This window comes from Falco peregrinus, chromosome 1, assembly GCF_023634155.1.
Source record: "Falco peregrinus isolate bFalPer1 chromosome 1, bFalPer1.pri, whole genome shotgun sequence".
In the NCBI taxonomy this organism is placed as follows: domain Eukaryota; kingdom Metazoa; phylum Chordata; class Aves; order Falconiformes; family Falconidae; genus Falco; species Falco peregrinus.
In genome coordinates this window covers 27,789,640-27,933,818 of record NC_073721.1, presented here as the reverse complement: position 1 = coordinate 27,933,818, position 144,179 = coordinate 27,789,640, and the positions used below count along the sequence as shown (strand labels likewise).

The window sequence follows — 144,179 nt, the reverse complement described above, 5'->3', positions numbered from 1 at the left end:
GTTACAAGATGTGAAGGCACATGGACAGTGTTAATGAAGGTCAGGGGAAGACTGTAACCGTTATAACAGACTATAACGTGCAAGTCAAACCACCTGCTGGGCTCACCAAAGGCCATGGTGCACTTTGAGCCCCACTGGCTTCTTACTCTGTGCAAAGTCTTCAGGTGCCTTGTGTGACATCTCTGTCACATCTGAGTAGATTTAGCATATTAAGCTGTATATGCAATTTATGAAGGGTGTTCTGTATTTAAACTGAAAATTCATTGCACCTTGTCTACGATAATAATGTTAAAACAGTTGGTGGCCCGATAATGCAATGTGGGCAGATGCAGCTTGTCCATCCAAAGAAGACCAGCGTGATATTCAATCTGGGCCACATCGGTATAAGACACCTGAAATATATAACCAGAGACATATATTAGTGAATAAATGATAGTTGGCATGGATATTTTTTAAGTTTTCATGAAAACAGAGAGAGATGAGAGGATATCTGGAGAGGGACCAATTACAAATAACCCTGCACACGCATGCATAATTAACAGGATTCAAGAAGCAGTAATGATCGTTCTTTTAACACAGCGTAAGTCTGCCTAGAGAGGTGAACACATCAAAAAGACTCAGCATGAAATTTAAAAAGAAACCTTTAACTAGTTTGGCTTTGGGGAGCTTGTCAGTTTATTAACATTACTTTAACCTAATTTTAATTTTGCTTAATGTGATTTCTTTTTCCATGAAGGTCTTTGAAAAAATGTTGTTTATGCAAATAAACTACATGGAAAATTGGTTTTTTAACTAAATGACAACTGACAGACTAGACTGTAATAGCCAATTGGGAACTTCTAAAGCATGATTTGTTTACTCAGTAGTACAAATTGCATAGCTCTGATTATTAAGGACAGTAAATATCTTAATAGTGGCTATTTTAATTAACAGAGTCATATGGCTGGATCACAGTCTCCACTAAGACTGTTTTGTGTTGCTCCAGTGGCAGCAAAAATAGCCTTAATCCTTATTTCAGTACTCACCCTATTTAATAGTTCAGAGGAGCTGGCATAAGGAAGGTCAGATTTGTCCCATACATTTCCTACTAAAACAATGTTTCTTGCTTGACTGTTCGCAAAAAAATAAATCCTACCATTTTTATCCTCACTGTCAGCTATGACTTCTCTATTTGCCTTCATCTGACTCCATAGTTCTTTTTTTCTGCCTGGGATGTAAGTCCTTTAAGAAATACCTCTTCAAAATCTTAGATTCTACTCCAGTGTCAGATCTTTGGATTTCTTTAGAATTTATTTCTTCATTTGAATTTCAAGGTATTTTTGTCACAGAGTTCTACAGAATAAATGAAAAATTAAAAAAACGCCAAACAACTTTATAGCCAATGCAACATCTGTAAGTAATATAACAGCTTTCTCGCATCTTCAGGTGTAGAACTATGGATGCTAGATAGGGAAAAAGCTCTTTCACATGTTGCCACTCTCCTGCCAGTGCAAGATTTTGCCTACTGGCAACAATTTCAAATAGTACATTGCGATGAAAGTATGAAGCATCATGGGCCTGGTATTCCCAAAGAAGCCTTTATTAATTGATCAGTATTTAATTGTTGTGTTAAGGAAAACTGGGGAAACACCTGAGTCTCTGCTGTTCCTAAAATCAAAGCCAGTGCTCTGTCAAACCTGCATCATCCTAAAACCACAGCTCCTATACAGCATGAAGGGGAACGTTCTAGAGACCATGGAAACCCTTGGCAAGTTGAATTGCCTGCAGAGGGAGAGGAGGAAGCCACCAGCTTTTCTCATATGAGTTATCTCGTATCCCTTTTGAAATGACCAGCTTTGAATTTCAGTGTTTTCTTTTTGTCTTCCTTCCTTTGGGTCCTTTCACACCTATAGCCCTCCATATGGGAAAGGACTGGCTATTTGCTTTCTAGTCAGTTTTACTTCCCCCCCAGCTGTTCAGCACGGCACAGGCAGCGGCACAGGTCAGGGAAGACTCTGCAAGGAGTCACTGGAGGAATCTGAAGGAGAAAAAGCTGGTGGCAGCAGTAGTCAGGTGAGTGATGCCAGGAATGAAATATCTCTAATCTAGCTAGGAAATTATATGGGACTGCTGAGAAGCAATAGAAATACTAGCATAAGTATTAAAATGATCTGGACAACAAAAGAGAGGAAACTGAGTTATGGTGCAAGTTGTCAAGCCAAATATAATTAGGGTAACCCAGCCAAGGTAGAATAATAGCAATAGGGTACAACATAAATATGAAGAGTACACATTGTTCAGGCAAGCCAGAAATAAAAGGCAGACCATTATATATTTATAATGTGCTGAGCAAAAAAAAAAAAAAAAAAAAAAGGATAACATGATAAAATGGATAAGTTTGAGTAAAAAACAATTTAAGGAAGGATCATAAAAAGCTTTGGATAATGTTGGATGTCTGCTTCAGCCCCCTAGAGTTTAATTTGTACTGGATAAAGATCTCCGTAATGTTATTAGAAAGAGAAATATTAGCATTAGGGAAGATTTACTGACTTTATGGGAGATTTTGACCTTCCAGAAACAGGCTTGAGAACAAATATTATTAGTAATGGCAGAATGTAGGAATATCTAGCCATGGTAAGTAAAAGAACTTTTCACTGAACAAAGGAGGCATAACAAAGCCATGCATTTAGGAAGGAAAGCAATAGTTATGCATTTGGGGTTAAACTTTTGAAAACTTGACAGTCACAGTGTATCTGTGAGTCACTTGTGTAATAGGGAAGAGAAAAAATAAAAACTGCTCAGACATACCAGGCTAGCTAAAAAAAAATCAGGCACTAGTTAACATTTATCTGCAACACAATAAACAGTTCTGGTTATCTGTATTAAAAAAAAAAAAAAAAGGTCCTCCAATAACCAATTTGATGCTCTTTTATTATTTGAGCTGAGTACAGATGGACAATATGTAACATTTGAAGACAGAATAAAGTTTGATAAAAAATTATCTTGCTTGTTTGGAGAAAATAAATCAAGGCTGGAGGGCGTAGTAATACAAGGGAAAGAAAAGACTTATTGAAGCATAAATGATAACATTGGCATAAAACCAACTGGACCTATGCTAGTACAAGTGAAGGATAAAAGATCCTTAATCACTAGAAGATTTAATTTCTCGGACACACAAGGCAAATGCAAAGAGCACAGTGAAGATGTAAAACTGTGATTTGATAATTGACATGGTCACTTCAGGTGACCCTGGCATCCAGGAGAGATGAGGCAATTTTGTTTCTTGGCACTGATCAACAATTGAGATATTTTATCCTGAAATTTTGCATACTTTACAGAAAACAGTGGCTTCCAAATCGGACATGAGGTGGTTTCATTTCATTATTCCCTGATGTTACATACCTTGTCAGTAATTTGGATTGCGCCACAATATAAGTTTCAATAAAACTGAGTCTTGACACAAGGTTATATATATATTTGAATATAGAAAGAAGAAAAATGTAAAATGAGAAATAATTATTTGATTAAAAATAGAATTTTCCAAGTTAAATGGTCTTTTATTTATATGATGTTACTATGGAGATACAATATGTTATTAAGGGCAAAGAAAGGTTAGATAGATGCATACTCTTGTAGTCATATAATGAAAGGGAGTTAAAATGGATGCACTTATTGCTATATTACTTCTGAGGAAATAATTGTAAAAGAAAGATATTATTTAATTGCTATTATTTCCCTTTGAAGATCTGCAAGTGGGAGATGAACAGATGTGATTGTTGCTGGTTTTAGTGCCTCTGTCTGCAGATCCAAGTGGACATCTCTGTCTGAAAGCTGAGCTAGTGTGGCCCGATTATGTGGCAATCTGCAAAAAAATCAGAAGTGAAATGACCAAACATATAAGTGGATGCACAGGATTTCAAACATCCAGTGCAAGATCCTTGAAGTTTCATAAAGGCATCCTGGGACTTGTTACATAAACAATGACATACAAAAAATAACAATCCACTATAGTATACAACAAGGTATATAAACCTATTGCACTTTTAGGTTACAGTAAACCTTAACGACCTGTCTGTTGGAGATTTTCTTGCACAACTTTTTATGTTGCAGATTTACAATGTAACGGACTGGAGTATCTCTGCTATTCAAGACTCTTAAGGTAATGCTAGAGATGGGGAAAACAACTTGAGCAACAGAATAACCAGGCAGATCTTTCCCAGTACTCAGCTGGCTATGCTTTACCTAATGTAAATTCTTTGTTATATAAGGCAAACTAATTCACTCTTGTCTGCACTGAAAACAATCTCACGTTATTAGTGCCAGGTGTTCCCTGTGCAGTGCTCAGGACTGCTGACCTTGCACAGCGCGCTGTGGCCCCAGGACCTTCTTAGTACTTCTAGCCACCACCTTACTGTCGAAATTAGGGCTAAATGCATCACTTTGCAGAAGTGAAGCATTCAGACACATTAGGAAGGCTTCAAAAATTAGTGAGTTGGTGACTAGAGAGAAGCTATAACCCATCAAGAGCCACCTGAAAACTGTCAGTTAGAGCTGCCATCCCCAGCTGAACCTATTTTGCTTCATACTATGGGACTGTTTTCTGTTAATGCATTAAGTGGAGTCAGGACATGTGACCTTAAGGTGATACTCCAATAGCTTATAAGAATCTGGTTATGCGTTGCAACTTTGGGAACCTAAGTCCTTATTCTGTCATTCACTAAGAATTTATTTGCTAAAAAAATTAATCCAGGCTTTTCTTGTAGCAAACAAAAAGGTATGTCTGAGCTAAGTTGCCTCAGATGAATTGTAAAATAATAGCTTAATATGCACATGCATCTGTTTTGTGGAAACTACAGGGGAGAGGAAAATTATGTGACTATTTTAAAGGTACTTTAGTAATGATGAGCTCAATTGTATTTTGTTATGCAAACTTAAAGGTACAAAGAGTAAGATGCAATAATGGATGGAACTTGTTTTTCTCTTTTTGTCCTTTCCCTTTCCTTTCTTGTTTTATGTCTACTTTAATAGGCTGCTATTATGAGAGAGATCCTTTTTTTGTGTGTTGCCCCTGATATGCAGGTTTATTTGTCTCCTGGAGCTGAATTTAGAACTGCAGAAGCAGTTCTGGCAGAATCTCTCCTTATGGTTGGTTTAAACTACCTAGACCGATGTAGTAATGCTGTGGTTTACAGGAGTGATGCAAAGAGACAATTGACCTTTATTTTCTGCTCTCAGATACCCTGCCTGTTCCAGGATTGCAAAAGCCCATGGTCCTGTTATATGTCAGAGGTCAGAATTTACTGACACTTGTAGTAACTGCTATAGAGAACAAAGTGCTAAGTTAAGCAATGTGATCAGTAGGTATGGAAAAATACAATCTATATGGTTTGTGATAGTGAAGGATGAATATTGGCTTGTTTTGTGCCTTGAGTTATCCAGCCAAGATTTCTTCAGTCTGTCACCAATGCAGTGTCTTGTCGACTGTGCTGTCTGTCTTGCAGGCACAGAAATATCACTTATACTTTCATCCTTCTTTTTTTCCTGGCAACACGGGGCTGGGGGGCTGGCAGGGCCAAAGCTGTTAATATTAAAGACAAAAGTGCGGCAGCACTTAACAAGGGCAAAACTAGGCATCCTAGAACCACAGAATCATAGAATGATTTGGGTTGGAAAGGACATTTAAAGGTCATCTAGTCCAACCCCCCTGCAATGAGCAGGGACATCTTGAGCTAGATCAGGTTGCCCAAAGCCCCATCCAACCTGACCTTTAATATTTCCAGGGATGGGGCATTTACCACCCTTATGGGTGACCTGTTCCAGTGTTTCGCCATCCTCATTGTAAAAAATTTCTTCCTTATGTCTAGTCTGAATCTACCTTCTTTTAGTTTAAAAACATTACTCCTTGTCCTATTGTAACACGCCCTGCTAAAATTTTGTCACCATGTTTCTTCTAAGCCCCCTTTAAACATTGAAAGGCTGCAATAAGGTGTTCCTGGAGCCCTCCCTTCTCCAGGCTGAACAGCCCCAGCTCCCCCAGCCTTTCTTCACAGGAGAGGTGTTCCCGCCCTCTGATCATTTTTGTGACCCTCCTCTGGACCTGCTCCAACAGGTCCATGTCTTCTCTGTGCTGAGGGCTCCAGAGGTGGATGCGGTACTCCAGGTGGGGTCTCGCCAGAACAGAGCAGAGGGACAGAATCACCTCCCTCAACCTGCTGGCCACATTTCTTTTGACGTAGCCCAGAATATGGTTGGCCTTCTGGGCTGCAAGTGCACATTGTCAGCTGATGTCCAGCTTTTCATCCACCAGCAAACCCAAGTCCTTCTCAGCAGGTCTGCTCTCAATCCCTTCATCCCCCAGCCTGTATTGGTAATGGGGGCTGCCTCGACCCACGTCCAGGACCCTACACTTCACCTTGTTAAACCTCATGAGGTTCACACAGGCCTGCTTCTTGAGCTTGTTCAGGTCCCTCTGGGTGGCATCCCATCCCTCAGGCATGTCAGCTGCACCACTTGGTGTCATCTGCAGCTTGCTGAGAGTGCACTCAATCGCACTTTCTATCATGGATGAAGATATTAAGCGCTACTGGTCCCAATATAGACCCCTAGGGACACCACTCATCACTGATCTCCATCTGGACATTGAGCTGTTGGCCACTACCCTCTGTATCTAACCACCCAATCAATTCCTCATCCACCGAAGAGTCCACCCATCAAATCCATATCTCTCCAATTAAGAGAGAAGGTTGTTGTGGGGGCCCATGTCAAAGACCTTACAGAAGTCCACATAGATGACGTCTGCAGCTCTTCCCTTATCTACTCCCATCATAGAAGGCCACTAGGCTGGTCAGGCAGGACTTGCCCATGGTGAAGCCACGCTGGCTGTTTTGAATCACCCCTCTGTTCTTCCATGTGCATTAGCATAACTTCTAGGAGGATCTGTTCCATGATCTTCCCGGGCACAGAGGTGAGTCCAACAGGTTGACAGTTCACAGGGTCCTCATTTCTACCCTTTTTAAAAATGGGTGCAATGTTTCCCTTTTTCTTATTTATATAAAGTGTAACGTGGCTGCCCTGTAATGTACAGCATAGTTAAACCTATAGACTTGGAATACTAGGCCACTAAAGGCCAATTAGTCTGTTGTGAGATACTGAAAGGTCACATTGATGGCAATACAAAAGCAGCGTGAAATTTGAACAAGAGGTTCCAGCACACTGGCTTTTTGGAGTTTGCTGGCAAGGACAAGTATAGCAACCAGGAGGTTGGGTCATTCAGACAGTTACTTGAATTTCATGAACTTTACTGCACTGCAAGAAACTCCATTGTACACAGGGAAAATCTCGTTCCTAAGTGCTATCAAGTTTGGGTGGAGTTTTTTTACACCTGATCTTGATAGATGCCAGCATGGAGGCAGACTGCACAAATTTGATTTGAATGACAGAATTGCTGTAACTGTGAAAATTGGGGTTCTCTCCAACTTTGTTGCATTTTGTTACTGGTTTAAGAAATTTTCCAACAACAATAGTAGAGAGCTCTTTACTATATCCTTTCCCTTGTCTTTCCCCAGCACACATTAATAGTCCTGACAGTTGTCAGCATACCTATCTTTGTCAGTGCCGGCAGGTGAGAGGAGAACAGAGAAATGTGTTTACTTCACCATAACAAAAGCTTGTGATGTTCATAACTTTAATGCCTCTGAACTGTAAGTCATTCCCCCCAAAATGTCAAACAATATAAGATGAACAGGGAGACAAACAACTTGGTCATTATTCAAGACAAAGAAAGGATATTTCTCCTTCAAAATAAAAGAAACAAAACCATCACCACTTCCCAGCTCCCCCCTGCCCCCCCCCCCCCAAAAAAAAAATAGCTACAAACATTGCTATTATAACTAAACCTTCTCAAAGGACTCCTTTTTTTCACAGGATTTCTTTTCACAATATAAAATTTAAAACACAATAGATGTTTTTCCAACAAATACTGTGGTCAAATGAAATATGGAAAACATTCCATTTCTGTTGTTATAAATGAGTGGGGAAAATCACCTTATATTGAGAGGCAAATCTTCACTGTAATTTTTTCAATGGCAAAAAGGTTGTCTTACAACTATAGGTTGAAAGCTATGACAGGAAAATTAGCTTTTGGGAACATGAAAGTTCTCTTGTGCTAGACGAAGTTAACGCATAATTAACCCCCAGGTATACTGATGGCTTCATATTTTCAAAAATCTTAGGAAGGCCCAAAATTAGGCATATATGGCTATATATAAAGTTTATAGTTGTATATTAAAAAAAAATCTGATGAGAAAAACTGTGCCAAATACCTCTGAAAATTCAGCACTCTGACTACCTTTTATTACATGAAGCTCTAATTTATTTTATGAACAAAGTAAGAAGCAACTTATCACACTCATGAGAGAATGAAATGTTGGGATTACTAAATTATCTGTTCCTGAAACCAAGTGCTTATAATTCATATGGAGTTTGAGGGCCAGAAGTGTCCATCTCACTGACTGATACATCAAAGCCCAATGATAATTTCTAATGAAAGTATATCCTCCAGAAAGCAAACTGCTGCTTTTCAGCATTACTTGTTTCAGTAGTTAATGTAAAACCTGTGCTGTCTTTACAATGTGAATTTTGCCTTCCATTTCCAGTATTTTTGATCCCTAATAAGACTGTTGTTAGTGAGCAGTTCCCCTTTTTAGAGGTAAACATACTAAAAATCAAACTTTTAATTTACTTTTGGGTAAGCTAAGCAAATTTCTTTTGATAAGTTATTTCATACAGTTCTGCTATCATTATTGTGACTCTGGTTTTGCAGTTTCTTAGCATATTTTTTATACTGGGCACCAGGGCTGTACAGTAGTTTGTGTCTCTTGTATTATTGTTACTGGATCAAAAAAAACCACACTCACATGCTTCTATTCACTAATTAACTTGTATTTGTAGGGTCAGTTTCAGCCAATTTTCAAGACAATTTTAAGCAGAACAGCACAGGCTTCCCCCCACCCCACCCCCCACCTTGTGAAAGCTATGTAAGTTGAGCAACAGTTCTGAAATAAGAAATTACATGGTCGTGATATGTCCACCCTGCATATGTCCACAGAATGAATTGCACAGTCTATTACCTCAGGCAGAGCAAATTGCCAGCTTGTCTAGAGAGATTTCATTTGCCTCCTACTGGCTTGGCAGAGCAACCTAATGTCTGCCTGTAACTGAGCATGTAGATGTGAGCTAAACGTGTCCTGGGACCCCTGCAGAACTCTGATTGCTCATTTATGCTACCGATACAGGCATTAGTAGCCAGAAGTTTGGAAGAGCACTGCTGGGATCATGTCCAGACCGAAATATGAGACTGTGCCTGTTTTGCATGTGCAAGTACAAAATATACCTTGCACAAGTGAATCTTACAAGTCAGTACCTACAGATCTCACCAGCCACGTGCTGGTAAGCTTGGCTTTGTGGGTGCGAACAGGAATGTGTGCAACAGCCTGGATTGTTTTAAAATCTGCATTTTAATTAAATTTAATTTAATTAAAATAAGCAGGCTGCTTATTGTTGTTTTCAAATTTAAGTATGACCTGGACGGTATTTGGTGGGCTTATCCTTTTTATCACTACTTTTATGATATTCAAACACAAAATAAGACATTCACTTTTTCCAAGTTATAACTTGGGATTTAATTTGGTCTTTGTTGTATCTTGTCAACATAATCCCTTTATAACATTTTTTCCCCCCAGAAGAAATCAGGCATGGATACGTTATAATCTATTTTTAAAGTCCTTCTCAAGAAAATGTTATAATCTATCATTTTATCTTGTATCTGAGATATTGTATTTTTGAGTTCAGGAACTTTTATATAAAATAATGCAGTGTTACAGTCCATTAGTTGCTCACTTCAGTTTGACCCAGCTTTAACTGAATTGAACATTGTGCTAATGGGATAGATTGGAAATGGCCTTCAGTAGAATGAATGATTTGATGTTCTCTGCTAATTTGCTATAGGACAATGACCACATTAAGGAGATGTATTTTTTCTGGCTTAGAAAAGACTTCAGGCTATGTGCTAATGGGAGAAAACAAAAAACAAAAAACAAAACAAACAAAAAAAAACACCAACAAAAAAGAAGGAACTGACTGACTCCTATGCCTGTTTGATATCCCTGGTCCAAATATGTCTCTAACACATATAAAGGGAGTCCTTTACAAGTACAAAGATTACTTGATGTGCTGATTTACAGTACATATATGTCTCGCATCTTTCATTTGTCCAACCTGTTGCTCTCATTATAGTAGAATCTGCAGCTTGGTTTTCATTTCAAGCTACTGTTTGTAGAACTGAGTTTCAATTCTTCCCTCTAATCACCTGAAGTGTCTTACCTCTCTGGCTCTGTAGCAGTCAACAGAAAGAATTCTGCCTTGCTAGAAGGAAGGATCAAATATGCCCTTTTCTTCCTTTTTCACCAGCAGTTAGATTAGAACAAAATGCCCCTGATTAAAACACCAGTCGTTCCCCATCAGTAATGAAGTTGCACCACCACCAAAAATAGCTAGCAACAGGAGAAAATCTAGCATGGACAGTGTTCATCTATAACAAGAGAATTCCCAGCGGGTTTCTAGGACAGCTTCTCCAAAGCAGACATCCAGCAGTGCACTCCCATGCAGTGAAGGCTTTCAGCAAGGTCCTTCCCAGACAGATTTCACCAGCAAGCTACACACAGGGCACCCTCAAAAAGACTACTTCTTTGGAGGCTGGGAAGGAGGGCTACGGAAGGGTGAGAAAAGGCATCGCTTTAATGAGTGCTGAAAGAGTATCTTATGTGTTAAAACATACAAGATTTCTGGTGGGAGTTGTTCACAGCCCAGGACATTATATCCAACAAAAGCTGGTATGGGGTTGGAAGGTATCAGAAGATGCTGTGAAGAGGGTATTTTAAAATCTCTGTTGTTAACTAGTCCATATTTGATCATCAATTTGACCATTTAAAATTACATTTTCTGCGTGTGAATCATGAAATGCTTTTTAGGTCAAGCTAATCAGCACAGTTAAAACCACCTTCTTGCTGTTCTACAGGGTCTCGTTAACCCACACAGAAGAGGAAACCTGCCACTTCTCACTGTTTCATTTAATTTCCAATAATAACCAGCCTATTTTAAGTTATTACTAGGAGAAAAAAAAACAAAACCAAACCAAACAAAACAAAATGAAACGTTAGATTTATAATAGTCAATGAGACATTTCTATTTATTTATTTATTTGTTGTGATACACAAAACCAGCCTTTTCTCCAGGACTGACCAATACAGGAGGAGTCAGAATACCACCATTTACCATGTTTTGGACCTCAACATTCCCTTGTGCCTAAGCTGGGACACACAATAGACAGGCAGTGTGTAATGTTGACTTTTCCTTCATTATCGGGTGAAATCTGTAGCATGTACTTTCACTGGCAAACCTGGCTTTTAGAAACGAAAGAGCCTGTATTTTATGAAGCAGTTGGAGCATTTAAAGGACTAATCTCTGCTAATTATAGCTGTTTAAATGTTGAGTATCTAAATCAAGCTTATCACCTACAGAGAGACAACCGCTGACCTTATAGGCAAAAGACAATCACTTTAAATCAAAAATCCATCCCTTCCTGAGATAGGCAGGAATAATCGCCTTCTCTGAGAGCCTTGTTCTCTCCACTGACTATACAGACAACCTAGCAAGTGGCTCATACCATATCCCTAACTTCCAGAAGGCCAAAGTAGATGAGATGAATCCTACCTTTAGCCAGGAAGTGCCTACCTGGGGTCTGTGCCTGCTTGCCAGATGCTCTGAGAGCTGTCTATTCAAAAGACATTTCCCCACCTATTCACTCGTTTATTGACAACTCACAATTTTAGAGTCATAACTGGACCCATCAAAAATGGGTATCTGGGACCTCATGTTCACTTATCAACGTCTCATTTTAATATTAAATAAATAAATAAATATGCAAGCTGCTCTTTTTTTTTCAGCCTGTGCTCACGAAAAGCTCATCTGCAAGTTTGACTTGGGCTGAACGGGTAATTCAAAGCATACATGTCTGCAGCTTCGAAGGGGATTGTTTTGGTTCCATTCATGAGTGAGAAGAGTATCTAAACGCATTCACTGTGGCTGCCTGTAATGCTCTTATGCATATGCATTGCTATAGTTGTGTATTGTTGCATGGACCCTTTGCATTAAGTCTGAATCATCTTGTGCTCGCTGTTTAAGTTATTGTAAAAACATTTTCTCATTTGATAATTTTTTCCTGTGTTATCAACTTAAACCTTAATGGCAAGCAAAAAAATTTTCTCTTCCATCATCTTATAAATGCATAGCAATACATAAACAACAGCATGTTTGAAGTCTGTGAACTTCCATAGTTGTTCAGTATTTTTGCCAAAGCAAATGGAGCCACCGACCATCTGGAGCCCAATGAGCTCTCTGGTGCTGAATTCCAGTTTCTCCCCAAGTTTGCTCAAGTCAGGTCATCATTATAAAATCATGTTAATTTTTCTTTCCTTTTTCTTCTTAATTATAGATTAACACATTCTTGGAGCTAAAATAAATAATAGTGTCCCAAACTGAAGTTCTCTTCCCTATTGCTCCTGTATGTTCCCACAGCTGTGATACAAAAGACAGGTATGACAGACATACAGGAACAAGTGATTCTTCTCCATAGTCTTGTGGAAGTTCCTCTGAGGAAAGTTCATAATTAGCACAGGAGGGTAAATGGTGGGAGGCAGAGCAGAGCTGGACAGTCGGGAGGTCTCCAGAATCACCCCTCTTTATGTCTAAGTAGTAGCTGTGCTGTTTGTCTTTCTGAGTTCTGATTAAGGAAGTTCCTGGAGTAGGTGCATCCCAGTTCCAAAGGCAGCTGGGCTGCTTTGATCTCTTCTGAAAGGCATGAGAAATTTATGGGGAGTCAGGAGCATGGACTGTTTCTCTATACTGAGGGCAAGTCCCTGCACTCTTGGCATCTTCTTTAGCAAAAGGATACTGCCGACTGGTGTGCGTGCCTGGATCAAGGCCCAGCCTCAGACAGCAGTTTAGCATAAAGTATTTTAACCTTGATCAAGAAGCAGCAGTTAGACCAGGAGAAGACTTCTGAGGTAATCTAGCTCCTTCCTGCTGCTGACGTACAGCTGCTCTCTGTGAGGAGCCATCCAGACGCACGTTCAGTGTCTGGCTGAACAGAAAACCCCAGGGAATGCTTACACAGACTTTGAATGCTGAACTTTGTCCAGAGGAGCCTCTTTTCAAGTAGGTGAAAATTAATGGAGATTAAAATGTCATACAGGAGTGGAAATGCTTCCTGGGTCTGTCACCGTCGTACAGCGAGGCCCCGAACAAGCTTGTCTGTCCCCATGTGTTTGGAAAGATGAGTGGCGGTACAAGAGGCGAGGGTGACCTCAGAGTGAAGCCAGAAAAAGGTAAGTGTTTAATATTCCTGCAGTCTCTTTGGCAAAATATCTTTTCCCGAGACTGTTCTAAAGTGAACTGAGAATAGCATGCTTAATAAAAAGAATGTTATTTTATGAAAAATATTTCTGTGATTGGTTTGTCCACGGGGTTTTTTTCCAGTTTGTTTTTCTGTCAAAAATCTTGGCTGGGTTGGAGACAAGGTGGCTGCCTTTGCCTCATCCTGATGGCCCTCAGCCCTCTTTGAGTTGGGAGACCCCTGGAAGCACAGCAGAGCCTGGGGCGAGGCACTGTGACCCTTACAGAATGACCTCTGGGGCTGGCACAGGCTTACATGTCATGTTATTATAGGATTCAGATCATTGTAAATATTGTTATTAGAAAATTCCGGAATTATTTTTACAAGCATGCTTCACATGGCTATGTGATGGGAAAAGATTTGGGCCTCTGGAGAGCAAGTTGAAAAGACAAGTAGGTCTTCATGTGCCAAACCTTCATGCCCCTTAGGAATGAAAACGGGTTAAGTCTAATGTGTGAGGGTTGAAGAAACTGGGTTTACCCTTCTGCAAAGGCTAGCTCAAGGTTCATGCATAAGTCATACTTACACTCTACTTTAAGGTTTTAGTTGAGACTTAAATGACTTCCCAGCTTTAAGCTGAATTTTCCCCTTAGAGAAGCAATCTATATGCAAAGAGTAAATCAGAGAAACATTAATTTCTTTGGTACACAGCTTCAGCAAGAAACAGGGGGTTTCATGCTTTATGACTTGAACCACCTAGAAAGCAATGAAAAAAGCTCAGTGTATCATTGAGATGCTGTCTCTGCTTCTAAGGATGAAGGTAACGCTCTGTGACACTAATGTATCCTTGCACCATCTGCTTTTTCAGTCAATAACACTCAAAGCTGTTCCTTTCTGAATTCATTCATTTTAAATGTTTAAATTTTCTGTGGAAAGTATATGGATCACGTAATTCTTTCTATATGTGTTTTCATTTATATTGTATTTATATATTTTAAAATTAAAGAGGCCAAAACTGTATATTAACAAGAGAGAACTTAGTTGTGCAAAGGTCTTAAGGTAAACTTTTCTGTTTTATAAGCTATTACAGATACAGAGAGATACAAAACCTTGGCGGGGGGAGTTTATATTACTCAGTAAGTTTTTCTGTTACTCAGTAAATTTTTCTGTAGCATTTAAAAGAGATCCAAAAGAGGGAAATCAAGTGCTCAATGTTTCTTTTCCAATACATTTCATAATGAAGTAAAAACTCAGGATGAGCTGACAAACATAATCAAGAGTTTCATGATTTTTTAGGTCTGAGAAGTTGACATGTAAACTGTAACCTAGCACTGAATAGAGCTATTCAAACACACAACTGTGGGTGTCAGCTCAAATCACATCCAAAGTCATCTGGGGAAAGAGGAGGAGCACTGAAGAGTTATTCAAGGAGATGTTAACTTCTCAGTTGCAAAACTTGAATGCCCTCATATTGAATGTTACCTGCCAATTCTTCTTTGAAACTAAAACATCCACTAAGTCCTTATTTATGTAGTAATATAATAGTACTAGGGGCCAGACACAGTAATATTTTCTTTGTCTGCCCCTGCCTGAAGACAGGTATGGTCTTTTCTCACAAATCTGAATCTATTTCCTTATCAAAGCTTTTGTCACCATCAGTTTATGTTACTGGAAGTTCCTCCATTTGCCGATACAAACACAGAAACCAGTAAGGCTATGGAAGAATTTGGAAGTCCTCCACAAGGGCAATTTTATGACTATTAAGATATATATATTGTGAAAATTAACTTTTGTAGATGCTCCCAATATTTTGACCAAGCATGTATTTATTAACCTATATTATTAATATTAATTATTTATACATAAAGCTAACTGTGCCAAAGCAACAGTGAGCCTAAGGAAGTCTTCTGTGCGCAAATTTTAACGTATCACAGGAAATGCATTTGTGTGGAAAAAATTGAAAGAGACACCAGAGGAGCTACTGTGTAATGTGAACAGACAGAGCAAAAGGGCTACATGACAATCCAGGGAGAGAAAGAGAACTGTCAGATAAAATATAAAGGTGGAGCAATCACAGCGCTCCGGGCTGCGTTTAACTCCGTTGCTGCCACGCCAGGGCAAGTTCCAAGGCTTAGCATAAAGTTCACATTCATCTCCTGCAGGTACCAAATTGCTACAACCTAGGTAATTATTACTAGAGGCAGGGCTCCTCACCAGACTTTTCTAACATATGCAATATACTCATACACAAGCAAAGGATTAGAGCAGAGAAAGGGCAGGGAAAACTCAAGGATATGTATTTTGCCTGGGTATCAACCAGTTTTTTCAGAAGACAGATTAAGAACTCATTGGAAAAGAATGTTAGAAATTGCTCTCTCTTTCTTTGTTGGCCAGTGCTCACAAGCTGTATTCAAAGGTCTTGTTGAGACGCACCCATGCAGAGAGCAAGCTAGTAAAAAATATATCCTTTCTTGTTCTAATGTGTAGCTGATACCCTGGCAGATCTTTCCCAACTATGATGTGAACTGGCAAGTGGGTTGCCAAGGGTGAGATGAAAGACTATGACAGAGACTCCAGAGTATGATAATAGTATTCCAATCCCAGCCATGCTTATGCTGTTATTTATTATTTGTTACATGCCTGGGGTATGCCTGACACATTGCAAGACAAAAGGAAAGATACTTCTCTCATGCCTTAATGCATTTTGCTGTGAAACATGCAGCTGTGCCTTTTGTGAAAGCAGGGAGGCAACCTTCTTTATTTCAGTGAGGCATAAACCCTTCAGAAGCAAGAAATAATACCTAGAATTCTAATAATTCAAGCAATGCTACCTGCAACTTCTGTCAGTTACTTAAAGAACTGAATAAATTATTTCCATGGGACCATTTTTCATTGAAAGCTGGGGGGGGTTTATTGATTTTTTTTTTTTTTTTTTGTCCCCCACCAGAAAGACCACTTTCACACAAGGACCATCAGTGAGTGCTCCTCTCAAGTTTACCCTCACACCTCTGGAAACACCTTTGTATGCCATTTCTGACCTACAGAGACACAACTAATGTCTGAAGATGCATTGTATAACTCTCTTCTCTCCGACATGTCCTAACAATACAGAACCTGTAAAATCCTGATTTTCTGATTTTTAGCAGGGCCTCCCTTGAAGGAAACTGGGAGTTCTACTTATTAAGTAGAATTCTTAATAATTAACAAAGGTGGACCAGATGGATCAAATTCTAAAATAAGGCCATTTTATGACTCTAATTCTGCTAACGATACCTAGAAAGGGAACACTTCATGTCTTCAAGGATCTGCATGCCTTGAATTACAGGACTTTATAGTCCTCTTCTTTATCGTCCTTCTGGAACGAGAAAGGTTATGCCTCAAAAGCTGAAATTTTTCAATGTATTTGCTATTAGACCTTTGAACTAATGCAGAAATAGGCCTCTGGTAAATCACACCTTCCCCAAGTGATTTGCATTCTCACTGGAATTGTTCCCAAGGGCTGAAAAAACCACGTGCGTGACACACTCATTCTCTATCAGATCAGAAATGGACAAATCAAGTTCAGTCTTTGAATTTTTATAGAACTTAGATGGGGGGCAGCATGTATAACCTAGTCCATTTAAATCCTATTATAAAGAGATGTATTTATAACTTTGTGTATGAATAGATTATTTATATCTTTTTATTCCCAGAAATTGGGTAATCATATGAATCTAAATGGACAACTGCTACATGCATAATATAAATTGGCTAAAGTCAAGGTCAAGGGTGATAAGGGACATATTCTAATAGAATAATTTTGTTCTTTTCCACCTCCTTGACTTTTTTTTCCCCCCAGTTTCAGGATGGAAAAACCTGATCCTTTACCTTCACCAGATGGACTGAGAAGATTGTCATCGTTTCCATAGGGAGTGAAGATTTCTCTAAGGCAGTCTGGATGTTAACGCAATGAAAACAGTTTTCCATCATGCTGACCAAAGCTTTAGGTAAGTGTTGCCCAATTCAGAGCTGAGATTTCATAAGGTTTGTGGTCAAGTCAGTGGTTCTTTATTTCTGCCTGGAGATGGTCACTTGCTTACATGGTTTAAGTTAATGACAATGATATGAAAGATATTTTTTTAAGTTTACATATTAATCATAACACAGTGATAAAAGTGTTAAATTTTTTTTTAGAATAGGTGCAGATAAATCTGCCTCCCTTGCAGGACTTTACCTCAGCATTAGAAGACAGACAGAAAGAAACAAAGAGCTAGGTTAGTGGAGGGCTGTCACACATGATGGCCAGGCAGCTGGTGCATGGGATATGAGAAGTAGGCTTGTTTAGACTGCAGGAGAAAAGGCATAGCAGAAAAAACCCAGTAGCCTTCCAATAGCTAGGATGTTACCAAGACATAGACAGGCTCTTTACAGTAAGAAAATGAGAGGCAATGGCTACAAATTTAAATGGGAGATTCTGAATAGATATTAGGTAAAAAAAGTTCTTTATGAGGATAATTAATCATTGGACCACAGTTGAGGGAGCCTCTGGAGTCTCCATCCTTGGAAGATTTCAAGATACCATGGAACAAAGCCCTGGGAAACTTGGTCTGAATTCAATGCTGACCCTAATTTGAGCAGCACGTTGCAACAGCTACCTTGTGAAGGTGCTTCCAACCTGAATTATCCTAAAATTCTGTGAGGTTATAAACCATTCAGAGGCCCCCTTCCTCTCTTTAAAATTTACACAACACCTGTTTGTCATTGCAACAATAGGACAAAAAAATCTAGCAACTTTTATTCACAAATCTGAGTTTAATAAAATAAATAAAATATATTTTAATAGAATACAATGTTAACGACATATGGAAATATTTTAATGGTGACTTAATTTTACTCAACTCTGTGCAACTAGACATCTTTTTTTTCCTACTGCATTTGTACTGTGTCTTGCACAACAGAATCTGGACACGTGCTGGTGGCTTTTATATAAACCAGCACAAGTAATGTCATAGTATTTCATGGCAAGTTTTACCTGTGAACATGAGGTTTGCCTACAGTTTTGTTTGAACAGTAGCTTTGTGAACAGGCACAGATAAATATGAAGAGAAGCAAAGAGAAAACACAAAAGAGTCCAAAATAAAATAGAAAATGTTCATATAGCATGACTTTCAAGAAAACTGAGGAGAAAGAACCTTTGGTGTTGTCAGAAAGCACCTTGGAATTTAAAGGGGAGAATACCAAATTTTGCCTTGCGTCATTTAATTACTATTCTGCTCCAGAAAACTTGACTCTCTGACTGTTCCTAATAAATAAACATGACAGCACCAACGGCGCAATGTGACCAATGTTTCCTAACCAAATTTATATGAAAGTGCCACATAAAGACTAACTGGGTCATGAGGAAAATTTGTTGAAAAAATACTAATTTCTAGTTTTGCAGAACTTTTAATGCTGACTATTTTTTTGTAAAGACAATTATAAATTTATTCCTCAGCATCTTACTTGGAGGCAGGCAGATCAATGTTACATATTTATAGCAAAGCCGCAACTGAGAATATCGTTATATTTCCCAATCCTGTTATAACACGCTAATAGTTGGGATCTTTCAAAGAAAACTTAATTAAATAGTTCCCTAGATGTGCTAAGTTAAGCACTGAAACAACTAGAGTGACATAAACCTTTTAACAACCTTTATAAATGCATTTTTCCCCTAGATTTTCATGCATCTGTGTCTTGCTTGTACTCAGAATCATCCAATTAAGCTCCAGGAAATGCAGAGCAGAGCCATGCATTCTGGGTTCGGAACGTACAGATGGCTGAACTTAGAGATTTGATGAGGACTGAGTGGCAGTTTGCTTATTATCCCAGGTTTCAGCAGGTAAATGCTAGCAGGAAAAACAGGATGGGAGCTTCAGGGTGCTCATGCACAACAAAACTCAGGTCAAGCAATACACTCATGCACCTTTAACACACAAATTCTATTCAATCGTTTTATTATTGCAGTGGTTGATATTACTTAATTATGTCTTGATAATATTTCATCCTTGGCATACATGGCACTTCATCCACAACTTAATGCAACCCCTCTTATGTATTTGGAGAACAGACAGAGCTTGATCAAAGTGGGGGCTGTGTTACCACAGGGCAGGGGCCAGGGAGGAGATGCTGTGTGGAATAGTGTCCTCTGCTGCATGCATCGGGATAATGCACTGGCACTGGACTACCCTCGGAAGAAGAGGTTGGAGCTGAAAAGCTCCTTCCCTTTAAATGAAGATAGTAAGCTGCAGCTTTTCTGCTCAGGTTTGGTTGCTGGGTGCTATCCAGGACTTCTGCTTCATCAGGAGTGAAATGTTAAACTTTTTCCTCTTGGAAGGAATTAATTGTGAAAGGTTTTTCTTGCAAATTCTGTTGTATTGTCCTGCAGCTCCTCACTTGTGATGTGCTCAATAATAGCAAAACCAGATTTAAAGGTAACATTTTACCTGTTACTGGGAAAACAATTCGTCTTAAGAAGTAAAAAGGTTGACAGAACCTTGTGCCTTGACAGCAGCTTGGTCCGTTACAGAAGTATGTGACAGTTATTGATATTGTTGCTCCATAAAGATGGAGACAGTTAATATACAGCGGATAGTGTTCTTTGATGGAAACACTACTGTATTCATTTCACTCTTTAAAACACCTGAACAGTATCAAGAAGCTAAACTCTGTCTTCAGGTAATCCACTGGGTATCCAAGGAGGCTGGTAGCCCTAATTTTCTGATTAATAACTTGACTTAGTTTCATTGACCACAGTACGGCTACACAATCCATGACAGCAGAGGATAGGACCCATTGCAATTAATTAGTCAGATGTTAATGAAAGCAATGTTTCAATACTGTTGGCCACTGGCCATGATAAATAGAAATTGATATATAATATAGCACTTTATGATATAACTCAACCAAAGGGCATTTCTCCTGTCCTATAATGTTCAGTTTCCTTCCCAGATACACAGACCTGTAAGGATGAACAGTCATGTGATGGTTTAGTGATGCACAATAAAATGAGAGTTACTTTTTGAATGTTACTCTAAATTAAATGTAATGTTCATTTGCCTTTTGTACCTTTCAGAGTGCTGTAGGAATGATGAGTAGGCATTCATGATCCCTTTCCACAAACTGGAACAAAGAGGGATAGTTGTTGACATAATCTTAAATTAGAGAAGTGTCCTCTCTGTCAAACTCTCTCCAGTTTGCCTAGGTCTCTTCCTACTCTGGATAAATTCATAGCTTTGAGAAGATAGGTTTGAGTGCGTGACATAAATTTTAGAAATTAATCTAGGTTTGTTTTTTTAAAAAAGTATGGTATTGATAGTCCACTACAGATGTTGGCATGAAACAGCTGACAAGCACTCTGACCTTACGCAGTTATAATACGCCATGTCTTCTTGTTGTATCCTTCTAGATTTTCTCCAGTTACGCTGATGTTATGTTAGAGCATTCCTCTGTTATATTGTAAGAAAATAATTTGGCTGATATGACAGAATTTATTTTCTGAGTTCGGTTAGTCACTGTCTGGACCACTTTCTTGACAACCATAAGAATGGAGTATTCTTCTCTTCAAGTCGCCTGCTACTATTTCCCTTGCACAAAGCAAATTATAATTAAGTTATACTTAGAGGAATGGATTTATAGGTGGAATTCCCCAGTGCCTAATAGATAACCAAAGCCATATGAGTCCATAGATCTGAGAAAAAATACTCTGGGAAGTATATGTTATGAATATGCAATATGATGACTCAATGATTTAGTGTGGATGGAGGCAGATCACGTGCCACAAATGCTTGTGATCACAGTCATGTTATTTAATAGCCTTCATACTGCTCTTAAAAGACTGAGGCAAAAAGTGAATTTCATCTCCAGTTCTTTAGAGATTTTGATGCAACAAAATTGAGTGGAATGCATTCCCTGTGACACATCATTCCTGCTCTGTAATAGTAAACTATTACATTGGAAAAAATAGCACTTTTAGAAAAACACATTTTGAAAAAGAACTGTTCCGGTCAGCTTTTCTGTACAGGCAAACCCATCTGATGAGAACATTGCCTTAAAGTAACATTCAGACTTAGATAGGAAGCCATTTCCTTGCTGCTGATCAGGCAACATTTTGCATAAAAACTTGTGTATACCTTTTTATGGCAGGTGAATTTGAAGGAGAACCTTTTAAAAAATAAGAATTTTACTATTAATCCTTACATTTTCTGGCCAAAACTGAATGCAGTGGATATAAGCTTTGATAGTAACACTCAAAAGAACAAGAGAGAAATACTAGTCTACACATGTATTAAGGTTTGTGTGACAATTTGTCACTAGATGAATTATAGTTTTGTAAAGAATAAAATACATTTTTCATAACCTGCAAGATGCTTGGAGATTTTTAGCAGAAAATTTATCACTATATCATGTAGCAGCCAATACAAGAGAGCACAGCCTGTCAAATGAAGCAAGACAGGGCTCCATTATGTCAGACATCTAAAGTCTCTGCTCTATCTGACATAGTGAAGAAAATGATTGGACTTTTCTGATTGACCTTTTTCTCACTGAAGTTGTAAGACTTTTTTATTTATAAAAGGAATATCTGATTAAATTCATGGAAAGCAACCAACCTATTATTTAATAATCCACATGACTGGATAATATTATTGATGTATAATATGCAATTTGTTGGAATATAGCAAGGAAACTCATGCATGTTTTTCCACTTATATATACAATTCACTGAGTAAATTAGTTTTCTTTATTTTTCTTGCTATTTTCCTGTTAGAAGAACAAATAGAAATTAAAAGACATAACATGAGGTATAGGTATTTTCTGTATTCTAGATGTTGAAAAACTGATGTAATTATGTAAAACTGATAACAAATATGTTGGGAGATGACTATGAAACAAGATGGCATACTGATGGATTCAGAACAGCTTCTTCAAAACAGAAATATGATAAATAGTGTCTCCAAAACCTAACTATAGAATACCTTAGAGATTTCTGAAATCAGTTTGCAAATAAAGAAAAATTCATCTATCTCACCATTTTTGTAAGAAGAAAGAGTTTATAGCATACTCCCGTTAGATTCTGTAGGGAATCTTGGACATAACAAGTCTTAGGAAAACTTTTGTTTTTCAAATCAATACAAAACTAGTTTCCTTATCTCTGTTTTGGGGCTGCAAGATCATGTTAGTGCTAATTTTTTTGAACATTTGTTCAAAAGGTGTTTATGCTATTGCTTTCTGTATCTTACACTATTGTTCTCTGCTTATTAGGTCTTTTGTTATTTCTATTAAAATAGAAACAAAAAAAGTTACTTTAATACAATCACATAATTCTACCTTGTCTTTGCCATTTCTATGCTGTACCAAGTTTCACTGGACCATAAATTTGCAACCTCATTTGTATATTTGGTTTTCAAGATGCTAAAGCATCTCTAAGTCACTTTTCATGGCACATTTTTCCCTTATTTGCAGTAGCAGCTTTTATGCCTATTGTGTCATAAGCTCTGGCAGTGACATACAGCTTTATAAGGGCATCCAGTCCCTACCAACTTGCAAAGTCTGATGAATATTTTCATATTGACTTGGTAAGAGAGTCACAACCTTTGTGAATTGCCTGAGGGCACAAAGCAATTCAAACCAAGAGTCTTTTAGATAACTCATCTTTCCAGACTCCTGTGCCCTGTTTGCTACTTAACAAGGTTCTTTTTGTAATCACAGTAAAATGCTGATTTCTAAAAGTGGGGAAGAATCATGGCACATGCTGTGTCCTTATAGTCTTACTGGAGCATACGCTATTGACCAATAGCAGAGGCAGGATAACTAACTGAACTAACTGGATCTCTGGTTTGACCCAGCACATCAATTTTCATATTTAGGTAAAAGAGCTTACATTCCTCCTCAGGTAGCTAGAGGTAAAATATTACTTGATTAATATGCATTTATTTGATATATGGAGGACTTGCTTTTCACCCAGTTCTGAAGACAGCTGGCAAGACCTTGTTGAGCTGTGTGAACCACCACCTCAGACATCCCTAACAAATGTCTGTGTGAAAAGCAGGGCAGAAGACAAAGGGAGGGTAAGGGAGGAGGTCAGTAATACTTTTTGGAACATGCAAGAGCAAGCTACAAAAGCTCTCTCAGTGCCAGTCCTGCATGTCTTCTGTCATACTCTGGAGCAACACAAGTGTAATGTAGATTAGACTGGCAATGTGGAAACAATTCAGCCAGTGATGCAAAAGGAACAGAAAACAATTCTCCTCTTTCTGATCATCTTCTGTCAAGCTAGAGAGAGTAAAGAGCAAATTATCTCTACTTCCATTATTAAAATATGGTTCCCAATATTCAAAGGGAAGTAATCTATGGAATAAGAAGGCACTGTTAAGACATACACTGTGCAGGGTGGCACAATGCCTTATGTAAGCCTAATAGAAATGCAGCATGGCAAAGGTTTTGTTGAAAACCAAGAAAGTTTTAATGCAGACTTTTTTTCAGCTGTTCTTTTCACACACTGCCTGTTGCAACTGTGTGCTACACCACCACAAAATTACTGTTATTAATACTATAGGCCTATTTTACATGCAGAAGTAGACTCAGCAGGATGGATCATTATTAAACTGTAGAAAACATTAAAATAAACTCTGGGAATTGAGGGCACTAATCTGGATAAACAGTTTTTAAACCATGAGGCAAGGTTAAAGATAATGTAACATTGGAAAGTAGGGTACCTAAATTAGACTTGGGAGAAGAAAGTGACTTGCCCTTTAGTTCATTAAAAAAAAACAAACAAAAAAACCCAAAAAAACCCTATGATAAAACAGCCAGTCACTGAGCCTGTTATCGAAATATTGTCACAAGCTGCTTTTCCGTTCTTTTTTTTTCATGCTGATTGAGGCCCAAACAAAAAACTTGTAATCAAAAATTTGATACCAGTCCAGTTTTACTTTGGCTTTCTGATTCTTGCAGAGAAGTAGGTGAGAGAACATCCCATTTTCCTATCATCTGACTGCAAATCTTTAAGACAAGGAGGTATATATTTGCAGTGCCATCAAACTGATAGTATGATACACACCCCAGTATGTACTTACAGCCAGTGTTGCTGGTGGACCTGGCATTCTGACCTATTGACCATCTTCCCTTACCCTGATGTAATGTGACTCATATGGAAGAGGCAAGATGCACAGCGTTCTTCCTCTGGGCTCCCAACAGCATCTGTTCCCAGATAGCCAGGATTCAGGCACAGCCTCATAGGCTGCCTCTGGCAACAATAAGATGTGTTGTGCCACGTCATGAGAACACTCTGGTTGCTCCAGAGCAACTGACCACTCACATTTAAAGTGTTCATAGTCACTAGAGTCATGATCGTTTCTTATCAGACTTGGTAAACCCCGTGTGTGGGCAAAGAGATTATACCGATGTCATCATCTGAGTGAACAAATATGGAATTCCACTGAACTGAGAAATAGGCTCTGTATTTTTATTGGAATAAAGGATGATGGACACCAAAGCAGAGGCATCTAAGAGGCAGATACACGTCAAAGCAGAAGCCTCTAATAAAAGAGAATAGCACACTATGCTCATGTTCATGGTAGTTCTTTCTTTGTGAAGGACCCACACTATTATTCTCAGGGTTAGAACATGCTTTCCCAACCAGAACTTACAGGGAATTTCTCTCCTTCAATGCCAGTGCCCATTTTTATTTTATGATTACTCAAAACACATGATTAGGCCCTAGGCAGAAGGAGGGAAGGGAGCAAAGAGAGAGACTGAATACTGGTCAGATCAGGAAACATGCGGAGCAAGTTTTTTGAGTGAACATTTGTTTCACACCAGTCTTGCTGATGTTGACCAGGAGCAATGACACAGCCTCTGTCCCAGGACAGCCAGTGCCTGTTCCCCTAGCTGCAGCTGGAGGGTTGACTCCCAAGGAGCTTTGTTAGCAGGATGGCACTAAGGGCAGGTATTAGAAATTCTGTCAGGTTACAAATACTGCTTTCTCAGATAATGAGAAAAATACTGGTGAGAGATCTTCACAGATACTTCTTACCTATATCCTCACCTTCTCCCCTCCTTCAACTACAGAAGCAAGGTTCATTTCTCCTTAATGAATTGCATAGTGGGTTTTGAAATCTGCAGGTGGAAGGCACAGTGGTGTTATTATTACTTACTGTTATAAAAGACAACACAAGGATTGCCCATCAATGAATCTGTCTCTCAGAGTTAGGTTTGAAATTTGCAGTCCTCGGCTATGTGGGTAGGTTTAAGGAATAACTTATGTTATTTGTAATGTACAAAGCAATAAATGGCTACCAAGGATGATTAATAGCCAAAGTGAGGCTCAGACATTTCATAGATCTCAAAAGCCATTTATTGCAAGTATATGAAAGTAATAGAGATTATTGCTATTATACAACAAACCATAAAATCAGAAAGGAGAAAAATGCATCTTTTTCGTTTTGCAGGTGCTGAGAGAGTGTTCTGCACTTTCTCTCTGTGCTGGATATTCCATTGGAAACACGCGCTGGAGGCACAAGTGGGATCAATAACATCACAGACGCAGCTTTAAATACCGATTAAATGATCAAGGACAGAAACTGTTTGAAAATAAACTGAAAATTGTTTACAGAAGCAGCTGGTGCAGAACAGAAGTGACCAGACTAGACAATGAGGGGTTTGTGTGCAGATATGTTTGAATTTTTCTGGCTGAAATTCTGTGCTTGTTATATAACCTCTCTTGATTAATTGAGCCCCAGTGCCAGGTTGTCGGCTGCAGCTGAGGTACACCTGGCACAACCAAGGGGAACTGGCACACCAGACTGCTGCTAGGCTTTACTTTGTTCTGCCCCAAGCCTAGGACAGAACAAGCTGTCTGAATACTCGATGTGCTGGATGTTCCTGTCTTGGCTCCGTAGCACCTGAAGGCTCTCTCCTTCATACCAAGCAAAATGTCCTGTCGTTTGGCTTTGTACTGGTCAGAGCAGTCCCAAGGAGTTTCTGGCACTTCAGGAGGAGATTCCCAGAGGCCAAGACCTCTGGTCATGCCCAGGCAGCCTTTTGCACAAGGCAGGAATAAAAGCTATTCCACTGGTCCTATGCTACCCTGATAACAACTTATGTCTGGGGAATTCAGAAGGCACCAAGTGCATTAGAACAACTGGAAGCTGTTACATTGAATATGTAAAGGAATCTGGTCTTGTATTTTTAGATCCCAAGAAGACGCTTTATGGGGGTATTCAGAGAGAAGTCAAGATAGGAAGAGTTTCCCCCTTATTCCATGCAGTAGTAAGGAATGGCCAGGATCAAGAAAATCTAATTAGAGAAGCTTGTGTGCAAGTAATTTTTCTTTGTTTGTTTTAACCGTTTTTCCTGGCTGTGCTCCTACAAATAACAGTGTTTTATTTCAACAAGCTGAATTGAAATAATTTACCTATTTTTGTGAGGCAGACTAAAATTGGGATATATTGCCTCTGAGATACACGTAGCTGACTCTTCCCTGCCTCTTGAACAGAGACCAAAACTTTCATGAAATCAGCATAATCCTGTGCAATACTGGATGGAGGCATTGGCATTACCTAGTACTCTTTCTGCTTCTCCATGTGTGCTATGAGAGTTTCTTTATGGGACATTTGTGTATCTAACTGCTTGCTACATGCAATTTCCTTTTTTTTTTTTTCCTCAGTATAAATCAACTGTCTTTACTAAGAATAAAAATCTAATAACAAGTTATAGATCCAGATGAATCAATATCTCTAACAGTTTGGAAGAGAGTTTTGCCCTGTTGATTCATTTGGATTATCAAATTCCAGAGACATATAATGCAGTTCATGGATTTTTATGGTGCTCAAGATGGCTTTGGCTTCATCCAGGAGGTAACTGACGATGCCTAATTAATGACAAATGTTTCAAACACATACTTGCTCTAACTACTATAGACTTTGAGCTGAACTCAGCAATTTATCTTTTTTCCTGGCTCATTAAACACTATTTTGGGCTCCACTAACATATAGCTAATGATCATGTCTTTAGGAGTCTTTGCAAATCAGTCACCTCTGCCACTGAATTAGTTCTACAAAAGACAGGGAAATCTAAAAATCTACAGTCCTGTAAACCAGACTGCAGCTCAGTTCTTCAGGGCCTGTGTCATGTAAAGGCTGAGGGGCTATTTTCTCCCATCTGATAAGCATTTTTGGTAAGAGTTGCTCTCCTCCTGCTAACCTGCATGTGCAATGTACAAGATTCGGTCTCAACTATTTTTCTGTTTGCTTTTATAAATTTTATGGCTAGATTCTGGGTATTGGCTGCTTCTCCTCAGAGGAGCATTTCCAGTATAAAAGAGTCCCCAGTGGCACAATACATAGATATTACTAATGCATCCATCAGCAAATTATCTAGGCAGCAATTACAACGTTGAGACTCGGGTAGTGCACATAACTGATTTTTTTCAGTGCAGTAGCTGAACTGAGAAGTTAGAAAAGAGTCTTGATTTAGGGTGAGTGGAAATAGAATTGCTGGGTTTTTTTCTCAGAATGCAAAAAGGACACTCAGCTGTGTGTGGCACCAGTGTTCAAACTCAATCACCTGTGTGTGGCACCAGGGTTCAAACTCAAAGCCTGCATGCATAAAGGACTACTTCCACGTGCCAGGAGTGCACCTTACTCACAGCATCTTCAAGCTACCACAGCAGGGGTATGTGCCTTTACCTCTATGGCTGTGACTGTCATGTGAAAAATAAAAACCTCTCTGGAACTGTTTTGGAAATTAAATCTGCATTTTTAATAGCTTCAGTATAGCTCCCACTGTGTTTTTCAACAAACGTTTTCTGATACTCTGTATGAGATTTGCCTCAGTTTTTATGTAAAAAAGCTCACTCTTCACCTTTTGTGAGGTCAAGTGACTTTACTGGATGATCTGTACCTTTGAAAGTTCTTTCAGCTATCTTTGTTACTGATTGAAGGGCTTGGCAGAAAGATTGAGTTCAGCATTGTGATCTGAAATTGATTGTGATCAGACTCGTTCTAATCAGCTCTGGCACAAAGTATCATAACATAGGGCCCTCTGCCAAGAACAGCCTGATCTCAGCTCCTGAGAGCTTCACAGAGGAGTACTGCAGCCCTTGGGCTTCCACGGAGAGCGGTGGTTTTCCTAGGGTAAGAATGGAGAACAGGCTGCTGAACTAGCAATGTTTTTATTTTGGAGGGCCTGTAAGGAATATGGAGAACGGCACATGGTATGCTCCCAGGAGATTTGGGTTGGTTTATCTTGTGCAGGTGGAATTTCTGAATCCCTTTCCAATTCAATGTCAGGAAGAAAGAACTGCAGTGACCCAAGCATGAAACACAGTAGCTAAATCCTTACTGGAGACAAATAGCAACAATAAATCAAAAAGATGAAATTGTAAATATTGTATATTACCTCTGTTGCTAGTAGACCGTGTCATCTATATTCTAGTTTGTATTTATGTTTTATTGAGAAAGATTCCCAGGATAACCATGGCCACATCTCTGGGGAAAGGAATAGAACAGCAAAGAAGCTCATGGATTTCTTATCAGCAGTTGGGGACACCAGGTGATTGTTTTGGAAACATTAGGTCTTCAGGATGGCCTTCTTGAAGTTAACAAAGTTAACTTCAAGAAGGATTTAAATAATGCAGTTTGATTCACTGCCCCGTGGATGGGAGAATACTTTGTCTTGTCAGTGTTTTCCTTTTCATTATGAGCAGCTCATAATGATCTCATAAATCTCTGTAGAGGAAAACTTAAGGAAATAACCAAATATCAGAAATATGAGCAATCTCAGGCTTAGAATTCTGCCTGTACATAGTTAATTTTTATGTTTTTTTAATATGAATTTAAGATTTAGTTAAATATTATGAGGTGTTTCTCTGAAGGATGGCTAGTACTACCCTGTAGCTTATTTTGCAGTGTATATTTGCAGTGTAAAATTGCCACAGGCATCATACTTTACTATGCACATTATCTTTTAAAAATTATCTTCTGCACAACTTTTTCTAGTGTTTTCAAATGAACACCACTAAAATGAATTAAAAGAGCAAGGGGACCAATAGGTACTATGAAGATAACGTTATACCGTCAAAACTAAAGCAGTTCAGAATCAATTGCAGGATGCTTTGAAATTATAGCATAAATTTGGCTCTTCCGGTTTATGGCTTAAATTTCCAGTTGATATGAGCCTCCTGAGAAATGTTGGAAGTGATTTATTTTTATGGTGCCTCACTTTACCATGTGAAAGAAGTAGTGTCCACCTTGCAATACAAGTTTATTGTGGGAATACCTGGGATGTACTGACACAAGATGTACTGAGATAAAGGAAGTCATATAACACTCCAGAGTGATAACAATAGAAAGAATTCCATTATCAGTCTCTCTGTATGTATACATGTGTGAATACACATACATATATTTCTGGATAAATACTGCCTATGACAAACCTAATAATCTAATTGAAGTATTGAGACTATGACTCAGAAATTCTCAAATACCAGACTTAGCACTGGATTAATTTTAGACTTGTATCTCCTCTAGTCCTAATTTTCCAGTGGTGAAAAGAAAGCCATGTGTTTGCATATTGGATCATTACTAGGTTATTTTCCTATTTGTATACAAATAAGGACAATTCCAGTTTTTGCTCTTGCATCTCAATGAGTTCCCTTGAAAGGAAATTATGCCATGACTTTTGCAACTGGGGCCAAATTATATCTTTACTTCTCCTGTCTCTCCCTGCATTTCATCTGTTACAGAAAGGTAATATCCAACTGCAGCGGCACAGGATATTTAAAGAATGATAAAGAAAGTGGAGATGCAAAAATGTAAAGCCCATTACCCTGAAGTAGCTTCTGATGGGAGCTATCTATGCCTGGAGTGCCACCTAGTAGAGTTCATGTAGAAAGAACACAGGAACTGGAGATGCAGTTGCAGTTCAGATGAAAATGTATTAGGTGATTGAAAGATGTCCTGAGGAGAAGAGTGAAGATTCCTTTAATATTCTTTCCTATGATGACAAATGAAACTAGTATTCAAAGAAGATGCAATGAAATTAAAGTCTTTAGACAGTGCACATGTGAGATTATGAAGATGGAAAAAAGGGCAAGCCTCCATAAAGAAATACACTGAGGGGGTAGATAGAAGAGGACTCTATTGAAAAGATCAGATCTCCTAAGGACCTGAGGAAGTTATGAAATTAAGGTTTATTAGCATTATAAAGACAACAAAGGTGTAGTGCAGTAGAAAGGCAGTCATGGCCAGAGCACAGGTCTAAGAAAATGCACTGTTTGGAAAAGATGAAACCAAAGTCAAAGGCAACAGAACAGATGTGCACATAGTACGGTAATCTGTAAAGAAATAGGAAGTGAGATTAAAAGATAAAAGACAACTTTAGGGCAAAAGGGAATGAGTATAAGTAAAGGCTGGAAATCAGAAGATTCTTAATATGTAGGAACAGATGGAGTTTGGTATTTCTATGAAAAGAATCATGTGACAGGTGCCTATAATGACTGAAGACTCTGCTTGATTCTGAAGTTCACTTTTCTACCATTCAACCCCACAAAAAGGAAATACCTGTGTATGGTTTTCCCCATACAGTAATCAGTCTATGTATATAATTTTCTGGTACTCTTCAGAAATACAAAAACTAACACATCCCTATTGCCTTTGTAAGATTCTGAAGTACTTGCAATACAAATTAACCTGCCACTTTAGGCAAGCAGATTTATGCTCATACACAATTTGTAGCAGCAGTGGGACTGGTTTAAAAATTGCACTATCTTTACCTTTGAATTCTTTCAGGTTTTTCAGTAGCAGTAACACATAATTTCCTTTTTATTACAATGCTATCTCACTGCTGCCACAAAGGCGGCAGCAGTCGGCAACTGGCAGAAAGCTTTTCTCTGGGTTGAAATATATATAACTGCTAAAGGAAGAACGGTAGTTTCATAGACTGTAAAAGTATTAAAGCCAGTGACATTAAAGCGATCTCTGATTAACAAAACCCAAACAATTGAAAAGGATATAAGTCATATACACACAAAACCCAATTCTTTATACTGCAATCCTTCAGTTCCCTCAGTTTCACCCAAACTAAATTAAAATGAGAACCTTCAGGCAAACTGCCGTTAAACGAAAACTCTTAAAAGGAGAATGTACAATCTAATTATAGTGTAACAAATGTGTACCTTTCATCTACAAGGCTGGGACTCCTAAATTTTAATAGTCAATTATGATTATATAATCTATTAAAATGAATAACCAAAGTGCTATAATGAAAAGGAAAAACCCACAAAAGAACATGAAAGACATCTCCAGTGGCACAAAGTGGCATAACAGTAATGCTCTATACAATTTCCTTTTTCCTGTAGCTTGTATTTAGATTCTGGTACAGTGACAAAGGTACCGGTGGTCACTCCCTGAATTCCCGTGAATGTATTCTCTGTGGCTAGTGCCCACTTAATTATTTTTGACAATATCCCATTAATTCAGATATCTGGAAATAAAAGGCATGAGGCTCATAACTAAATCAGTAAACCATGGTTAAGAGGAGTACTTATTTTAAGTTTGCAGGTCATTATTATATTACTTCCAAAAATCTCATGAGAGTCTACGAATTCCTTCATTCCTTCATTGTTTCTTTCTTTTCTTTCTTTTCTTTCTTTACTTTCTATTCTTTCTATTCTTTCTTTTAGTTTTCTTTTTCTTTCTTTTCTTTCTTTTCTTTCTTTGCTTTCTTTGCTTTCTTTCTTTGCTTTCTTTGCTTTCTTTGCTTTCCTATTCTTTGCTTTCTTTGCTTTCCTATTCTTTGCTTTCTTTGCTTTCTTTGCTTTCTTTGCTTTCTTTGCTTTCTTTTGCTTTCTTCTCCTTTCTTCTCCTTTCTTCTCCTTTCTTCTCCTTTCTTCTCCTTTCTTCTCCTTTCTTCTCCTTTCTTCTCCTTTCTTCTCCTTTCTTTTCCTTTCTTTTCCTTTCTTTTCCTTTCTTTCATTCATTCTTTCAGTTTCCAAACTTCTCTTTCACAATTTTTAATTACATAATGAAAATTGTGTCATTATAGAAAAAGTACTGTGAAGTGCTAAAGTATGATTGAAGTTATAGAATAATTTCTATTCTGTGAGTAAGCAACTAGACCAGGACCTTTCAAACTGAAAAGATAAAACTAGGGGTGATATGACAACTCTATAGTACAGGGGTCCTCAAACTTTTTAACCAGGGGGCCGGCGCACAGATGAAGTGGCAGGAAGCCATCTGCGGCTGCTTGGTTTCCCGCCCCAGCCCCTGGCGGGAGGGTTCTGTAAATAACAGGGGCTGGATTGAGGACTCTGGGGGGCCGTATCCAGCCCGCGGGCCGTAGTTTGAGGACCCCTGCTATAGTGTCATAAATGATATAAAGATGATAAATAGGGAATCTACCCACCGCCTTTTCAAATACAAGAAATTAGGGGTCTCAAATGAAACAAAGAATTTACTTTATGCAATGTGCGCGTCAGCTGAAGAATTTTGTAATAGGATATGGTAGATAGTAAAACTATTCAGACTCAAACAGTGAATGAACAAATTCATTAAAGAAAAATATTTCAGTGTCTCTTAAAGCAGTAGACACTACCACTGCCTTAGGGAATATCTGAACTGTGACTCTTTGGAGGTTGGTGAGACTGTACTGAAGAGCATAGTATATAACTACCTTGTTTCTACACTCTTCTCTAGACAACTGCTGTCAGGGATGGAAGTCAAGTCAGCTACTTAGCTGCAAACACTGCTTAAGTGGAAATTACAAACTGCCCTAACTCTACTGCACAGATACTCACATATCCATCAAAACTTCTTTCAAAAAAATGCCTAACAATACTCTACAAAGACTCTTGAGCATTTTAACCTTCTTAAGCAATATTGTGGAAAAGAAAGAATGGGAAATATGACTGCAGACAAACTGACAGCTTCATCTACATTTGGGTTTTTCTCTAATGTTGAACTGTGTAGCGCTGCATGTCCCCCAACAATTCCTACAGGCCATGATTAATTGCAGATATCAGTAAGAATTAATATTCTAGTGTAAGAATTGCTACATGAACGTATCAAACACGTTGCCTTTTCTGACAGTTGTCTCAACTGTGAGATCGATGAGGAAAGCAAAACAACAAAATTACTAATAAGAGCTGGGGCTTAGTATTGCCATTTTTCTGGAAAAAACAAACCATATGAGTTCCAGTGACCGTTCTGTCCTGCATATCAAGGCACCTGTGATAAGGCTAAGTCCACTACAAGTTTTCATTTACAGAGGAATCAGTTTTGTTTTCCACTTTGTACATATTCCACTTGGAGCAAGTAAGTTAACCAGAGCAACTGGGAGGTAGGTCTCAAGTATCTCTAACTGCTTGGATACAGTCATTTAGCCACTTATTATGACAAAATCTACCCACATCTAGATTCAAGGTCCAACTCATGCAGGGTAGGTGTCTGAACCTGAGTCTGCTAGCTTTACAGGGAAATGTCCTATCACTCAATGACTAATTGCTTTTAGTAAGGGAATTTCTCTTATTCAACAAAAAATACTGATCCTTTCAAAACTAGCATGTGAATTTCCATGCAGCATCCATAGGTTTGATTTAAACTATGACTTTTCAGAATTTTTTGTGAATGCTCAAGTAGTGATTGCAACAGAGTGCTCATCTAAGATGTATTTATGGATAAGCGTAGATCTTGGGCCCAATTTACACAGCCGAGAAATTTTTCTCTTCTCTTCTTCTTTGCAATGCAGTTGAGTCCAGCACACAAGGGTCCATAATTCAGGGTTCTTCTTGGGTAGGTCATGCTGACTGGGGAAAACAGTTTGCCAAATATGTTTTAAGAAACATTTTACAATAATACTATTATTGGAGTCATGTTGGGCTTTATTTTCAGAAACACCAGGCACTCACTGTTTCCCATGTTTTAATATTTGTTCACAATTAAAAGCCTGAGTTACCAAACTATAAGTATATATACATTTTGTTCACATCAATTTAGCTCAAAATTGTTAGTAAGAAGACAGTATGTATATGAAAGACTACAATCTGCCTGGGTTTGGTTTTATTCTCAGTAGCATGCCATAACTGTGGAATGTATCCAATTATTGTTTAATTGGGACAAATCTTACAACTGCTGCAGGATGACTTTTATGGGGCCGTTAATCAAAGTATCTTTGCTGGCTTCACAGTGTTTGTTAATGTATGTTTTAACAGAGTATTAATCTTTTCCAAAGAGTACTATGTACAAAAAAAGAATATAAAACTCTTCCTTTGCTTGGTGTACTGTGCACAGATTAATTCATTAACATACTGCATTTTGACATAGAATTATAAGAATACAGGAAAGCAGAATAATGAAAATGGCACTATTATTTTCCAAGCACCTGTAGTTGTGGAATTTAATTACAGGAGAAAAGAGTCTGTTCTCTCCATCTGCCATGCTGGTTACAACAGAGACGTAAGATTTTGATGTTGCTGCACGCATGCTTAAAGCCAGATCAGGAGACACCCGCTCAGGGGTTGACACATGCTTGTTACCTGCCCACTCCCAAGTGCCAATTCCCCATCCCAGGCAGAAAGGGAGCAGCTACGGCCTGCTCACACAACGCGGCCTGCTCACACTATGTGGCCTGCTCACGTGATGCAGCCTGCTCATGCAATGCAGCCTGCTCGCCTGATGCGGCCTGCTGACACAACACCGTTTGCAGTTTCTGATGGGGTTTGCTTGAAACAAAAAGGCATGCCTGCACAGGCGGTGCCTATGAAGGAATCCTTCATCTTGAACCTTCAACCTCAGAGGGAGTCTTAGTAAAGTTGTTTTAGGCACCCTAAGCCCTCTGGATAGCAAAAACTGGGGTAGGGTTAATGGAAAGAAAGCTGGTAATACCAGATTGGTTTTGTTTGTGCTTGTTACTGTTTCAACTGCATCAGGAGTTACAGCCATTACTAGGGGTCCTCAAACTTTTTAACCAGGGGGCCGGCGCGTGGATGGAGTGGCAGGCAGTCATCTGCGGCTGCTTGGTTTTCCCCCCCCCCAACCCCCGGCGGCGGGAGGTGTGTGTCTGTAAATACCGGGGGCCGGATGGAGGATCCTGGGGGGCCGTATCCAGCCCGCGGGCCGTAGTTTGAGGACCCCTGGCCATGACCATGACAATGTTGGGTCACCAAATGTTAAATGCTCTGGTTTATGCAGTACATGCAGCAATTCAGCAAGCCGGTGCTGATAAAACACAGCTGTGCACACGGGCGGGCAGGGCTGGGGTTTGCAATCCCCGGGGGCGCCCCACACAGCTGGGGAGCGCTGCCCGGTGGGAGCAGCTCCCCAGCCGTACCGACCCACGGCGGCGGCAGCCAGGTGTGAAAGACTGCGCCGGTGAGGCCCACCATCGCCACAGCAGGTGTGTTGTCTCAGCATTGCTATGGCAGGAAACTCATGCCATCACCACAGTGAATACATTGTTAAGGCGGGAAGATAACACCACTGCCACCGCAGAGATTTATCTATACCTTGTTAAAGGAGGAAACTGACTGACGCCATGGAGCAGCGGGGGAGGCTGATCCTGCAAAACTTAACCAAACCCCTGTGCATGTGCCCAGACTTGGGGTCAGGGGGATCAAGGTGCCTGGAGGCCCCTAAGGAATGTTGGACACATACACCATCGCTGGGTAGGGGGGTGCGGTTGAGCAGAACAGCTTGTAACAGCTCTATAAAAAATGGAACCAACTAACATGGGACAGAACATTTCCCCACCGGACTTGAAAACAAATTGGACTGTCAGGACACCACAGCTCCAGGCTGGTAGCTATCGCTGTGAACTCTTTCCTTTCTTTCATTCTTTCTTTTATTCCTTATTCTCTCTTTATCTCTCGCTCTCTCTCTCTTTGCATTCGCAGTTTTATTGTTGGGCAAATAAAGTTCCTTGGCTCTTGACTCCGTTTTGAGTCTTAATTCTGTTCCCAAGAGTAAAAACAGAACCACGCTCTGAGACTGGCGTGTGACACCGGGACAGCGCAACCGGGCCGGGGGCCGACCCCGGCTCCCGCGGGGCCCCAGCAGCCGCCACTGCCACTGCGACGTGCGCGCCTCTCGGGGCCCACCGCCACGCAACCGCCTCCTTGCCGCGAGTCCACCGTGGGCGCGGGGGACACGCCGGGATTCGGCGACGCCCCGGGCGGCGGCCAGGCGAGGCGAGGCGGGCGGCGGGGGCGGGCGCCGCCGCAGGAGGGCGGGCGCCGCCGCAGTGAGGCCGCGCCGCGCGGGCGAGGCGGCGGCGGGCCGCGTTGCCATGGCAGCGCTGCCCCAGCCGAGGGCCTGAGCGGGCGGCGGCGGGCCGCCGGGGGAGGCAGGGGGCGTCCCGCGGCCGGGCTCCGCCGGGAGGCGAAGGGGTTAAAGCGGGGCGGGCGAGCGGCCCCGGCGCCGCAGGGGTCGCCGCCGGGGGCAGCCTACAGGCGGGTGTGGGGATGCGCTGCGGCGGGGGCGGCGGGCCGTGCTCCGGGAGCGTAGGGAGGCAGTGGAGGTGAAGCCTCTGCTCCCCCGGCGGGCGGAATGGAGGCTGTCGGCGCCGCAGAGGACGTGTTCTATGAGGAGGAGGACGAGGTGAACTGCTACGACTTTGAGCCTCTGCCGACGCTGCTGGAGGACGAGGTGAGTGCGGCAGGTGCGGGGACGGAGCCGCTGCCGCCCCTGCGCTCACCTGTGGCGAGGCGGCCTCGGGGACGGCCTGCGGGCCCCGGCGTCTCCGTCCCTCTGCCGCGCCGCGGGGCAGCGCGCCGGGGCCCGGGGGCGGCCGAGCCTCCCCCCGCCGGGAGTGGCCGGGCCGCGGCCGCAGCACCGTGCGCTCCGTGCGTGAACCTCGGCTTCCTCGCTTCGTCCTGCCCGGCGATCCCAAGCTACCCAGCGGGACTTGGCCGGTCCCCGTGCACCTTCTCCACACAACAGCGAAGTCATGGTCCTCGCGTCTGGTGTGTCTCCTGACTCCGGCCATAGCCCTGGGTGGGTGCTGCAGTCGGGGGGGCAGTGTCCTGTCCCACCTGGTACAGGGAAATTTACTACATGGGCAAAAGTGTTTCCAGTAGCTGCCAACCAGAGTTTTGTACAGCCGTCTCTTGCTGCCCAGTGTAAAAAGGCCTTTGTCACTGGCAAAAATTAAACCCCCCCAAACTGGTACATCTGTTTGTTCAGTTATGCCAAATAACCTGTAGCTAAAAGCAGCTCTGTTGTCACGTTTGTCTGGATTTGTACATGGTTTTGCACTGGCTTTTTACTGCTTTTGCTCATCTTTTGTTGTATCTTCCCATGTAAAGTGTATTCCTTACACCCTAGTGAATGTTAAGGCAAAATGTTTTGGGGTTTTTTTCTTTTTTTAAGTAAAATTTTTGGTGAACCATATGTGAGCCACTTGTTCCCCAAACCAGACCTTGCAAACTTTTTTATTTGCTATGTCAAAAACCCAGTTTGAATCAGGATTTAAAAGTGAGTTTGAAAAATTAAAAGGCCCAGCTTCCATAAGTCATCTGATGGCTCAGCAGTTTGGCTCATCCTCCCACCATCTGTAGGGTTCAGTGTAGTAGGCCCTCTCAGTCTGGCCCACGCAAAACATAGAAGGAAGGTGGTAGTGACCTCCTTTTTACATGTTAGCTTAAATATTTGGAGTATTTCTTCAGGGTGGGAGAAGGCTGAGGCTCAGTTTTTCTGCGTGAGGAAGACCTGAGTCCATTTTTGTCACCTATTCAATATGTAAATTGACTATGGATTCCCACCAGTCCCTACTATTTAGTTATTCCAGGCACGTGAATATTTTCAATATTCTTGTTGAGAGAATGAGCATGACCTATCACCTGCCGATTAGAGAAGTTAATAAAAAAAGGGTTGCTTTGAAGAATACTCGGTGAACTTACCCAGGTAACCTGGTGTTTCTTATCAAACACGGTAAATTTGATGAATGGTGTTTGCTACATTTTCTGTGATTCTGGAATAGATTGTTTTGAAGATTGTGTGAACTATCTTGGCAAAAAGACTTAGGTGCCAGAAAGCTGTGAATGCTGATGGACCTAACTGTCAGCTGCTTAGTCATTTAGTGGAACCTGTGCTTCCTGTCACTGTACCTAGTATAAGGAATAAGGTTGGTGTCTTATGTATGTGGTTTACAGAAGCAAATATGTGAAGCGAGAAGCTGTCTGAGATGAAGAGTAGGAAATGCTGAGGGTGAGGCAGTATTTCACTTGCCTTTCTTTACTAGGACTTTCTTCATCTCACACTCCTTAATTTCAAATTTTTTAAGAAGTTGTCTGTGGCAAATTAATTTGTTTTCTCTTCTTACTCTCTCTTCCTCTGCATAATTATATGCTGCTGAACTGTTTCATACTTTCTGAAGAAAATATAAGAGAAAATTGAGAATGACAATGAATAATTAATGCATGACTGTCTGACCACTTTTCATAGTTATTAAGCGGTAATTGCTTTTACGAGTGTCTTTTCTCTCTTGTCTCATTGTCAGTAAAGGCATCAGCATCTCTGTTACGTAAGACACTTGAGTTTCCCTGTAATTCCAGCAAACCAACTTTCAGTGGTCTGAAGTACTGAAGTCGGAGCCTGCTGGAAGCTTTACTTTACCAGAAATTCCTGTGGTATAATCTTGAAAGAATTTTGTTTGTTTCTTTTTCCTCTCCAGAGTGGAAACTTTGTTTCTCTATTGCTTTGGGGATGTAAACTAGTCAATTGCATCTCCCTGTTTTCAGTGCTTCGCTCTCTACAAAGGCCTGCCTTTGCCACAACAGTAGCTTTAGTAACTAAGGTCAAGATAGCGTGGTCGTTTGAGAAATACATGGTTTCTGTAAAGCAAGTAGCAAACATCACATCCTGGAGTATTGGAAAGAGGAAGGTTTGCTGTATGGTTGTGGTGGTGGGGTGGTGGTTTTGTTTTGGTTTTTATCTTCACCTAGCTGTCCATCGCTGATGGAAGCCACTGGACATTCATATGCCTTTTCTTTTTTTTCCTTTTCCTTTTGTGTTTTGTTGTTTGGTTTTTTAACCTGTATTACCTAACTTTCCTATCCCCTAGAAGGAAGATAAGCTTATCTGACATGAAATCATCATTCATCATATTTGTTTAGTCCCCAAATAACCAGAAGACAAAGACGGGTTTGTAGGTTTGAACTGCAGATACTGCTTTTGATGAATAACACCCGCTGCAGAGCTCAATCTCAAAGCTTGACTCAAATGAAAATCTATCAAGTCCTCATTATGACTGGAATTTGATATTGAGACTGTCTTAAAGGTTGAAGATTTTATTTATTTCTCATCTCTAAATTGAGCCTTTCTTGTTCATATACACAGAGGAAACTGTCATAGTTTTGCATCTTGATTAGTGAAACATTATCTTTTCTTTTTTTTCTTTCTTTCTTTCTTTCTTCTCAGTTTTGGCAAATGCCATCATGTTACCTAGCTGGATGATCCTAGGAGAGTTAAAAATAATTACTGGTTCATTGCTTTGATCATATAACTTCTGGGTTTTTTGGTTTGGTTTTTTTTTTTTTTTTTTTTTTTTTTTGATTGGCCATAGAATAAGCAGCTTGTCTTTCCTTTCCAAGGATCTCCTCATCCTACCTATCAGTTTGGTCAGCTTCAAAGCCTAATCGTTTGTGGTCCAGCTCTGTATCATGTGTTTATGTTTTCAGATACAGGAACCTCTCTGCTGCCCTTCACGCTTGGAAAAAGTTCCCTATAAAGATGTGCAAAACCTCCTCATTCACGCTCAGAATTGGATGGTAGCATTATACATAGGGTGCTGAGCACAGACCAGAGAAAATTACAGGGTTTTGGGTTTTTTGGTCTCATATCTGAACTGTAAGGGCTTTTGCTGTTCATTATTATGTAGGACTGAACTCAATGAGACCAAGGTCCATGATTAGCTTTAAAAGGCACTGTAGTAATGCTGACATTAGTAAACCAATCAATCTCTAGGCTGATGAAAACTAGAATAATAGAAGTTAAGCTTCCCAAATAATGTGTGCTTTATTTCCTACCTGATGGTTTGTTTTTTTTCTTGTATTTATTAAACATACTTTAGACTAAAAGCAAAAGAATTTTGGACTAAGGGTTGGTCCTTATTTGAAGGTTATTGTAAATGCAATACTTAATTCTCTGAAGAACATTACCAAACTCGTAACCCTTCTGTATATGGTAATCCAAATATCTTTGATTGCTCTCCAGTACTGAGGTACATAAAGAAGGTTAGAACTGTATTTTCCAAGGGTTTAAAAGTTTATAACACTCAGTTTTCTGAGCTGTAAGATACCTCACATTCTGTTTTGCTGATGATTACATGTTTTTCTCTATATTCTAAACAATATGCAACTACATCTTCAAGGTACATTTAATATCATTCAGAAGTATAGTCCTTAGTCTTAATTACTACATATAAATGAGAAAATATTATGTGTAATTGATAGCAGTAAAGCTTTGATGCAAAGTAACTTCTATAGATACCTCCACTTTTGTTAACTCATGTTTTCTTAGAGGGAATTGATCTTTTGATTGTAGGGGTTTTGTCATTCCTTTAAGTTCATAAAAACTTCTGTAGCTGTGGGTAATGTATTCATTTTGTATTCTAAAAAAATGTACATAGAAAGGCTAGCTGCTTTGGGCTAAGATTGTTTCTGAATATTTTTTTTAATATTTTTTTTAACTGAACTGTTCATAGCCTTACCGTGATGACAGGGCCAAAGGAAGTTGACTTACAGTTCAGGATGGTAACTTAGAAATGAAGTCCATGTTCTATTTTGATCACCAAGAGCTCTGGGTGTAATGGGAAAGCCTAGGATAACCAAAGTGTTTGGTTTTTAAGTCAAAGTATAAGAACACTTTTTGTATGGCTGGTTTGGCTTCTGAGTGTTTATTAAATGCTCTACACCACTAAACTTCACACCAGCATCATTCTTAAGACAGGCTAATTTAAAGGGTACTTTTTTCCAGATCACAGATGGTAGGGAAAACTGCTGTGAAGAGAATTTTTAAGTAGTTTATCCAAAGGCACCTGGGAGAGCTTAAGGGAGACATGGGTTAAACAAGTTATTTTAACTTAATCTGTCTGCTTTTACCTCCAAATGGTCTGTTTCCCTAACTTTGATGCAGTGTTTATGTAACTTACATAGTTCCAATAATAAGTCTTTTTTTGATGTTAACATACTGTGATACCTTTGTTCAGGTTAACTGTGCTTCTTAAGAGACTCTGTGTTAAGAGCAGTCATGCACTTAATGTTTCTTGAGGTGTTAATCAGTGTCCTAGAAAGTCTGAGAACTTGCTGGAAAAATTACTAGTAACCAATTGTGTCAAACGTAATCTGTGATACACACAGTAGTGTCATGAAATCCAGGGTAATTTATTAATTCATATCTTGGCAGGAGAATGTGTCCCTTGCTGATATTTTGTCGCTGCGGGATAGCTGTCTTACTGAGCAAGATATCTGGGCAGTTTGCCTGGAGTGTTGCCATTCTCTGAAGAGTATTGCCCATTCTACAATCTTCCAGACACTCTGTATCACTCCTGACACTTTGGCTTTTAACACCAATGGCAATGTATGCTTCATGGAACAGCTCAGCGGTAAGTATTTGTGTTTCCAGGCCATTTGTTTTAGAACTATGGAAACTCATAGTGAGAGACTGTAGTAAAGCATTATATTCTGTTCTTAACAGTTGTAACTAAAATAAAGAGAAAATAAAAACTTGTTTAGCAGTAGGTGAGTATAGGGCTGTATGAAATTACGTGCTCAGTTTGTGATTGATGAACAAAGGCTTTTATGAGTTTGCTTAGAAGATTCTTCCTAGTTGTTTTAAGACTTTTCTAGGAGAATGTAATCCAGAGGAATGTAATACATCTCCATCTTGAACACTGTAGATTATGTACTTGTGTATCTGTGTGCACAAGTCTCTATGTAAAGCACCTTCTTGTTCTCTGCCAATTCTTCTCATTTTGTGGATAAGTTCTATTTCTAGAGAAATCTGCCATTCAATGTATCTTGATGACTGTAGCCATAGAGAATGGAGCAATCCAAGTGTATATTCACTGTTAGAAAGGAAAGCTCTCTTGAATAAGGGATTTTTTTTCAGTCATGACTTTTAGACTCAGCAAGTGTGGTGACTGACTAAGAAATGAATTTTATGCTAAAAACCAGTCTGTAGTAGCATGTAAGATCTTCAGGTATTGTAGCAGATGAATGGGAGGAAGTTTAACTTAAAAACCTACTTCTGATTTCAGCACAGACAAAAAAGCATGTTATAGTTGCTGTTCCCTTTTCATGTGACCCATCTCAAGATGATGGGTCTTCAGCCTTATTTAGGGATATTACAAAATAAAAAACTCCAGCTCTTATTCTATAGTCCTTTTAAAATTATGTCAGCCCGTAACTAGAAGAACATTCTAGTCCTTATACATACTTCTCAGCTTTTTGTTATGTTTTCTTTAACCTAATTTCTTTTTAAAGCTGTCAGAAGAAGTGTGATCTAGATTTTGAGTAAAAGAATAAACATTATTTAAAAAAAAAAAAAATGGGGTAAGGTAACTTTGCAACAAATTAATATTTCTTGGCTTCTTTAGAATTAAAGGTTGTATTTCAAATAAGCATGTAACATCATAAAATACAATTAATAAAGATGAAAATATATCTTGATTGTTGTGCTATTTGTTTTGTGCTTAAATTCCTCAAATACATTTGAGTCAACTTTTATCTCCATGTTAATAGGCTAATGCAGAATCAATTTCCTTTGTTTTAAGGATCTTGTCATAACTTGAAATTAAAAAAGAAAAAAGCTGGCTTTGTATTCATAAGGTTATATGAAAGACTTGTTGAAGAGAATAAATCTAGTGGATGAAAAATGCCCCTCAACTAAGATCTTTGCTTGCAGCTGGGGAAGAAAAAAAATCAATTTCTTCTTAAATGTTTTAGTCTAATTGAACAGCTGGCAAGCAATTGATCCAGGAATTTGCCATACTCAAGCCCTTGAAATGTGGTATAACAAATTCCCATGCAAAGCAAAAGTCATGTTAGTCTCTGAGGAAAAGACTTTTCATTAGCTCTTCTTAAAGTTCTGTTTTCCCTAGGAATGCAAAAAGTTGTGTATATATTCTATTTCCCCCATTCCACTATGTCTTTGACTCTTTCTCTTCCCCTTTCCCTCAGATCTTGTTGCTATTTGGTTAAAATATAGTTTGTTAGATAGGCACTTGGGGAGGTTGTCCTTTTCGCTTTTCTGTGGTTGCCTATGGATTTATTCTTCCAGGAAAAAATTTTAACCTCTGGATTTGCTTGCCAGTGAGAGAAAATGAATAGCCTGTCGCCTCTGCTTTAGCAGCCAGTTCTGTTTCCTGCAGATTCTGTGGTGCTCAAGTGACAAGCATTCAATAGGATGTTCTGCCAAGGGCTCAAATATCTTCTTGTCTCTTCAGATCAGACAAACTTCCATTGTAAACATTATATTAAAAGAATACAGTGAGTTTTTTACCAGTGATAAAAATTGTATGCTTATACAGCCTTTTATGTGTTCTATGGAAAGAAAGGGAAAAGGTAGTGGGCAGGTGAAAACAAGGAGCAGTCACCTGTGGGGTGAGGAGATGGGGACAAAACCTCTTGTCTATTGGTTCCCTTCCCCTTCTGCCCTCCCCAAATAACAGGAGAATGTTGGGGGAGGAATACAGAATTAGTTGCATAACCCTCTTTTTCAGTGGGAATGTAGAATCAAGAACATGGTAAGGAACTGTAAAGCAGTTAGTAGCATCTGGATAGTCAGGCATGCCAGGTAACTGCAATATATGACTCTGTAAAAAAAAAAAAAAAAGAGGCCTCTCTACCATATAACTGATTTTAGTATCTTCACAATAAAAGAGCTTTGCATTTCTCTTCTAAAATAGAGGCACAAAAGTTCTATTAGAGCTACAGCTATGATTAGTATGCTATGCCTGTGAGCATACTTCTGGTTTTTTTCCTCTGTGTTGAGAAGGAAAGCTTATAGTCTTTGCTTGTAAATTATCTCAATCATCCATTGGCTTCACAGAAGGATAGACTAGGTGAGTTGAATATGTGCTTGAAAGGTAGGGTTTTAGTCAACATTTTTCTTTTTTTTTTTTATCCCCTAGTGTTCTTTGGTGGGTTCATGTGATGTCAGTGCAGTGTGATATTACATGCATGCTTAGATACAGCAGCAACGTTGGTCTCTCTTAAGAGGTTCCTTTCTTCCTTCCACCTTTTCACTCAGAAGTGGCTGCTGCAGTAGCTCAGTTCTCTGCCAAGCAGCACATGGGTGGGGAATGTGCTTCCTCAACTCTTTTAATTAAAATAAACTAAACAGGAACATCATGGTTCTAGGCTGGTCTGTGGATGAAGAGGGAATTATCTGTTCAGGTTGGTTTTGCTGCTTGAACCCTTATCACCCAGGTCTGCAGTGGAAAACAGTGAATGGAAATGTCCTATTAATCAAATCAAACCTGTAAGCCACACCAGCTTGGGTGATAACTTGGTCCAAACATAAACGTCTGAAGGCAATAAGTGGTTGGGCGTGGTAAATGTATTGCTTTGGGGGTGTTTTGTCTGTTTTGTTTCTTGCAGAAAGTTTGAAAATAGTGCTTTATTTTACTTACAGTATTAGAAACATGGGTAACAAGTTCTTAGTACATCAGATATGAGTACCGAAATACTGCTGTAAACATAGTTTCTTTTGTATCAGCTGTGAGTGTATCATAAAACTTGTATCATCAAAAAGGTTTGTTTTTTAAACAGGTAAGACCACTAATTTCTAATCTGACATGTTTCTTTTTGTTTTCAAAGATGATCCAGAGGGTGCCTTTGTTCCACCAGAATTTGATATCACTGGTAACACTTTTGAGGCAAGTTCATAAATTTATCTGTAAAATGTGTGTGTTTAATCATTTTAGTACTTCTGGCAGTACCAAACGCTCAGCATTCTCAATGTATAATTTTAGCACATTTAAAGATTGTGAATAGTAAATTGTGCTGTTTAGATATGTTTTTTTGGAAATAAAAAGTAATCTTAAAACGCTATATTAATTTTCTGTATAAACATTTGCGCTCTAACTGTTAAAATTGAGAATCTATTTTAGCTGAATCATGTGTTGCCCTAAACCACAGCTGGGCTATATTATGTTCACTGGTATCCTTCACTGGTTACATTTGCTTGTTTGGGGACTAGCAGTGAACTTTTATGACTAAATATAAAATTTGTTTGCTATCCTCCTCAATAAAATAATTCATGGAAGGGTAATCAGCAATTTTATCTTTGATTTAATGAAGAAACAAATTACTATCTGTTGCTTTGCAATGCACAAATGCTCTACATTGTTAAATTAAATTAGATTTAAATTGTTCATACTAATTCATTAACCTCCCAAGTCAACAATCTCATTGCATGCTGCAGGAGTGCATGCTTGCTTAGTATCCTTTTTTCTAATACAGTATTTTTTCTGGCATGTACTCTTAGATAATTCAAATGCTTTAATTAACAACGTGTTCTATTCAAGTTGTAAAAAAAAAAATATATATATATAAAATCTGTTTCTTTATAGTTCATACAAATACCTTTTATTTCTTTTAGTTAGAGCCTTCATAGTCATGTTTATAGTTCTCTGTTTCCTCAGGGGAGTGGTGGGAAAAGATAAGTGAACCTTGGAAGCATGTAGTACTACAAGTAAGATAAAAATGATAAGTAGTATAGAATATGAAGTAGCATAGTCTTTGAAGGTTAGAGATGCAACATTTCTCTCTGTTACTATGCTTTGTTAATGTAGTTATATAGGCCAGCAGAGTTTTAGTGATTTTTGTGCTTGCTCCCCCACCCCACCCCCCAAGGTTTTTGGGGAGCCTTTGGGGATGGGGCATTTAGCAGGTGACCACTATTGCATGTGAACTTGGTAACTGTACTAGTCTTTGTATTCAGATGTGGTTAAGGAAAGCAAGTCCCAAAGTCACCCAAAGGTAACTTTTTTTGTTACTTTTTTTCTTGTACTTCTGAAGCTGGACTAAAGACCTAAGGCAGAAACACAAGATTTGTGGAATTATTTGTTCCTCTGGCAAACTTGCATTTCCCCCCAACCCTTTCTTCTCCTCTAAGGGTTGCTGAACTTTTATGGGTATAGCAAATAGATAGGCTGAAAGAGGTTTGAAGACCAAGGTTAAGTGGGGATTTGGGAAGACTGTGGGAATACTAAGTGACCTGCAATTTTAGTTCTATCTGGTACATAAGGCTATTGTATCCTCCTTGGGTAAAATTAGTCTGTGTACAGGTTTATTATCTAACTCTTCAGCAGCACTTACAAGCCTGTTAAGCCCCAGTGAATCCCCATACCAAGCACAGGACAATTACACAATTGGTGAAAGCTGAGTTGGGAGTGGCTCTGAACATTGACCTTTTTGCACTTTTTTTGTGAAGGTCAATGAAGATACATGAAGGTACACATTTTTGTGGAAGAAAGTCAACATGCTCTGCCTTGTTTGTTGTGGGGTAAAGGCTGGGTGCACTGATTTCTTCCCATTGCTCCTATTTCTGTAGCAAGTTGGGAGCCTCTCAAAGCAGGGAGAGCTGTGCTAGAGCAGTGTCCTGTTGCCTCAGCTGTTTCTTGTTGACCATCCTAGGGCGATGAACAGGACTGAAAAGCTAGGACTTTCCCCTTCACTGAGGCAGAGCTGTATTGTTTTAGTCTGGGATTTGTGTGCATTTTCTCAGACAGCTATGGACTATGAGTATTCATGAAGCTTTCAAAGCTTTACCTCTTACTGCTTGTAGAGTGGTTGAATTTTAAGTACTTTAGGACCAGATCAAATTCTGCCAGAGATTCCACGCTGACCTCTGCTTGTTTTTGCAGTTTCTAAGACCTACAATGGATTAATCCTTATGTACTTGTTACAAGGGTTTTGTAATATTGTAATTTTTCCAAGCTAGCTGTTTCCTTCTTGATGCTAATACTTCAAGTTCTTCTCTTTTCCAAAGGTATTGATAGTTTTGTCAATCCTCTCACCCCTAGTTGTAACCTCCTACTATGGAATAGCAGAATAGCACTGGTTTATATAAATCTGTCTGAGGAAACCCTGGGTCCTTGCACTTTCTCAGTATTATAAGATTCTTTGTACTATACCAATAAGTCGCCCTTTTTACAGGGGTGTCAAATGTTTTGTGTTACTGCTTGCTCCTTCCTTGGTAATGACCTTACTCAGTTGTTCTTTGTTGAAGGAGTGTTTTTGCAGCTGCTTAGTATGTTTTCTCGAGAACAATGGAAAGTAGTGTTTGTATTGAAGCTGCCCAATTTCAGTATAAAGAAAAAAATTAGGTTTTGGAACTACTAATTATGTTCAGGATGTTCTTTGATAGCTTTTACTCCAGTGTCAAAGCTCAGCTTTAAAATACTTATGTCAGCCAAAGGTTTCGCTTGATTTGAGGGTGACCTATTTTGTGGCTTCTAAAATGGAAGCACACAATGAGGTTTGTATAGCTACTGGATGATTTCTTCCTCTTCAAACTCCTTTTTTTAAAAACCCCTCAAATAAAGCTACAGTTATTTCAACAAGCGATGTTTTGTTTCCTGCTTGGTGAATTACTGATCCAGACCTCTAATGGCATTGTGACTCCAGTCTAATTAGTTACTAAACTTAGCTGGCAAGCACAAGCACACAGGGGTAATAGACACAGGAAACAAATTGAAATGCATTACTGTCCTGGTGTCTGAAACAACACTATTAAAAAATTTCAGCTTCTGGTTGGAATTTCAAATAGCAAGAGATATAAAGCTTTGTCCAAAAGACAATGCACAGGACTGAAAAGTGATTTTGTGTGTTTTGTTTTACACTTGTGCCTTGTTTCCTGACCTGCTCTCCATTTGTAAAGTGGGAATAATAACACCAACTTAAGTTATTGTTGAGAGTAGGAAGGTTAAAAACTAGCCCTTCAGGGAGTTGTCAGCTTTAGTGTCAGGTGTAGAATAGACTTTTTAGAAAGAAAAACGTTAAGAAGGAACTAGCTGTGAAAGAGCTTCTGGTGCCAGCAGTGAAGTGTGGCTGAGCTTTCCGATTGCTGACTACCTTAGTACTGCCACTGTTCCAACCTGTGGTGCTGGTGGAAGGATTGCAGTTTCTGAGGGCCTCAAGAGACCTTGAAATGACTGTTGCTAAGCAGTTGGAGCAGTATTTAATAGCGCAGTTCTGTTATGTCCTCCTCTTGCTAGTGTAAGCATTGTCACAGTGCAAAGGCAGAAAAGGCAACCCAGCAGGTATCGTTGGTCTCTAGGACAGCGCTGGGCTAAAATAATCTCCTGGGTAGTATCTGTTCATGTGCATTTTTTTCCTCTTAACTTTTCTGTCTGCTTACAGACTTCTGTTACTATTGTGCACTAGCAAATGTACTGTTAAGAACAGGTGCTTTAAAGAGGGAGTAGGAAACAGGAGAGAAACCTTAGAGTTATGATCCATACTGTAACTCCAGAGAAAAGGTGCATTTCTATATGCTTGCTCTCATTTCCGCTTTTATTCTTAATGCATATGCAGTTATGTGATGTGGCTATGCTCATTAAAGCTTTCTGATGACTGAAGCTTGTTACTTCCCTGCACTGATAGAAAGATCTCACTTTCTGCTTCTCCTCTAAGCTGGAAGGTGTATTTGCCATAGCACGTACTGACCACGATTTGTTCTCATTGAGTCTGGAGCTAGAAGTCAGTTACAAACATCTTAAGTATAAAGACTAGCCTCTAATTTTGTAATGTTTTACTCATAATGTTTTGCTCTAGAAAAACCTTAACAGACGGAGATGCAAAAATATAGATTTGAGGCTGCTTTTAAAATTTGCCTACTTAACTATATACTAAACTTATCAAACAACTCATCTTTAGTGTAAACTAATACTGAGTCGTGATTCCCTCTAAATAGGAAAAGCATGAACATTTTCCTAATGAAAATGGTTCCCATTTCATTTTCTTGCCCTGGGCAGGACAGTGCTAAACTTGAGAAATTTGACAATGGGAGGCCCAACAGAAATAGTTAAATATTGGTGAGTTCATTAGTAGCCTTATTTCTATCACTACAATACAAGTTTGCCTCAAGTTAAAAACATTGGCTGTCTCAAACCGGTTTCAAATAGCTATTTGTCTGCATCACAAAACTGCCATTGAGTCTGACACAGAGGTTCATTGATGTAGAACCCTACATTTTTAAGATATGAGCTTTCACTAAGATGAAGGACCAATGTCTGCCATGTGTGAACTTGCATTTATAATCTTTTAATAATGTGGCTATTCAGTTTTGCTTGTTCTAGTGAACCTCTGTAACAGAAATAAGTGAATTTTCAGTCTTGTCTGCCTTTTTTTTTTTTTCATATCTAAAGCAGACTGGATAATGCCTCTGTTTAATGACTGCTTCCATTATTTAGAGATGATAAAACGTATTAGTTCAGAAACCTCAGTTATGCAGCAGGATTAAAACCTTTCAGAAATAAAAGAATTGAAGAAGTGATAGAGTTGAATATTACCTTGAAGAGAAGGAAGAAATACAGGACAGAGAATGGGAAGAAAGCGAAGTTCACATTTGTGTTTTCTCATCTAGAATTTGTTTTTGCTTTTTGCTATCACAGCAGGAGTGGGGCATGCTGATCTCTCACCTGGGAGAGAATCAGAACCAGAAAAGGCTGAACACTGCCTGCCTCTCTGCTAGAACGTGATGGCTGTCAACTTGCAGTTCTCAATGGGTTATAGTTGATTTATATTATTAAAAAAAATAAATTCCAAGTATTTTAACAAGCTTAAAAATAAACAATTCTATGGCAAGTGGCACAACTAGTGCAAATAGCAAAGGTAAGCTAAACTGTATTACTTTTTTTTTTTTTAAACTAAGTAAGACTCATATGGCTTATTGCCGTGAAATGTGACAAGGCAGTTGGACTGATACATACCATATACATAAAAATATTTTATATGCATACAAATGCATGAGTTGAAGTGCCAAATGAAGCCTACTGTTCTAGGGAATAAAGAAAGGTTCAGGGTGTATCTGTGTTAGTCCTGCTGAAGAAAACTGAGCTAACAGTTTGGTGCTGCAGTGTTTCTCAATAGATGATTATTACTAAGCTAGTGCTCAGGTCTCAGCTGTTGGTCCTTCTCTGAATATGAAAGCCTTCATCTTTTTCCCAAATCAAAACAGCAGAAGGTATAAAGGAAGTCTTGCCTTTGTCACTTCCCTGGTCTTTTAAAGCAGTACCTTTGAATGCTGTGAGATTATCTTTACTGTTCTGTTCTTTCTTTAGCACTCAGTGGAGGAGGAAAAAAGAAAACTTTTTAGATGTTCTCCTAGAGGGGTTTTTGGTTTTGTGTTTATCTGATGAGGGAAATAAGTCTTTTGAAACACCTAGTGCCTTTTTTCTTGAGTTCTGTTTCCCTTAGTTTCATATAGTCTCCTCTTGAGACTAATTCTGTCTAACAGCAGCAAGGCTTGTCATCAGCAAATGGTAACTTACTTCCTCCTGTAGTCTAAACCATTCTATCTTCTGAGTGTTATTTAAAGCTGTCTTTTCCTCCAGTGACAGAAATAAATTACTTTCATTTGGTTACCTATGCCTCTACTGTGCTATAGAAAAGGAAATGGAATCCTCCTGCTCTGGCTTTTACATCATCGGCCCAATTGAAGTTCGATTCAAGAACTTAGTACTGAGCAAATACCACCCTTTGGTTGCTTTACACAAAGAACTAACCAAAGGAAGAATGAGAACAATGGGACTTTTTTTTTACAGCAGTATTTTTTTTTCCATGTATAGAGTAAAGTTTATAATTTGATTACCTCAAAAACCTACTGCTTGTTGCTTAGTTCTGAAGTTGGGCTTGCAAAGTTGTCATATTGGTCTTTCCTAGCGGGCTTTTTGAGCTGATATTTTTCAGTTTTACCTCTAAATTGAAACAACTTTTCACAGTGTGACTTATAATTTTATCAGGAATAGTCTGTCTCTTAAGCAGGAGAATGTCCTCAGAAGAGAAATGACTGTACAGGTAACCTGCTTAATGAAAATACGTAGTATTTTAGGTTTCCTCCTTACTCGACTATTAGATTCCTATAAGAAGACATTATTAAAGCTTAGATATATATTTTCCTTAAGACTGAGGAAGATTATCCTCTGATATACAAAAGCATTTTTCAGATCATCTTATTTGAGGAATTTGGGTTTGTGAGGGGAAGATTGGAAGTGAAAAGAGGATTTAGTATTCTGCCTTAAACCAGTTGGTTCTTGTGGTAGTTAAGTTTACCCTTTTAGAAGGCTGAGGAGCTGTGTTGAATAAATTTGCAGATAGTTCCCATCATGAGTAAAAATCTACGGAAAAGAGGACAGATTTGTTTTCTCCTATTATGCTTGTGCAGTAGTGTCATAAAACTCTAGGCCTCTTAATGTTAAAGATGCACAAATATTTTAGAGGAGTTGTTTATCTCCAGCCTCTTTGACATAAACTCTTCTGATTAGTACTGATAAATTCTCAGCTATGGATGAAGCTGTTTTCCATAGTTCTGGCAGAATTATCTGTCAGTTTCTGGTGCTCCACATTTAAACTCATTTCTTTAGTGGACCCATCATCATACTAGTCTTACTGGCAGAATTAATTTTCTATTGCACTCCTCTGCTCCTTAGAATGTTTGAAAAGGCTTTTGAAATGCAAGACTGAACCCTTAACGGCAACACGGACACTCCAGCAAAATTAATCCTTGTCATTACTTGATTTATTTGCTTTCATTAATTTTATGTCTATTTTACAGGGATATTCAGCTCACTAAAAGACCCATGATCACTGCTAGACTGGATCTGGAGACTTTATACTCCCTGGAGCAGTGACAAACTATTCATTTTTACCATTTGCATGAACTGTTAATAGAGCTGTTTCACCAGTATATGAGAACATTCATACATACCACCATCTTTTTTAAAAAGTTCAGGAACTGATTAACTTAAAGTAGACAGCAGAATGGATGACTTCTCTCCAGATAACTCTATGACCATCTAATTCATAGTGAAAACTGAACTGGTCTTAAAACTTTATCTTATTAGGTTGCATGAGATTTATTCAACAGAGCCTTCAAGATTATGGCAAAATGGTTGTCACTCACATGTCATTCTCCTTCATTACAGCATTTCAAAAAAACCTTAAAGAACAATTGAGAGCATGCTTTTGAAGCTAATGATCTTGTCTCCTGGGAAATGCATTGCAAGTGATTTAGGCTTGTTTAGGTGACCATTGGAGCGGGTTTTGTATAAACCTGTGAATACATATGTACTTGTGGATTCTTAAACTTCTAAGCTCTTCACCAAGTTTAAAAAAGAAAACAAACACTCACCCTCTCCACCCCCCAAAAAAAAAACCAAACCAAAAAAACCCAACAAAAACCCCCACACAAACTTACTTCTCCTTTCTCTCAATTGTAATGGCAACAGATATTACCTTTTCACTCAGGAATGCTGATTTAATCAGGTTTTGATGAAGCACATGGACGAAATATGTATGTTATACTTCCCTTGTAACGTTTGTTTATGGGCTATACAGTTCAAGTCCTATCACATTATAGATGAGTTCTATGCCTGAATAGAGAAGAAGCAAGGTTTACTTCTGCAGAAATAATTTCACTATGAAACAATCAAACAAAAAAAATCCTGAATGAAAACCAGCCCTCAGCGCCCCACCTCACCCCCCAGAAAAACACCAATCCTTTCTGTTTACCCTCCTCTGTTTACATTCCTGATATATGCAATGAGAGCTACCTACTCATTTGCTATTTCAGTTGCCTACAGCTGTTCTGTGAAAATCGGTGTTTTGAATGTGGTCTTAACAAGGTATTTCAGAAGTGACTGGCCAGCTTTTTATATCTGCAGTTGATTAAAGATTCTTACATATGCTTCTCCTTGCAGAAAAAAAATAGATAAATCTTCAGAGATTATTACTCAAAGAAGAGTGAACTGCTTACTGTACAGCAACAAATATTTTAAATATTAGTGCCCTGATGGTATTGATTGATGGCACGGTAAAGGAACTGGGATGCTATTCGAGTTTATTGGCCCATAGTGTTCTGAACAGAAGTGTGGCACTTTGGTATTTTAGCTCCAAAATGTGGACTTAACATCCCCCAAAACAGGATTGCGCACACGCATTATTCGGCTCAGAGTGACAGACTTGACCAGTAGGCACCTTCTGTTAGGTTTAAGATAAAAAGAATATACTTTTTAAAAACAAATAACTTCAGTAACTACAAATAATATTTGCCATACAGTGAAATAAATATTATGTTTATGCAGTTCAGAGAAAGACAGAGCTAGTCTGTTCAGCATGCAATGTAACTGTTTCCTAGGCTTCCTTGTTTCTGTGCCTACAGGGAATAAATTGTGTTAATTAAATGATAAATGAATTACCTGTGGCAGGTAACTTAAAAGTAAGGAGGTTAATGGCTGATAAATCATAAGAGTTTTGACACATGGAATTCAGTTTCAAAGTTTTTTTTAAAAAAACTAACATTGTTCAAGAAGCCTTAAAGATAAATGCGTGTAACTTTTGCTATCTAACCTCTGAGGTCTCCAGCGTTTTTATTGCAGTGTTCTTCCTTACGTGTCATAATTAGACTCACACAGTTCTGCAGGAGAGGTGTCAGTTAGTGTGCTATTCATCTCTGTGTTGGGGTACGGATCTTTGTGATTAAGGGAGCCTGAAAATGGGATGGAAGCATGAGAAACCTATTCTTCATTTGTGTCTTCACCCTGCAAACACAAGTAATGGCATGCACACTGCATGGTTTCAATTTGGTCGAGCTTCTGTGTATGTAATCTTTGTGTGACTTCTTAAAGGGAAATGAATGTTTGCAAAGGTGGCTGCCAGTGGCTCAAGATATATCTGTCTTCACTCCAATAGTTAAGGTAATAGCTTCTAGAAACTATATTGAGGTCCAGTCGAAAAGTCTGCATTTTCTGACTTGCCCCGCCCCGGGTGTAGCTCTGGGTAGACAATGCTGCTTTTCAGATTAATTACTGTTATAGATGCTGGCAATTTAGTCTATGGACAGCAGTCACCTGTTTTACACAGCCACATGGAAAGCCAAAACATATTGCTGTTAAAATAAGGTGTTTGCAGGTAGCATGGAGATTGCTGTAAACCTATTGTATGATCATTTTTAAAAAAAACCTAAATATGTATCTCCTATTGAAGACCTCACCAAAAAAAAAAAAAAACACCCTGCAAAAAAAAACCCCACCAAAACTGAAAAGCCTAAGGAGATGATTGAAAGCAAGCCAAAAAGTATGCAAAAAGATTACAAATTCTAAGAAACTAGCAGGTTTTTTTCCAAATCTACCAAAACACAGAGATGTTGCCCAAAGTCTGCAGTGATTGCAGATGAACAAGATACAGAAGAGTTTTTCAAAGAAAGCCATAGCAGAAAAACAGTTTAATTTTTTTAACCCATTTTCATCTTGTAGGACCTTCAGGAGGTTCTTGCATTGCAACTCTTCTTTATGGCGAATTATCAAAAACTTGGCTCAAATAAGAATCTCAGACCAGACTAGTGACCAAGCTGACGAAATTAACAGTAAAATAAATTTCCAGGACCAGATGGTGAAACAGCATTCATAAAAGAAGCAATTACTTCGAGTAATGTTCTTTAGTCTGGAAGAGAATGCCCTGAGGGAGAAGCTCTGCTAGAAATCTGCAGTATGCCATGGCAGCAGCCAGAGCGAGGTCTTGCCAGCCCTCATAAATGCAGAAGTAGGTGGCAGCAACAGAGAGATGAACATAGGAGGACTCAAACAAGAAGAAATATCTCTTTGTTATGCAGTTAGCTGTGGAAATTCTTGCTGCATAACACAAATGCAAAAAGGTTTCATGTAGATAAAGCTTAGACAAACTCATGGAGATGAAACGGTTGTCATGAGCTATTACAGACAAGAAGCCTGCAATTACAAAACAGTGACATTAGAGTGACGTACTAGGTAGTGTTCCTCAGTTCAAACTGAATGATATAAATAGAGGTCACAAGAAACCAAAACAGCAAAATCTAGGGACCAGACAAGATTCAGTTGCTCTTTCCAAGTGCATTTAGATTTTGCTTGGTTCATTTCTTCTTATGTTGTTGTAGCATTGCTTTTTAGATTATTGTATCTGTGAGGTCTTGCTTGGGTTTTGCAATGTAAACTGATCACCTGACATTCACCTGAGAACATATCAAAACATGAAAGCCTTCACTTGGTAGGTAAATTAAAAGGTACTTTGAGGGTTAAAATACCTGCAAACTTCAGATGTGAGTGGATTATTTGAGAAAATTTGACCTGTAGCTCCATTTTTGTGCCTATTTTTTTACAAGTCTTTTGGAGAAGAATTGGGGAGGTAGCAACTGTAGTTAGAAGGGACAAACTGGAAGTATAGCTTGGGTTGAAAATGTTTTTCCAGCATTTGCTACCAATCCAAGCAAGTATGTATGTTTTATGAATAGTCTACGGTGGTTTAGCACTTTTAGCACATTCTGCAGACTAATTATCTACACATCCAAAGTGCCAAATGAATGAAAAGCTAATATTTAATACAGCACCTTCCAGTAATTATAGTTATGCAGAAAGGCATTCCTTTGTAATGAAGGGAAGTATTAAAAATAATAGGCCTATTTCCCTTTCATTTTGTGGCTGAAAAACATTACTGTCTGACTCTTTTGCATTAAAATAGGGCATTTTAGAGTAAGTACATTGAAAAAAGTCATAGGTAAATATTAAATGTGTTCTCCCAATAGCTATTTTCTCAAGCATTAGGTTGAATTTGTTTATAAAACTTTGAGTTTTATAAAAACACAGAAGCTTTCATTTAGGGAACCTTTAAATGCTTTGAATTGTGGAAGGGTGAAAACATCTACATATGTGCAGCAATCTCAATAAAAAAAAGAAAAAAATGCAAGGTAAAATAAGGGTCAGATATGAATGTCAAAACCAAGAATTGTCATTTAGTCAGAAATAATTTACAGGAAGTATTAATTCTATTATGGTCTGTCTTTTTCAGTTCTGCTGAAGACCTACGTTTCTGAACTTTGTGAAATCTCAATACAAAATGTAAATGGTCACTGTTCATAATAGCAACATGCTAAATGCTTATGCAGTCGCTATTCAAAAGCTCTTTTGTCAGCTTTTTTTCTGTAGTGTTTGTCTGCAAGTTTGAGTTCCTATAGAAGCTTAATTCTTTAGCCTTGCCAAGCAGTAATACAACAGAGCCTCTGTCACGCTCTCTGTGTAGGCTTGGAGCTTTTACTTCCGCTCCTGATCTTTTGATTTGCAGATTTTAGAACTAGAGCAGATCATTACTGTCCTCTGATTTCACTTCCTATAGGGTTAAGTAGTCATAAAATGGCATGCAGCAAGGCAAGTAACTTTTGATTGGAACTGACAGAAGCCTTTTTGAATATATTTCACTTGTGATATTAAGTTTTAACATAATGGCAGAAGCTGTCCTCTCCCTTGGTAAGTGTTTCCAGTACTTAGCCTGAATGTTTTAAAAATATGTAGTATTGTCAACTGTTGAATTCTTATCTGTTTGGGGTTTTTTGTTTGGTTGTTGGTTTTTTTTTCTTTATGACTCTTGTTATGCCTTTGTCATGGAAACCACTTTTAGTATTAGAAGTTATCTTGATTTTAAGCTACTTTATTGATTATGGCCTTCAGATTTTTCTCTGAAACACATGAGCCTCTCTAGCTTGCTGCTGAAAGAAAGACTTTCAGGACCTCAAATCATACTTGCGACTTTTCTCAAACATCTTTTCTTGTGTTGCCATTTTGATCGTGAAAGAGTACATTATTTCCATGATGGCTTTCCCAGTGATGCAATTACACTTACCTATGATTCTTGTTACGTTTGCTAACTCTGGGCTAAGAGTAGGTGTATTCTCTAAGACCAAATCTGGAGATCCGGTTTCCTGATGTGACTTCCTCTCTTCCCCCTCACCCTTTTTAAAGCTGATACTGCAGTGCAGTCTTGCCAGCACAGTCTGTGTATTCTTTGTAACAATGTACATTTAGTCTTTAACTTATAAGTCTCTTTGGGAATTGTGAAGACGGTGGTTGTGGGGTTCTTTTGGAATCTTTCTTGAAATGCATGTTATTTATCAGCTATTAATATTACTCTCCTTTAATGCAAAAGGTCCTATAATTAAAAAAATATTCTCCTTAGCTAGATTTAAAACAGGTGGGGACTTGGTTTGTTTTTGGTTTTTTTTCAGAAATTAAGGGGAAAAAGCCCTCTTAATTCTTTTAAGAAAAATACCTACCTACCAATGCAGTACCAGTTTTTGCTTATCTTCCGGGAGAAGAAAACTTGTTTGCTGCCCTTTCCTATTTCTTACTCTCCTTGTAGCATACCACAAAACCGTTAGCTTAATTGCGAGATTTTTTTCATTGAGACCAATCCCTTCTAGTGAGCATTAGGAATTTTGTACTTATGAATTTGCTTTATTTGTTGTGTTTATCATCTTTCTCTCCTTTCCCAGAAAGTGAAATTTGCTTCCTAAGCTGAAACTGTGGGAAGTGGATTCGATGCATAAACTTGGGGAATGCCCCACCTTGTGGATGACGACAAACTCGCTTTCTCATTGCTCTAGTTCAGACAAGACTTAAGGTTACATTGGATTACTTTAAATATTAAAGATATTTACTGCCAGCTAAGGAAATTAAGTAGCTGGATTTTTTTTTCCTTGTGGGTGTGGTGATGGTGGTGTTTGAGGAGCTGGAAGAGAGAAAAAGTAAAAAGGGGATTTACCTTAGAGAAATATCAAGTTGGAAAAGATGTTGAAGTTCCAAATAAATGTTTTAACATAGAATTAAGTACAAGCCATCCATGGTGATTGAAATGGCCATCTTCAAAACTAGCTTTCCTGGATGTCAAAGGAAAGGAAGAATCTCAACAGAACAGTGTTCTGTGTGGGCAAAAAAAATCTTTCTTTATTCAGTATGAGACTGGCCTTAAACAAGAAAAGGTGCCATGAACAACTTTACAACAGAACAGCAATATTGGAGGGAGTGGAAGCCTGCCTTCTGGCATCTCGGACACTTGTGATTTTAAAGGCGGGCTAGGGAATATGAGTTATACCCTGCTATGAACAGAAATTATTAATTGAAAAAAGTGGGATGAAGTAACATGTTGCTCTGCTCTTCTTGTTCCTATATCCTATAACGTCCACATCCATCCTCATATGGATGAACAAGTTTGTCAAAAGGCAAAATTTTTGTTCCCTCAAAGCTGAGTTCCTCATCATTCTGTCCCACTTTTGGAGCAGAGTTGTATACAATGAGTTTATGTTCAAATATGCTTTCTTATTTTTCTGTATGATAAGAAATGCTTTATTTCTTATAAATTTCTTACTGAAAGAAGACTAGATAAACTCTTGGTTATTCTTACACATTGTGTATTTGGAATGGTTATTGCATTCTATAAATCAAATTGGGTGCTGAGGAATCACACGCTTTTTTTGGAGAGACTTAAATTTACAGGCTATGTCTAAATAATAAAGTAGCCTTGAAAGGAGATGCTTGTAGACACACGTAAAATACCGCTTTTGAACTGAAAGAAAAGAATAGGAGGCAGGAACTAGAATCTTTTCCATCCATATTCTAGTTCATGGACTTTCCCTGAAGTATTCTGTTTGCTAAATGACAAACAGGAAAAAGGAAACATGTCAAGTAGGTTGGCAATTTGAGGTTAAACTGGTTTTAATTCTTACTACATGGCTACAGCCTGTCTCTTGATGTGGGTTGTTGGGGACATGCCAAGTGTTACAACGCTATCTGTTTCTGGAGGCTGAATCTTTGTAGTTTTTTCTCTCCCCCTCACCCTGCCCCAAAAGCGAGTAGATTAATTATTATTTTTCTTCCTGCTGCCGCCTTTAACCTTAGCATTTCTATAAATAGAGCACTATACTGAATAAATAAAAGTACAAGATTTGCTGATAGAGTACAAGTGTTGCTTACTTTTGCCATGTGATGTAAAAGCACATAAGCAATATATTATCTCTGAAGTATCATCCGTGAAGCTTGGTGTCAGTTAGATAGTAAATGCTAGAGTCTAAAAGCAAATTTTCTTAATAAAGCCATTTTTCTACCTATTCCTATGTTGGCAGTGGTATAGGGAGGCTGAAATTAGTTATGCTGTTCAGAAGTACCTTGTGAATTCAAAGGTGTCCCCACACTATGTGGCATTATTTCATCTAGTATTCTGATATTGCTTAGTCTGTGTAGTATATGTCCCTAAGTTGTATGTTATGATTTTTTCCTCCAGTTCTTTAAAGAGTGATTAATTTATTTCTCTAATGGTCATTTTGTGGAACAGAGGAGATGTCACTTGTTAGAGATCATATCATATACATGGAATAACTTACTAATATCAAGTATATTAAACTACCACAGTACAATATTCTACCAAAAAATATTTAAATAGAGCTGTATTATGATTTTTTCTGTATTTCCTTGTTTTAACTCTATGTTCAGTTTTCTGTTATGCTGTCCATTGAGAAATGCAAAATTATATAGGCTTACTGAGAGTATTTAATATCAAAGGAGTGAGTTCTACAATCTACACTCCCTCTTTGCTGTGCAAAAGCTTCTGAAAGTCTGTAGGAAAAAAAAATTCAAACCATCTTCATAAATTCTTGCTTGTTGGGGAAGGTATTTTAGTTACATTTCTTCTGAACTGAAATATACTGAAGTTTAGATTTTTTTTGTTTGTTTGTTTTTTTGCAAGCAGTTGCCTTTTCAGGCCTTCAGTCTTGGGCAGCCTTAAAAAGGTGTTAGTTTATACCTACTTAGTTTTATAGCAAGTTAACTTGCGCAGACCATCATCCTCTAAACATTTGTTAATAGGAGTTGTACTTCCTTTGAGTAGCTGTTAGTCCAGGGTGGAGTTCCTTTTCTGTAGCTGAAATAGCCTGGGTGAAAATAGTGGAAACTTGGGGGGTATGACAAAATAACTGTGTTCCCCTTATCTTGTTAGTGGGTTATTTGCTCAGGCTTCATAGTATTCATATCCTTTTGCCAATGCAGTCTGATTTATCTTATGTTTAAAAAAAAAAAAAAATCATGCCAGTCTATCAACAGTGTGGTTTAGTAAGGCTACTGCTGCTGAGTAGGTTATAGTAGCTTAATGGTGTGAAGGGTGGGGGAAGTAACCCTTACTCTTGGAATAGATGAACAGCATTCATTTTTATGCTAAATCAAAACAAAAATTGTAACAACTCCTGTCTGAGTTCCTCTGAGAGTCTCAAAAGAAAAACAAAGTCTTCAGTTACTGCTTCTGCTCGATGGTGAAGTTGTATGGTAGTGAAGAAACTAAGACTAAGATTACTGCTTTGCAGAGATGTTGTTCTGTTCTTTTTAGATCAGATGACATATTTGGTTTTTTGACCTTTGTCCTAATCTTGATGTACACCATGGATAAATCAAGGCCGTAGATCCAGCAGTCAGCACTACTTTATACTTTCTTGGTTTGGGGGAGCACGGAGGCCAGAGGAGAAGTGGAACTGTCCAAGGCGCGCACACACACACAGAGCTCCCCAATGAGGTGGTGTCACACTCCCCTTCATGGAGGTGTCCTGCCTCACTAGAAAGTAAATATACGCATACCTGCATATATAAATTACAAGTTACCTCCCCTTCATATAATTTAGAGAGAATAATAGACCTCAATCAGAAAATTGGGGGTGGGGGCGAAGGAGGAAATTACTTTTGACCTTAGAGTCAGTCATCTTGCTAGGGTGAAAAATAGCCAAGCAAATGCATGAGTACAACCAGATTTAATGTACAAATCTGGTCATTATTTTATTTCTGTATGTGTTTGTAAACCTGAGATGGCAGCGCTCAGAACACTTGAATTTCTGGCTGTACTGCATCACCATTGAAATGTTTACACAAACTTGCACTTAAAGTCTTCATTATAAGTTTTACTGAATTGTGTTCTCTGAATGGAACATAAAGAAAATACAGGCCATCATGGATAAATTACCATTACTACTAAAGCAGAACTGGAAAGGTCTTTTATTTAAGAAACAGAAAACTTCTAAAATTTAGAGGTAGCTCTGCTGCATGACAAATCTAATGCATTAGCACTAGATTTAAGAAAGTTGTTGGCTTACCATCTTTAGTGGAGCTCATCACAAGGTTGGGGGCTTTAAGAGAAGCAGAGATGTCCAACATGGAATATTTCTTAAAATGCTTTTATAAGTGTCTTCAGAGACAAGTGATATTATGCTGTATTGTTTCTGCTAGCTTTCTTTATGCTTGATAGCACTTACAAAATACTTCTATATATGAATTTTTTGTCAAACTAATTATTTTTTCCCCTGATAATCACCCAGCATGCTTCTAGCTTAAATATGACTCACACACATGCAAGGAGCTAAGTTTTATATTCAACTGTAGCTGATGAACAATTGTAATACTGATTATTGCTGAGGAAGAAGAAAGGTTCTAGCTGGTTTTTTCTTTTTGTTTGCAACAAGCATATCTTCCAAAGCAGGACTGAGGCCAGTTTTGTTCCTCCTGTTTAAATTAAACCACCTTTACAGTAAACTATTACCTTGTAAAATAAAAATAAAAACAATGTAAGCTGTAATCCTTGTGAACTCAGACCTTTTTCGGCAGGACAGAAAAAATTTGTAACATATTTAATGCTTTTTTTTTAAACTTCATCCAGGCACACATCTATTCTTTAGGTGCAACATTGAAAGCAGCAATAGAATATGTAGTAGAACCTGAAACAGAATCAGAATTTGGGCAAGATCTGCATACTCTACTGGAGCAAATGCAAGAAGAGAACCCTGAAAACAGGCCAGATATTGAGGTAAATGAGCCCTACATAATTCTTTTTGTTAAAAAAAGGTGACAAAAATACTTCTATATGTGTACTCATTAATAGAGAGATGGTCTTTATATGTAGTATGCTCAGATTTTTGCTGAGTTTTTCCCAGACTGAGCAGAAATTCTTCTTTCTTCCTACTCTAATGGAGATACAGCCTGAAAAGGATGTAATGTTTTACAGTTATTTGATTTTTAAGAAGGTTGGGTGAATAATACGCTTGTGGATCTAAATTTTCTTATTAACTTTTTTCCCATTTAGTATTTAGTTTACAGAGAGAGTAAGTCATTAGAAGTAAGAGCACAGGCATTATGCTGCAAACTTTGCATGGTGCCTCAAATGGTGTTTGGATTGCATTTAAGAAGGGGATGGAGGGAGCCATGCCCTAGGAAACCTCTAGTCTTTGAATGTTCAAAGCATTACTACTAACTTGTTTTTCTGTAAATATATAAATGTTTAGAAGTATTGATTAGATATCTTGACTGGTTTTGTATTTTATTCCATTTAGCCTCTTATTTTACCATCAGTTTTTAGAAAGTATTTGAAGATATATATATATATATTATTTTTCAAGATGATGTTTTCAAAGGATTTATATTGTAAATATGGGTTACCTAACACAGTGTTACTTGACATTAATGAGTGAAAGTTTAGATTTAATGCATTGTTTTTGCAGACTTTCGGACTGTAGCCACAAAATAACAGTGGAAATTTCTTGGGTGGAAAGGGGTGAGGGGAGTTATACGGAGGGACACCCATAGACTTTTCTAGGCATGACTATACTCCAGCACGGCTGGATACCTGTCTCACTTTCTCCTGTCCTTCCTCAATCTGATATGTGAGCCAACAGAGCCAAGTTCTTCCTTTCACTTACAACAGCAGAAGACTAGTTGAGCAGGTTAATGGGGAAGAACAGCTCCTCAGAGCTGTGAGGTCTCATCAGTGTTTATCTAGGAATAGTTACTGAGGAAACAGTGGGATGCATTTGGAAAGGCAGGTCTTTTCTACTCCCTGCCCAAAGTGACAGGTTTTTAAATGTGTGAATATCTGTAGTTAATTGTGTGCGCAACCAGTGCTAATGCCATCAAATAATGCTTATGCTACAGACTGAGATAAGTTATACTGTTTGTTGTGATCTGATAATGATTGCTTTCTCTAGTTGGGAAGTGTTTTCTAGATATTTGTATTTTGCCATTTTTAAATAACTCGGGATTTACTTTTAATGTAATTTCAGTAATAAAAACATTCATCATCCTGCCGCTGTCACTCAATTCAAGTGAATCACTGGCTGTTTAAAAAAATTATTCCCACTCTAGCTTTTTACATTTCCAGTATGTTATTCATAAAGTATCATTTAAGGTTATTAATTTTTATCAGTTGTTCTTAGTGTTCTAACTGTAGGCTAGAACTTGAATTGTATAAATTCAGATGTACTGTGTGAGTTAACATGATTCACTTTAGTCAAAATGCACAAATTATTCATTATTAAATAAGTATCTAACACTAATTTTCTCTAGAGCATTTTGTCATTATGTGAAGAAAAACTGAAGATTGCTTCATCAAGTAACATTTGTCGAAGCCTGTCTGCTGTTGGAAGAAGGGTTCTTTCAATTGAATCATTTGGTGCTTCTCAAGGTAACCTTAAAATGTATTTAGTCTAGAACTTTAGATTGTCTGACCTATCTAATGATTTTTAAAATACTATGTGTACTTTACTGTTATAGGCTCCTTTCTACATATCAGAAAGTCATTATTAAATATTTGTGGATTCAGGGTGGGGAGCAGGGGACATACAACTCTCAATAAACATAATTAATATATTTTGTGTCTTTTACGATTAAAAGTGACTTGTCCAGAAATAATTGTGTGTAACATGCTGAAGATACATAACAGAAGTGGCAGAAAAAGCAATATAAAGATTTACTAGAGAAGACTGAGAGGTTTAAATACACATTTAATATAAGCATCTGTTTTTGCATCTAGATGTATGTGATAACATGTGGAAGGGAAGAATGTGTCAGAGAAGTTTGGGATCTAAATTACATTCCAGTGAGAAAAACAACATAGCAGGTGATTCGTCTGCAGTGGAAGATATGACAGCTACCTGTCATAAGGACTCTTCAATAGTTACTATGGTGACTGGCAGAGAAAGTGGTTTGAAGGAAATGCAAATTGATCTGGATAATGAGAAAACTCAACGTTCTCAACTTGCAACTCAAGCTAAAAAGAGCAAAGAAGACGACAAACATACAGTTTATGCTGACAATTTTGCTAGTGTTGCTTTGGATATAAAGTCATGTGTTACTGACCTGGAGAGAGATGGCATTTTTAAGAAAGGTTCTTTGAGAAAAATTAAAACCTTTCCAAAGTTACCACTTGAACCTGCCGATACAAATAACTTTTTTACTTCTGTAACCAACAGTGGAGCACTAGCTAGGAAAAATCACTTGCTAACACAAGAGTCACTACCTCTAGACAATAATAATGAGGTTGCTTTTTCAAAGGGAAATCTTAATTCACTTGCTATTAATAGTCCACCAAAAATAGAACCAAAGAATCACCAGGTTAATGATCTTCATTTAGAAGTTCCATGTGTGTGCACACAGGTGTCTGGCTTGAATCTAGAAGAACACATGTCACTTATTAATGGTAAAAAGATAGGGTTTGCTTCATCTGATCACAAAGAAGACTGTTCTGATGCTACCTCTGAAATGCCAAATACAGCTGGTGTGCTAAAAGGCCCAAATCAATCAATTGCTGGAGCAAAAATGCTAGACAATTACATGGCGTTGGAAGACTCTTCTGAAACACTTCAAGGGTCAAATGAAAATTCCTTACCACATTTTAACAAGATGGCATCAGTGCTAACGACAAAACCCAGTGGGAACAGATATGGATCAAACCTAATTAGGTCTTCAGAATTAAGCAACGGTGTGATGAGTGCAAACAATAATGAAGATAATCTTTGTGGAGGCAGAGGGTCAGAAATCAAAAGTAATGAGCAGGTAGTAAAAATAAAGTCTTCATTATATAGTTGCTGTAGTCACTTATGTGGAGATGAAATGACTTAAATACTGTGCAATTTCTTCCCCCTTTGTCCACTTTTAGCATCCTGGAAAACTGAATTTTGCTAGTCTGCACACCTTAGGAGTTAATATTGGAAACTTGGTGATCCTCTTTTCCTCTCTAAAAGTCAAGTGCTACAGTGAAATTTATGCTATTGCAAAATCAATTTTAATTTTAATTTTTTTTTTTTTACAAATGGAGTATACTCACTAGTGTGTTAGAGCAGCATACTTAATAGCTGATTACATTTGTAAAAGGACATTACCAAAGCATATGTAGATTTTTAACTCTATGTTACCGCGCATAAAGTTCACTACCTTGCAGTGGACCTCCCAGGTGCTTATGAAAGTTGCAGAGTTCCTGATTGTAAACCTGACCTCACTGAAATCAATGGCAATAGCCCATCTGCTTCAGGAGTAAAAAGACTCCACTTTTTTTTTTTTTAAACTACATGTGCATTTAAGTTTTTGAAAATTGTACATATGCTGTATCTGTTCTGTGTTCTTAAAATACTGCCTCTGTGTTTTTATGTATATTTCATGATAGAATTCAAATATGTGCACAATATGATGGATATGTTGTCTCAAGCATTTCATCTTTATAAATAGCCAAATAAGAAGAGGGAGAGCTGGTAATTAGTTTACTAGAATTTGTTGATAGATAGTTGTAGTGTGGTCTCTTCTCTGCTCAAATTACATTTTCTCTGGGTGGACAAGTTTGGTCTTTGACTAGATGGTGCTGTCTTGTGCCATGATCAAAGAGACGTAAACAATCCATGTGATAGGAGAGCTGCTAGCTAAAAATGCAGGATGGTTGATGCTTTACCAGCCTTGCTCTGACTTGATAAAAATGAGCAGCACAAACTTCACATTTCATTTCCAGAAATTATGCTTAGGTGAAGATGTGTGGGTTTTTTCTTACTTGTCTACTGACTCTACAGCCTTATTCTCCTTGCCTGATAGCCAGTCTTCCAGCCATCCCATGCAGTGGCACCTAGGGTTATTTTCAGTCTGTGTCCATCTCTCTTTTCGCCTTGCCTGAACACCTCTACTGGAGTAGTAACCTAGGACTGTCAAGTGTGTAAAGAGCCTTTGATTCATCATAGCTAAAAAAAATAATGCATCATTGAAGATTGTTGTAACTGCTTTTTTCCCTTTCCTGCCTCTTCTAATCTCAATAACATGTGCACTTACTAAATTCTTAGTGTGGGAGGATAGTAAGTACGGATAAGTACCACATGGCATGGTTTTGCTGTCTGAGGGAATTAGTCATTGTATGCATATTGAATCCTTTATTTAGATTTTTAAATCCTGCAGGTGCATTTTTCAGACTCTGGGAGAAGTTCCATTTACTGTAGACATCCTTTTTTTTTCCCTTTTTTTGTGTTTTCTCCCCCACCACCCCCACCTTTTCAGCTCTGGACTATGCAACCTTATATATTCAGAAGAGAGTGCAAATATTCATAATCATCCCGAAGTCTTCTGCTTTTGCAATGTCATTTGTTACTCTGGATTTACATGAACATGCTTCATTTGGTAGATGTGCTTGTATTTCTAGCAAGGATCATAGCAATTTCAGTCACTGACTTCTTGGGAGAAAGCTTGTTAGTATACAGAAATCTAGATAAGTCTTAGTATTCAAGCAACAAACCACTGTGTGTCACCTTAATGTGCAAATCTTTTTTTCTGAGTGGAAGGCTTTTTTTCTTGCTAAACAGTATAAACCTAGGAATTCATTTGCATGTTTATTTGTAATGGTGAAGATGGCTAAAACTGTCAGACTACTGCAGCTGGTTTGCTAGTTTTAGGGAGTTTGGTTTTTTGGTTGGGTTTGTTTTGTTTTGTTTTGTTTCATTCCAAGAAATAAAGGTACCACACTTAAGTCACTTGCCTTGAGGTAGAAATGGGCTTACTTAAGCCTCAGTCTTACAGTGCTGTGGTGAATAAGCAGCCATCACTTAACATAAACTTAGTGGTAGGAGTTCTTTAAGGAGGACAAGATCTGTTGAAGTAAGATCTATATACTGCCCTTACTGGATTACCAGGACACCAGTTTAAGTCTGAGTACATGAAGATACTTTCAAAAAAATAATATTCATCAGAATTATAGTTTCCCAAATTTCTGGCACGATTTAAAAACTAACAAATGTCTTGTTTGCTTTTCCTGCAGCAGCACTTGAGATTGGCACACAGAAACATAAACCAAAATACGTTTTCAGGTTATTTTGCCATTCTTCTGAAATCCTATTTTTCTTCAAATATTTCATCATCAATTTAAATAATGTGTTCTTCCAGCTGTTCTGTGAGCAGAATTTCGTTCTTCCACATAAGTAGGCTGTTAGTAGAAGTGAGGTTATCCTGCTCCCATTGACTTCACAGGGCAATCACACTGAATTAGAGAACGTAACTATTATTCCAGTTACCCTAATAAGCAGTGTCATAATACATGTAATCGGAAATGAAGACAGCAGGGTGGGTTGTCTATGAAACTGGAGGTTTATAGCTGCGTTTTTCAGTAGAAGAAAGGTTAGACAAGACTCATGGTCTAGATTCTTTTCTTCGTAATAAATTCCAGCAAATATCCAGGTTCTGACACAGAAATATTATCCTATTTAGGGAAATCCTAACTTGGACTTAAAAAAACCCCAAACAAACAAACAAACAACAAAAAACTACCTAGAAAAAAACTTTGATAATGTAACTGCTGTAGGGAGGAAAAATCCCATCTAAATATATCAACATCTGTGAGTAAGATCTGGGTTTCTGAAATGGCTGTCTGTTCCCTGAAATGCTGAGCTTCTGGCCTGGTAATATTTGTTTACTGAAGGACAGTCATTCATTTTCAGTAGTCATTGAACTGTACAGCAGACTCTTTTATAAGTCTTCTTAGAGAAGCAGCAGGGGTGGAGGGGTGAGTAATGTTTTCAGCTTCTTTTTCTTCTTTCGGAAAACAGATTTTATTCCTCAGGCTTCTGATGCATGGCAGTTTCTGCCTCTCTTACCTCCTGAGAATTGCAGAAATAAAGCCACACTGTGCTATCCCTGTGTCAAAAAGTTATAACTGATGCATCTCCTTCAAGTTCCCTTTTGTTTCTTTGTGCCAGAATTTCACCAAATACCTAAAAATGTTTGGGGTTGTTTTGTTGTTGTTTTTTTAAGAAGGTAAGATTTGAGTGTGAGAGTTTGTTTACTGCAAAGACATAAAAAGTGTGAAGCCCTAACTGATGTGAATTCTGTCTTCTGGGCTAAATAGAAAACACCTCAGAAGACTTTCAGTGCTGCTCTTTCATTAGTTTTCTATAACAGACAAGCATGATTGCAACAAACAGAGCTTTTACCATAGTATCTCTAGCATCTCCTTAACTATTTCTTGTTCTTTAGAGAGTGCAATACCTGTCCCATCCGGTTGAAGATCAACCTTGTCTACTCTGGAGAACAGACTTTTTCTTGCCTGTCAATACTTCTCCAGTGGACAATATTTTTCTAATACTCCAACACAGCTGCTTCTTAATGTTGTGTGCTTTACTGCTAGTAAGCATTACTAAAAATACTTGCTTGCTTTTGTCTGGCTACTGCAATGTATCTTGTGAGGGTTTCCCTAATAATTTTTATAGTTTTGCATGCCATAAATAAATATTTTTCACTTCAAGTTTGAGTGGGGATCTTTTATTTCTCTAACCAATTTCATTCCAATCAGGTGTGCCTCATCTCTAATGCTTTTAAATGTTTCTCTGATTCAAATGCTATGCCTTTACATGGGAAGGGTTAATGGGAACCTGGCATATATACATTTGTTTTCTGTTGGTCATTCATATCCAGTCAAGCATGGGAGCAGTGAAAGGCCATGTAGCTAGAGAATGACACTTGAACACTGGGGAAACAACACTTGAAGGAAAGAAAAGTTGTCAATTCCCAGAATTATACTTAAGAAAAGAGTAATGAACATCTTGCTTGTTATGTCTGTTTAAAATAACCCCAGCACTATGTTCATAAAATACAGCATGTTGGCATAGTCTGCATGCTTTATTGAAAGTTTTGGTTTTACAATTCTGGTACCAACAATGAAATAAAAGACCTGTTAAATGATCTTTGCAGCACTGAACAAAAAAAACATCACTTTTTCAACAAGTGACGTTTAAAATGCAGTATTTTTCACATAAACCAAAATGTCACTAGTAGGTAGCTATAGGCAATAATAACTCATGGCTTTTTCCTATTTTTCTGTCAAAATTTGTGCTGTGAAAAACAGTTTCTTATTTTAAAAACTGGGTTATATAATTTCTGTGATGAAAAGGTCTGTTACAGAGCATGAAGAAAGAATTTCAGGAAGAGGCACTGCATTATAATTTTGTTTGCTCTTTGGTGCAACTTCACTGGTGATTATATATTAATAAATGTGTTCTATCGGTACTAAAATAATGCTTTAAATGAAGTGGACTTGAGGTCTTACATATGCTGAACAGTTGTCCTGAGCTTGCTTTGCTAAAATGTTTGAATAGATAGTTAGGAAACAACGCATGCTACAGGTGGTTTGATTAAAAAATTTTAATCATATGTTTTCCAGCACTTCAGGTATTTATTTTTTTCTTGGCAGTTGGGTGGAGTTTTTGAAGTTGTAGTAAATTGTAATAGCCACAAATCAGAGACTTGCATGTTAAAATACAACCAAACCTGAGACAGATGCTTAAATAAGGGATTTTTACATTTAAATGTTTACCAATACACAAACAGGTTCAGTGGAATTTAAATATACATGGCATTAAATGCTTTTGAGATATTTAATGTTAAATACCTTAAAGGTGAAGTATGAGGTGCATTGCATTAAATACCGTTTACTTAAGATTTGAGGCATAAATAAACATTGCCTCATAATCTTAGGTTGAGAAGTTTCCTTTGGAAACTATTTCAAGCAGACTGCATCTTTTTTTTTCATGACAGATTTAAATGTGTGATGAAACAGGTCGTACATACCCTGACTATATTAGGTAACTTTTACAAGGTCTTAGAAGGAGAAATCCCCAGCAGATCTCAACCCTCAGTCTTCAGATGAAGTCTTCCAGAATTCTCTCTTTCTGGTGTAGGAAGGTGAGCATGTGGAATAATTAGGACACTAAAAGAATAACCTCGTCAGGTTTTTTTTAATTTTTTCCAGGTATAATAATAATGGGGTTTTATGGTTGAAGTGGGGAGAGACTTGAATTATAGTAAGAGACAATAGCACTGTGGTTATTTATTAGTATCACAGGAGAACAACTAACATATGAATACTAGCTAGCAATATCAGTATTTGGAGTTCAGTCGTTCCCTAGGATGCTTGCCAGAGGGAAATAACGAAGGTGTACGTCTAAAAGAATTTCACCAACCTGTAACCAGACTGCATCCTTTCTTTTCCTGACTCAGGTTAATTTGACCATCCTGTGGATGGCGGAGATACTCACTTCTGCTAGATTTGCTTTTCCTACATCATTTTTTCTTCTGAAACAGAATTTTTCTGATGCCTTTTCGTCCTCTATTTTGTTACCTGTCATTGACACTTTCTTCTTTCTTATCATAAACTTTTGCTGCTGCTCTTAGGGTTTATTCTTACTTTCCTGCTGTGCTTAGATTTCTTTCTGTCATTTCTTTCTTCCTCTAGAGACCTCGGTTATCCCAGAAGTGATGAGAGATAGCTCTCAGCTTTCTGATGTACAGCTAACTTCACTCTCCATTTTAGTGAGAGATTCTTCTTCCCCTTGCTGGCCATTCACCATCTCCTGAAGTGAGAGATGGTTTGTATGTGCAATACAGGAGGTCCATCTTCCTCTGCTGCAGCTTTTAGAGCCTCTAGGGACATAAACTCCAAGAGGGTTTCTCTTACAGAGAAACACATGGCAGTGGTATGTACTTACTACAAAAAATATTCTCAAATCCCAACACCTTCTTAATGTTCTGGTTAGTGTGTGGAAATTCTCTTTTGATTGCTCTCCACTTGTGCCAGCTGTGCAGGGTGAATTTGAAGATTTGGCTGCTGCTTTCATTGTAAAGTGGCCGTGAGCAAAGGCATTTGAGGCACGTGAGAACCAGAGTGCTACGGCGGGGGAACGCAGCACTGATCAGGGATAGTAACCATTCAACAGTACGAAGCTCTATCTTTAATGTTCTCTAGATTAATTCATTCTTTTGACTATCTGTCCTTTTCCTTCCTGGTATGTGATTGATGTCTTTTTATCAGACAGTTCAAGAGCTTACTTTTTTTAGATAGAATGAAGGAACACATTGATGAAAGAATTCTGCACTCCAGGCTGCTGGTGATAGCAAAATTTGAGAATGAAGCTTAATCTTATTACCTGGCTCAAATCTGTCTATGCTGAATTAAATTATTTTTTTTTATTATTTGCCACAATGGAGGATAGGACTATAAAAGCACCAAATTCATTTTTATGTGTGTTGGAGGTAGACAGAATATAAAACAGTAAGTAAATCAAAAGTTTTGTTTGCTGGCACATCTTGTTAAAAATATATAGTTCATCTGGTTCACCTTCAAGGAATATTTAAGCAGTACAAGCCCAAAGTATTATACATCTTCAGAAGGTCTTCTGGTAAAAATTAAATTAACAAAGTTTCAGCTATGCAAATTATTGCGGGTTTTTTTCCTCCTCCCCATAGATCACAGGGAAGCTATTTCTGTTTGTTGATCTTGATGAAAGTTAATGCAATAGTCTGTTCATTACATTTTTTATGATAGTGCCTCACTGAAGGGTGTTTCAGAGCCAGGATCATGAAAAATTGACTGCAGTAAATGACAGTGCAGAAACTGATCTGTCAAATGTAATGACATACTACCATTGCATGTGAAAGAGACCCTTAATCTACTCTAGATTTTACAAACATTGATTAGGATGTAAACGTGCTTGTAAAAACAACAGAATAGTTCAGAGATTTTAATTTTTGTTTCTGTTTCCTATGCTACAGTTTTGTTTTGTAAGTTTTTTTCAAGAGTTAATCCTGAATTGCTTCTGGTAGTTCTTTCCCCCAACATGGCCTAAAGTTGACATATAGAGATAGTTTATCATCTTAGGGCTGTATATGCAACAGAAAATGTGCTGTGCTGTTTTTTAAAATAGTTGGATGGCTCTGCTCTAACCCAGAGGTTTCTGCCTACAGTGAATTTTTTACTGTTTCTTTGGCAGATGAGTGTAAAAGTGATAAGCTCTTCCATTAGCACAGCTTAATCGGGAAGGTGTCTGTACAGTCCTATCAATGTCAAGTTCTTATATTCACCAAAAGAAAAAAAATCACAAAATGTAAAGCACGTATTCTCTGAAAAGCAGTACAATATCTTTGTCACGTTAAAGTATTATGCCAGGTATCCAAATCTAAATTGATAGCCAGAAAAATAAATGCTGTTACTACAAACTGAGCAGCCAGTGATTAAAAACAAAACAAAGTACTTGGACTTCAAATAAACCTGTCATTAATTCTGTCAGTATTGTTAACGTCTTTCACAGAAGAACAAGAAAAGTTGATGAAATCTTTAAGGTAAGACTTCTAACACAACTGTCAGGGTAAATCAGCATTTGAATGTGGGAATTTTTTTTTGTTGGTGGTGATTATTTGCATTTTTGTGTTTTTAAGTTTAGGTGGTGTTCCTATAATTATGTGTCAACTTTGACTTTCTGAAGGAGTCTTTCTTTAGTATGATAAGAAAGAGCTTCCAAACAGCTCACTTCTCTTGAAACACTTCTATTCTTGCTGAAATCTCACTTGAATTACGCTTTTGTTATGCAATTAAGAAACTACTGGGTCATCTATACAGCTAGCTAACTGCAGGATGCTCTTTCCATAAGTATCATTAATTACTTGCAAGTGCAATAAATATCTTGATGCTTTTTAGGTGACTGCATTGTATATTAGGATTTACTTTTTCATTGCATCAGTAAACATTTTTAGTTTGTGATAATTTTTAATAACTTTCTGCATCCTCACTCTTTTTTTCAGTGGATCTCCTTAAAGCTCCTGTTGTCCTGGTATGATAAACCTCTGACAGACTATGAACTCTGGGCGTTATGTCATGAGTGTTTATGTGCTCTGCAGACTTGCATAGATTATCCAGGTATAGTCTTAATTATCTTAATATATTTGCTTAGTTATTTATGTTCACTGTATTGATGATTTTTTTCTCTTTACTTTGTTGATGCAACTTTCATTGTGTACAAAAAAATAATAGGCAGTATTTCTAACTACACTTTTAAATTGAGACTTAGAATTTTTACTCAATTTGGAATTTTCTTCCACATATAGAAGAAAATAATTTTTTCTCTTTATTCTGAGTTTTGTTGACTTTTGTGGAGGAAATAAATCTTAATGACTAAAAGCAATGAAAAAAATTTGTGTTTAGACATTTTGGGAATGGAGAAACTACTGTGACTTTTAAGAAAAAGGCTTGGGAGTTGTATCTTAAAAGCAGGAAAAAATAAGTTTTATGTATACACAAACATAAAACTTCCTCTTTTGCCTGGATTTCTTTGTGAGAAATGATTCCTGAAGTGTTTTTGACAATACAGGGCTTTGTCAGTTTAAAGCATACAGGGTCTTGTCATGACATTACTCTGTCCATGTTCCCTATGCTTCAGTCTATAGAAGAATTTCCAGAAGTCAGCTTCTGAGAAACAGGGAACTGTCCTTTAACAGAATTTGAGTATGTTGCATGTGACTTGGGAGAAGACCATCCTAAATTTCTGTAGGAAGTCTGAATGTTGGTTTAGCTTATACTAATAATAAATCTGTAGCTGTCCTGATAAACAGCAGAGATTCCCACCCCCCTGCCTTTCCTCCTCCTTCTTTTAAAAAGCCTGCTTTTGAGGGTTTGGACAGGGATGAGTTTGAAGTCTGTAACTGAATATAAACACTTGGATAGTAAGGTACAGAAAACTTACTGCATCTCTTTGGTTTTCAGCTTCAGTTATTTTATCTTTCATGATACAAAACTATTAAAAAGGAGATTGGCCATAAGTGGAGATTTCTGAGCGCTTGAAGCAATGTTACCCTTAAAACTAAGTATTTGATAACACCTTGCAACAGAAAGATTATTTCAGCCTCATAGCATGTTTCTAATGTTTGTGAAGGTTTCAAATAGCTGCACATAATGGCCCAGATTCTCATTTAATATGCTTAGCCAGCTTCTGTTACCATACTTACATACACCCAGAATGTAGAAGTCTTCAAAATACTAAAGACTGAGTTGTGATGTGAACCTTATGTAGCCTGTAAAAGTGAACACAATAATACAAACCACTAAATGGAAGGCACCTTACTTAAAATTCTGAGAAATAAAGCTACCTTGAAGTCGAATATTGTTTCCAGATCTAGAATATTTCTGCCAGAGAATTCACTACCTGTTATGAGAGTAATTGTGCATTGTCAAATGACAGTGGTGTTATTACTTCTGTGCCCACATGTACATACAGTTCTATCAGCATTCCTTTTGAATGATATTAACTTATTAAAGGTGAAGCTGATGTCACATGAAGTGTTTGTTAAAACATCCTTTGTCTTAATACTGGTAGAGTAGGGTTGGTAGCTGATCAGTTATAGTTAAATATATGAAGCGTGGAACAAGCTGGATTATTTAATGATTTATTCATTTAGACAACCTTTTCCTCCAAATCCTTCCTTGATTATACTTCTTTCATTAGTCTATGCAGGAATTATCTGGGTGAGAAAACATACCCAAGGCTAGCTTCTACATGTATTTTTTAATTCAGTCCTGCTACAGAAGTCGTTTGTACTCTCCGTTGAGATTTATTTCCTCTCCTCTTATCAGAGGATGTTGCTTACATGTTGCTTACGGGCACTTTAGAGAACCCAGGTGAGAATTCTCATGTTGTATTGTACTCGTTGAGACCTGGTTTGCCTGAACTGTGCTGCAGATTCAGGGCCGGAGGCATTAACTCTTGAGAAGCAAAGAGCGAGCATGAAATATTCTCAGGAGAGCTGCCTCTGCAGAAATAACTAGTAAAGTTGCCCATTCAGAAAAGCTTTGCTTTTCAAGATATATGCTTCAGGTCCAGCTTAGGTATTATCAAAGGTAGTAGGCAAGCCTTTATTTACATCAAGCATAGTGAACAATTTAATGGCTTTAGATGTGTTTTGTACAGGTAACCACAAAAGTGAAAGGATTATTTCCTTCAATTATTTTTTTTCTCTTAGACCTCTTCAATTTATTATTTAATAGTAAATTAATATTTGTTTTACTCTTAGACCTCTTTAACTTTTTATTTAATAAGTAATAGATTTAATGTTTTCACCTCTTATTTATGTTGATGTAAGAATCTATTCTCCTAGTACTCTCTTTAATAAGAGAACAGTGTATTTGATGGTAGTCTGCAAAGGCAGGACTACGTTGCTAGCCAGGTGGCTTGCTATATTGAAACACGTTAAATTACAGTGTGCTTTGAAGACACCAGATAGACACAGTCTCACCACAAGATTTCCATCATTGAATTTATATAGCATGATTTCATGACCTTAGTGTTAAGTTCCTGAAGACCTCAGATGATTTAAAATAGTTTTAGAAGTCAGTTATTTCTTTCCTAACTATGGGAAATTTCAGGGCCTTGCAAACACCAGTCTATGTAACATTTCTTCAGTGGGAGAGTGTGTGTGATCATAACTCTTTGGGCAAGACTGGACTCTGACTCCGTATCCTATCCCACCCAGAGAAGTTCTGGGTGTGACCACATCTTGGCTGTCCTCAGATAATGACCCTGTATTTTGGTGGAGTTGGAGGAGGGAAGAGCAGAGAGATTAAACACTTGAGATTAATTGACTGTCTTTCATTGGTACCTTGCGAGAAGGTACATCTAACTGGTGGGGGATTTCTGGTTTGTTCCTTTCTTGGCCTTCCTTTTCAATGCTCGGTATAAAGAGAATGAACTTCTGGTATTCTAAGCCATTGTATTTATTGCAATCCCATTTTATTTTACTTTCTTGTCTTTGTTTTGCAGGAATTACTTTGGGTGATGATGCACCTACTGTTTCTTTATTGGGTGGTGTCTGTTCTAACAATAGTGTTATTTAAAGTATCATTTATCGTAGGGTAATTGCTGACATTGCAAATGATTTTTTAATTTATTTGATTAATTTTTATTACTGTTGAATAGTTACAAGAACAGATATTTACTATGCCTTGCCCTTTTGTGGCTTGTTTTGCAGTGGTGTTATGTTTGGACTCAGTGCTGATTGACGGCCATGGAAGTATCCTCTTTGCTGCTCCAAAAGCTGAAGGTAAACTAATTCCTTGCGTGTTCTGCTTTTACTTCTTTTGAGAGGGAGTGGAAAAGAAAGCAAACATCTTACCTTTTGTTTCTGGTTTCTTTTCTCATTTAGAATCTTGTGATGTATTTTATTTAGCTCCTGAAATTGAAGAAGATGATGTAGATACTGAGAAGGTAATGTGGTAGGTTATATAGGTTGCTATGCATTTTCTCACAGGGCAGTTGTATCCCTCTGCTGCTTGAAGAAGAAAGCTAAACTATTCTAAGATTCTGATAATATTTCTCATTTCTGCCAATATTTATTGGTTATCTGTGGTTTTTTTATATACTGATGTCCCATAAAATTAGCTGCTTCTGAAAAACTATTTTGCCTTCCAAAATTGTTGGAGTAGCTGCCAAAAACCTATTATTTGGTAGTTTTCCTTAAGGCTTAATGATTTTCAGTTTGTTAGCAGTAAGACAGACTTTGAAGTCATGTTTTCATTTAGAAGATTGGATAAAAATACCACTATCAGCATATTTTTACTATGAGAATGTAATGAATTATGTCTCTTATCCGTATGGTTTTTTTAAAGCTTTTTGCTATGGACATAAGCTATAAGGAGCTGTCAGACCAAAGATCATAAAAATGTTAATGAACAGCAATGTCTCCACTGCAACTGCATCTGAATTGCAAACGACCACAATGATCATAAGAGTAAGGAAAAAGAATTTATGGTACCTTTCTATTAAATAACAAGAAAGGAGGCTAGCTAATATGTATCTTGTGCCCCGTGAGTTCTTTAAAATTAGACACAGTAGTCAATCAGGAAAAAAAAATAACAATTTTTAAAACTACTAAAGACAGAGTTTGACTTTCTGTAATATTATCTGTAATATAAAAAATATTTCTATATCTTCTTCTTTAAAACTGCTTTTTCTTCTTACACTGCTTTGATCCAACATGCAGGTTTTTCAAAGGCATCAGAAGCTCAAACTGACCCTGAAATATGATACAGCAGTTCACCAGAGAGGAGAAGTTAATAATCCTGAAGTCTTTATGCTTTATTCTTTTGCTTTAGAAAATCTGAAGTAATTTTTTGTTGTTGTTTTTCTACAACATTATGTATAGAATAAGATGACCAGGTTTTTTGGCTTTTTCCTGATATTTGTATAACTTTCTGGTTGTTATGAGCATTTAGTTAGAATAATGGTATGGGAACCAAGACTGTGTAGTGCCAGTCCCAATAACTGTACTACCTCAGTAAAGTTTTTTGAAGGACATGCTGGATTGGATGGCAAGTTTTTCCAAAGTAAATCCCATTGACCTCTTGGAATTCTGAACCTAAGGGGAAGAAAATTGTTTTGGTGGAGCTGCTTTCTCCTATTTCAAATATTTTTGTACCTATTAGTAGCTTTAGTTCAACAGTTCAAATGGTTCACAGGTTATTCTCTTTCTAGTGAACTTTGTTTTTACATTGTGTTCTTTGTGGTTCACTTTGCTCAAAACAGTGCTAGAAAACGTTGTTTTGTGAGACTACATCATTTGGTACTGTGCTTAGGTTTCTGTCCCTTGAGCCTTTTTCAGAGGAGATGCGTGTGAAGAAGCACGGTACTTCGACATTGTCAAAACTGCATTTGCAGTACATGCTAACATATGTAAACTAAGCATTAAGTAGGCTAAATCTAGCTCTGTCTGAAAATTGTAAATCTTCAAATAAAACAAGAAAGCTTGTGAAGATCAAGTGCTTTTCAAGGTCCCTCATCATGGCAACTTCAATTGGTTGAGCTGCAGGTAGCACAATAATTGCTAAAATAAATATACAGTACCTCATTCTTCAGATAGGTGTAATCTTCTCTGTAAAATATGACTCGTACTTGCTAGTTTGCAATTACTGTGTGCCATTTACTTGCTGAATTAGCATGACCTTTTTTAAGCAAATTGAGTCTGGCCAGGTTTTATGGTAGAATTATAAGGATTACAGCAATCTTAAGTTTTTACATGAGAAAGGAATTTGTCAAAATGGTTCCAAAACCACTCTTTTCCTGAATAATTTTCCTAGACAAAGGATAAGACAAATTATGTCTGTTGCTCCAACAGTAGAAAATTAGCTACTATTATTTGCCCTGCATACATAACAGCTAGTTTTTGAAATGGGCTGGGTTTTTCATCAGCATCTTCAAAAGCCAGATGTGATCTGTACTTTGGAAGCTGCAGTCATTTTTTTTCTTTTTTTTTTTTTTTACAGGGAATGAGGGAAATTTTGGGATAATTTGCTGGAATTGGTTTTGAAGTGGAAGCTTTTTTTGGGTCTGTTTACATCTTTCCTGTCTCTTAAATTATATTGATAGGTCTGCATTTATGGTGTTGCTGCAGTTCTGTGGATGGCTGCAAAATACAGTGTTCCACCAAGTCACAAACTAGCATTGCCAAGAAAATTAAAAAAACTTCTTCTGGATATGGCAAGGAAAAACCCTGAAGAAAGACCTTCTCTAGCTGATGCAATTAAGGTTACTAGATTTAAGCAATTTTATGTGAAATCTAGTTGTGTCTGAAGTCTCATTTTAGTGATTTAAATATCAAAATATTAATTTAATTTTGGTAATAGACTGATATCTAATTAAATCATAACCAGTGACTTTGGGGTTTTTTTTAAAGTTACCTCCCTAGGGACACAGAGGGGGGTGTTTTTAATTTATATTGAAATTGTCAATAAAGGTACTCAGAACAGGTTCATAAGACTTCCTAAACTTAGAACACTTCTAATTGACTGTTTATCTTGACATTGTCCTTGTCCAAGAATACCTCACTTGATTGAATACTTACTGACTGAAAATTATAATTATTTTTTGTTGTTGTTGTTGTTGTAGACATGCAATCATTATTTACTTGAACAAGGCATAAACAGCAAAAATATTTTGGCATTACTGAATAAATCTGTCCTTAAGGTAAGAGTGCCACCTTTTTTAATTCTCTACATTTTTTCAATTAATTCTGTAAATTGTATTCCAGTGAGATTTTTGTCCCCTGCAAAAGTAGGTAGATCTGTTCTCTTATTATTGTTATTTATTTATTTATTTTCAAGTAGCCCTTAAGTATTGCTTTTTTCTAGTTCTTGCTGTTGGAGTGGTCACTCGCCAGATTTTGGTGCCCAGACTCCCCAATCTGTATGGGTGAAGAACCAGTGACTTTAATTGCTACATCTCTTTCATTTACCACCCCTCTTACCAGAACAGAAGATATTAATATGTAATTGTGTTCTGTTTATGTTTCAAATACATGTTCTGATTCGAAACAGAGGGTTATCAACATTTCCAAGCAGTTCTACCAGTCCTTAGAGTTTAGTTTGTCATTTGTTGTAATTCTCCACTTTGGCATGACCAGGTTGTTGCTTTGCGACATTCTAGGTTTATGTGGGGGTTGCATAGTTATTTTTGAGTCATAAACTGAGCAGAATTTAAAAAAATAAAATGCTAATAAATTCAGTTTGGACTTCAATTTTTATTGTTAGGCTGTTGAGGAAGAAGTAATCTTATCTCAAGATCATGTTGCTTTTGAATTTAAAAATGAAAGACGTGAAATGGACCCTTCAGAGTCAAGTCTGGGTAAGCAGTCAGATTCTGGCTTGTTAACTTTTTCTCTAGATCAGCTCTCCATGTAAGATTTTCTCTGTCAGCTACACAATTTTTGTTTTCTATCTAAATCGATTATTTACCTTGCATTTATATTTTACATATTGTTCATCTTTCTAACTATGGGTTTTTTTCTAGGATTTGTGCCTATTACCAGTGAAAGTAAACTTGTAGCAGTTAAAGGACCAGTACCACACCAGATTTCTCTAAATTGTGAGACTGCTACATTACCTGTTGCATTCACCTCTCCTGCAACTCACTTCAAGCCTATTATTCTGCAACAAAATGCAAATACAACAAAGTTAGTATATCCTAAAGCAGAACAAGTTGAACTTGGGACTTCATTGTTAAATCTACTGATATTGTCCTAAAAAAAAATATCTTTGTTCCATTTCAGAGAGGTTCACATACCAGTTTCTGAGCAATTCAAGAAAGAGACAAGAAAAGAAAAACACGTGGACCACAGCAAGTCCAGATACATAGGAGACTCTAAAAGCTATGGTACTGAGGTAACAGATGTTCTTGAAACTGCACCTGAAATACCTGAGTGTGCTTTACAAGTTCGAGGCCACTCATCCCAGATACCTTCAGAAGAGCAAAAGTCAGGCAACGCATTTACTCCTGTAGTTACATTACCATTATCATCTGATTCCTCACATATTCTACAGGGGAAAAGTATTTTATCTGAAGTTCCTTCCAGCTCCTTAGCTTGTTCTACATCTCCTAATTTTCTTCATATAAATAACATTATTCTCAAACAGGACTCTGAGAAAAGAGTTTTGACATTTGTACCAGTACATTTGGCTGTATCAGAGCAAATACCAAATAAACCTCTTCGTTCAAGAATTGCTTATGATTGCTATCATAGTTTGCCACTGCTACTTTCAAGTACTATTGCAAGTTATAAAATGAGCACACAAACAGAAAATGATGCCTCCCTTTGCAAAGTGCAAAACTATGAGACTACTAATACGCAGAACAAGTTTGATAAAAGTAACCCAGTTATTCAAACTGACTGCCAAGCAACTGAGCGTGCTACCAGTGTAGAGAGTATTTTCACTGAACAAGAACACATACCATGTACTGATTCAGTGAATCAAGACAATTCTCATCTCTTTGATGCTGAAGTCCTGCCCCAGCAGAACAGAACAAGTGATGCTTTACTACAGGAAGTGGTTCATCTTATACAGGAGGAGTTTGCATTTGATGGCTATCTAGAGAATGGAGTTGAAGTTTTTGATATGGGTATGTACATTTTCTTCTGTATATTAATTGTCATTGATGTACAAGGATATTATTATTAATGTCTTTTTTCTCTCTTTTTTAATTTGTTTTTTTAAAAAATAAGGTAACTTCATTTTAAACTTAAGGGAAATTAAGTTTGGTATGTTCTCTAATATAATCTGTGAAAAGTTTTGTGACCTCTACTGGGATGAAAAATTACTGGAGAATCTCTATCAGGTAGTAAATGGAGAAAGACCTTCACACCCACGGTAGGTGTCTTTCAGCTTTTTCCTTCTTACAGTTCAACTTAATGTTTTTTCTCCCTACTTCTTAGAAGCAGGAAAGGATATACTGCTTCTCTTCAGGTATCCTTACTTGTTTCCTGCAAACTGTTAATTTCTCAGTCTATTAGATACTTCATGTCTTTCCCCATAGCAAATAGTGCTTAATGGCTTAACAGAAAAATTATTTTCTGCTAAATTTGTCCATAAGCCATCTTAGGGTACCTGAAGAATGGAAACCTAATTCTGATCAATATTTTTGATGGTTTTCAGCCATTGATGGAGAGCTTCATAATCTTGTTAGAAAATGAAATAGACTGTTCTTACTGTTGTTTGCTTATTCTGTTTGAGTTTAGTTCTTTGTACATCCTTTTGTTCTGTTCCCACCTAAGAACAAGGAAATTAATTTAGCTTTGCTAGAAGTGTTTTGCTTAAGTGGTTTAGTTTGACTCAGTGTTCTTCCTGACAGTCTTTTGTAAGTAGTCTGTTAAGTGAGAAAACACCAGCTTAATTTCTCGTTTTTACTATTTCATCTTCAATGACATATCTATCTGAAAAACAGTAAAAACTTCTTGTTTTATTGAAGCCTCCAAATGTAGCATACTTACAAAAGCATCTTACTAAGGGCTACTGTAAACAGTAACCAGTTTATATGTGGAAGTTATGTATGTTGGTTTTTTTGTCTGTCATGGTCTGGAGCTACAAATTGGAAGTTTTGAGAAAGAAGTTTGGTAGATATGGTCTAGAAAAACTTCAGTGTTAAAAGATGTATAATCCCTACAACAAGTTTCAGAGGGAATAGACTACGACTTCAGATATCAGACCCTGACATGCTGGCCTATTTCCTATTTGGGTTGGGATTTTTAAGAAGCCATTGAAAATTGGTTGGAGGTTGGGCTCTTAATTCCCCAGATCTGAATGTTATGGTAAGAGAAACCTGAGCTGTTGCAGCTGAATTACTGACATATATGAAGAGGTCATCTGTATGAACTTTTGTTACAAAGTAAAGTTTTTGAGGGTGAGAGGGAAAAGGAAATCATCATTTATTATCTGGTATGAAAATACAGGTCTAGCTTTTAGATCACACTCAAGAGCTGCCTCAGAATATCTCTGAGGCACTGCTCATTTAACATTCTTTAGACAAAGAATATAGCAGGTTTTGTTACCTTCTTTGACTTAAAATTATGATTATTCTTATTAGGGATGACTTAGGGTCAGACTGTTATCCAGAGGTTGAATGCTGAGTGAAAAAAATCATTACAGTAATTTGCAGTCTAGGTTGTGCCTTGAATTATGCCTTCTGTTTATACGTGTTCTGATACTTCTGTTGGAATTTTGCCAAATGCTGTATAAGGAAAATGTCTGTATCTTCCTCAGTGTGCTTTAATATCCATTTGAACATTTTTTCTTGTAAAATAACAACTGAAGCTGAACATGCAAACTTCAGGGAGTAGGTAAATGCTATGAAGTCCTTCACATACATGATAGTCTTTTGTAAGATCTCATTTTACTGATGTAAATACAAAAGTATATGAAACATTAATTCTTCCTAATCTCCTTGTATTTTCAGCATAACTGAGGCAGATGATTCGAAGTGTGTGAATGTATTCCAAGATCTAAAGAAACCTGATAGCTTTTTGGCAAGCAGAGATCAGACAGAGGGTGAGAGGGGACTTCATGTTTCTAGATCTTTGTGTGTGCTAGAAATCTATCAATGACACAATTTTTAAGAGATTAGCACTTTGAGTGTGCTTTCAGGAAAACACCTTAGCATTTATGAACATTATCAGTGAATCTGAACATTATCAATGCCTTACACACCTGCTGTCTTTGATATGAAGCTTACAGATGACCAAATGTCATTGAGCATGATGCTGGCTTCATTTACTTTTATTTACACAGATGTGTTTTGAAAAACCGCTACATGTGGTTGTCTTGTGTTCATTCAGTGGATGTTCTAGTGGCATGCTTTAAAGTAGGGAGAGGGAAGGGGGACAGTCATACTGAGTCAGCTCCACACAACACAGCAAGCTTAGCTAGGCAGAGAGGAGAGCTTTAGAAAATGCTTATGACCCTGTAGGTGTTACTGAAGAAGTTGAGGATTGATTGAAAGATGGCTGTGCAGCAGGTCAGGTCATTCTTTGTTCACTCGTCAGAATTAAAAGAAAACTAGGCAGTAAAATAAATAGAATGCATTCAAATAAAAAATGGTATTGTCAATAAAATTATTTACAAATTCTGGGAAAGGGAATTGTACAAAAATCTAGAAACTTAGTTTGTTTTAGATTTAAATGGGCGCTTTTAACTATTCATCAAAAAGGTTTTCACAAACAGGTAAAAAAGAAGTCTTTATGTCTCTCCTAGGAATCTTCTACTTCCCTATTCTGCCCACGGAAGTGCCTTTACAAAGACAGATAGCAAAATGAGCAGTGGGTCAAATGATTTGTTGATCAAGATAGTTTTTTGCCTTTTGATCACAAACTTGGTTACAGGACACTATTTCACGGCAGTCATTGAGGTTATATTAGTGTATCATTTAGTTATACTTCTTCAGTGTGGGTTTTGCATTTGTGACTGAGAGTTTACAAAATAGTCCATCTTTCACTATCTGAACTCAAAACTGAGCTGGGACTGGTAAATCCTATTATTATAATTAATACCCTTTATAGGCTTGGTGTATTCATGGATAGCTTGTATTTGCTTGCTGTTTTATCAGTATTTAATATTTTTTTCAAGATAGTTCAGCCAAGTTTCAACATTTAAACTTGTTTACCTCTCTGTTTTGAGCAGTTAAATTGTGTGTTCTTTACAGAATGGCTTATACCCCTACATTGTTAACTTTTATGGCAAAACATACATTTGTACATTTGCACTTGGCTTCTGTCATTCTATGTTACAATTTTCTATTTTGGCTCAGAATGATTGCAAATGTAGAAACAGACTTTCCCATGGAGTATGTGATTTTTTTTGCACCAATTATTTAGGTCTGTTTGACTCCAAGGTGGTATATCTAAGCCCTGGAGGTTTGCTCAAGTGAAAAGGGAGACTTCTGGCAGGCGTAAAAGCTCCTGTCAGCATCATACCAACCTTTGACTGTTGCTTCAGTCCCTTAAGGTCGGTAGTAGCTGTTATGACTGCAAAGAAGTACCATCACAGCTCAAGGGAGTTAGTCCTGTAGGAGTAGAAAGTTTAATAACTATGTCCCCTTTGGCTGTATCAAGTATTCTTGCCCTCTATGTATGGCATAAAAGCTTTAAGACTTACAGATGGAAAAAACCTTCAAGAGCTAAGCTTTTTACTGATGCATGCACAGGTCTGACATATTTAAATCTTGTTTTAATGCTTCTGTACTACACTTGGTTTAAATGCTTGTTGCATATGCACAGAGAATATTTTGTAATTTTAAGAATTGTATTGTTCCACTATTGCTTAATAGTTGTGAAATTACTTTATCATTTTACAATGTCTAGTTAAAAAAAAGGCCAGAAATTAACAAAATAACAGAAATAAACAGAATCAAAATTAACACTTAACACGACTGTTAGAGCACACAGTCTAACTGTGTTTTATATGTGTAGTGTTTAAGTTCAGCAACGCATGCATCGCAGCACATGACCATTATTTCTTTCCCTCCTGTACACCCTCATCAGGAGAAGGGGAAGCAACTATTGATGTGAAGGCTGAGCCTATGATAAGTGCATCATTAGCTGAAATGGATTTTGATGAGTCACCTTCAAATAATATCAAAAAAGAACTGAGGCTGCAGAATACCATCCCCATAGAGAAAGAGCAACAATGTTTACAAAGCAACGGCTGTTGTATTGATCCAGGCTTTGTAGAAGGAAATATAGAGCCAGAGGAAGAGAACATGATAGCTGGAAACGGCTACCTTGTGTCACCCAAGCTACCTGACTTTGATGGCTGTAGTCCTGGTTGGAGCAGTGCATTTTATGGAGCTGAATGTTTTGATTCAGAAGTTCATAGTTACATGAAAAACCTTGGAAAGCAGAAATCAAGTGAGTCACAAAATATAGATGCTAAAAAAGTGGTGAGTACATTGATTTAAAATCATTAAGATACCTCTTTACTTGCTGGTTAAAAGTACGATAATATTTGTTGCATCATAGTGCGTTGAAGCCCTCTTCCTTTAAATACCGACTCTTGTTTTAAAATCCTCAAGACCTGCAACGTCTTATCAATAAACCAGGGTAAGGGTAGTAGTCCAAAATAAAGAGCACTGACCTGCAACCAATAGTCACTGACCTACAACCCATCTTCTCTTCCTGAAGTTGACTGGAAAAGTATTGTCTGCCCTATACACCAACACCATGGTGGTAATATTACAGAAAAGAGCCAAGAATGACTATGGTGTGTATTGCAGACACACAAGAGGTCTTCCCTGTCATGTGCTCTGAGCCCTTTTCCTTGGTCACAGTGAATTCCCTGACAGCTTCTTACCATTTGCCAGCAGAACGGGCAGTTGTTTGCTCACATCTTCTCTTGGAGATGGCTAATCATGGTAATGAGTGCTGCGTTGTGCTTTTTAAGCAGGTTGTGGGGCATCGAGGAGCATGGGTAGGGGAATGGGTTGTTTTAGATTAGCAAGGTTTTTACATTCCCTTAAAGATCATATTGAACACATCAATTTTTACAGTTGTGCACATATCTATAGCAAGCTTCAGTTTGCAAATATTTTTGTAAATACTTCAAGACAGTAGAACGGAACATCTGAGAACACAATCTAGACTTCTTTCTTTCCAGATAGCCAGTTCAAATCTCAGTGGTTCTATTGACTTTTGGTTTTTTTAGCACTGTGACCTCACTTCAGTTTTCAGTAAAAAAAACTATTTTTCTGTTATTAGGCAAGTTAAAGTAGTTAAAGCCTGAATCACTGAGGATGTTCTACTTCCTCACACCCACCCTCCTTAATGTTCAGGTGTAAGTCTGTAGGAGAAAATAGCATGAGTAACTACTGGTTTGTGTAAAAATAAATAAATAAGTTTTCAGGACTGTCACTCTCAAAAATTCCCATCTACTCAAAAATTCCTGTTTCTAATCCTATAGGGCTTTTTAATCCTGTGTAAGCATTCCAACTAGAGAAAAATAGGCTTTCATATAATCTACCTTATTTGAAGCAGTAATTCTTGACTGAAGAGCAGATTTTCATGAGTAAGGAGTGTTCATAAGCATCTAAATAGTTTTTTCTGTTTCAACAGTCAATCGTCTTTGTTTTGAAATTTTACAGACTACTCAGCAATTTAGTTTGATTCAGAAGTTCTTGGCAATTGTTTTTGCTATTTAACAGGCATACAACAAAAATGAAGCCAGATTTATGGTGCTTACAGTCTGCTTTGCAATTTGCTTATGAAATAATGCATACTATTATACATCCCTACTATATGTGTAAGAACTTGGCTAACCAACAGCCATATAGGAGGTGGGGGGAAAATAATCATGAGGTGTCTCTGTAGAAAATTATACTGTGCTCATGTCCAGTGCGTTTCACTGGAGGAAGATTACCATTGATACAAAGTGCAATTTTTTCAGTTTGCAATTAGTAAACAATTCAGAGAGCGAGAGAATGCACATTCTGATGGCTGAAAAAGATGCCTGCTACTCTGAGGATAAGCAGCTAATCTTCCTAGTGTCATCTAAAATTAGTGTGAAGTCTTAATAGCTGGACAAAAACTAGACTCAAATCTTATTCTGTCTTGGTAAGGCAGATCTGGACTGCATATGAGGCCAGGTGGACAAACAATAATAAAATAATTATTTGCAGACAATAGAAGCTTGGTATCTTATATAAGTAGTCTCCCTAATTTGTGAGATCCCTTTGTGGCCAAGGTACAAGGAATACAATTATAAACTGCCATCTTCAATTATGAAGTCAAATTCAGCTTATATTCCACCATTTTCTTCAGAGGAGAAGTTTAACAGAAGATTAAATACTTTTGTGCAGTGTATAAATACTTTGAATGCATTGCATCACAAAAAAGCGTGTATGTGCAGATACGTATATTCTCTGTTGTACTGTTTATATAAAAAAGTCTTGGTATACTAGAATATTCAGGTATATGACCTTTAAAATATTTTAATAATATTGTATTAAATGTTCTCTTTTTCTTAATTAAAATTACTTTTTAGGTGTCTTTGTTTCTACAAATTCAACAGAAGATACTTTAAAATATCAGTTAGGTTTTGGTCTTGTGACTATTTTTATTTATTTCACTACCATAGCTTCAACAACTTTAATCTTTCTGCTGGTGTTACTACAACATTGACTTTCTGTAAAACCCAGCTTCTTACAAATGTGTTTAAAATAAACACTTACAGAATCATAATGCTCTAATTGCAGTAATCTTGAACATTTAACCTGAGCAAAGAAAACCTTCCTAATATTCTGCTGTTTTTCCAAACTCCGTCAGTCATGGCGATTTCTGAAATAAACTATTAGCAATATTGTTGAAAGGAGACGAACTGTTGCAAGTTTCAACCGGTCAATATATAAGAAAGACAGGGGGAAAAATATGAAACTGAAATTTATTTTTCTGTTGTAGCAGTCAGGAGACAATGATTCTTTGCTGTAAAACAATCAGTTATCAACATGTAGGTGACAAGCAGCTCTACCCAGCTTCTGTCTGCTGTCCCTTTGCTGCCTGATTCATCAAACCAAACACTACAAATCAACTGTGAAAGTGTATAGCATGATTTTAATCTCTATACCAGCAGCTGACAAAGACCAGTTCATATCTCATTTTGAACAGTACGGATGTTTCTGGTACCATTGATAGGGGTAGGATTTAAGGCTTGTTAAGTTCTTGTGTACTGTTGTACTTGGATGTAGCCAACAGTTGTATTTGTACAGCAGTTTTTTCAGCTAGTTTTATCTGATAATATGAGCATTTATATGGTATGCTTGGAGTACACATTATGTAGAAAATTAATATAGTCGTTAACATTTAAGAAATGCCAGTGATTAACACTGTTAACGTGTAAGCAATGAATAAGAGCTGGGCAAATTTCAAGGGAATGATGCACTGTCTGAACCAAAATACTAAGAAAATAGAATACTCTGTGTGAAAATTAACATGAGTTTTCTGCCAAAGTAGAAGTTAAAAAAAGTTAATTATTCTAGTCACCAACTTCTCACTGTAAACTCTAGTGGAGAAAATGCATGTACCATGTCCAATCCGGGAGGACTATGAAGTCCAAAAGAAAGCTTGGAAGCAGCTGTTTTGAGCAGGAAGGTAGTTTGAGTCGCCGGAGGAAAGTTCTGCCTCTCTTGCAAGCTAGAGCTGTTTGTCTCCAGCCTATCCTTCCTTGTTTAAATAATATGTTACCCAGTTTTATTTCAGAAACCAGTTGCCTGATTAACTGTAGTCTGGTTTTCATTATCTGCAAAGGATTATAATCAACCTACTTTTTGCCCCAGGTCTCTGACAAATTTTTGAAATCCAGCAATAAAGCTGAGCTGATTCACAGCTTTGCGATGAAGTGTGCTAAAGCAGTGTTTAGGAGTTGCTATTTCAAAGAGTGAATGTTTAAAGGTAGACCTTTGAGCTTGACTACATTTGTCCTGATTTAATGGCACTATCCTTTCATAAGGATAGGTCTGCTCGGTTGGTTCAAATCTGCAACTGGAAGTGAGTACTGAATGAGAGTCTAACCACACAATAAACTACAGCTTTGGAGACACGTGTCATTAATACACTTATCTCTCCCATTAAAATATTTGTATGTTTCAAAGGTTTCTTTATTCACTTTCTAAAACTAAATGCAATTAAATTTGTGTAGTTTTTTAAATTTTGTATACCTGTAAGTAAGTTTGAGAACATGCAGGTTCTGAGAAACTGAGTGCCAGAACAGATATATATTTATGACATAATTAAATATTCTGCCATAAAAAATAATTAACATTTATATTTTTCCATGGAAACCTATTAGATATTGTCTGCACTTTAGATAGGTTGTGATTTAATAAGATGCAAAAAGTAAAACATGATGAACAGTATTAACAATGGCATTAATCAAGCTATTATGATTTTTACAAATGGTAATATGTACTCTTATGTTTGGAAGGAATGTAAAATAGCTAGCATAAAAAAATAAAATATTTATGGATCAAGGTGACACTCAAATGTCGTAACAGTAATTATTGCTTTACTGTGTAGGTTCTTATTAGATAGCTCATTGCGGTTCTTAAGGTCAGTAAAGGTTAATCTGTATTTAGGAAAGTTAGTCCTTAGGCAAGCAAGTCTATGTCCCCTGCCTGGCATCACCTCTAGTCCAGGAGCTGCTGGTTCTGCAGCCTCATACAGAGTACATCCAGGCAAACCAAACCAAGCCCTTGCAGCAGAGTAAGAAAGGGAGGGTAGCCACCAGGCCTGCCATTTCTGCAGGGGGATGTCCAAGTCTGCCCTCACAGTGGGAAGAGGTTTTTTTTTTTTCTCTGTTTTCTGTAGCCTGGTAGGCTGGCTTCAGTTCTCTTGAAGCCCCAAGCCTTCGTAGCCTTTGCCCATTTCCTTTTTGCCTGCCCTAGGTTTCAGTTATTCCCCAGGAATGTCGTAAGCTACTTGTAAGAGTTTCCACCAAACTTCAGTGTGCCCAAGCTGTGACTAGGATGTTTCTAGCAAAGGTTTTGCATGTTCTGGCCACAGTTCTCCCTTTCCCATTTCTTTTCTCTTTTCCTTTCCCTCCTGCCAATATTCTGCATCCTTTGGTGAAGCCATCCTTCAGCATGTACAAAACTTACACTTCAAGGACAGGCTGGAGTTTGCAACTTTCCCAAGTAACCAAAGTCACTCTATCATTATGTTGTTCCCTAGACTAAGGGATGTTCTGTAGGAAAGTGTCCTGACAAATTAAATGTACTTCAGAGGGAGCAGAACAATTGAACGTATACCTTCATCAAATTTGTTTCTTTTCTAGACCTGCCTAAAATGGAAAATGTTGTGGAATAGACTAGGAATTTGCTTCTGAGTTAACTGTTACTCACCTGAAGTTATTTAAGGGAGAAACCACTTCTGTCAGTCAGAATCCAAATGTCAGAAAATGGCCACTCTGATTCCCTTTCAGTGTTCATAGTCTCTTAATCAACTTGGTTTCACTTTGATTGAGGAAAGAAACCCAAACCTTTAAGTAAAAGCAAGCAAGTTTCCAATTTAGCATCTGGATAATAGCTTTTCTGTGCTTTCACTGTTCTCTATGTGATGCCTATGTAGTGGTAAGTCTTTAAAAAATCCACAGGGCTTTTGTGAACCTTGCTGCTAATGAACTACGTTGTTAAACCTTTTGAGGTTTTCTGAAAAACAGTGACAGGTTTTTCTCAAACTCAAATTAATTTCTAGTAAGTCCATCCCATTAAAGCTAACCTATTTACCAATCTGTTGTTTGATACAGTAGCTCTGAGCTATGTGTTTTCTGATCACTCTGCTTGTGGGAGTTCTGTCTGCTGCATTCAGTGAACTCACTCCATTTAATATGCTGTTTCATGTAACTGGGTCACTGGCAGTCAGCTTAGGACCCAAGTGCGAAAGCCACCACTTTTCTAAAACACAACACACGCTGTTTCGTAATAAATCAGAAGCTGAACCCAAAGTGGATGGCCCGTTTCATTGGTCGGTAAAATAATGAAACCTTTGATATGCAAGCAATTATCAAGTGTTTACATCAAATGTGATACTATTGCACAAAGCCTGATATACTTTCATTCCTTTCCACTGCTTAAGTTCTATAATTCTGTATAAATTTAGTTTATTTTTTCAATTATGTAAAATGCATAAATATAACATATGTAAGCTGAACTTCCAAATTTATGTGTCCTTTATTATACAGCAGCAATCCTGTCTGCGTTCTGACCTGTTTGTATAATACAATGTAATTATACTTGTTTGGAAACCATTGCTTTCTGTCAAACTTTCAGTTCTTGCTGCAAATATAGGTCAGCTGCTTAACAGAGCGTTTCTGGGGTCTGCAGCGATTTCAGAACCCATCACTTTTAATTCTGGATGCCTCCTGAATGAAACTTTTAAAAAATGCTCTTGAAAACAACCTGATAAGTGCAATTATAACTAAAGGCATATTTATATAAATTAATTCAGATGAACTTCAGTGTGGTCTCATCATGCACAAATCAGCTCCAGTTCTTAAGCTGTAAAACTGTGGTGTGACTAATGCTTTACTGGGGACAGTTGATGCCTTGCTGTAACTTGCCTGTAAGCACAGGTGTGAAAGGTAGTTTTTTCTCATTAATATCATATTCTTGTCTGTTTGGATGGGGTTTTTTCCTACAAAATAATTCTCTTTTCAGTTTCTTACTAGAACCTTATATTTACCATTCTGATCACAATCCTTTTTCCCGTTAGGAACTGGAACAGTTGTTAATGATGGAGACAAAAAATTACAGAAAGACCATAAAGTTTTACCAGAAACTGTTGCAGAAAGAAAGGAGAAACAAAGGTAAGATTACAGCAACTTGCCAGCAACAAAGTGGGTGTATAGTACTTTCAAGGATTTTTTTTTTCTATAAATCAGAATCATTGATCTTCTTATGCTGTGTGTGTTAAATCTAAAGGTCCTGAAACTAAATCTGTGTTGCCCAAATTGAGGGGACAGCTACAGGAGATGAAATCAAAAGTGCAGTTTCTTGAACTGGTGAAGAAATACATGCAGGTAAGTCAGACTTTATTTTGCTTGTATTTCATTTGTCATTTCGTCACTGTATCAGTATAGCTGGCTGCTGAAGTCGGTATACGAAATGTGAAATGTTTTGTGTCAAAGTGCCAAATTAAGTAGGATCTAAAAGAATAATTAAAATAAATGTAATTGCTGCTAGTATTGTTTAAAAAGGAAAAAAAGCCATTGTATGAAATGTGATTTGGCTTTAAGTTGATTTGATTTTGTGTGGATTTTCCTGTTTATTTTTCTATTTTTTCATGGCTTTGCATCTTTGAGCAGATCATGTATGCAGAGCAGTGGGGTGTGGAATCCTGTGTGCTGCCTACAGTCATTCACCATGGGAGAGCTGACACTGTGGATGTGGCACAATCGGATGAGTCGTCATTGCTTCTTTACTATAACACTGAGAAACACCAATGTAATAATCAAGGTGGAATAAGAGTTCTGCAGGCTGGTACTCCACTTGGTTTAATGGTTTATTTGTATTCTAGGTATAGTATATTTTGCACATCCTTAATTGGGAATGGGTTGAGGCATAGTTGCTAGTTCAGGAATAAATAGTCTCCACTATAAATCCTAGTTACTCAACATTGCATAAATTCTTCTCCCTTGTATCAAGTTTAATGTTATTTCTATGTACACCTATTTACAGAAACAGGCATGGAAATGGCAGAAGACAGTCTCATAAAAAATAAGCCAGACTTCTAAGTTTGAATTTGATTAAAATTTGAAGTATTTATTAATAAATCAAAACCTAATAACTTTAAACTTTTCTATCCTTTACTTATTTGAGGGTTTGCTCTGATAGTTGCCATGGAATCAAGGCTTTACGTTACTGCCAGCAGTATAACAATTCTTCAGAACATGTAATTTGATAATTCTTATTACCAAGGTCTGGATGTGAAAATGTATAGGTTCTGTTTTACACATTACTGCCCCAGTATTTGGGACTGATAAAGATGCAGGCTTATCTCAGTGCTTAAAATGGGGACAAAGATGTCCTTTAACCTTCAGCTAGGGTGAGGGCAGCATTGTTTTAAGGTACCTGAACCATAATAGTATGAAGGATGGAAACCGCCCAGAAGAATCCATCGGATTTGTGCCACTGTAGAGGCAGCGACTTTCTCCAGGCTACTTCTCCCAGCTCATGCTGACCCTGAGACCCAGTTACTTATCCTGAGTGCTGATTTTCCTGGCAGTTAATATTTTGCACAAACTGAAGAGATTATTTTGCAATCAGAGCTTTTCATTCATCAAATACAGACTTACATGGTTAGACGTAAGCTGTCAGCAAGACAGGACAATTAACCTGTGTTAAGACCTTGAATGTGTGTGCATGTGTGTGTGTACAAAAAAATAAAATGCACTCATTTTTAATGTGTGTATAATAAGTATATTCTGTTGTTAAAGCAGCTACTGCTGTAGTTAGAGCTACAGGAAATACTTTCTTGCTTAAAGTATCTACTTTTTATGCTGTTATTATAATAGAAACTTTTAAAACAACAAGTGAGATGATAGAAAAAGAAAATTAAGCATGTTCTCCATACTATTTAGAATGTAACTTTTGATAATACTAGAAATGTCAGAGTAGTTCTTCACAAAATTCTTAAAAGTACAGAAAATTTTTTAAAACAAATTATGCTTTCAGGGATGGCAAACACAATGTATAATGTAGAAAAATAAAAGAAAAAGGAGTCAAGGTTTTAAGTAGAGCTTGAGAATTTAAAATCCCTATTAATTCTTCATCTTTTTTGCTGTTGCTGTACTCTAATGCAAGAAGAAATTGTGTTCTTGCTTGTCTGAAGTCTTTTTTATGCTTCACAGAAATGCATTTTTAGAAGGTTATGTACAACAGTTTCTCTACACATTTCGCTATTTCTGCACACAAGAAGAATTTTTGCAGTTTCTTCTTGATAGAATCAGCAGCACTTTATCCAGGTACAGTAATTTCCTGTGAAAAGCGTTATCAAAGCATAACTGACTTTCCCCCCAATGGCAAATAGCTGTTTCTGAAAACGACTTAAATTGAATTTTGTTGTTTGTTTTTGTAAGACTCTCTTGACAAGTTAAAGTAGAGCAAGTACTGTATTTGACAATGTGGTTACTTCTTTCTTCTGAATTCTGAGTCTTGCCAGTTGTTCAGTGATGGGTTGTAAGTACAACCACAGCTTTGTTTCCATACAACCATGGATTTTGCTGCCATGAAACGTAAGAACTTAAGATAGTGCAATCACACTAAATAATGCTTGTGATTTTTTCAACACTTATTTTTAATTTGGAAATGGATATCAATTTTAGTGAAATATGTACCTTTTTCTTCTCACCAGTACAAGCCTGGGTCCTTCCACATCACTTACCAAAATACGTAACCGCAGTTTCTACATCCTGCAGGCTTGGATTGAAGACTGCTACAGTGTAGACTTTGCAACAAATACTGATCTTTTGTGTACCCTAAAAGAATTTATTTCTTCCAAGGTAAGCCAGAATAATGCTATTTTTGACAGCTGTCTTCAATATGTCTGGTTTTGGACAGACAGGAATCTTACAACTATTTTGTGTCTTGCTTATAATTTATAGGAGATTGAGTTCAGTATTGTGTTAGCCTGTTTTGTATTTACAGGTTGCTCCATTAAATGGCTATGGTGAGCACTTGTTGTCATTGCTTGAGGATGCTTCTGCCAGGAAAAGTGGCAGTGCTCACCACTGCTCCAGCATGGAGAATTGTGAAGAGGAAGGTGAGGAGGGCAGAAAAACGTTACATTTCCTATGTAAAAAGCTCTCAGAAGACATCTGCAGAAAGGTATGTCTTTTTTTCAGACTCAGTATATGGAGCACACACATTTCCATATATTATTTTCTGACAAAAACTAAAGTGTCCAGCTTAAGGTCCAGGCCCCTATTTAGTAAAAATTATCTACCTGCATTTTAAATTTTCTTTTGAAAATATCTAAGGCCTAAACAGTTCTATAACTGTGGAAATCATCTTAAGCCATAGTTGTGCCCTGTCAGCTGTTTCAGTAACAATAGATCAGATAATCAAAATTTTGAGAGGAGTTGAACTCTTCATCCTAGATACTAGCATGTGACTCATAGCTACCAGGAGACCTTTTCCCCCTTGTCAAACACTAATGCTTTCTATTAGGCATATGTCTTTGTAAAACTATAAATGTAGGAAACCAGCAGGAAGGTGAGAGGTTTCCTGCTAGAACTTCAAAGCTTATAGAAAAAATTTGTCTGAACTTTTGTCTGTGTTTTATGTACTGTGCTGGTGAAAAGTAACCTAGAAGCCAGAACATATACTGTAGGCTTTTCCTGAAAAAACATCTCTCTACAGAGTAACCAAAATGACACGTGGAAGTCAAATGCGTTGATAATGTACGAGCTGAATTTAGAATCAGCCTCCTGATAAAGGTGCAGAATTCCATGGGGTGTACTCAGGATTCAGCCAATAAAGGGCGAGCAGAATAGAGAAACATGATCTTTTTTTTATTGTTACTGCATCATAATTATACTGGAAGATAGAAGGGGAAAAATGGAAGACCAAGTATTTCTTTAGAAAGGAATATTTGATTCTAAGCAAAAAAGAGTACAAGAAATAGAAGTAAATTGTGTAATGTAGGACTTCAGAATATAAACCATTTTATGGCAGCAAGCTTGAATACACAGAAGTTTGTTTTAAATACCGATTGTTGATTGAGTTCTGGCAACCTCCTGCTCAAACTCATCAATTGTGCATATGATATTAGCTTAAAATAGCAACGTTGACTAAACCAATTAATGTTTGGCCTAACCTTGAAGATTAACTGAACAGTTTTGCGTCCACAAAGGTGTTTCTCTAACAAAACATTCCAGAAAATTACATCAAGAGGAGGCATCTTGTTTGCTTTAGAGAATTCTTATTTTCTACAGAACTTTAACTGGAAACTTTCCAAAAGTGTGGGACCAATTGCACAATACCAGAGAGAACGACTGTGTGCTAGTTCATCAGTTTTGCCAAAGCCATGCTATAACAGTTTTACAGAAGAATTCCCGGTCTCCTTTGCTAAAGCAGATGAAGTGGGACCATATCTCCTAATCGAATACAGTGCACAGCAGCTTTGTTGTCAGCTGACATTACTGCAACAGGTACAAAGGTCTAGGTTTACTTGCAAGTACAAATAATATCTTCTTAATTTATACTCAGCCTCCTTTCTCCACCATTTCCCAACCCTGTTTCAAGTTTATTTCATACTGTTTCATAAGACTTTGAATTAAAATAATCCATTTTTCTCTTGAAATCTCTACAGTAGAATTTGGAATGACTAATTCTGTTCTCAGGCTGTGATCCCTCTAATAAATTTGCTGAAGGAGAGGGGAGTGGGGGAACCCTCTGTTATTTGTATCCCCGAGCATTTTAGAAGAACTACTAGATCTAACAACAGATATATCTTACTCTTTTGTTTAGGAAGTATTTCATAAATGCCATCCTGTCCACTTTCTAAATTCAAGAGCACTTGGTGTTAAAGACAAATGTGTTGCTGTTCAAAAGTAAGTTTCTTATTTTAACTGCCCTTCTATTTAGTTGACGCACAATAACTTCCTGTGTTATGCCTTTAATACATCCAAAAAGAGAAATGCATTTTAAATACTTAATATCTGTTTGACAGACTAGATAATCCATTTATATTTTTTTTTCTAATTTCAGGAAATTTTATGCATTTGTATGTAGTTGTACCTATGCACATGTTTGCACATACCTATGCATGTAATGGTTTCTGAAACAGTCTCCTTGGTCATGCATATGTATATGTATATAAAATCTCAATGACTGTTACAGTGTCACAGACCAGCTAAGGTTGGAAGAGACTTCTCAAGACTGCGTAGTCCAAACCCCCTGTCTTAAACAAGGTCAGCTAGAGCTGCTTGCCTGGGACCACGTGCAGTTGGGTTCTGAATGTGGATGGGGACTCCGCAGCCTCACCACGCAACATCCACTTTGTACTGTTAGGTAGACGAAGTATCGGTATTTACAGACATGTAAGAATTTCCCCATAGTTATTAGAGCAGTTATCAACCTATTTAAAATACTTTCTCAATGGTAATTAATGTTTTCATCCAACCACATGGACCTAATTATATTTGATTATGGTCTACTTCTTACATACTCAGTGGATTCAGCTATCCTCTAATTAGTACTTGTTAATTGCTCTACCTGTAGATTTTTCTGTCTAAGGATAGGGAATGAACATCTCAGCAGTTCGTCTTTTACAGATTGTTAAATGGCAGTGGCTAAATCAGCTGGTATATTCTGATTTTGGGGTTCAGGCATGGAAACAAACTGTGGTGCCACTTGGTATTGGGCTCAGCCTCTTATGTGGCTGCAGTTTTTAATGAGTTTAAATTTCTGGCTGTTATTTTGTTTCAGATTGGATGGCTTGTTGTGTTCAGTAACAAATGGTGAAGGTGTCTTTATGTACAGAAACATATACTGTATATGCTTATCTTGTAATCACATGTAATTATCTTGTAATTATAAGGAAGAAAAAGTAACATAGCTCAGTGGTTATAGTATATAACAGATTATAAAATCAAGACTGCAAGCACTGTGATATTATTTTAAATGGTTAGAAGTCAGGGTCTTCACAAACAAAATTTTCTTTGAAAATCCAAAGTCAGCATGAATTATTTTTGCCTTTTTTTCCCCCTGTCTTCTCCACAGAGCTGCTTCTGCTGAGACAGTTTCACTGAAAGTCTGTAATCTGTTTCTGTCAAAGTGTATACAAGACCAGTACCTTCTACAATTATTAAGAAATGCAGACAGTGTCAGCACCTGGGTTGCTGCTGAAATAGTAATGTGTCATACGTCTAAGGTTGGTCATTGTTTTATTGTATTATTAATGATGAAAAAGTTATTTATTTTTTATTGTATATGAGTTGCTGTGTATCAAAGCTGCAAGAAATATTCTGAAATACACCTGTGAGTGGGCAGTTAACAATTTGGTTTGTTGTCACAAGGAGGGTCTTGGATATTTTGTTAGTAGCAGGTGTCAAAACCTAATAGAATGTAAGACGTGGGTTGCCTGAGGAGAATAGATGTCAGACTTGAACAAGGACATCTTGGTGACAGAAAAGAGAAAGTTTTGTGTTGGAGGGAAGAGTTACTACAGTCAACAATTTTGATAGCAAATTAAAAATGAAAATGCATCTCTTCTTCTTCCTTATCATTTAATTTTATTATGTAGATTTATGCAGATTTACTATGTATATTTAGCATATATTTTTATATATATATATGCTAGATCTTAATTATTTTTTTTCAGCTGCAGGTGAGCTTGTTATCAAAATTTCTTCTTATAGCAAAATGCTGCTATGAACAAAGAAATTTCGCTACTGCAATGCAAATCCTAACAGGCTTGGAAAACCTTATTGTACGACAATTACCAGTAAGTTTGGGATTGTTCTGTAACTGTTTTGCTTGACATACTCTTGTTCCAATATGGATACTAATGTGAAAAACAAAATTATATTCTGTTTTATTGTAAGGCTTGGAAAATTTTACCTGCAAAAGTAGCTGATATAATGGAGGAACTCAAGGCTGTTGAGGTATAGTATAAAGTCTTTCATGTAAAAATATTTCTTTGGGGTTCGAAAAGATGCACAACCTGCTTAAATGGATGCCTCTGCAGGGTGAAAGCCATAATTATTAGTTTGTATTATGAATGAGATTTTACTTTGATTTAAGCCTTTTGACTCTAAATCTTAGAGTTTACATTAATTTTCATCTCAAAAGTGTATCCTGCATGACTGAAAATCAACAAAGACATTTCAAAGCATGCTAGGACATTAGATACACTTTTTCTGATTATTTCTGCAGGAGCTTTGTGGCTGTGATCTGTTTTGAAAAGTCTTAAATATTTATTTTATCGCCATTGTTTTTGTATTGATCTATACAATTTTGAATTGTAGAGTGAAGGTCTGAAGTGTGATTTTGGCTGTTATTTAGAACAACTAAAATTATGTATAAAGTACCTTTATTTGTGTACTTTAAAGTGTTTGACAGCAGATTAATTCATAGTCTTGTCTTCAATGCCGAAAGCTAAAATGAATGACAAATAAATATGTAGTGCTGAATACATGAAGTGGAGAACTTCCTGTAAAACCTGTCCTGATACTTAATGTGAGATTTATCTGTGTGGGTTTTTAAATTAGGTGTTTTTAAAAAGTGACAGCTTGTGCTTGATGGAAGGAGAAAGATTCAAAACACTTCCAACAATTCCTTCAGCCCATGTTTTGGCTATGCATGTCCAACAACTTGAAACTGGAGGATTCACAATGACAAATGGAGCTCACAAGTGGACTAAACTTAGGTGATTATTTTAATTATTTACATATTCACCTAATTTTTAAAAATAGATTATTGTCTAATGGGGTAATGAGAGCTGATGCAACATTTCACAGTTGGCAGTTTAAATAGTTTCAGTCATTTTGACATCTAATTAAAGGGACATATACTATAGAAGGGAATACTCAATGCTTTTGAATTTCCTGTAAAATTTGGGTTTGGGGCTTTAGTTTTTTGGGCATATTTTTTTGTGGGCTTTATCATCTGCAAAACAAACTAATCTTTTTCTTTTTCTTTTTTTTTACCATATTCTCTTTCAAGAAATATTGCAAAAGTTGTGAGCCAAGTTCATGCATTTCAAGAGAATCCTTATACATATACACCAGATTTCAGGCTGCAGACTTACCTCAGACAAAGAATAACTCGATTTAAAGATGCAGACATTTCTGCATTGGCAGCTGACAACTGTGCCAATTTCCACCAGATACCAGCAGAAAAACATTCTCGAAAAATTCAAGACACGCTGCGCAGAATGAAGGCAACATTTCAGTAGTTATTTACCTTTCATCTGTTCTATTCCAAGCGTAGATTGTAAAATTGGATTAAGTTGACTTCATCTCCTGGACCAATTCCCAAGCAAATACTTCACTGAAATGACTTAAAATACTATCTCAAGTTGAAATGTTCATATTTCTTAACTTGGAGTTATAAAATGCTGACTAAAGAAATTTTAATCCTTGGCAACTGGATGACAGATCAAAAGAATAAAAATAAAGATAAAAGTAAGGAGAGAGTATAGATGAAAAGGATGATTAATTTTCTCACTGTTCCTTAGCATAAAAATATAATTAGCCCACAAACAAATATCTAAAAAATACTGTGGCAATAAGTTAAAATTACAGCTTCTGTTGCGCAGTTGGCCTAGGAGAGTTCAGAATATAGCTCATTAAATGTTGAATATATTTTTGTATAAACATATTACGCTTGTATCCTGTCACCGTGTGCATATAATTCAGGGACACAGGTCCTCTGCTATCTTTTGACTGTTGGTATGTCTGGCTTTTTATGTTGTGTATCATAAAAACTATACTTGGCTTGAATAATTGGCCATTTTTTTCTTCAAGCATACTATGGAGAGGAATGCAGTGCTGCAACTTTTTTTTTTGGTTTGGATTTCATGTCATTGAACTAACCTGTTTTCAAACAAAAGCAAGATCTGAATCTAAATATTATCAATTTGTTACTCTGCTTCTGCCCTCATGGCCTTGTGAAAATGGTAAATGTGAAATTGCTTTTTTGGGGATTGGGGGTTTTTTTGTCTGTATTGGGCACAAGAATCACTTTGCTAATTTGAGTACATACGTGTGTGTGCACATTTGATTATGGCTTTTGCTCCTGAGATTGCTTTTGTAGATTGCAGTGCTCCAGCAGCATTAAATAGAAGATAACTGTGTGAAATTTGGATCTGCAACTTGTAAAGCTTTGGTGCTAACCTGTTCATAGAGCTTGTACTTACAGGACCTTCTAAATGGCAATGAAATGTGATGCTATTGCTTCACGTAAGGTTTGTTGAGCTACCCAGGTTTATGCAAGGCCAAAATGTTAAGGCTACAAATTAGTTACAAATACAAGTGTTTCTACCAGAGGGAGCAATGGTAGTATTGGAAGAGAAGTGGGGAAGGGCAAGAAAAAGTTAAAATGAGCTCTGTCCTGAAAGTGAAATCCTAGAACTATGTTTAAAAAATGAAAATATTTTGAGAGATATGAAGAGCAGATGTGAACTAACTGTCTTGGCATGTTTTAGTGATGGAGAAGGATGATATAAGAAATGGGAAAGTGCACATCTCTGGTATTTTGGAAATTGTACTATTGAACTTGACAGAAATGCATGTGCACATGTTAAATTGTAGCTTTTTCAATGTTTAAGAGGAAAGCTTCTCCTTTTCTCAATAACAGCAATATATACATCGCAGGCCACTTGCTTCTCATCTTTCTCGGTAAAAACAAGGTATGTCCACACTTTCCATTAAATACCTCGGTTACTTTGTCATATTAATATATTAATATTAACTTTTGTGCCCTTACTAGTTTAAACACTGGAGAACTCTGTTCTCAACAGGGTTTTCTTGCATTTGTTCTACTTTTAAGGTGATATATTTTGTTTTTTCACATATGTAGGTTTAGCATGTCATTAATTGTAGTATTTTGACTTACCCTTAAGGAAGTAAAATGTGTTGTGTTGCTCTTTCTTTAAAACTTGACAAATGTGAAAACATTTAATCTTTACCTCCTATCTTTATATAATACAGTGAAGTAAGAATGTTAATGATGACCTTATCTTCAGACATACATTTCACATATTTGATCTATGTTTTTATTAGTAATTTGCTTTTCTCAATTAAAAATTACCATTCACTTAAGCCTTGCCTTTGAAAGACAGTAAAATTTTAAGTAGCATAAGCTTTACTAATGTAAAGAGCTCCACAAAACTTGCTAATGACATGATCTTAATAAATTCACTTTTTATAGTTGCCAGACTGTTCAAAATGCTTTTGTGAGTTTACACATCATTTATATGTTCCATTTGTGATAATTAGCTCATACATTTCTTAGTTTTTATCATGATTAAAAGCAACTACTACATCTAGAAAATACTGTGTTTATGACAATAACTGGTGCTATAGAAGAATTTAAATATCATCTCATATGTTCTGTATAATGCCTCAGTGTATCAGACCTTAAATTGTATAAATGCATAGTATTGAGTTATGATACTACTTTGGGTTATTTTCATCAATCAGATATTTGTATTTGTATTTAGACACCACCCCAGAGCAACAACAAAAAATGTAAATACCTATTGAGGGAAAAAAAAATCACTCTTTTACAAGGAAACTGGTTTGGTTTTGTTTGTGAGCACCAATGTATGCACATCTTATGTGACACAGATTTCAGAATAAAGTTACCTCTAGCATATAACTGTACTGCTTATTTATGACTAACAAGCAGGAGGGGTTGGGCTAAAGTTTTCTCTCTCTGTGGGGAGTGTCCTTTTAAATGGAAACACAGGACAAAGCATGTTGTACTAGTTGTATCTAGTCAGTAAAATGTTATTGGCATCAGTAATTATATTGCATAAATGAGCAACTTTGCAGTCTGGCCTCATGTTTCCATTCCAATGCCAAATTAGAATATTTTGAAAAAAAATTTAGTATGTTCTTTAAGCCAGAATTGCCACCAGCTGTCCTAGTTCTTCTTCATTTTTTTCCACACTTCCCTCATCTTGGTTTTATGTTGTTTATTTTTCAAACAGTGACCCATGGAGTTTCTGATATGAAGTCTGCTCCTTGGGAGCCTTCCCATTTGCACTGTGTGTTGGTGCTCTTTCTGTGTCCCTTTGCAGGTGTCTGTTTCCAGGATCCCTGGGGTTTTCAGGCCTCCTGCTAGAGAGCTGGGAACTGTCCTAATTACACTGACTGCATTCAAAAGCAGGTTTCCAGCCCCAGCACCTTCAGAAGCCTGCCAGGAAATGGGAATGAATTTAATTGGATCCTATGAACTATTCCATAGAAGCCTGAACCAAGAAGCTGGAAGATATTTCTTGAATCAACACGATTCATGATTCTGACAACTTTCTTTCCTTGGAAATTTTTCAACCACTTTAAAACTTGCTTTTAAGGTTTTCTGCTTTCTTCCTTTATGTGTTGGGCTGGTTTCATAAGCATTGCTGATACTCTTAAATTCTGTGAGTGCTGTATGTGATCTGCAAAGGATTGAAATTTCAGGAAATCTGTTTCTAAATAACAAATTAATAAACTACAGTTTGGAGGGAGGAAAGTTAGCAGTTTTTCAGTGTTAAACATATGGTTGATTGTTTCAATCTTTGATATTACGATGAGGGAAAGAATGCAAATAAATTCTTTTTTTTCTTCATACTTGCTTAAATACAATCCAAAACATACCCTCATTTAAACTACATGTTGTGTTCTGTTCAGAGTTTTTCCTTTTTTTGTTCCCTCCCGCCCAAAAAATCTTCTTTCTCAAAAACATGCTTTATAAATAATAATTTTAAAATATGTGTTGGCCTTTAGAAGGAGTCCCAAACTGTATTGGAAATGCATGTTTGAACAGCATTTGAAAACTCAAACCACAAAAATCAAGCTTGAGTAGTCACGTTTGAGATTTGCCTTGCAGGTATTCTTCACCTATAAAGATTTTTTGCCTTCATTTAGTTATTATAAATGTACAAAATTTTCAGATAGTCATTTCAACTGCTCACAGTAAACTTGCATTATAAAATTTTTTTCCAAGAGATCTTGTAATTATTTTAAGTACCAATAAATTACTAATTTGTGGTGGAAGATGCTATTAGGGGTTTTTATGTGATTTCATACTCTGAAAACTCTCTAAAATACATGTGAGAATGAACAATTCCACCTTTCCAATCTCTATTTTAAAATTCCTGCAGCAAAAAGGACATTTTTATGTGGTAGGTTTTAACCTGTCAATGAGTGACAACAACCCCTGTAGACTAGAAACTTGGATTTGCAGAATCTTCTCTCCCGTTGCAGAGAGAAGCTCTTTAGTTTCTTCTATTGCAGTGTTTGAAGAAGTCTATTATGTGAAGGGTCTTTGTGAACAACCTGCAAGTATGCCAGGACAGCTTCAGCCTGGCGTTATTTTAGTGTGCTTCCTGTTCAGTGACGTTTCGGTGTCTCATTTCAGTTCCACTGAAGTGGAACTGTTCAGTTCCACTTTCGGTGCGAGTGGAATTGACAGTTACCATATTACATCAGGCCACTGTGGTACTCTAGTCTTTGCATCATTATGTTTATTCGTTTTTGGTCTAATGTAAAGGATGCTTTTGTAATTTGCCTAAAAGGCAGGGGTTTAATTACTGTATTGTAAATCTGTCCTTTGTCTTAGCAGTAAGATTATTTTATTTAATTCTTCGTTCTAATGCTAAGGTTGGTCTCGTTCTGATGCAGCGTTATGTAGATTAAATGCATACTGGATTTAGACTCTAAAATAGATACTGTGTTTTAAACCAGTAGAACTCAATTTTCATAATAAAATTAAGAGCTTAGAGTACTGGACAATTTAAGTTGCCATTTTCAGAGAGACATAATTTGGAAAGCTTGACTGGGCGTGGGTGAGCCTGAACATCAGAGTCAAAATTAAAATCTCTGCAAATAGATGCTTATTTGTGCTCATATCTCATAAAGCTCATAAAAAGTTAACAGTAGTAAATTACTTAAGTAAGTAGCAGATACTCAATACTTCTTTTGCAAACAAGCTAGTGGAAGAGAGGTAGGAAAAATAGATTGCATTTAGCAGTTTACCTTTGTGTGGATAACCACTGAGTGGCTGACAGTGGCTTGTTATTTGGCATTACTTCATGCCTTCATTACCATGCTCTGATTTGTGTGGGGCTCTGCAGGCATGCTGAAGAAGAGGAGTAAAATTGTCTTGACAACGTGAGAATATGACACACGATGAAATAAGGTACGTTACGCAGATATGTGCAAAGTTCCAGGATAATCAGCTGCACAAACGTAGACTATGATTACTGGGTTTTTGTGGAAAAGGGAGGATAAAGAATAAAGTCACACATAAGCAATGTCTTGATATCCCCTCAAGGTATCTCCTAATTCTCTGCTTCTTGGTGCAGGAAGTGAAAGGGCAAAGGGCTTAAAGATAAAAGGCCAAAAAAGAACAGATGACTCCTGAGATGGGTATATAAATCCACTGACATTAGCAAAGTAACTTTTTGCCATGAAGGTAAACTGCAGGACAAAGATCGGATAAAGTTATTGAAGGCCATTGTTGAGAATACAAATATCTCCCAAATTAGTTTACTTAAATAAAAGATAATTGATGAAAAGACTGAAACTTAGAGAAAGATGTGAGGATCTGCAATAGGTCACCAAACACATAAGATGAGATAGCTGATAAAACTACTGAAACTACTGAGTATCGTCAGGCTGAATACAAAATTGCAAGGATGATGTACTTTGAAATGTCATTAATAGTCCCTCATTTTGTGCTTGTCCAGACCAAGGGACATGTTGCAGTACACTCTGCTTCACATCCCACACCACCTGCTTATCCCTCCGGTGACAGCCAGGATGTGCTTTGGTCTGAGACTGGCCTGGGGAGAGTTCAGCTGTAGCTGTGGGTGTCTGAGCTGGTGCTGGGAGCGTGGGGGGGAACGGGAGAAAGCCAGACCTGTAATGCACGAATGCAGGTATTGGAGGGAACAAACATGAGGAAGGAAGGCAAGACAAGAGGAAAGAGTGGTAAAATAATAAAAAAAATAGTTGGCTTAGAATCCAAAGACAGACCTACATGTCTTTTTCTGTATTTAAATTAAAAGGTCTAGGTGCCACAGCACGGGGTCTGTAACTGATCATCAGCCAGAGAGAGAGTGGAAAGACTTCATTTGTACAAACAGGTTACTATTTAAGGTTTTACTGTGACTAATAAACTATTTGAAAATCTGAAGGTGGAAAGCAGTCAAGAATAAAAGTTACCATGAGGCAGCAGAGTTTATGATTCAAAGGAAAGAAAGGGATGAAAGAAGCGGAGTAACAACAGTGGGCTTCAAAAAAGCAACCTGCAATAAACTCAAGGAATTAGTACATGAGGACCTGCGGAAGGAATTCTAAGGCAAAGAGAAGTTCAGGAGACCTAGAAGTTTCTAAAAGAGGTTTCTAAAACAGGTCATATTTTTCAAGTATAACACAATCTGTCCTCTTGCAAAAGAAAGAAAAGTGATAGAGCAGTGTGGCTGCATTAGAGGTGCATTGATGGCCTGAAAAAAAATCAGAAAAGAATACTGAAAAACAGTGGGAACAAGTAGGCTGCATGGGCAAGAACAAATGTAAAAGAACAGCACAGGAGGTTAGGAACCAAACCAGACAGAAAAAATGCTATTGCCTGCCAGCAAGGGAAAAGCAAAACAATAAAAATGGATCATTAAAAATTTTTCTGTTATGTAATAAGAGTTCTCTGCTTACCAGGAGAGGTGAATAAATACCCGATGGTGCAAAAGCCTGAAGTGCTTGCTGTTTCACTCCCTACACTCTAAATGATTGTCCTCTTAGAATAATCATATTTTTGATTGAGGAAGAATGAGTGAGTTCCCAGAGAACCAGAAAATAATATTAAAAGTAGGCAAGAACACAGGAATAAGTGGAAAGGTGAGGTAAAGAGGGAATCTGCCTTGGGGGATCAGCCCAATGAACTTTGATAGAGTAATAGAAGTTACTGAAAATACTGTCTAAAAATCTTCAAGCATAGAGATTAATTTAAAAGGCTAAATAAGCATTTCTCCATAAAGTAATTTTTAAACAACCTAGTGATCTCCTTTGTCAGGGTAACTGTCCCAGTAGATGATAAAATAGTATGTTGTATGTTAAAGTCAATAAGCCCCCTGATAACAGATCCACCTGACCTGATTATATATTAGGTTGCTAAGATCCAGATGATAGTACTGTGAGGTGCATACACAACTAGTTAATATACAATTTCAAACACAATTACCAGAAGGTAAGTTGAGTGAAATGTAGTAAGGGTAGGACTATGTGTATGCTATGAGCAAAAACCAGGTGCAGATCCCTCAGGCACAAGGCACAACACTCAGTAAGTGAAAGCTTTGGATTTATCAAAAGCATAGCATTGCAGTGGAGCCCTGCTTGGGAGTAAAGCTCCAGGGAAAGCACTGCAGGGGTGAGTAATAAAACCTGCACTGATTAACATGTTATACATATGCAATGCCCTGTTTTGCTCATTAGTGAACCAATGTAGTGCAGGTGCTGTTGTCCAAGCACTGAGATCTGCAGCTGGCCTTCACAGGGGTGCCCACGCAGGTGTGGGGGAAGGCGAAACATCCTGGCTTACCATAGCAATGAGATAAATGTGCTTGGGACTCTACATACTCGGATGGGAAGAAACAAACTTTCCCAGGTTGCAGCAACAAGATAAGACATGCTTGGGACTCTACTTCCTCTCATGAAGGAGGCAAGCTGTCCTGGGTTACTGTAACAAACCCATCTCACGCCCTACACTGTATTATTGCAGGTGGTGCCTCGGTCCCGTTGTGTCTGGGATTTTCACTGGTGAAATACAGGGTGGGATGGAGAGCACGCTTACACGACATACAAGATCAGAACTCACAATAACTGTGATGATGATTTAAGTTTAAGCTCTAAGTCTTACATTTCTGAAGGATAAATATGAAATTAAAAATAACTGCAGAACTTCAAAAGAAATATTTGGAAACATAATGGATCACAAACCAAATTTGAATCAATGTGTACAGTTTCCAAAAAGAAAAAAGAAAGGATTGGGGGAAGACCTGAGGTGTGCTATAAGAAAGCCATATATGACAGAAGGTAATTATTTTGCTCTGTTTGGCACAAGTGAAGCATCAGCAGGAATACTTTACAATTTAGTACTGCACTTAAGATACACACATGAAAGAGAATAGAGGACTATAACAAAAATATATTTAGAAAACATAAACAGAGGAAGACTGGCAGAATTGGGCTTATGTAGACAAGATGAAGCAGGACTGCATGTGTGAAATGTTGCTGTGAAAAGCTGTAGTAGCTACAGAGTGAGTTTTCTCCATGCTCTGTGAAGCAATGTCAAGCAGTATTAGTTTTGAAGCAAGGGTGTTTCGGTTTTCACATTGGAAAGCTTCAGGTGGAGCACTGGAATAGGTTATTCACCTGTAACACCTGTGGGATCCTCTTTTGTGCAAATCTGTAAGAACAGATCAGATCAAACTGTCCTAAGTGCCCAGTCCCACTTGAGAAGAGAGAGGGACTTGGCAGTGATCTTCAGTCCCTCTGTGTTCTCAGTAGATTGCACCCAAATTCAAATACTTACCTGCAATCAGGGAATGCTATTAATTTGGTTATTAATTTTGTTGTATTCCAGTCACTTTAATTTTCAAGGGTTTATTTACATTTTTCCACTGGTACATAGCAAAAGAGTAAAAAAAAGTTGTTAGGGTGTGTGTTACTAGAACTTACATAAAACATATTATAGGGGGATATTGAATTTCCATTAGATACATATGTTAACGTAGTAGAAAAGTGACTTCATTCTAAAAGCAGCAGAGTGGTAAAAGCCTGCCATGGGCACTCATGTGTTGGGGACAGGTGGGGGGGAGTGGAAAGCAAGCCTTGCCAGTTGTCTTAGCTACCAAGAACTGAGTCACATCCTTGGAGGTATTTAAAATGCGTGTAGATGTGGCACCTAGGGGCACGGTTAGCGGTGGACTTGGCAGTGCTATCTTAACAGTTGGGCTCGATAGTCTTAAAGGTATTTTCCAACCTAAATGATTCTATATCACTGCCTCAGCTAAACAAACTTTTCCCCTTCCTTTGTGCAGCAGTTTCGTCTCTGTGAAGCCTTACTATAACCAGGAGATGGCACAAGAGACCCTTGCAGCCCTTTACCGGCCGCACAGCGAGCAAAGGTACCGAAAAACAACCGCCCTTCCAGGTGTCTGCCTAAAATTAGAAACAAGAAAATACGAAATGGCAGAGATTTCTTTATATTCCATTTTTAAAACGAACATATATTTACGTTCAGCTGCTCCCTTTAATCTTTTAGAGAAATGCGTGCACACACCACTTCATAATTTTAAATCTTAATTACCTTCTATCGATGTGTAATGCACTTATTTGTGTAAAACCTGTTAAAGGAAGTACACTGCATTGCTTGGAGGAGAAATTTAGATATTCCATTACTTGTTACAGGGGCAGTATTAATTCTTGTCCTCACCCTCTATAGCACTTTTTCCTTATCAGTAAACCAAGAGGGGATGTTGGGACATGTCTGTGCTCCCTGGGTTTGGATACAGACAGACAGTATCATTTGTGCTCTGTTTCCACAGTTCTGCATCCTGCCAAAGTTATTCGCTTCCTCAGCTAATACTAACATTTACAAGACACTCAATGGAAGTGACAAAGAAGATAGGAAGAAAGAAAATAGGAAGAAACAGTGTATAGTGAGGAATACAGAAGAGGGGAAGAAGTGACTGGAAACATGACATGGAGAAGAGCCTTGAAGTCAGAAAAAAAGGTAACATTTATTTCCACTTGCTTTGAACAGACTGGCTTTGGAGCAATACAAAGATCTGATTTACATTAGATGTAAGTTAAGGGGTAGAAGAGTCAGTAAAATATTTTCACTGCTGGGACTAACACATTTCAAAGCAGCATTGTATGGTATAGACCAGTGTGGGCCACAGAGGGTAATCGATGACCCAGGACTGCCAGCTGTGATAGCTCATGGTCCTTCTGACTCATCATGTTCAAATGCAAACTCTAAAATCAAGGAACAAAATGATTCATTCTTTAAAAGCTGAAAGTGAAAAGTTACTTTCAAGAAAGACAAATGCTTTAGTCATAGTATAGCTAAATTTCTTTAGAATGTATTTGTGAGAAGCCAAAAGTAGAAAAAATGGAACATTTCTGGTTTAATGTATGCTTAGTTTTATATTTAATATGTTGTTGAATGTAACTTTAGAAACAACCATCATGAAAAAATTTATCCTTCAGCAAAGACTAACAAAGAAAAAGGCCTTGATCTAAAAGGTAAGGTAAGCCTCTCTGTTAGGTTTTGAAAATATTTCAGGGTGTCTAAGTGTGACATTTTGTGGTCTTGATCAGACTGTTAGTCCAAGTGATATGAACAATTACTAAAATCAGTGAGATTTATGTGAATTTGCATATGCACATTATTCTCTGTAGGTGCATCTCTCATATTCCTAGATAAAACATATGTTTAACACAACCCAGATCCTAAAGCATATTTGTGTACCTAACAATGGAAAATAAAGACATTTCTAAAGCCCATGTTCATGCTGCGTCCTTTCAACTAACCGTTTTAAAGATCTAATTACTAGTGCAGGCAGAATTAAACCAACTGCAGGCTGAGGGGTTTTGTTTGAAAATGTCCAGAAATATCTTTCTCAATGACAGTATGACAGCAATGAGTGCTGAAGAAGGATTTACATGCCTAAAAACTTGGCTGGTTTTCCAGCTATAATAGTTTGTCTAATAACAACAACAACAACAAAAAAGAAACTGCTGGTGAACCTTGCTTCTGTAACAACAGCGGTACATGTTTTAAATGTGGTCCTGATTCATATCAACTTTGATTTCTTTTTTTAATAAGCTTAAATTGGGTAAGGAACTGTTAAAAACATAACACATGGGGGTTTTTCTTAATATTTATAGCATCTCTCTGCAGAATATATATATTTTTAAAACATTTAACTGATTCTGCTTAGCTGCTGGTAACAGCCTTATGATAAGAAGTCATGGGAGCTTTTGGCATTTTGTGTGCCATGTTGATTTAGATCAATTCCAAGCATGATGAGACATTTAATTTTCATCTATACATTGTCACTCTGGTATCCAGGCCCTCCTGGTATTTCTGCACATATGGTCTTTTCATTCCTCATGGAAAAGTAGCTCTTGTTCTGTCTAAGAGGAAAGATTGTAATAATTAATAATACAGATTGTATTGCATTAAGAAAGAATATAATAAGAAAGATTGTAATAATTAAAAAATTAATCATACAGAGATTTATTAGAGGCCATTTGTAATGTTTTTAAGTCCTAAAGAGTAATCTCTCAGAAATTAAAATGGTTGGATAGACATGCCAGGGCAGAGACCATATAAATTGTATAGCAGATGCCAGCAGCCCTTGCTTCGCTGGACAGACCTTCACAGGAAACCTACATATCCACAGATGAACGTGCATCCTTCTGTGTGTCACAAGCTGCCTTTTTTATTCTTTGAATTGCATCACCACCTAGCTACTCCCAAGGACCATGTGTTCACTCTAGTCTCACAGGACCTTCACTGTTACAAGAAATGGTCACCTGCTGTTACAAAATGACAGTCCCCTCCTTTGGTCTTGTGTAACCCCGCTACAGCAAGGCAAGTGCTGGCAGTTTTCTCCAATATCTGTGGGGAAGCCAAGGTACTTGGCAGCCCTCAGCTACTCTCCCTCCAGTTCCTTCAAAGCTTCGGTAGGAAGGGGATCTCTCAGAGCACAGCCCTGCCCCTTTGCAGGGCTCTGAGCTGGCTTACTGGGGTGGAGCTGGCCTTTGGGCTGGAAAATGTGAAGCATCTCTCGATTCTCAAAGGCTGGGCTGTTATCCCAAAATATATCTGTTATCGACTGCTTAGTAGGCATCCGAGCAGGACTAGCTAGTTCTGAAGAACCTCCTCAGCCTGAGACCAGTGGTGTGTGTATACATCTATGCAGAGCTGCTTTGCATATAAAGGTAACATAAAGTTACCTTGATGCCATCCTACCTGTCCCAGCCAGACATCTATAAAACCACTCCCCAGCCTCTTTGAATGCAGCTGCTGCTCACAAGAAATACAGAGGTCAGGGTCAAGTGACAAATTTTGATTCATTTTAATTCCCCTGGATGCTAAAATGTTCCCTTCTGCATCACCTCCTGCAGCGAATGAAGAGGCGGGACACAGCTTGATGCAAGCAAGTTGTCAGTTTATTAGTGATTTTCATACAATTATATATGTTTCTACCTTCTACATATTACACGCTGATTGGTTAAATCTTAAGCGTAAAAAACACTGATTGGTTGATATTTAAGGCACACCGTTAGAACAATAGGAACTTATTAGTTTACCTTGACATAGCAACAATTTCTATTCCAAAATTAGGGGGGTTCTTTCTATGCGGCTTTCTTGATTAACAAAGTTACATATCGGCGCTATCCATTCCCTTATCTGGCTACTTGTTTCTCTGTCCGTCTGGTTGCCTCCTCGACTGTGACGGCTCAGGGGTCTGCCATTAGCTTGTTCCTTTGTTCCCAGGGCTTGTGCCCTACAAGTTCTAACAAGTCTCTATTCATCAGGCTATCAGTACTTGGACTCTTGTCCTTGAGGCCTTGTCCTACAACCTCCCACAGAATGGCCTGGCCTGGCATTATGATCCTCAGTCTCCTTTGGTCTTCAGGAAGCTGATGGTCCTTTCCAAAGAGGTCAACTGTGTGTTGTACAAACCTCTGCAAAAAGTATTATTATCTTCAGTAACTGGATCGCCAGACTGCTGCTAGTGGCAGTCATGTTTGGGTGTCTAAGCTCTGTCTCTACACCCTTGTAGCAGCAGAATGAAAGGTTCTATCTGTTCCTACTCTACTCTCTGACAAATTCCTGAAGACTTTAGCATAAGCAGGTTTTCATCCCATTGGCAGTATCATTTGATTTTAAACATGTTTTCTCTGAATCAGAATTTAGCAGGAGGTTTTCAAACAAACACCTAATGAATAATAGATAGATAGAAGGCAGCTTAAGAATTTTAGATAAAATTAAACTAGCAGCTGTTAAATATTGTAGCAGTCATTACATCCAGAAGTCATCTGCCATCTATCCAGGATACTTACACATTTTATGTATAATGGAAATGAGAACTGGTTTAACCTTGTCACAACGTGACACACGTGTCACAACGTGGCTCAGCATTTGACACCATCTTTCAGCTGTGACATTTGCCTCAATACAATGCAATTAATAAACCAGCAGTGTATAAAGATGTAATTTGCAGCTCAGATGGTAAAAAGTCTTAAAATCTGTAAAGAAACTATGTGACAGATGTATCAGTGGATGCTAAATCCTGAGATTTTCCATTTTTCGGAGCACTGTCATATGTCACGTATTCTTTTTATCCTATCCAACAGCTTGCCAAGTGCCTTTATTCACTGACATAACATAAAGCTAGAAAAAATAACATTATAGACTGTTTTGTTTGTTTATTCAAAAAATATTTGTATATAGATATAAATGTTATATATAAGTAGGTAGGATATAGGTATATTGTTTATATGTATATAAAATATTATGTAGGGACTAAGAATGAAAATAATTCTGGGCAGAAGTGACATATTTATCTCCTTGGGATGGGATGGGATCTTGCCCCATCTATGATGCAGATTGCTGTTAAAGTAATCGGAGAGATTTATATTGAGAGGGAAGCTTGCAGGAAAGTTACACTTCCTTTTTCTGATGTTCGTGGGTATTTAGTCCTTGAGAATGGCATTCTGCCTGACCGCAGAGGAGGCTCTGCAGGGTTCTGCTGTCAGGGAACTGCACCACTGGTGTTCCCAGTACTGACTGGAGAGGCTGCTGCCAGGCCACATTGAAGTACAGCTGACTCAAGGGACTTGGCGTTCAGTAACCCAGTTAACACAGCAGGATCCTGTACGTCGCCTCCTCTCCATCTCCTGCCTGCTTGACCTGCTCTGTGAAATATGTTGCTGCCAGAACTCTGGCTAATGTTCAGAAGTTTGGGTATTTTGAAATATTTCCTCAGGTTTGTGGTGAGGCTAGTTTCAACATTTACCTAATGAAAAAAATAGTTAAGAACCTGTGCTTGGAATATTTGTGGTGGGGTAAAGGGGGTGGGCTGGGCTTATAAAATAGAGGAAATTTAAAGCCAATTTTGTGCAGTTTGGTCAAGTAAACTTTCTAAATTTTCCATTGTTATTCAGAAAATGCTTGGGAAGGATAAATGGATGAGGTTTCAAGTAATTAAATATCGAACACTTTCACACTTTTCAGACAGTGAAAAAAAACCCAAATGTATATGTGCTGCAGGGCTTTGATCATGCTAGAGATGTCTGTGGACTTCTTTAGGTAGGAAACAGATGTACAGGGGGCATTAATGCTTGAACATTTGTTTAGACATTTTTACATTGGTTCGCTTAGTTTTTTCTAGGAAGCTTGTTTAGCAGGCTCAGGCTGCTGCTGCAGTGCATGCTGCAATGTTGATCCTTACCTACAAGGGGCAGGAACAAAGGGCTCCAGGAGGGCTCTGGTCATGCCTAGCTGTGGTCATAGATGGGTTATTAGCCACCTTTAAATAAAGGTGACAATAGCGTTTGTATTTTTGTTGGGTACAGACAATTAAAATACTGAACAGTAGCATCACTGGTAGAGCAGAGGAGGACTGGGACTATGCCGTGAGAATGAACAACCAAGCAGATACAGAGCTTAGAAGGGGCTTACAAGTCAAACCTGAAGGTGGTTCAATGAAACAATTTCCTAGTAAGCAGAAAATGGAAGGTTTTTGTGATGGATGGATATAGCAACCATATTTTGAGCAGACAGAAAGTTGAAATGTTTGGTTTAGGAAAAGATAAATGAAGAGTTTTTGAACAGAACTTTTTTACTGGATTAATGTAAAGAAATATATATATATAAGATTAAAATTGGATACATTGAAAGATTTAAACTAAGTAGGAGGGCTTCAGTCTTCAAGCTTCTGCCTCACTGACAGTGTAAGAAATAGAAGCATGGTTACATTAGCTGTCATCACAGAGAGCGAATACTGAGAAATCCAGCAGGAGTGAGAATAACAGAGCAAGTCACGGGATAAATGGACAGCAGAGCACTGGGCTCGAGTGGAGGTGGTAGAGGTGGGTGTAAAGCAGAAGGCAAGAACAAGGACAGACAAATCAGACACACAGTCGTGATTTCCGGAGGCAGACTGATACCAAGCAGGGGTGTGATGGGAGTTATCAGAGGTGCAGCAGTCCCACTCTGTTCTTGCACAGGAGGGGAGGATGGAAAGGGGAGGGAATCCACGGTTACCCTGCAGTGAAAAGCTTCCCATAAAGCACCAGGAACCTTTTGTCAATATACTACAGAGGCACTGCTGCAGCAGCCCTGTGTTCCTGGTGCACACAAAACCCAGAGGTGGATGGGGACACTTTTGAAAGACATGCATAAGGTAATATAAGGAAACACAGGGAGAGTGAGCACAGAAACCTGTGTGACCTGCACAGCTTCAAGAGGTCTGGAAGGGAAGACAGGAATTCTGTAACCTCAATAGAATGTTTGTTCTAAGGCAATAGTTGTCTTTTTCTGATTCTTCAGTCCAGAAAACGTATTTCATATAAGTAGCCAGAAGCCAGTCGATTTGTACAACCCAGCAGCCTTGGCCTTTACTTTTTACTGTTTCACAACCTTCTCCCCCACCCCCCTCACCCCACACCTGGTGTTCATGACGTGATGTCGCATCCCCAGGAGAGTACAACGAGTGAGTTTATCCACTCGCCTGCCTCCGGCTGTCCCGGGAATACAGCTCAGCCCAGAGAGGAGCGGGCTTGAGAAGATCCCTTTAGACAGTGGACCTCCTGCTTGAAAAGGAATGAAAAAGCCAACTCTGAGGAGAGTGGGATGGGGAGCAGCAGCGCGCCCCCCCGGGGGTGCATTCCCCAGCGCCGTTTGAGGCCGCTCAGCTCTATAAACGCCATTTGCATCGGGCTGGGATGTAACAAGAGCTGTAAATCACTGACGGCGGAGCGAGCTCCTCCAGGGGCAGACACGGCGGAGCCGAGCCTCAGTGAGCTGTGGCAATGTGTGAACGGTGTCTTTTGTTAGGGGGGAGGACTGATGGCAATTAGATGATACTTATCTGGCCCTTTGATGTGTATTTACACATACAACGTTTTCCTCCGGGGCTTGCGGTATAAAGGAGGAGCCGTGCTCCCCGACACCCTCCTTCCCGGCATCTCCGAAGCAAGGCAGGATGACCAAAGCCCCTTTCTCTGTGGAGTGGTTGTCCCAGAGCAGCCAGGCCCTCAAGAGCCCCGCCGAGGGCTCGCCGCACCGAGCATCCCCTGCAGGCCACCGGCCCGGCTCCGGCTCCAGCCCCGGCTTGAGGGAGCGGGACGAGGAGCAGCCCGCCGGGCCGCGGGCCGGGAGGGGCGACAGGAGCGGGGAGCACTTGTCGACCCCCCCCGCTGCAGGTAACCGCGGGGCCCGCGGCCGTCGGGGCACCCTGCGAGGAGGAGGAGGAGGAGGAGGGCGGAGGCGAGGGCGCGGTTCCCCCGCCACCCTCAGGGCGCCGGTAGACGCACCTGGGCGGTGGCTGCTCGGAGGCGAAGGAGGCGGGCGGGCACCCCCGAGGTTCCCGGCCCCTGGGTGACCCTTGTCTCCCCTTCCCCAGGAGCAGGCGGGCGGCCGTGGGGAGCGGGGCAGTCCCCGCCGGAGGGGGGTCCCGAGTGCTCGAGCCCCGAGGACCCCGGCGGCCGCGGCGGGCGGCGGCTGCGCACGGCCTTCAGCGCCGAGCAGATCAGCACCCTGGAGAGCTCCTTCCAGCGGCAGCAGTACCTGGGGGCCGCCGAGCGCCGCAAGCTGGCGGGCAGGATGCGGCTCTCGGAGGTGCAGGTGAGCGGCGGCGGCGGCGGGGCCCGGGCGCGGGCTGCGGGCTGCGGGCTGCGGGCCGCTGTAACCTCCGCTCTTCCCCCCGCAGATCAAGACCTGGTTTCAGAACCGCCGGATGAAGCTCAAGCGGCAGCTGCAGGAGCTGAGGACGGAGCCGTTCTGCAGCCCCCCCCTCCCTTACGGACCTCAGGGCGGCGTTGTGCCCTTGCCGCTCACCTACGTGGCCCGGCCGCCGCCTCTGCCCCGGCAAGGGGCCGCCGCTACGGGCTTCGCCTTGGCGGCGCTGCCGGCGCCCAGCCTGGACCTCAGCAGCGCCTGCAGGGCGCGGCCTGTGGGCTTCTGGGCGGCACCCTGCTTCGTGGGGTACAGGGACCCCAGAGCTTTCTTGCTGGGTGTCTGACCCTCCGATACGGACTGTGACTCGGGAGGATTTGCACTACTGACGGCTATCTGGGCTGCCCTCGTCCCTAACTGCCCGGCAGAGTCATGATGCAGCACTGAGCAAAATATTTTGCAGAGGCGCACGGGACAGTCTGAATCGTGGACTTCAGGCCCCTGCGTTTATAGGCAACTGTGCAAAATAGAAACATGGCGGGGCAAACGCTAATATAAATGGCATCTTTTAATAAATCTAAAGTTTTTCCGCTTTCATGTGAATTCCTTCCACAAGGATTGCAGAGCTGTTTATCCTGCCCTAACAGGGAGAGCTCCTCTTCCTTGAAGGAAGCGTGGACTTCTTATTCTCTAGATCTGTTCCGGCCCCCTGCAGTTTGCTGAGGGCGAGTACAAAAAAGCGTGAATTTCCCCCGTCCTTTAAAGCAGGTATGCAACCACCTTCAGCTACTTCCTAGGTGGCATTTTCTCTGATGGGACTGTGCTTTTAACCAAATATATGAATACGCCTGTTACTAATACTTAATACCGGGCTTGCTATAGTAGTGGAACGAATGATTTCTGTCGGAGCCCTTCAAATAACATATAGAACGTGATTTTAAGATGTAAAAAGTGACGTTCTAAATAAATATGTATATATATCTTCATGTTTTCATGTGCAGTCTCAGTAGATTAGTAAAGACCTCTTGCCTAAACAGATCTTGGAAAGGATCTACCCTTGAAATTTCTTATCAGCAAAGTAGTATCTTGGCATCTCACATCCATCTAATAGGGTATGAGGGTGGTGATCAAGAGAAATGTGACATTCCAAAGCTGGTTTTCCTAAGTGGCGGTCAAGTGTGTAACCATTGTGCTATGCACTTTTTTAATTTGAATCATGCTTTAGAAAACTTAAGATCAAAATGGCCTAATTTCAGGCTAGAGAAAGGGCTCTGAGAAATGATCCTTGACTGATGTAAGTTGCCATAAAGCTTTCAAAGTCAATTGTCAACTAACATGAAAAGAGCAATAAAAAGTTCCTTCACTTTAGAGAAGATTTCCGGCACACTTGCAATCTGGGCTCATAGAATGAATGGTCCGAGGGTTCTCTGTCAGTCATCCTTGAACACACCTATTTTTGTTTGTAGCTGGGGGGGCTAAACCTGCCACTTGAGTACACTTGCCCGGTAAAAAGCAACATTATGTGTCTCTGAAGGCCTTTGATTTTCTGAGTAGCTGTCACATTTAGAAGTCTCCTTAATTATTTTGTAATCCATGCTGTATTTTTCTAGTCTTTTGAGATACTACTATTTGCTTCCAATTGTACAATTGATGTGGCTTTAATGCAAAAGTTTCAGAAAACTAAGGTCTCGGGTGCTATCAATCTTGCTGAGACCTTTTCAGGAACATGATGCAGTTTGGGATTAAGGACGTTTGTTGACACGAGATAAAAATTCCCATTGCATGGAGGCTTGTTTCTCAAAGTCAGGTATTAGTAAACAGCTATATTGATTCGAAGGAAAAAAAAGTCTGCAATTCTCTCTGACTCTTTCCAGAGTTATTAAGGAACTGGGATGTTTCCAGAAAGCTCTGTAATGGTTAATATTTTCTTTACTGCGAACAGCGACATTTTTTAAAATAGAAAAATAGTCAAGGCCCATAAGTACACAATATACATTAAAAAAGAAATTATAAGATGTCTTAAGCGTGAGACTCAATTTGACTATCCCGTTTTCAAGGGGTCAGTGGTTGATCGGTTTGTAGTCTTGTGTGGCCGCAGAGACGACCCCCACCTCTCCCCCGTACAGAAAGAACAGCCGCAGCCTTTCGCCCTGTTAGAAGCCAGAGCCGGCGGCACAGGGGCTGAAGTGGGGGGGGGGGGGGCAGCACCCTCCAAGGGCACCGGGGCTGCCCGCAGCGCTGCAGGAGCGCCCCAGCCCCCGACCAAATGTGGGGAGGGTGAAGGGGAGGGTGAAGCGGAGGGGGGGGGGGGGGGGGGGGGGCGGGGAGCACCGCCACAGCTGGGCCCGGGGGAGGTGAGAGGGAGATGAAAGGGCTGGGGAGGAGAGGAGGAGAACAAAGTGCTCCCGCCCGCGGAGGGTGACTGCTTCCGTCGGGACAGGGTTTGGGCGGCGGCGGAGCACACTCCCCCACGCACCCCCAGGAGTAACAGGGGAGAGGCAGGAGAGCACCTTATCGGGGTCTCCAAGTGTTCCGGGTGGGCTGAGCCCTGCCCGGGTGGCTGTCCCGGCCTTTCCCGGCCGCCGGGCCGGGCTGACCCGGGCGATGGGAGGGCCCCCAGGCTGCACCCTTCACACAACCGGCGTCCCTGGAGGTTCCCTCCTGGAGCGGTTCCACCGGTTTCGAGCAAGCCGGAGGCGAGCGGGGCTGCGGGGACAACTTGTAGTGTTGCAATCAGCCACGATGTAAGCCCACAGAGTGCGGGGACCAGACTGGGACAAGCAGAGCTGCGGGGCCGAGCGGCACCGGCCACAGGGAAACTGCGGAGGTGGAGGCTTTGCTTGCGGGGTGCTTGCGTGCCGTTCCCTGCAGCCTTGTTGAGGCAGACTGAGAGGCGCGGGTGGGCTAGCGGGGCGAAGGGGGTCCCCGTCCTTGGGCGTATGAGCTGCAGAGCGGCTGGCTAGGGAGAAGCCAGGTTGTGCTTGAAAAGGTGCTAATCATCACTTAACATAATGACTCCTTGGCCACATGTATACTCAACAAGCATACCAGGTGCCTTGCCAGCGTTCGGGAAGCGCTAGTTTGCAATTACTGTCCCGTTTCCCAACAAGTGCTCAAATGAACGCGAGATTTGATGCTCACTTGGTGGAGTCCCTAATGGTAGCAGATTCGTCCGAATATCTACATGATAATTCCTCGTCTACCTGCAAAAGCCGGCCTTCTCTAGAAGGTAACAGCTACATTCGAGTGATCTAGAAAACTGTAAGTGAAATAATTTCATTTTTGCTAAAGCGGTCCGATTCTGTTACTAAAACGTGGTTGCAAGTTTTCCCTTTGATTTGGGAGTAGGAAACTAGCGACGTTCCTTCGTGGTTTATTCCTACTTGCTTGAATTTCTCATCTGCTGTCTTTTAACCTCGGCAGCAACGAAGGGCTGCTGCGCACCGGCAGCCCCGCCGGAGACCCACGGCCACCCTGCCCTGCCACCGCGCCCGGGGTGGCATCACCCGGCCCCGCGGGTCACCCCCGGGCCGCTCCCCGGCGCGGCTGAGCCCCCTTCCTCTAGCACTCCCCTTTGTGTCTTTAATCGCATCACAATAACCACCTGCACCGGAATGCTCTCCGGCAGGACAAAGCGGCGTCTTGCAAGCCAGCTAAAAATGGGAAAGCAAGCCGAGTCGATTAGCTGGGGAGGAGCAGCTTAATGCTGGTGCGGCGAAACTGGTGGAGCTCCCGGCCTGGCGGCTCTTGAGGAAGAGGCTGTATAACCTGGAAACTAGGCTCCCCGGGGAGGAAAAGGGGGTGGGAGGGGAAAATTGCCGCAGCATTAACTTCAAAGGCTTTCTCCCCTGCAGCGTTTGCGCGGGGGGGGGAAGCGAGACGGAGGGAGCGGCGCGGTGATGGGTGATGCCGGGGCCGCCCGCCCGCCGAGCGCCTCCTCCCAGTTTGGCGAAAGCGGCCAACAGGGCACTGGGGACAGTGTCGGTGCATCTCCCCCCCCGCAGCTCCCAGACACGGTGGAGCCACTCCAGGGACCTCTTTACAAACCAGGTGAAGTTATTCGGCGCTGTGTGCTAACCGGGAAGAGATCTCGCACTGGCGGGCCATTACTTGTAATTGCTGCCCATTATCTCTTTCTTTGATACGCAATTAGATGACAATTAACTTGATAAATCCCACCGAAGCGTGGGGGAGGAAGAAAGAGGCGAGATCTCTTGGTCTCGATGTGTTCCCTGCGTAGACTTTACTACTTTTCCTTCATATTTGTCTCTCAAACTCCCAGGCCTTGACCTAGTGTTATCTTCTAACAGCGTTTGGTAGGGAGCTAATCCCGGCATCTCTTTGGTATTCAAGTAGGTTAAGTACTTTAATTCTTATTTTAGTGCTTGGTTATTCTGCCTGGGCAATTCTGAACAAAGCTGGAGGTGTTAAGTCCTCAGGCAACGTGGCGATGGCGCCCATGGGAATTCAAGTGCCGGTTTGTTTCATGCTAACTTGCGCTTAACTTATCTAGGGCTTTGTCCATTCGTTGCACAAAAGGCTCAATGAGATTTGCCCGATAAATCGGGTTTTTTTCCACGCAAGGCGAGCGTTCGCTGCCGCAGATCCTGAGCAGGGGTGCCTGGCCTTGCGGCGCGCAAGGGCAGAGGGAGCCGCGCCGCCGGGTGACTCAGTGGCGTTTGTCATTGATCGCCTGCTCGCCCGCATTGTTCCCCTGGGCGAGGGAGCGGCTGGGTGATGGCACTGTTAGTGTTCGCCAACACTTCAAACAGAAGAGCATCTATTCCGAAACAATCGATCTCGTTGATGCCTAATTGACTATCTAATAGCACCTATCAGGACATCAAAGGAGGCGCTGAATAACCTCGTTAGCATTTCCAAAGGGGAGCGGTGGAGGGTACAAACACTTACCGACAGTCCCGAGGGCAGGGAGCCCAGCCCAGGCTCTGCGGCTAGTTGCTCTCCTGGGTTTTCTATGGTCCCAGCTGGAGCAGGGCGAAATGTCTTGTCTCGCCTGTACTTCCAGCAATATTAACCTCGTGCCCTGCAGTACATCAGCTCACTTGCCTCTGAAGGACGGCTCAGCTGCCCCAGACTCTCCTTCTGTCTATTTGTCCAACTAAACAGGGTGGGTTTGGCTGTTCTTCCCCCGGGGTGTGTGTGGGGTGGGTGGGAGGTGGCACTGCAGTTGTTCTTACTGCATTCTCTGTCATCCCCACTTTTCTGGTTTTGTCAAGGTAACTTTGAAATACCTGGGCTTTTCAGACAGATAGATGAGATGTGCCTGTGATGGATCCAGTAACTTAGTAGCCCAGCAGGTCCTCGGTCTGGTGACATAGTACATCAGCTCTTAATCCGTGATAAACACCATGCTGGCTTGCTCAGTATACTGGTTTTTTTCATGGATTACTTCTTACAAACATAGCTAGTAGAAAGGAAGTTTTGAAACTGAAGATTTGCCCAATTATGCTAGAAATTGTTTTTTCCTGTGCAAGATTGTTCTTCTGGTTTCCAATTTGTGGCCATTTTTTCTTACACTGTCACACAAAACCAGGTGTGATGGTATGTTGAAGGACTTGGCACACCAACAGCATTCTTGGAGATACAAGTACTTCAACTTCTAGTAAAGGGGGAGCTTCTAGGAAGTGGTGCAGGAAATGCTGCAGCCTAGATAATGGGCTGAACCTTCCCCCCCCCCCCCAAAAAAAAAAAAAAAACAAACACCAAAAAAACCCGAAAACAAAACCTTAATGTGCTTAGAGTTGCTACAGTCTTGCCTGTTCTCGTGGGTTTATACTTTGTGTGTGTGCACAAAGCCCCCAAAGAAACATTCCTATTGTGTACTAGTGAGATAAATCTACCATTTGTCCCTAGAGGTCTTGTAGTTCACATGAAAAGAGTACTTTGTCCTGATGACCTCAGCTGTAATTCTCACATCCTGGCATTAATCACAGCACCTAAATTCAGGGTATAATACTGAGTTACAAGTGCACAAGTTATCAGTAAATTTCTTGAAGCAAGCGTGTTTATTGTGGTTGTAAGTCTTACACACAAATGCAGAACAATAAATATTTTGAAATATGATTTGGAGAAATAGGTCCACCATGTTCTTAGTGTAAGTTGTGTTAAAATAAAACCTACTGAACAAAAAAAAGCCAACCATGTATTTTTCAAGATAATACCCAGTATAATAATACAGTATCTGAGTATACAGAATTCTACATGAAAAGACATTAATTTCCCTGAAAACTTAGATTTATTTTGGATCATGGTTATAAATCAATTGAATGATACCAAAATTTCAAGTGATACAAAAGAATTGCAAGGAAGTAAATTTGTGTCTCCTTACAAGCACCATATTTCTGCAGGGTGAGGGAAGGATTTAATACAGCTGCAGAGCCTCTTATCCACTCAGGGTCCAGGATCATCAAATTTTTCAAGTTTCTCAAGCTGCCACCTCTTTATGGTGGGAACTACAACAGCCATGTAACACCTCTTACTCCTTCCCCATCTGTTCCAGGATTTTGTGGTCCACAGATGCAGCTATTTTCATGCGGGGCAGGGGGGAGCACAATTCTAGGGTTGGGTATATACATCTTACTCAACAGGAAATTCAGATTGGATTCTAATTTTTAAAATAATAATAATAATAAAAAGTCAATTTTCATTGACTTTCAGGGAACAGTGGGACAGGTCAGCAGCTTCCCTGCATCCTCAGTCGAATGAGAGGGGAAATGGCAGCAGCTGTTCAGGGGTACCAACAGATCCCCTCTAGAAGACACATAATGTATAAATGCAAATGTGCATGCTGGTCTCTTTGGGCACAGAACTGAATGGTCATCTCATGCCTGGTTTAATTTTGGTGGTAGGGATGAAGCATCTCTCTACATGGTAGTTCATAGGTGTCATTGTGTGTCTGGGTGGGAGGAGGGCAGGGCACAGAGGACCCAGGGCTGCCTGGATTGCCTTAGGTTCCAGCTGCTGGAGAACTGGTGGGGAGGCTGCCCTGGGGTGCTGGGTGGGTGTGTGCTCAGCTTAGGAGCTTCTGGATCCTAGTGGTTATCAAGTAGCACCTCCAAATTAGTTTTGGTGAGATAGTCCAGCTCTGCAGATAGTATGCAAGGCCTTACAAAGAACAACTTGCTGTGAATGAGTTTATATGTGGTGGAGCCTGAGTTTTTCTGCTTGGATTTGTCCACAGAAGGGGTTGTTCAGAAATGGATGCTCTGAAATAAGATGGAAATAGTGAGTATAGTGGTGCGTTTGCTCCAGAAAACAAGGGACCATACACAGGTAGAATAGTTCAGAAATGGTTATAAAATCCAGAAATTATTAAAGTTAATATGCAGGTACTTTGCCCCTTTGGGGAGCAGTGAGTGACCTATCCCTGCTTGACTGAAAGGTGCCTAGGAAATGCTATGGGGTTTAAACACACACCTCTTACGGTTGTTTTGGTTGGGTCAGTGGCACTCACAGGTATGTGTTTCTGATCCAGGGAGGGAGTCTGGTCTCCAGATCAGTGTTCAACTGCTTGGGCATTTGCACTGGCTTGCACCTACCAGCTAAAATGACAGTCTTGTGCCAGCAGCGAGTGAACCTCCATTAGTGGCTGTGCCCAGCACCCCACAAGGAGCAGGCCCATCTCTCAGTCAGGGCTGTGCTGTGGCAAGTAGGGCCTCTCCCACCCGTGCCCGTAGGGACCGGTGTTGCAAACAAATCTCCAGGAGGAATCCAGCTCCTGGGCTCGGTAAGGTCTGCATTGCTCTAGTGCCTGGGCTTTATCGCTCCCCTGGGGCCAGAGCTGGGATAAGCTGCCGTGGCCTTTGTGGGGGCTGGAGGGGTCGATAACCCCCTGTCCATTTCCATGGCCATGGAATTATGGGAACTCTTGAAACAATGAAAATGAGTAGTACAAATATTAATTTCTCCCCTGATCCTTCATAATAAACTGTGGAGTTCTGAGGGGAGTTGCTTTGATTGGGGTGTTTGACTTATTTTAAGAGTTGGGCTTTTTTTGTGTGGTGGTTTTTCATTTTGTTTTGGTTTTTCTTCAAAGAAAGAAAACTCATATCTACACTGATGCGTGGGAAGTTAGGTTATTGTCGTGTCGTTAGAAAGAAACAAGATCCTGCCCCATTAGTCCCGGGTTTATGGTGCCCACACCTTTCAGTTGGCATCCCAGTGGGAACCAAGGGGTGTTTGGTGGAACTGAGGTCCCGTCCTTGCATTCACAGAGTTCCAGGGACCGTGATTGCTTCCCCTGGTCTTCAGGAAGTGTCGAGGGTTAGAACGTGTGTTCTCCAAGTACTGCTGCTGCCAGCACCGCCATGGTCGGTGCGGTCCTTTTCACTGGGGTGGCTGAAAGCCGGTGTGAGTTGTACACAAGAAAAGCCCAGACAGGGGCTGAGCTGCCGCGATGCCCCTTTCACCAGCCAAGTTTGGCTTGGGGAGGGAGGGGAGCGTCCTGGTGTCCTCCCTGCATTACAAGGGAATCGTCCTTCTTGGGAAGCGATGTGTGGATTGGGATAGTTTGAAGTTGATGAGGTGCGAGCTTCGCTGGTGACTTAGTGCTTTGATGGCTGAACTCTTCGGGAGATGGGTTGCAGTGTCTGGCTAGACGGATGGCGCCAAGTTCAAGCTGAGCGGGTCCGGGGCCCCGCTAACCCCACAGCCCGGCCGCGGTTCCCGGGGCTGAGGGCTCAGCCTTCGGGATAGTGACTCCTTGATAGCGGCCCCCACGGCTTTTCCCCGGGAGGCCGCTCTCCCCGGCTTTCCCGGGCTTTCCCGAAGTGAAGCGCCCGGCGGCAGGGCTGGCAGGCCCCGCCAGTGCTCCATTATCCCTCAGCCAGGCATCGCCCCGCGCCCCGACGTGCGGGCCGGGCCGGCCTCGGGTGCGGGCGCAATGCGGGACCCCGCGGCTGAGAAGGGGGTGGGTGAAACCGCGCTGCTATCGGCACCGTGCGTGACTTTAAACGCCCGTTTGCGCGGTCGGGCCTGCTCGTGCCCTGCCCTCCGGGGGACAGGGGCAGGTTTGCACTTCAAGGGGTCTCTCTGGCCCCGCAGACGCGCTGGAGCCAGCGGCTGTAGACATTTGCTAGACGTGTGAACTTTCCTCCTCGCTGGGTGCTGTTATCTTTGCTCGATTCCCACTTTGATGTGGGTTCACACTTGCAAACGAGTCCACGCGGGACCGGAGCGCCCGTATAAGAGTGGGGCGAGCCCAGCGCGAGCCCAGCTCCTTTCTGCCATGAACCAGGCCGAGCTGCCTTTGGCAGAGCCCAAGCCCCACGGGCTAAGGCCCCACATCTGCTGCGCACCCCCTCCCCGCGCCCCCACCTCTCTCCGCAGTGCCCCCCTTCTAGTCAGAGCCGAGCCCCGACGGAGGGGACCGCAGCCGAGCCAGCCCGCGGACAGCGAGCCCTGCGCAGGGGTGCTGGGCCGAGGCAATCCCCGGGAGCCCACTGACCCGTGCCCGTCGGAGCCAGGTGGGTGAGGAGGGGAGAGGGTGGGAGAAGAGGGGAGGGGGCACGGGACGCACACGGGACCTCGACTCCCATCGGGACGAGAGGAGGCGGAGGTACCCCCCAGCCGGGGAAGAGGCCTCATCACCGCCCCTTCCCTCCTCCCTTGCAGCCCCCGACGGCGGCTGGCAGAGCGCTGACGAGTCCTCGGGCTACGAGAGCGAGAGCGCGGGCGGGGAGCCCGCGGCGGCGGCGGCCGGGACCCGGGGGCGGCAGCGGCGGGCGCGGACCGCCTTCACCTCGGAGCAAGTCTGCCGGCTGGAGAAGACCTTCCAGTGCCAGAAGTACCTGGGAGCCTCGGAGCGGAGGAAGCTGGCGTCTGCCTTGCGGCTCTCGGAGATCCAGGTGGGTCCCGGATCCTGCCCGGCCCCGTCGGGCAGGGGCAGCCAGGCTCGGCAGTCCTGCACCGGCTTTCCCTGCGCTGAACAGACGCAGCAGCTCCTGCTGCCTTTCGCGGGGACTGCGGGAAGGGTGGCGAGATCGCTCGGGGATTAACGAGTTAACGCTCCGGGAACTTGGGGGCACTTTCTACTGGGGAGGAGGTATCAAGGTTCCCTTATTTCTTAATGAGGTAAACTGCTTTTCCTGGATGCGTATATACGGTCTTAAAGCCATAAAGTAATTAGTCTAAAATCGCTGAACACAGATGCTGTTTCCCTCTACAGCCCGCAAGATGCTCTGCCCTCGGTTAACCAGGGCCAAAGCATCCGTCCAACTCTTGTCAGTTCAAGTGAAGCAAAATGGCAAAAGCTGCAGAGAGACAGCTTGTGTAGTTTGCACGTTGTAAGTCCCTGATTGTCTCCTCCGCCCCACACCTCATTGTTTTTGTTGCCCAGATCAAGACCTGGTTTCAGAACCGGAGGATGAAACTGAAGAGACAGATACAGGACCACCGGTACAGCCTTCTGTCCCCTGCTCCGCTCTACAGCCACCCCGTGGGGACCCCACCAGCTCTGCTTCAGGACGGTCTCCAGTGCCCCTTTGCTCTACCGCACCAGAGACTCCTGCCTCTGACCTCGGTGCCTGCTGTGCAGTTCAGCTTCTCCTTTCCCAGATACAATGCATCACAAAGCACCTACCACTTTATGGCAAATGAGCTGCCGTGCTGCCAACATTTTCTTCCTCATCCTTCTTTCCATCCGGTTATTCAGGACAAAATAGACAAGCAATGCCACCCTGTATATGCATTACACTGAAAACACAACGGGGCAGTGTTGTATGCTGTAATGTATGTTGTGCTCAGAATTTCTTGTCTGATTTGAAAGTGCATTTATTATTTTAAGTTAAATGTGAAAAGGATTAATTTTATATTTGTACTAATTGATATTAAAATGTATTGGATGTGATGCCATACAGTAATTTTTTATTTGATAGGCTATACATTTTTAAAGTATCAGTAGTGTACCATCTAAATTCAAAAGGTCATAGACTGAAGGATGTTGCTCAAAGGGAACTGGAGGGAGAGAAGCAGTAAAAGAAACTTGCTTTTGCCAAATTTCTCATGGTGTAGGCCAATACTAAGTTCAGTCTGAAATGGGCATGTTAAGAAACTGGTTTTCATTGCATATCCCGTTTTTCACATACACACACACACATATATATATATAAAATCTGAACAGTTACATGTGCCGACTCTGTAATGGTTGCACTTGTGCAGTATAAATGAGCATGGTCACCTGAACTCTGAACTCCAGGTTTGGGTAATGGGGAAGGATTTAGATGTTTTAACATGTCCTACACTCATGCTGAGATGTATAGTCTGCCTGGTTTTTTGGGGGGGAGCCTGGACCCTAGCACTGGCATTGCATTGTGGTTTTGGCTGAGTGTATCCTCCAGGAGGAAGGATAATCTGCTGGTGAGTTTTTCTTCTGAATATATTAATTAATTTATTGCTTTGCATTTCCAGTCCCATCTTCCACATGGAAGTATCAGCTGTGTTAATCACAAATATTAAGGCAATGTTTCTTTAACCAGGAATTAAATAGTTCAAACCTTCACGATGGAAATTTCATGTTTTACAATTGCCAAAACACATAGTTTTTAAAAAGAATTTAAGAGCATAATTGTGTTTGGTTCATAACAATATCGCCTAAATGGGACTTTAACCTGCAAATTTGACTCTGATTCATCACTAAGTGCCCATGATAATTACATATTTGGAGCTTTTTTTAAGAAATTGAACCCTTTAGAAGAAACATTTAAGGGCAATAGCTCAAGTTGTGCTTTAGCAATCCGAAATTTTGTTGTTTTTTCAGTTCTTCCTGGAATCAGTTTTCACTCCAGAAAAAGCTTGGTTAACACTAATTATTTCCTGGTCTTTACAGAAGTATTTTTAATTCACCTGAAAGGTCTTAATGCATTAGAAACTAATTTGATTGCTGCATTTTAATCTAAATTTCCCTCCTCCACCCTCCAATCCAGTGAGCCATCAAGGGTTTCCAATAGCCTAGGGGCTTCGTACTTGTGAAAGGATGCCTTGGAAGGGGTAAAGAGAATTTTCTGCAATTATGGTGTTCCAAACCAGATGCAGTCTTAACTCCAGGAAGATCCAGGTTGACATGTTGGAAGCAAACTTGCTGGTCATTGGGGGAAGCGAGGGGTGGAATTCCAGGCTAAACTGTTCATTAATAGTCATGCTACATCTTCCCTGCATTATGTAGTTTGTGTTCAAAGCGACTGAGACACACATGTCCCTTCAGCTGCCTAGCTGCATCATCTCTGAGTGCTGTCCTAGTGTGGCACTGAGAGGGTATGTGGTGGGGGAAATTCCTTCAAGTGTCTCCCATCCTGCCCCCAGATAGGAAAGGTAGGGGTGCTTGAGAGCAGGGTCAGAGATAACCCTCTGCTATAGCATGCTCAGGGACTTCCTTTTTCCAGAGGTTATAATCAGACAGGAGATGAGACACAGGAGGCGGGAATTTGGATGGAAGTATGTCCTTGTTGTCTACTAAAGGCTGTTTTCAGTGTTGCTCTCCTTAGCCCCACAACACAACTGTTAATGAGAGGGGAAGGCAAGGCACAGCACCAGGCTGTTGCAGGCCCTATTTGCCAACTTTTTTTTCCTCATGAGCAACTTCTACCTAGGTAGAAGGGAAAATTTTTTTGTGTATTTTGGCTTTTTTTTTTTTCCCTCTCAACAACTGCAAAGTAGTCTAATCATCACCTGGCAAACAGGTTAGGATGGTCAGGAGGAGAGAGGGAGCAACTCCTGCTGTAGTTGCTTTATGGTGATGCAAGATACGTCTCATTATTCCCTAAAGGCTCAACTTTGCCATTTTCCATAAAGCTTGCTTTGGCCTTTTTCAGACAGCCAAGTGTTCTTGATAGCAAATCTAACAGAATCCTGCAGTTTAAAATTGGTGAGGCTGCCAAGCTGAAACTTTAGAAGAAAGAAACCTGAAATGTTTTCATTTTGAGTGTCCCAGGAGACCTGAACTTGTTAACAACTCCAATGTTTTCATCAGAAAATTTAAATTACGAGCATGTTTGACATTGGCATCAAAACACATGCTTGCTTGCCAATTAATTCCTTAGCCTCACCTCTCTTTAAATGCATTAATGAAATATGTACATCAACAAACAGGGAGGACTACTTTAGGAATGGTGCAGAATATCCAGATAAAAGACAACTTATTCAGTTTCGTTCATAGGGCTGGCACCTTTGGTACCATTTTATTTTCAATGCTAATCCCACACTCGAGTAGAATGTTTTTAAACATGTTGTCTATTACATGATCTAATTACTATGTAAATTGAAGTGTAAACATCACTCCACTTTTTCAGTGGAGATCCCCACATGAGTATAGGCCATTTTCTGAAAAGAAACTTTTGGATAGGAAAGTTTATATAGAAATTTCAATACAGCATAGTGAAGACTGTAGAGTGGAGTTTCAAATCTTCCACTCTCAGTATTACTTCTTTAAAACATGTGAATTATTTTCTACTTCAACATAAACCCCCAGATTTGAATAAAAAAATTAAAAATTGATTCATCAATCTATTTAATATAACAAAATAAATAATTATTCTTAGAGATATTTGGCAGTTTTTGTTTAGATTACAGGTAATCTTTGGCATTTTTAACAGGAAAGAAGATATGGCTGGAACCTCAGTCTTTTATGGTCATCGGTTAGTCATTGCTGGGATTACAGAAGAGTAAGAAGATAATCCTGGGCTGGGAGACAACAGTAAAGCTGGACTTGGCAAAACTGGCTGAAGGGACTGAGCTGGAACAGAAGGTAACAACAAGGCAGGGCTTGTCACAGCTGGGTGAAGGGAAGCAGCAGAGGTAGAAGAGACATTGATGTCCATCCCATGAGAATATCTGGATGTAGCAGTATTTGGGCAACAACGATAGGGCAAAAATAAGCCTGAGAAAAGAGCTTCCACCCTTGCATCTTGAGTCTGACGTTTAAACTTCATACGACGATTCTGGAACCAGGTTTTTATCTGAGGATATGGAGGGAGGGGAAAAAAAAAAAAAGAACGAATGTACTTGTCCCTTTGGCATATAATAATGCATCCTGAAGTCAGATTTATTATCAGAGTAACATAATATATTAACAGTTGTAAGATTTAGGGCCAATAACATTGATCTATATTCAGTGTAGAGTAGTTATCTTGGCATGAGGAGGGATCAAGCCGTGACAGCTCCGTGCCGGGTGGCAAGGCAATTACTCAGAGACCAGACCTGGACCAGCACTAAGCGCAGTGGGATTAGGGGGATGGGTAAGGGCACTTCTGTTAGAGAGAAACCCTGCGGTGCCGCCGAGCGGGCACACAGTTTTTAGGGAAGCATTAGCGCGCAGGTTGGAATCGCGGCGGGCAGCGCTGCCGCTGTCCCCGTCCCGCGGCGGCCATGACCCGGCCAGCCGGGCGGAGGCACCGCTCCTCTCCCGCAGCGGGCGGGAGTGTGAGGGCCGGGGCGGCGCGGGGCGCGTCCCCCGGCCCGGGCGGGGCAGCGGCGGCCCCGGCCGCGCTCACCTGGCTCTGGGAGAGGTTCAGGGCGGCGGCCAGGCGCTGCTTCTCGCTGGCGCCGATGTAGCGCTGCTCGCGGAAGCTCCGCTCCAGCTCCTGCAGCTGCGCGGACGAGAACTTGGTGCGGGGTCGCCCGGGCGCGGGGCCGCCGCCCGCCTCCGCGTCGCGCCCGGGGCTGCTGCGGTGCGCGGCATCCCGGTCCCGGCGCGCGGCTGCGGGGACAGGAGGGGGGGGGGCGGGCGCGCACCTCAGGGCGGTGACGTAGGCAGCGGCCGCACGTGCGGCTGCTCTCCGCCGGCCGCCTCGCGTGCGGCGACCGTTAGCCTAACGGCCGCCACCAACGGTCGCGCCGCCCGCCCGTGAGGAGAGGCGGGACTCACCGCGGTCCGGCGGGCTCTCGGGGCTGCCGGCGTCCCCCGGCGGGGAGCGGGGCCGGCCGGTGGCTGCGGCGCGGCTGCTCTGGGCCAGCCACTCCACTGAGAAGGGCCCCTTCTCCATCCCGCGGCGCTCCCCGCGCACTGAGGCCGCCCCGCTCCCGGGGCAAACATTTAAAGCGCCTTCTGCGGTGTGGCTCGGCAGGGCCGCCAAGCATCTAATGATGCCGAGGACAAAGGACCCCATTGAGAGGCGCTTTAATCTCCCCTTTCAGGTGGTTGTTACATCCGCCTAATCTCTACCCGCGGTAGTTAGCAGGACTCAAGGCTACCTGACCTGGCGCCAAGTTCAGCTCTGAGGCGTCTCCTGACCACGTAGCTGCTGCAATGGCATCGTGGCTTGTGCTTGCTGCGCTGCCCGAGCCGGCCCCGGCTCCCGAACCGCGCTGCCATTTCCAATCTTTACCTCCCGGTGTGAAGGACAAGGATTCAGAAGGGGCTGGTAACAAAGGAGGACATAGACAGGCCTCTCCTGTGAGAGTTACACCCCAGTCTGGAGTCCCTCTCGCCAGTTTGATGCAAGGCTTGGAAGAACCCTGTTGCTTTTCTACCAGCAAAGGAGAGTGACTCAAGGTAGGAACAAGTAGCCCTCGAGCTTGCAGACACGTAAAAATCACGGAGAAACACTGGATACTAGTTATCTTCCCAATGTTCCTATGAGTAACATGTTACTTTTTGTCAGGTCAGGGTTGGGTAGATATTTGGACTAGGAGTTACTTGCAAACGCAGGGTTGAATATTTCTTGCTGCTGTCTATGAGGCGGAGTGCTGCAGTTAGGACTCTCATCTGCCTCTGAAGTGTGAGGTACAGCTGTTGATTTCAGTTCACACAATATCAGGGTTTTAAAGAAGTCTTCAAGGAGAGAAGGTTTGAAACCAGGTCACAGTGGTGGATTTATTAGGCCTTTTGTAGAAAGTAAGCTGGTCAGTTTTGATCTAATAGGTAGTAAACCAGTTAATTCTTATGATTTTATTTTAGAATAAGATTAAGCAATGAGCAGGTATGTTTCAGGACATTGGACAGGATAAGAAACACTAAGAAAGTGACTAGTTGGCTTGAATGTCTCTGTTCATGGTTTAAAACATCATCTCCTCTCCCTGCACCCCAAGAAAGAAATGTGTGCATTTCAAAGTAAACAGTCCTGATGTTCTTATAAAGTAGATCAAAGAGGAGGAGTGTAAACTCTGTTCAGAGGCAGCCTGTTCAAGGATGATTCCGATAAGGGTGAGAAAAGAACCACTTTTATGATCTGAAGTGGGCCTGGGATGGCACAGTCCTTATCCTCTGCAAACACAGGCTAACACATTGACAGGTTGTTTCGGTAAATGGCCACTACTGCTTGAGTTTATACAGTCAGAGATAATGAATTAGCTTTCACGCAGAGCTGAACATGTTTGAGACAACATGTTAATTCTTAGACTTCAAAGGACTTCATGTCACCTTTTATGAATGGTGATGTATTTGTAGTGAGATGACAAAAGTCAGATAATGCTACCCTTCTATCTCTTTTCCTTCTAAGGTTTTATATATTTTCTCAGGCAGGAATACTATTTTCTCCCATAAAATGTAGTGGGGTTTCATATGCTCTTTTGTTAAGTGTATCGAAGCAGGATTTAAGAAATTTTTAGAAGCTGATTGTGAATATTCTTCCTACATACATCTGCAATTATAAAATCTTTTGTTCTCCTTGTAATAACAGGAAAAAATAACTTAAATATCCATGTAGGCAGTTTGGTACTTTGGAAGTTTTCTTTTTTTTTCTTCTCTTCCCCTCCCCCTTCCCCTTCACCCTCCCCTCCCCCACCCCCCAGCATGAAACTTCTAGGAGGTGACTACATAGTCTTCGAAGTAATGAAATAACTATGCATAGCTGACACGTTTTACTTAAAAGCTTATCTGAATATACTAACAGGGATGGCAGTTGCATTGTCTTCATGTGTTTCTAATTCCACCCACAGCAATCTACAGCTCTTAAAAACAATTAAGATGTAAGGTAGAAGCTACAACTCTTTTTTTTTTTTTTTTTCATGGAAAAAAAAAAAAGGCAAACCCAGATAACAAACAAACAAACAAAAAAGCCACAGAGAATTCTGAAGATTCTTCTGCATTTACCAGATGAAATCAATCTGAACAGCCCCATCCCCCCCCCCCCCAAAAACCACCTAAAAACCAAACAAAAAAAACCCCCAACCCAAACACAAATTCCAAAAAGCCAGGAAAGAGACTTGCTAAGTAGTCTGCTCTGACAACAATCAAGGGGTATAGTCTTGAACCCTTAGTATTACATCATGGAAAAATTGCTAGGAAATAAATCGGTGTTCAGGATGATTTGTATGAAATGGACCATTACATTATTTTTAAGTTAGCTTGGCTCCTAGTACTACAAACTTGCAAATTAATCCCAGAAAGAATAAAGATGGGACTGGAAAAATGAGTAAGTCATAGACAATTTCTGAAGTGAATTGTTGTAATATATTTAGTGTTACAGGTAGTATCTAACCAGAAGGATCACTAAGACACCGTTCCTTTATTATACTGTTGTTTCCAGTTGTTAATTACTATTGTGCTTATTTTAGTAGATGAAACTTTTTTTAAGTCCTTCAATCATTGATCATATTATCTGACTAGATTAGAATAATCGATTTTATAGCTTTTTGGAGAAAAGGCTTAATTTCAAAAGACACAGGAGGCCAATACAATATTTTTGTAGTAGAGCAGTCTTTCAGACTGATGCTGTGGTTAGGCTGGTGAGGCTTCCTTTCTACTTTTTTCATGGGACTGAATCACCTGAAAAAGTATTTTTAGAATTTCCCTTTACATCCTCTAAAGTAGTTTGGCTGTGAAATTGTACTTAGGAGGCTGGCTAGGAGTAGGGATTTTCATATTGCTCAGCTCTTTTTGAAAATAAAGTATCTATAAAAGGGGTGGTGGGGGGAATCCCATTTACTTTATCTGCTGGTGATAAAAGCTTTCATAATTTGTGTCAGAATTGCTCTGAGAATTTTTACTGCTGAGGATATTTTTGCATGTAATGCAATCACTTTAAAAGCAATGCTAGTAGTTTTAATTTATACTTATAAACAACACAGGCATACCATTAAGGACTTTTGCTGCTTCTTGGGTACAATAAAAAGTATTGGCAACAATTTTGTGTTCGTATAACTGTTAGTAGAAAACCATATGCAGATGTAAAATGAAAGTGGCTCTGGTGCCTGCCCAGGTTTTAAGTATCAGCTCGTTTACTGTAAACAGAGGTAAATGACATAACTCAAGTTCCTGTGTTGGCATGTGACTGCGCTATAAAAGATGTATAGTGTTCTCCTATGTTAGAAACTCATTGTGATTTTCTTTTTTAAAAAAGCTTTCAGTATTATTTAACATGATCGTTTTTCTGCAAGATCCTTCTGTCATGTTTTCTTCAGTTGATATTTAAACTTTAGTGATTTGGGGTTTTTTGTATTTTGTTCTTTTTGTTGTGTGCGTCCGTGTCCTAATTCATAACAAACTCTAATTTTGCCTGCCAGACCATTGGACCCTGCAATCTTAGAATAAAATTAAACAGGGAGCTCAACAAAACGAGAAGAGGGAGTGTCAGTGACTATGAAGGTGATAAGCACATGGTTTTCATTGTGTTTGAAGTGAACTATATTTTTTTAAATGCTAATGTTCATACGTTGAGTGTTATTATGATGATTTACCTAAGATACAGAACATGGCTTTAGGCAAAGCCCCCATTCAGAAGACTTTGATGGAGGGATTGTAATGCTATAAGCGACCATCACATGAGAGCAATTACAATGTAAAAGGTAATTGCTGTGTGCTTCTAGTTAGCAATTAACAATCGGCAGGTCCTCTGATGAAACATCCCGTCTTCCACTGATTATTAGCATTTTCTGTGAACACGTTGACTACAAAAACAATAATGACCAAAAATCTGAACGTAAATGGTAAGCTAGAGAACTGTAGTGAAGGTGTAACTGACTCACATTTTACTGCTGCGATTTAACGATAACCTTTCCTGACAGAGATCTCAATGACAATGTTTGGTATCACTTATAGCTATGCTTTCTTTTGTCTATTTAAGTCTCTTGTTGAAATTACTTACGGAGTGTCTCGCAGTAGTTAATATGGTTTTAGTCATTGCATCGGCTGTGAAGATAATCTCCTACAAAGCAACAATTATGATGTTGGTTTGATTGTGGAAAATACTGCATTGAAGCTGTACTAGGATTTGTCACTATGGTAGCAATGAAAGTATCCAAGCAATGAAGAACACTGGAGTCAGGTTAATTCAATCATGTGAACAAATATTGAGGGCATTCATCAGGTAGAAATGAACGTGGGTACTTTTTTACCTCATACAACGGACTGATTGCACCTAGCTAAATGAAATGTGTTGAGTAGAACTAACAGCTCTCTGCTGTTGAAAGGAGTTGGTTCACTCCTCCCTCCCTCTTTCTGGACATGTTTTTTCCCACGTGCTCTGAGTTTAGGTAGTCCTCTAATCTGTCAGGGAGTCCATTTAGATTTCTAAATTGGCAGGAAGCAAACGGGGAAAAAAAAAGCAAATGGCTTTTTAACAGCTAGGAGAGCTAAGCTCACACTGAAAAGTAGGATGAGTTCTGTAACTTGCACTGAGGAATGCTTGGAGCACGGAAAGGAAAAGCAGGATGATTCTTTATAGTAGTAAGTAGTTTTGTTGCTTTATATGAATAAATGCTGGTGTCTTTACAGTCAATGGGCCAGCATAATTGCTCGCTTTCTCCAGATAGACACTAAGGTAAGAACTGAGCGATGTGCAGAGCATATGTAACTTACTAGTAAATAAATCATGATTTGTGGATATGACATTTACTTTCATGGCTTCTTCTTTGCCAGCTTTTCCAGATGTTCTGATTAGATTATTTTGACCCTGTAGTATGTGCTCAGCTCCTTGCTCCAGTACTTTATCGAACTGAACGTTGCCTGTTTGCACTGCTCAGAGGCCTCTTATGATGGTGCTGCAATGCGCCACCTAGTGGCACTTTGCAGTACTCAGCAGAATCTGCTTCCCTTTGTTAAGTAGTTTGTATTTGTGGTTCGGCAGTAGTTGAGTAACAGCTTAATTTGGATAGTGCCTTGTGCTCCACTGAAGGGGTAGTCTGTCGTTGCTTTCAGGCTACCTCTGACAGTGGGTAACGCTTTTCTTCCTTAAAGGATACTGTTAGTAGTGGAAAAAAATACTTGTAATGCAAAACAACACTTTTTTACAATTAAAATTCAGATAGTGCTTAATCTTAATTTAACCCCCTTGACACTTTATAAGACACACAACAAATAAGAAAAAATGCAAGGACGTTTGTTTAAAAAAAACCTTGATCCATTTCATGGGAAATCTGTCCCTGACAGAAGGAATAAATTGTTTGATATGTCATTAACCTTTCTTCATTGTAAGATTTTTCCTTTCTCTTTCTCCTTTCCCACTTGATCTATATCTTCCCATGTCTACAGCTGATAAGGCTTTGGTCCTGCAGAATGGAGGAGGAGTCCTGGGGCAGGGGGAACAGGACATGATGATAGACAGACATGACACAAGTAATAATTTATAGGACTGAGAGAACTGAATTCAGACTGCATTGTAATGCATGTTTTATGAAGTAGTATTAAGATTGCAGGAACAGTTCCACTATGTTTTGACTTTTCAGCTTCTATTAGATCACTTAATATTTACAAAGATTTATTTTTCTTTAGAAACAATAATAAAATAAATCCACAATGTGGATGCGTATCAAGGCTCACTATCAAAAATGGTAAAAGATACATTTTGGTGACAGGAATAAGCACTGTAATCCCAAATTCTGAAGGGGATTGCGCTATAGAAGCAGATGGTTTGCAGAAACAGAAGAGGAAAAAATACCCTAAAGGCCCAAAATTCTTTCCTCCCAGCAGTGACTCTTGCCTTCCCATATGCTTCATAAAGACGCAGTTCTTTCTTTCCTTCATCTGTGCTTTTGCAACTCCCACCTCCTTCGGTGTGACGTGCCGTCCCCGCTGTCGCTCGCTCCCCGCAGCCGCCGCCGGCCGCCCGCCGCGCCGGGCAGTGTCAGCAGGGGGCGCGCCGGGGCTGGCGGCCGGGGAGCGCTGACTGCCGGCAGGCCCTTTCGGGTCCGCGTGAGATCCAGCTGATCCGGCTCGGCTTTCTGGGGGGGGACTACACCTACGGCTTGTTGGAAGCTGGAACAATTTTCATGAGGGGAACAACGGATACACTCTAATACTTCTGTGCTGCTTGTCTAGTCAAAGTATTGAAAGCTGGAAGAATTAGAGCTTAATTAAAAAAAAAAAAGAATTAAAAGAATTGCTGTAGCATTTGTTTGGTATAGTAAAAAAAACCCAAACAGATTAGTCCCAAACTGAGCTATTTTTGGTCGGGTATTGATTCAGGCTTCCCCCCCACCCCCTCTGCGCACACATAGTGTGTAAATTATCATTAAACTGCAGTTCTTCAGTGAAAAAAACCCCAAAGTTAAAAAAGAAAAATATTTGAAGTTGTTTTGGTGGTTTTTTTTTTTTTAAACCTAAACCCAAGAATTTTCCTCTTTCTGGGTATCTTCGGCAAGAGTTAACTGAGAGTCAGAAAACTACCTTCTGCCAAGTCAGGCTAAGCAAGGGGCGACAGGAATGAGTGAGTATTCCTTTTCACTGGAAAATGGTGAGCTGTTTAGTCTGCTCAGTGATCTTCATATAAAAATGCACCTTTCTTGTTCCTATGTATTAATGAAACTGACCTCTTGGCATCTAAAAAAAATAATTATGAAGATACCATGCTGGAACATGAATTTGAAGACTTAGCTTTTGTTTCAGTTAAAAATGAATCTAATTTTTGATGGTATAGTACGTTGCTGCTAACTGTTGGGTTTTCTAGCAAAATACTGTATTTGGATGTACAGACCATGATTCCTTATTGCTTTCCCACTGCCACTTATGCCAGTGCTGACAGGTAGTGTTGCAGATGAATTAAATTTACACATGTCAGTGAGTTTTTGAAAAAGGTGGAGATGAGCGTATTTCCCTCTGGCTAAATCTTGGCTCTCTTCTCTCGGGCAAATCAGTCATGGGTATTTGTGTGTTAGAGAAAGTGAGTATAGAGGAAATGTAAACACTCCCTTCCCTCAGACTGCGATTCCAAACCTGTTCCTAAGCATCCTTCTGACTTCAGCAATTTCTGCTTCTCCTCCTTCATTATATTGGTGCAGCTGGTTTTGCAGCTATAAAATGAATCAGATGAGAGAACTAATTCCACTGGGAGGGTGGGAAGCAGAATTTTTTGTCCACCTTCACCTTTTTTTTTTTCTCCTAGGCAGGTTGGTTCTCTGGTCTAGCTTAAAACTCAGATACAGTGAGGCAAAAGCAGGAATAGGGAGTCATGTAATACTTACATGACCAGCAGGATACTGGTCATGTAATGGACATTGTTACCAAATATGAGGGCACAATTTCTGAAAAAAGACATTGTTCCAAGAGTCTTGTAAGACTATTGGATAACAGTGATAATGAAAAACTTGCAATTAGAGGGCTTTTTTTTTTTTTGGTTTGTGTGTTTTGTTTTTTTTTAATATATATTAAAATGCTTCACATGTAAGTGAAACACACAATGTTTATCAGTATCTCCCTACATGTACAATAAAGAAGAGATGATTAAGAAAAACATATTTCTAAGTGGCAAAATACACTAAACAGCTGAAGGCTAGCTTTTCTCTACCAGCTCAAAATTTGACAGGATTAGTTGAGAGTTGTAATTCTGTCAGATCCCAGAGACTTGTTTTGAAGTGGTATTATCAGCACCATTGAATTTCTCTTGTAGCAATTCTTCAGAAAATCTAGTTTCTACTTCCAGTTGACTGTCTGAACCATTTCTGCTCCTTAAAGAACTGTTCCACAACCTCACGCGACCTTACCTAATAGCTTACACTGTTGTTGCACTTACCTTTTCAGCTTCTGGTTGTACACTGCTGCTCCTTAACTTGTGCTAGGACTGACGCTTTTTGGATTCCTCTATTAGAGAAGGTCCTATTCACGTGTAACCCACTATCATAACAGAAAACTTTGGTTTTGTTTTAGTTTGTTTCTTTTTTTTTAATTGTTGCATTAATAAGTTACAGTCATGTATGGAAGGGTTTGAAAACTACTATAGGCAGTTGTAAGTGATCACAGAATGCAATGCCATAACAAATAGGAAATATTATTTGGCCAGAAATTTTAAAAAATGTAGGTATTGTAACTTAGCTTATGTTTATTTCTTTCCTGCTCCTCCTAGTGCTGTGGTCTTTATTTGGAGACAGTGGATTAGTTTTATAATATTCATTGCATAAATATATAATAATTTTTTTTTCAGTATAGTTTTTATTAGGTAAATGTATTTATTCTTGGGGGTGCCTTAGAGCATTAAAAAACCCCCAACCAAACAACTAAGTTCAGGTAACTCCTGAATATTTCTCTATTTCTTTCGTGTGTTTACCAGATGTCCCTACATGTTGCATGCAACATGGAATAACTCTGTGACAGCTGCACTTTGTTAATATTATAGATTTAGTACTGATGAAATAGTCTTCAGTTTGGGGAGTGTTTTAAGGCTGTTCTGCATTATGAAATATGTTTTTTTGAATTTGAAAAGTTACTCTAAGCAGCTTGAAGTGAAATGATTATTCTAGATGGTTCATGATTTAACCTTTACAGTTTTCTGTGTTGTGTGTTTGGTTTCATCACCTCTGTCACATATTTATTTCCAGTCCAAAACTGGATGGTTTGTGGGTTTTATATGTAGAAGAGATAAATGGCTTATACTCTTGTATGTACAGCAGTGTGCACCTTCTCTTTTGGCTACGGAGATTTGTGTGGGGAGATGAATGGACAACAGAGTTAAAATTAGAAGATAACTGTGTTTTTCATACAAATGCACCTTCACATGGATGTTGCTTTGCTGAAACTGTAGATGCGCAATATAGGTCTCCTATGTAACATTCTTGCTCTGAAGGGTAGTATGTGTAACCAAGATTTCTAGATGACATATCTGTCTTTACTGAGTGATTTCTCCTGATATCTGGGACATGCAAGTTTAAATTGTTTATTGAGCTGATAATTTTAATTTATACTTATAATTTTATTTCTATTTATAGATATTTTACAATTTAAATTTTTTCCCAGCTGTGAAGTCATTTGCTTGTACAGCTGACTTCAGAATTGAGACCGCCAGTATTTTAAAGTAGCTTGAAGTATCACATATAAGTACAAGCTCATATTATAAATTTGTGCTTAAAATATATGCTAATGACCTAGTTCAAAATCAGTGCAACATAGAATTTGAAACAAATTTTGGTTCAGATGAGATACAATAGCAAAAAAAATTTCCAAAAGAGAAAATAAGCTTCCATGACCTGCTAGAGAATACAGAGGAGCAGTTTTGCAGCATGTGGAGTGTGGCATGATTACACTCCAGTTTTGTGATGTGAAATGTTGGTGTCTGTTGTAATGAAACCAAAGCTTGCCTTTTAGTAATCTTTGGGTTTTTATAGAATGATAATGTTCTACTCATGTTTCTGCTGATAGAAAGGAAAAGACTCTATCTCTGGGGAGAAAAACTGGTCATGAAATTACTTTAAAACCCTAAGCTAGGGAATTTTACTACTTTTCTTCTTGTATTAGAGCCAGATTTGCAATGCTTTAGAACAATAAATAACCAAAAGTTCTTTCCAACTTTGTGCTTCCCTGGTATAATGTCAGTGTTCATTGCTGTCTTGATCCATACCTGACTTAAGCTTTCTTTACTTTAGTAATGGACATTTTGTACTTTTATCTGCAGATAGAGGTAAGTTCACACTTCCCCTCTCCTGTGTCCTGTTTTACTCATCTCCCAACAGTTATATGAGAAATGACTAATAGAATGAACAGTAGGAGTGTATTTGAGAAAAGGAATTTTGTTAAAGGTTTCACTGCTCATTTACCTCAGGTAGTGGTACAAACACTAGTACCACTAGTTTGTTGTTGAACAGCAAAATTTTTAATACTGATTTTTTTTTTTGTATTGTAATGTTCTTTGCATTCTTTTTCCAGCCCTTCAATTTACTTCACTGAGTATTTACTATTCAATAATGTGGCATGTACCTCTGTATGTTATTTTCACTGTACAGTTTTGTCAGTTCATCTTAGCCCAATGTTTTCAGGAGATGAAAAGGACATTTATAGCTAGGGTTCTGTCTTCCTATTTAAGCCTTATAGAATGGGATTCTCCTGTTCTTATCTCCTAGGTTTATTGCTCTCACTTAAAATAATTATTCTTTTATGATAATTAGTTTGGATCTTACACTGTGCCACAAAGAAAAAGGGAAAAGGTCTATCCGCCTGCACTTTAACCATGTCTTTTACTCTCCCTTCAGTCTTATTCAGGAAGGTGTTTAAGCACAGGGTTGTGTTTGAGAGATTCAGCACAAACGGAATAGAGGTGGAAAAGCCTGCAAGCAGTCTGTGCTTCACTATCGCTACCCCATCGTTGTCCTATCCCTCCTCCAGATCTGCTAGCTCTGCTCCTAGTATCTGCCTTGGGTTTTTTATTATTTTTATGTCCTATTGTTTCATTACTTTATATATTCATACAAAGGCTGCTGTCTTGCAGCTAATAAAAAAATGTGGAGTTTGAGAATGTTTAGAGGTATGTTACGGTTTTTAAAGTTTTGACTTTAGTCATGAAAGCTGGGATCAGTAACCAGTGGGTACTTTAAGAAGAGTGAGAACTGGATTCACTCTCCTCAAAGGATTTAAAAAATGTTATGTTTTGGGGTTTGGTTTTTTAAAAGCACAAAATAAAAATTAATGAGGTGCTTGTTTATTGGTTCATATACCCCCCTCCCCTCACTTTTGTAAATGAGCTGAAATGGTTCCCGTATCATAGTGAGTGAATGAAAATACTGTGTTTCTCATATGATTTTAGGTATCTTCATCTGATTGTTCTTTCTTTTTTAGAAAACCCACTAATTTTAAGTTAAAAGCAAAAGGATATAAAATATTAAAATCTTTTTGTTAACATTTATGCTGTACTCTCTCAGATCAATCTTGCTACTTGCTTTGCTAATACCATGGCTGGTCTTCAGCCTGATATTTTTATTGATTTCACTCCAAGCTCAAACATGTTTTCTTCTTTTTTTGGTAGTAGCTGAGATGACATTATTTTTCCTGTTAGCTTTCAATTTAAACTATGTACTCTGCCTTTAAAAAAAGGGGGAAAAAAAAAAAGCATCAGTTGTAGTCTTGTTGCATAGGTCTCTGGGAACTGTTATAGACTTAAGTTATATAAAGGATGTAGTAAAGGTAATATATACACTTTTCTGATACAATTGCAATTTTTCTTTTATATTAATGTGAAATCTCTGTGGAATTTGAAGAAGTTATAAGTTATGTGAGGGCTTGTCTTGTGGTTTGTTTGTTTTGTTGTTATTTTATATGCCCTTTTCCCCATCTTTATGTGCAGTAATCCTAGGGGTTCCTCTTGATTTTAATGACAGTTATTAGATTCAATATTTTTTTATATTCAAAAAGTCCTTCTGTTCTCTCACAAGTGAATTGAGTACTTTATTGTTTATGTACTTCCATCCCTTTACCACAAGTTTTGATATCAAATCAGTGAATAAAGATTTCAGTGCAATTTTTTTATTGCCTTTTAATTTAGGAAGAAAAGTGATAGGTAGATAGAATAGCCCTCTGACACTTATTTATAGATAAATGAAATGGTAGCTTCTAAAATATTTATTTAGGCTTGAATAATATAGTATTACAATAACCCTGAGTGAAATCATTTGTAATGCACCTAGTTTTGCTTTTTGTAAGTACACAGCTTTACAAGACTTGTTAGAATTTATGATTATGTAACACAAACTTTTGATCTGTGATTGAAACATTAGATTTTTATTTGAGATGCAGTATGTACAGTTACATTGTTCCATAATAGTAATATTTTCCCCCCCGACTTAATGTGATACATTGCTGTTTAGAGTTAATAAAAGTAATTGGACAGAAACATAAAAAAATGTGTTTAATGACCATTTGTTCTACTGAATGAAAAAAGCCAAGAGAACTTCTCTACTTCCACTTCCAAGATACCTGTGGGTAAAAGAAGAAAAAAAAATTAGCATGTTTATTATGTGATTTTCTATTAACTGTCATATTTTTATAGGAGAAGAATTTG

The 144,179-nt window shown here is 39.3% G+C and overlaps 4 protein-coding genes across 5 annotated transcripts; 3 read left to right on the top strand and 1 right to left on the bottom strand.

The window, feature by feature from the left end:
• The first annotated feature begins 36,894 nt into the window (after window positions 1–36,894).
• Window positions 36,895–102,729, top strand: KNDC1 (kinase non-catalytic C-lobe domain containing 1). 2 transcript variants are annotated; one of them, XM_055793706.1, is made up of 30 exons: window positions 36,895–37,083; window positions 41,842–42,040; window positions 45,258–45,316; window positions 62,154–62,300; window positions 63,833–63,950; window positions 64,299–65,320; window positions 73,358–73,472; window positions 76,574–76,645; window positions 76,748–76,809; window positions 78,967–79,125; window positions 79,486–79,563; window positions 80,127–80,220; window positions 80,386–80,548; window positions 80,645–81,492; window positions 81,596–81,740; window positions 83,323–83,414; window positions 85,403–85,800; window positions 92,117–92,210; window positions 92,326–92,423; window positions 92,709–92,920; window positions 94,254–94,367; window positions 94,757–94,904; window positions 95,050–95,229; window positions 96,339–96,554; window positions 96,874–96,956; window positions 98,128–98,278; window positions 98,729–98,851; window positions 98,952–99,011; window positions 99,618–99,775; window positions 100,072–102,729. In XM_055793706.1, the coding sequence occupies exons 1-30, from the start codon at window positions 36,985–36,987 to the stop codon at window positions 100,301–100,303; spliced, it is 5,739 nt and encodes a 1,912-aa protein (XP_055649681.1). In that variant the 5' UTR covers window positions 36,895–36,984; the 3' UTR covers window positions 100,304–102,729. The 2 variants fall into 2 exon arrangements, with proteins under 2 accessions (XP_055649681.1, XP_055649680.1); XM_055793705.1 differs by lacking the exons at window positions 36,895–37,083; window positions 41,842–42,040; window positions 45,258–45,316 and adding an exon at window positions 56,831–56,938.
• A 13,612-nt stretch (window positions 102,730–116,341) lies between these two features.
• On the top strand, window positions 116,342–117,379 carry LOC129782599 (homeobox protein HMX1-like). The gene is given in 4 exon segments (XM_055789779.1): window positions 116,342–116,662; window positions 116,694–116,731; window positions 116,733–116,982; window positions 117,068–117,379. Coding segments are annotated over 4 exon segments (921 nt in total).
• An 8,901-nt stretch (window positions 117,380–126,280) lies between these two features.
• LOC114012616 (homeobox protein vent1-like) lies at window positions 126,281–127,750 on the top strand. The gene is made up of 3 exons (XM_055820320.1): window positions 126,281–126,518; window positions 126,667–126,899; window positions 127,391–127,750. The coding sequence occupies exons 1-3, from the start codon at window positions 126,281–126,283 to the stop codon at window positions 127,748–127,750; spliced, it is 831 nt and encodes a 276-aa protein (XP_055676295.1).
• A 2,926-nt stretch (window positions 127,751–130,676) lies between these two features.
• LOC129785801 (homeobox protein vex1-like) lies at window positions 130,677–132,152 on the bottom strand. Its single transcript, XM_055820265.1, has 3 exons — window positions 131,912–132,152; window positions 131,538–131,743; window positions 130,677–131,003 (listed from the first exon to the last, which is right to left on the bottom strand). Exons 1-3 carry the CDS (start codon window positions 132,150–132,152, stop codon window positions 130,677–130,679), a joined length of 774 nt encoding a protein of 257 aa, XP_055676240.1.
• Window positions 132,153–144,179: the final 12,027 nt, after the last annotated feature.

Coding starts and splice junctions, on each gene's coding strand:
- LOC129785801 (XM_055820265.1), bottom strand. CDS start 132,152: ATGGGGTCCTTTGTCCTCGGCATCATTAGATGCTTGGCGGCCCTGCCG. Junction 131,744..131,911: donor CGAGAGCCCGCCGGACCGCG/GTGAGTCCCGCC, acceptor CTGTCCCCGCAG/CCGCGCGCCGGGACCGGGAT. Junction 131,004..131,537: donor TGAACCTCTCCCAGAGCCAG/GTGAGCGCGGCC, acceptor CCATATCCTCAG/ATAAAAACCTGGTTCCAGAA.
- LOC114012616 (XM_055820320.1), top strand. CDS start 126,281: ATGAACCAGGCCGAGCTGCCTTTGGCAGAGCCCAAGCCCCACGGGCTA. Junction 126,519..126,666: donor CCCGTGCCCGTCGGAGCCAG/GTGGGTGAGGAG, acceptor CCTCCCTTGCAG/CCCCCGACGGCGGCTGGCAG. Junction 126,900..127,390: donor TGCGGCTCTCGGAGATCCAG/GTGGGTCCCGGA, acceptor TTTGTTGCCCAG/ATCAAGACCTGGTTTCAGAA.
- KNDC1 (XM_055793706.1), top strand. CDS start 36,985: ATGGAGGCTGTCGGCGCCGCAGAGGACGTGTTCTATGAGGAGGAGGAC. Junction 63,951..64,298: donor ATCATTTGGTGCTTCTCAAG/GTAACCTTAAAA, acceptor TTTTGCATCTAG/ATGTATGTGATAACATGTGG. Junction 83,415..85,402: donor AAGCAGAGATCAGACAGAGG/GTGAGAGGGGAC, acceptor CACCCTCATCAG/GAGAAGGGGAAGCAACTATT.